The following is a 118,581-nucleotide window of genomic DNA, read 5'->3' on the forward strand; positions in this document are numbered from 1 at the left end:
AGCTTCTCTTTTTATGCTTTTAACAGAGGCTTTCATAGAGCTTTAATTTTGATGAAATCTAGGGTATCCACAGTTGTTTTTATGGATTGTCCCTAAGAACTGTTTGGCTAGCCATAGAGCCCAAAGATTTTATCTCTCCATTATTTTTAAAGTTTTATAGCTTTATGTTTACATTTAAATCCTTCCTCTCACTTTGAGTGAGTTTTTTCGTGTCAGTGGCATCCTGGCTGCTCTTTCCTCATTACGTGGAGGAGCAGACATGCTCCGCAGTAAAGTTGTGTCTCCTGGACACAGATTAGGTCATAGATTAGGAAGCCCAGACTTCCGAGTTCCAGGGGATGACAGCTGGCAGTGGGTGCTGCAAGGAGGTGGCCCTGCTCATTTGTGTATGCAGGATTCTTGACTTAGCCTCTGTTGAGTGCATAAATGACAAAAGTGTTTATGTATTCACACTAACTGGTTTCCGTTTAATGTCGGGTTAGTGTGATGAAATTGCTTAGGAGTGTAAGCACATTTTTCCTGAAATGAAAAAATGTGTTTCATTTGTTCCTGAAATGTTTCATTTGTTCATTTTCCCCCCAAATGAAACAAATGTGTTTCACTTATTCCTGAAAGGATAGGATTCAGGGAAATCCCTAGAATCAAAACTCAACACTGCATTCAACGCTCTGAGAAGGGCCGCAGCCAGTGCGCCTAGTCAGTGTTGCTTAACTCGGTGCTTCCCAGTTTATGTAACCTCCTAACCCCTCATTTATCACAGCAGAACATGTTTTTGGAAACTGTTTTATTTCAGTGCCCACGCTTTAGTCTTGAAGAGACAAAGGAACCCTGCATTGAGCGCCTATGGGCCTGATGACCACAGCAGCAAGCCTGGTGTTTACTGAGTGTGTTTTGCTTCCCTGCGGGGTTACTGCTCCAGATCCAGTGACTCCCACATGCAGACCTGGGGGATCCCTGGCTGTGACTACAGCCCTGCAGGTCTAGCCAGGCAGAGGGATCCATATAGGATTCAAGTATGTAGGGAGCAGTGAATTACATCAGGGAGAAAGACTGGGCCCCAGAAGACCCGCGAATCCACCCTGTGTGGTCAACACCCAAATGTTGGATGAAGACCTGGAGGAACAGAGATGGGCCTAGAAGCGTTTCACACACAGCTGAGTGGACTGGACTAAGTGGGTTAAGTAAACTCACTCCTCAGGGGAGAGGCAGAAGGCAGAGGGGCCTGGATTTTTTTTTCCCGTGGATGGTGAATACTGGCGTACTGGGGACACAGGAGAAAGAGCTGGGAGGAGGAGATAGGAGAGGGACGTGGCTTCACGAGGTAGGCCTGAAACTAGTGGGACACAAGGATAGAGAAAGCAGCTGGATGCCCGCCACCCGGAGAGGTGGGCAAGGGGGTCCCCTCGAGGGGGAGTGGGAGTGGTGGGCAGACTTGCGCACTCTCTGCAGAGAAGGGCTCAGGAGACCTGGTCTGGCTGGACTTTCAGAGGAGCCCTTGCAACAAAGTTACCGAACACAAGGGATCAAAGAAGCGGAAGGCAGAGCTCAAAGGAAGGGAGGCCGCAATTGTAGCAGAGTGGTGAGGCCTAGGAAGCTGAAAATAGTGCGGTGGGAACTCGAGGGAGCCGGGCAGAACCGAGCAGTACTAGGCGTGAAGGGTTCCTAACTAGAGTGACAACATTTATGATTATGATTTTTAAATGTCTTTATAGTGGAGAAGGCAATGGCACCCCACTCCAGTACTCTTGCCTGGCAAACCCCATGGACGGAGGAGCCTGGTAGGCTGCAGTCCATGGGGTCGCTAAGAGTCGGAAACGACTGAGAGACTTCACTTTCACTTTTCGCTTTCATGCATTGGAGAAGGAAATGGCAACCCACTCCAGTGTTCTTGCCTGGAGAATCCCAGGGACGGGGGAGCCTGATGGGCTGCTGTCTATGAGGTCACACAGAGTTGGACACGACTGAAGAGACTTAGCAGCAGCAGCAGTGAAATATAGCAAAGGCACAGAAAAGTATATACAAATAAATGGGCAGCTTAAGAGACTTGCATAATGAGCAGTGCTGTCAGGGGCAGGGCGGCTTCAGCCCACAGCCCCAGGCCTCTGGTGGTCTCAGCACCCCTACCCCTAGAAGGACCCCCGTTCTAACGCTTAGGTAACCACCTTTTCCTTACTTCAGCGTTTTGCTGCTCAATGATGCTTCCCTGAACGATGTAGTTCGATTTGCCTAGTTTTAGAACTTTCATAAATGGACTCATGCAGTATCTTTTCTGGCTTCTTTCACTCAACCTTGGAGAGATTCATCCACTTTGTCCTACTTCGATGAAGGGTGTTCATTTCCATCGCTAGATTCCACCCGGTGAGCAAACATCACCTGTTTTAAGGCTGATGGCACATCTGGGTGGTACCCAGTCCCACCCTGGCGTGCCTTCTTACCCAGGCTACCTGGGCTCCTAAACACACATTCAGCTGAGCGAGTAGCTGCCTAGGGTCACCGTGGATTTGTGTTTCCACAGCATGACGGTCAGGTGGAGAGGTGGTCTGGGTCCCTATGAGGATGCGGGTGGTGGACAGAGGATTAGACAGGGAAGAATGGACACCTCTGAGGCTGATGCCATGGGACCCCTTCATTCATATCAATTATTTGGTGAAGATGGAAGCCCTTTTAAGTTTCTTTCTGGAGGACAGGTGGATTCTCTTGCATTTATTTAAGAATGTCCTTGAGCATTGCAGAGAGAGAAACAAACCTATTGGATGCTTGCAGGCAGAACTCCTGTTCATCTTTGTACCATCCTAGGCCAGCGGAACACACGGTCACAGGCACTGGGTGTCAGATAATACTTGCTTACCCAAGGAAGAAAGGAGCAGGCAAGTATGTTAAAACGATGACAAGCAATTTCGGATTGTATTTCACCTTCCGGTTTCTAATCCCTCATCAAGCAGGGGAGAAAGGTGTTGACCTATGGCTGGCCTGCCTGGAAATGGCTCCGAAAAGCAGAAACTGGATGCAGGGGTTTGGCTGGAGGGAGAACGTTTCTGCACGAGGGGGGCGAACACAGAGATGTACGGGGGAGCACGAGGGGGTCCGATATAGGGTCCCAAGTAAAGGAACAGGGGAGGCCCCGAAGGCTGGAATGAGGAGTTACAGTTTGATCTGATCACTGATAGCGGCTAAAATTGACCAAAACCTGAAGCTCTTTACAGGAATTCTCTAGGTAGGTTCTTCGCCGGGAGGTGGCGGTGTGGTAGTGTGCTAGGACCCGGGCGCGTTCAAGTTCAAGCTCCGGGTCCGGAGGAACCTTCGCGACATTCACATTTCCTTTATTGCATAAAAGAGCCCAGCTGCGATGCCGGGGCGCCGGGGTGCGGGCGGCACCGCGTCCACACGGGGCCCCAGCTCGCCCGGCGCGGCGGGGGCTCGGAACGGGGAAGGGTCGGCTCGCGCGCGCCGGGGAGGGGAGGGCTGTGTTTTCTTTTCTTTCTTCCCGGTCTCGGCAGCGGGGGTGGGGGGGGCAGCGCCGCGCCGCCCGCTCCGCCCAGTCGGAGAAGACGTCGCGCTTCTGAGTGGCTGCAGGGCACCCCCCCGGCCCCGCGTGCGCCCCTGCTGCGGGACCTCGCGCCACCCTCGCCGGCGCCCGCCCAGGCCGCCGCGCCCGCCGCCCGCCTCGGCTGCCGCGCGGGCCCCGCCCTCCCGCTCCCGTGCCCCGCCCCCGCCGCGCGGGCCCCGCCCCTCCCGCACCTCCTCCTCTCCCGCCCCGCCCCCGGCCGCTCCCTCGCCCCGCCCCTCCCCCTCCCCTCCCCTCCTCTCCCCTCCCCTCCCCTCCCCTCCCCTCCCCTCCCCCTCCCCCGCCCGCCCGCCCGCCCGCCCGCCGCCGCCGCCGCCGCCGCCGCCGCCGCCTCCGCCCGCCGCCCCCTCCGCCCGCCGCCCCGGCCGCGTCGGGTAAACCTGTTTGGCGGCCGCGCCGGGGCGGATCGTGCGGCCGGCGGCTCCCTCGCGGCTCGCGGCGTCGGGGCCCGTGGCGCGCGCGCGGCCGCCCCTCGGCCCCGGAGCCCCTCGGCGGCGCCACCATGTACTCGGGAGCCGGCCCCGGTGAGTCCGCGCGCTCCTCCCCGCGGCGGTTGGCGGGCCGGGCGCGAGCGCGGCGCGGGCGGGCGGGGGACCGCGGGCCGGGGGATCGGGGAGCCCGGGGGTCGCGGGGGGCTGCCGGCCGTCCCCTCGGCCCCAGGGCGGACGCGCGGCCCCGGCCTCCTCCTCGGGCCCGAGTCGTCGGGGCGCCCCGCGCGGCCTGGGCCCTTCCCGCGCCTCGTCTCCGCCGCGGCCCGGCGGGCTGGGACCGGGCCGGAGCGCGGACTGGGCCGGGCGGCCCGCGTGTAGGCCCGAGGCCCGGGCGCCCGCCTGCCCGGCTTCCTGCGCCCGGCGCCCGGGCCCCTGCACCGCGCGGGGCCGGCGGGGCCGAGGCCGGGGCCGCGCTCGAAGCGCCCGGGGGCGGAGAGGCCCCGGCCGGGGGCGCCGAACTCGGGGTGCGGGCGGCGCGGGGAGGAGCGCGGCCGCTGGGCGCAGACCGAGCCGCGGCGAGCCTGGAGCGCTCTCAGTTTCGTTTTTCTTTTTGCCAGCACTTCTGCGGCCCCTTCTCCGAAGGAAAGTCTGGAAATGCTGAATTTTGGCCACTTCTTGCTGGTAGTTAGGACCGCGGACAGAGAGAGATAGGAAGGCGCCCTAAAACCCTAAACCTGCGCGCGTCTCATTTTCATTCCAGACACACAGGCTCCTTATTCAAGTGTTAATTGCCTTTTACAATTAACTAGAGGAAGGTGAGGAGATGTGCTGATTTCCTTAGCGTATTTTCTCACTAGCCGGCCTCCCTTTCTTTAGAAAAGTTCTGAAAAACTTAGAGCAGTAACACATCTTTTAAAGAACTTTTTTGGGGGCGATTAACTTTGCTGAGCCAAGAAAATGGTCAAATGTTGTTAAGCTTTTTCCCTTCTCCCGCCAGGCACGTGGCTTCTAAATTTCCCGCTGGCCCTGCCACTTGGACAGGGCATATCCTGTCCCCTTTGTCCACCAGGCTCCAGCGGGCTGCAGGCCCTGCCGGCTCGGTCCTGCCTTTTGTGGGTCCTGGCCCTCCCAAGCCTCCTGCTGCTGGGGCTTTGGCGGGACCCCTTCAGACTCTTCTGATCCATTTGGATCCCTTAACACTTTCTATTTACAAACAGTCCTGTGCCTTGTGAATACTCACTGTCCTGTTTTCTGATGTCACTTAGTTAGAAAGCTTCTCCAAGGCTGAGCCAGAGCAACTTTTAAATTGCTCTCAGCAATTTGATAGAAGAATGGTTTTAACTGTAATGGTTTTAACTGTAATCTGGAAGGTGACTCAGCCCTGGTGGGGAAAGGCCCAGGGCTCCAGTCACAGTCCTGGGGGCAGACAGACTTGGCTTCTTAGAACCCTGGGTGGGCAGCACCCATCCATGATGTGGCAGGGTAGTCCCCACACCTGGGTGAGTGTGAATCTCCCCGCCCATCCCTCTGAAGGAACCCAGCAAGTCTTAGCCACTACACTGAACATTTTTTCAGATTTTCAATGCAAAAGTTGGAGGCCCAGAAAAGTGAAGAACCTTGGGGAAGGTCAAGCTTTTGTGTTGTGTCTGACGTTAACTGATCCACTGGACAGCTTGCTAAGTTGCTGGTGGTCATTTTGAAGATGGACAGCAGAAGCACAGAGAGGCGATGAGGCTTTCAAAGGTCAGCCAGCCAGCGAGCAGGAGGACGATGTGTGTGATTCCAAGCAGACTCTCCATACACTCCCTTTAGAGAAGTGGCTCTGGGTTTTTTTGACCTTGACCCCCCCAAGAAGAAACACCTGTTACATGTAGACTGGACCCAGTGCTCGGGTGTTAGAGTATAATTGAAACATGAGCTTCAGGAAGAACCGCTCGCCAGTGCTGTGTGCTCTGCACTGGGATATTTTCTTGTCTATTTTATTTTCCAAAAAGCTTTAGTTCTCTGCATCTCTAGGCTCGTTCCGGGTTCTCCATGGCTCTTGAAAGAATCTTGCTCTGATGTGGGCCTGTGCATCGTGGCCTGGTGGGGAGGGGGCCTCTCATTCACTGTTCGCAGATAAACCTGCTCTGAAATCAGACAGCTTTGGTTGAAAAAATAAATGAGTCTATAGGATAGTTCTTAGCCAGTGAACGGCAGGATGGGAATGAACCCAAATTTCAGGCTCTACAAGCATGCCGTAATTATAAGGCTGTGATGCAGTTCAGTTTTATTCTACACACTCAGGCTTTTAATTTTATTTAAGAAGGATATTTGGAATAGAGTCTCTTCGGTGAAACTCTTTTTAATGTATTTCCTAATTTAGAATAATAAAAAGACATTTGAACTGGATTGTAGAAAAACTTACAAATAGTTTTGCTACTTCCCATTTTAATACCCTTATTAAGTGACTAAGTAAATTAACTTAAAAAATAGAGTCTTGTTATGGACTGTGTTATGTCTGTTAGGAAATGCTATTATGTATGTGAATTGGTATCTGGACTCTTAAAGTTAGGTAGTTACTATTAGTTTTTTGTTTTTGTTTATTTTTTAATTATTCAAAAGAGTTAGTGGTTTAGGATGGGTGGATTCTCCAGTGACCCTGAACTTTCATAGATGAACAATTTTTCCCCCCCCAAACCGCTTAGCGACCTTAAAAGGAATCTCAGTATTGCCTCCTGAAGGGGGCTTGTTGGTCCGTTTTTTCACTGTGCTCAGACTTCTGTGGGTTACATTCCTCACAGACCTGCTACAGAGTAACTTCTGCCACATGGAAGTCTTGTTGCAAAGTTGTCTGAACAGGATTGTGACTTTAAGAATGAGGGACTCTCACTGTGGTTTCTAGAGTCATTTCACTCCTCCTGCACCCTGCTGCTTCTCTCCCCCAACCCCAGTCATCTCAGAGAAGATCTGGGCCAGTCTCCCAGTAACCCTGCACCTTTGCCGAATAGCAGACGGCGCTTCGCCCTGGGGAGCTGCTGCAGGGCATGGCTGGCTAGCCGTCCAGTTTCCCTTGATGGCTCTGTTAAACCTTGAAGAAGGATTTAAAGTTAAGTGTGAAAGGAAAAAAAAAATGTGAAAGGTTCAGCTCCTAAAACTTATGCAGTTCAGAAGAATATTATTTCCTGTAACTTCAAGTTTGTGTCAGAGTTTTTAAAATGCCAGGAGGGTTTATTCTTTATAATCTGTTATGCAACACTACGGCAGAGTCCCAGTCTGATAAAATATATTTTTGTTTTGTGAATTGCTATCATGAACACTCAAAATGTATCGCTTTACTTTTAAAACAGTATCTATTGTGAAATAATCTAAGTACACAGAAGTAGAGTGACTGGTATCATATGCTCCCATTTATCCATCACCAGCCTCAGCAAATATCAAGATTTTCCACATTTGCTTCACATCTTCCCTTTCCCCCCTTTTCTCTGTGGAGATAGTCTAAAGTGGATTCCAGCCCTGTGGTTTCACCCTGAATGCTTAAGTACCGTGTCTGAAGGATGGGGGCATTTAAAACTCAATGCTGTTGCCACACTTAACAGTCCATAATCAATTTCTCTCATTATCTCAGAAGTGTGTTTACTTCCTGGTTGTTTTGGATCCTGAATTTTATTAAAAGTTCACACATGAATTTGGTTTTACGCCTTTGAGGATCTTTAGAGTCTCCCGCTACCCTCCACCCCACTGACTTGTAAGATCTCTTCTTCAGAGGATGACTTGTAAGATCTCTTCTTCAGAGGGTGTGTATCTTTTCCCCGTTTCCTTTAATTGTTTCTAGAAAGAAGCCAGCTGTTCAAGGTTCCTGGGCTTCCTTGGGAAAGGCTGATGAGACCCAGCCGCTTGTGACTTTAATTCAGACACACTTATCTTCAGCGACATTTTGGGGCCGGCCACTTGGCATCTTCAGCATTCATTGTGGTAGAGCCCACTTTTTACGCGGGGCTGTTTCCGCAGAAGGGCCGTGGGGTGAAGAGGGGAAGCGCTGCCTGTGCTGCAGCTTCGCTCCTCCTCATCCCCAGGAGGAGGGAAGGACCAGCCGGCTGTGTGGAGAGAACCACACGGCGAGTTTGCTCGCGTCGAGATTGAGGTTCTGGGCGGCTGAGGCGGTGCTGGAGGTGGAGGACGGGGTCTTGGGCTCAGGTGGACACGAGTTCATAGACTGGCCCACAGCCTGGGCTCGGTAAGTGGGACCTGGCGCCCTGGGGAGGGGGGTGCAGCCCGGCGCCCACCCGAAGGCTTTTCTCCACCTCTGCCCCTGAAAGTGAAAGTGAAAGTCTCTCATCGTGTCAGGCTCTTTGTGACCCCATGGACTATGCAATCCATGGAATTCTCTAGGCCAGAATCCTGGAGTGGAAAGCCTTTCCTTTCTCCAGGGGATCTTCCCAACCCTGGGATTGAACCCAGGTCTCCCATATTGCAGGCAGATTCTTTACTAGCTGAGCCACAGGGAAGCCCCGAAGACCCAGGAAATTACATTTTGCAGATGTCCCAGCTGCTTGTTTTTTAGAAGGAGCTGGAGACCCATTGGTGCTGGGGGTCGGGGCGGGAGAGGATGTTGAGGTGAGCCTGGAGCAGCCCCCACGGAGCACCTTCACTGGGGATCAGCCCTGGGGAGGAGCCCAGGACTGAAACACACCTTGGAGGTCAGCCTCCAGAGAGTGGGATTGCGGGCCGGGTGGGTGGGGCTTTGGGTGTGTGTCTAGGTGAGGGTGTGGGTGTGCTAAAGGGGCCTGTATGATGGACCATAAGCAGTTAAGTGTACCTGTGGTTCCCTGCCTGGTAAAGCTTAAAGGTCTGATTGAATGACAACCTCGCCTTTCATTAACTGTAGTTATGGTTCATATTGCTGAGGCTGCAGCTTAGAATTGGGGCAGAAGGAGGCTTCTATAGGTTGTTACTGGGGACTCCAGTGAATTCGCAGTGAAAATTGTTATGTATCCATCTTTAAGAACCCATAGCAACAAACAAACAGAACTGTGGCCGGGTTAAAACCAGCCACGTTAGGAATCCAGGTACTTTCTACCCGACTCTGTCTCATTGTATCTGAATCCTTCTTGTCTCTCGGAGCCTCCTGCCTCCCAGGCAGTCTCCCAAGGGGCATTGTTTTGGGGGTTTTTCAAGTTACTTCTCGGTGTTTCAGCTCTGAGCTCTAGTTCTTAGAGAGTTGCACATAAAAGGTCAAAATACTGAGGTTCATAGGTCAGAGTCATTTGAGATGTTCTGTCGGCTTTGACTCAAAGTAAAACAGTACAGCCTCTGAGAGTCGGTTCTCACAATGGCACGTTCATGTCGATGGAAGAGCTTGAGCCCGGCCGGCCATTCATGTGGTCGAGGGCTGGGTGGGGGCCTTTGTTTGTGTGTGAACTGGGGGTGGGGAGGCCCCTGCACTGGAAACTTGCTAAGCCCCTTCTCAGGCCCCCTGGCTCAGCCTTGCTTTAACTGAGCTTATGCAGGACGAGAAGGTGGCAGGGTGTTTGGCGTGACCAGGGTGCTTTGTGGCTGGGGCTCTGGGGGGCGCCTCCCTCTGAGTCTCAGAGTCTGGCTGATGCTCCTGACTCAGCAGCGCCCGTGTTTTTAGGGCCCTCGCCGCTGCTCTCGTGGGCCGTGGGCCCGTCCACGCGGCCGGCCGAGCAGGGCCAGGGAAAATGGAGGCCTTCTCCCGGCCTTGCAGGTGGTGGCATCATCTGCTTTTTGTAGGAACAAAGGAGCAACAGAAGTACAAGAAAGAAGTGGAAAGAAAGCAAAGGAAGACGCTGAGCGGTGAAGAGCACAACTTTGGACAAAACCCAGGCCGTCGGCGCATCTGCTGGGAGCTTCTGGGAGCTAGGTGTCGTTGTGACGCAAGCCCAGAGCACGGGTCCAGGTCAGGCCGACCTCACTCGAGTCCTGGCTCCAGGACTGGGCGCGTGCTCAGCTTCCCTGGACCTCAGTCTCCTCCTCGTGCCGGGAAAGCGCCTGACGGTGGAGGTGTTCTGGTTGGGGAGAGGACGCGGGAGGTGCCTCCTAGTTATTGCGGTCCCCACGCCGCGGTCACTTTATCCTCGGGTCTCCTCTGCACACAGTGGCTTCTCCCACTCTTGTTCCACCCAGTGACCGCTCCTCTCCGTGACCCTCCTGGCTGACCTCTGGGTCTTTACTTCGCAAGCCCTAAGAGCCACATCACTGATAAATGCCGCAGGTGCCGGGTGGCCACAGCTGCTTTGGAGGCTTAGTACCGGGGAAGTGGAAGGTTAGCCCTGATGCTCGAAGCTCATGTCCCTGGCAGAGTCATTCGGAGCAGACCCAGCTGTGCAGTGAAGCCTCTGCAGACAGGACTGGGCAGTGGATGGGCACGGCCAGTGGGGTGACGCTGAGGGAGCTCCAGGCTCTGTCTGCAGGTGGTGAGCTAGTGAGTCAGGGGACGCCGCTCTGCTCGCAGCCGGGACCAGGGGACATTGCTGGGACCTTTGGTTCCCTCTGCGTGCTGCCGCCCCAACAAGTTGCGGCTTGTTAAATGTGAACGTGTGTGGCTCAGTCCACGAACCTCACATTAGACTTGGAGGGCATCTCAGGGCCAAGACTGGTAATTACAACTTAGCCTTGAGCTGGAGGCGTCGCAGGCTTTTGCGGGTGAATGGCAGGAGCTCATGTGAGGGGGAATGGAGACGCAAAGCAAGTCATGCACAAAAACGGTGGTTGTGAAGTGTGTCTGGGGCCCCTGCCTGGTGCGCTGCGCGGGGCCCTGTGGCACGGTGGCCAGTGCAGCTGCACTGAGAAGGCATCTTGGAGCAACCTGGGCCAGAAGAAGGGGAGAGACGAAAGTCAGGCTGAGCTCGGAGCCTTTGGGGGGACGTGGAGCCCAAGAGCGGCTGGACAGAGTTTTTTCAGTGATGGCTGTGGGCTGGTGGAATCAGGGAGGCGGCCCTGAGGGGCTTGCACGGGGATGTTGAGCTGGGGTCAGCTGGAACGTGTGGGGAGGAGCCTGTGTGCCACCCCGCCCGCACCCAGGGGCAGCCCTGTCTCCCCAGGAGCCCTGGTCCCCATCCTGCCTCTTGGCTCGATACAGACCCCAGGCGTCTCAGGTCATTTCCAGCAGGCCAGAAGATTCCCGTGAGAGAAGGGGGTCTGTCTTCGCCTCCCCCGCCCCCTCCCGTAACCCCTGGTTGCCAGTGTCCCGCACCACCTGCTCAGTGTCCAGATCTGTTCACAGTTGGTTGAACTGGGATCCAGGTGAGGCCCACATGTGACTGGCTGATGCGTCTCTTTGGTATCAGCTTCAGGGGAGAGCTTCATTGACATGAAACTCGTGTACCTCTGTTGCTTAGTCGCTCAGTCGTGTCCGACTCTTTGTGACCCCAAGGACTGCAGCCCGCCAGGCTCCTCTGTCCATGAGATTTCCCAGGCAAGAATACTGGAGTGGGTTGCCACGTCCTCCTCCAGGGGATCTTCCCGACCCAGGGATCGAACCCATGTCCCCTGCGTTGGTAGGCAGATTCTTCACCACTGCGCCGCCTGGGAAGCTCAGTATAAAACGCAGGCTGTTTTATTTAGCACATTCAGACTTGTGCAGCCATCACCACAATCTGAGGATGTTTTTGTCTCCTGTCCCCAAAGAAAGGCTGTACGCGTTAGCTGTTGTTCCTCACTCCCCTACCCCCGGCCCTAAACAGTCACACTCTCAGTCTCTAGTCTTCGCCTTCCTCTTCCCCAGTGCTTACTATTGCTGGGGTGAAGACACTGGCTCATGTGTGGTATCTTGACTCGCCGACTGGACTTGGCTGATGGGGTCTCCTTGGTGTAATTCAGTGTGTTTGTCCTGTGTGAATTTCCTGCAAGTTAGTGGTCAGATCCAAAGGCAGGTTCTACTTTTTTTGGGTTCTGGTGCTTTCTTTTTAGCGTGAATACTACCTGCTGTTGATTGTTAATCGTTAGGTTCCATTAATTCATTAGAGTTGGTACAACGCTGATGCTCTGTTTCCACAACAAAAGCTTCCCTGGCTGGCTGGCCGATCAGGTTGGCTCTGTCTTAAGGCAGAGAAGAGAGCAGCATGAATGAAGGCAGGGCAGCCTGCGGAGAAGAGAGGTGGTCCGGGTAGGTGGGCACTGGGTGTGACGTCAGAGGTTTGGGGGGGTGATGCTGTGGGTACCTAAGAGTGAGCTGAGCGTAGGGCTCTTTTGTTCTGTAGGCTCTGGGGCCCCTCTGGGAGCATTTGGCGGTTGTGTTGCAGGAAGGGGGTCTAGCCTGGTGGCAGGAGTCTTCGTCTGTGTCTGGTGGGGTCGTGGTCAGGTTCCCTGCTGGTGGCAGGGCAGTGCTGAGCAGGGCAGTGTGTATCTGGGGCGTGGCGAGGGCTGAAGACCACGCCCCCAGCTGACCTGCTGGCCTCTCAGTGCTGACCCCAGGGAGGAAGGAGCAGCAGGGGTCAGTTTTCTTTTACAGATACGCTAAATTTAAGGCGATTCTAAGAAATCCGGGAGATAAAAATCTGTGGCCTTCACTTTGCATCTTTATATAGCACCCAGTGCTATGGTGGGGGTCTTGTCCGGATGTCAGCTCCCTTTGCTTGCTGCCCAGGACGTCTTGGTTATCTTTTGTCTCTTTCTGGTGTCTACTGTAGTCTGCTTTCTTTTTACTCAATAAATCCTTATTGCAGTCAACTCTTGATTGTTCAAAAGTTAAACCTGTTGAATTGAAACTTGTGTACGCTCTGAAAACTCTGCCCGCAGCCCACCCTGGTGCTCTGCATCTGGAGTGGAGGGTGACCTCGCAGGGATGCTGTCGAGCTGTGTGGAGGGAAGTGGGTCACGGGGGCCACTTGCCAGTTGATTTGCTTAAATAGACAGTGGAAGCGGACATCCGCGCAAAGGTAGACATGTAGCCTCTCAGAGGCAGGTGCTGGGTGGTCTTCCCTCCATGCCCCAACCTCTCCGCTCACCTCTGGTGATTAAGCCGGCTCCCAGTGTCGTGAGGGTCTCTGACGCTGAGCCACGCTGACCTGGCCAGTAGAGGCGAGGCAGTCGAGGTAACTTCCTCCCTCCTGGCTTCCTTAGATCTTGTCCAAAGCTGTGCCCTCAGGAGATAGGCCTGGAAGGTGCCCAGTTAGAAGCTCTGTGGGCACGTGGAGTGGGAGCCTGAGGAGGCACCCGCGCCTGGTTTTAGCCCAGTGTCTTCACGTGTAAACCAGGGCCGAGTGCCTCCCTTGCTGTGAGGGTGGAGTGCGTTAGGGCCTGTTCACGCCCAGGGCAGGGCTGGGCAGAGCTGGGCAGGTGTGGGATGTGGGTGGAGCTGTGGTTTCACCAGGTATGGGGTCCTGTGATGCAGGGCTGGTGAGCCACCTTCTCTCAGTGACGGGATTCTAGAGGTGCGTTAAGGAAAAGCGCATGTCTGGGTGAAAATTCTCCGAGAACTAGTGCTGTGAAGTAAATAGAAAAGATTGTGAGAAATTTGGTTGTAAAGCTACAGGAGCTCTGGGTGACATTTTCTTTTTTTTTTGTCTTTTGTCTTTAGAAGAAAAAGAAAGAACTGGCTTGGCTTTTTAAGGGATTTGAGTCTCATTTCAGCAGGAGGTATCTCACCTGAGATGGTGGTAGTCCTGGATGCTGGAGCATTGTGGCAAGAAAGGGGCTGAGCCCAGTCTGGGCTTATCACAGGAGGAGGGGGCGCCCAGATGGGTTTATCAGCGTCCACCACGGGAGCAGTGGGTAAGGGTGGTGCCCGCCCGGGTGGCCTGCAGGTTGACATCCCTGTGAGACGAGGCACACCCCGCTGAGCTATCTGATGGTTTCTGGTGTTTCAGCAAGCACTTATTTGAAGAGAAGTTTCTATTTTTTTTTGCGTGTTTTTCTGAAGTAAGATATTTTTAAGTCCGTGTTGTAGAGTGATGGCTGTTGATGAACTTTGCAGAGTTGCTTTCTGGGGTGGGGGTGGTGGTTCTCAGACTGGTGCTGCAGGGTGCTGGCTTGGCCTCCCCGCTCCAGGCCCCCTGGTCCCCTGCTCTGCACGCTCAGCACAGCTAGGAAGGCCTTCCCTTGCCTTAGCTTGGGGACGGGCCTGCAGCCCTTGTCCTCGGCTCTTTCTGTTGCTTGTGTGGTCTGTCCCAAGTGTGTCTGAATGTTAACAAAGGCAGAGAAAAAAGATCATCAGTGTTTCAGAGAGGCCGTGTTTTTCAGGATGTCACAGGCTCTTTTTTGATTGAGAGGAGACGCACAGAACATGAGTGACGTCTGGTGCATTCAGCGTTAGGCACGCATCGCCTCTGTCTGGTTCCAAAGCATTCCCGTCACCCCAAAAGGAAACTCTGCCCATTAAGCGGTCCCTCCCCGTTCCCCACTCCCTCCAGCCCCGGGGACCACCAGGCCTCACTGCCTGTGGATCTGCCTCCGCTGGATATTTCACGTAAGTGGAGTCATGAAGCACGTGACCTTCTGCGGCTCTTCCCCGAGCGTTTTCAGGGCTCGTGTCTCTGTGTCCACGCTTCGTGGCTGACCGGTCCCTTACGTGCTGTATCACAGTTTGTTTACCCATTCATCTGTGATCGATGGGCGTTTGGGTGGTTTCTGCCTCCTGGCTGTCGTGGCTACTGCTGCTGTGAACGTTCGCCTATGGGTTGGTGTGTGGCATATGTCTTCATTTCTCCTGGGCGCCTACCGGGAGTGGAATTGCTGGGTTTTACTCTGTGACTTTGAGAGGAACTGATGCACTGTTTCCATGGAGTGGTTTCGGGTTCTCTGCATCCTCACCAACACCGATTATTGTCATCACAGCCTCTTAGAAAGTGAAGTTAGTAGTGTAATATATCACGTCTGGCATATTTTATTACTTACCAAAGTAGAAAAAAATATTAGATTTAGGTGCATTTTGCCCAGATCTACCTAATAGCTGTAAGGTACATCCATTTTTTCGTGCTAGAGTTTAGAGGATGTTTGGAACCTGGACAACTAGATGAACGCAGTAAAGCTTCATAATGTAACAGGGTGGCAGAGCAGGTAAGGGTCCAGTACCCAGCTCCAGCCTGGAGCTGGAGTCAAAAGTGCTCACCTTCTGGGTACATACTGAGTGCCAGCTGTGTGCTGGGCGTCTTGCCCGGTGCCCAGGGAACAGTGCTGGGTGCAAACCGCGGCGCTCCTGCGTACCCCCACCCCCAGCTCACTGAGTCAGGAACACAGAGGAGCATCACCCAGTCACCAGAGATCCCTGGGGACGGTGGGAGGAGGGTACATTCCAGAGGGAACGTGATGGGCAGCCTGGCCTGTGGAGGGGTGGTGGCAGGAGACAGGGCCGGGGCAGAGGCTGCCCTGAGCACAGAGGTTTTCATGCAGAACGTTGGGGGCAAGCGTGAGAGACGCACAGCTGCCATGTGTGTTTCCTGGGAGCCCCTGGCTGCTGGTGGAAAACGGGGGGAGGGGGCTTGAAGATGCCCAAGACTGGCATGCTGGAGAGGCTCTGAGGGTGGCCGGCGGAGCACGTGGGGGTCAGGAGGCAGGTGGTCCGGAAGATGCCTGATTGCTTTGGGGCTTGGCTGGGCGGTGAGGCGGTACACCAGTAGAGGTGGGCAGATTTAAGTTGAGTCTGCAGGCTTTGAGAAAAAATTTTGTGTATTTTTTTATTGGATTATAATTTTGAGAAAAAGTTTTAAAAGACTTTTTAATAAGGAAGAATTCAAATATTCAGAGGAGTAGAGACCACAGGAGGCCCGTGTCTCGGCACTCCGCCTGGCTGTGCGCTCAGCCTGGCATCAGCCCCGCCCGGCTCCCCTCCCTCGTTACCAGAAGCCTGGTGTCAGTGCGTTTGTCGGTATTCATTTACTGAGAGGCAGTGTCAGACTTAGGAAAGGAGCCAGAGATGCAGAAGTCCCACACCAGCGTCCCCGGTGTTACCCTTTTGTAGCGTTCGTGCGAGCGCTGTTACCAAAGTGGGGAAACTAGCTTCGGTCCGCTGCTGCGAGCTCGCCTGAAGGTCTTCCTCAGGCTTGGGGTCAGATGACTGCCCGCTTCCTGGCCAGCCCTTGGGCAGCCGGGGGCCGGCCTCGTTTGCCGTCCCGGCCCCTCACGCCTCTGCACTTGAGAAGGCTGGAGCCCCTCTCTGCCCCGTCTTTTGTGCCCTCCCCGTGGGCGCTCTCTCAGGCTGCGCTGTGTCTTCTCAGCTCACCCCCGCTGTTTTCTGGTGGCTTCCCTTCTGCACCTGCAGGACACTCCAGCCTCTGTTGTGGTTTTCCTGCCCCGCTTCTCAGTGGACATGGGATGTACATGTACTCACACGCCTGTACATACACATAGCTGTTTCTCTGTGTGTGCATCACAAACTGCATTCTCGCTGGCATTGCTGGTTTCAGTCTCGTGTCTCTGGGTTTACTCTAGCTGTCCTCTTTCCTTATTTACAGCTTCTTCATCAGATAGTTGGGTCTTCATCAGATAGTGAGAAGTCTAGGTCTCATTGCCCCCAGTGTATTTGCTCATTTGTTCAGGCTGAGCAGACATGGAAAGTAGTTTCAGAATTGCTGCCCGCCCCCGGGGAGAGACAAGCTGCTACCTGGAGAGCCGGTCTGCGTGTGGCCGCTCACTGTCTGGCCGGGGGCACTCGGTCAGTCCTCCTCCTGAGTTCTCTCTCTGCGCTCTTCTAGTAAATGAGAGATTCCATTTAGGGGCTTTCCTGGTCGTCCAGTGGTTAAGACTCCAGGCTTTCACTGCTGAAGGTGTGGGTTCAATCCCTGATCAGGGGACAAGATCCACAGGCCACACAGTGTGGCCAAAAAGGGAATGAACTGGGCAGGCTCAGGGACCCCACTGTTGTAGGCGCTGCACTCGGAACCATCAGCGTGGTGACTGGGTGCCGCAGGTGGCCGCCGGGAGGGCCGGCCGTCCCCCGGGGAGGCGGAGGCGCTGCAGGAACAGCGAGGAGCCCGCACGCCGCCCGCTCACTGGCTCGCGTGGACCCCGAGGGCCAGGGCGGCCTTCCTAGGCCAGGAGCGGCAGCACGCCCCCAGCAGGGCCCGCGCCCCGCCCCACCCGGGTCTGCCTCGGAGCTTTCTTACTGTTGGGAGGTGACCACAGGCGCTGCTGCCTTTTGGTTCTGTTTTGTTTTTTTTTTTAATTATTTTATCTTTCATGATAAAAGGAATACATGCTTATTTCAGAGAATTTAGAAGATACTGAAACAAAAAGAGAAAAAAAATGCACGGGTAACGACCCTTGGAAGAAGTAGTGAATGTGTTTGCTTCCAGACGTTTTTTCCTGTACATACATAGATAGCTGGGGGCAGCCTACACTTAAAATTTTGCGTTTTCCCTTTTCACATAATACCATGAGCGCTTCCGAGGGCCGTTTACATTTGTTGGAGGGTGTTTACAGTGATGTTTAAAAGATGACGGCAGGCGCTCGTGTGGGGCGGCGGCCTCCAGGGGCAGCCGCAGCTTGGTTCCTGTGGCTGCGTGCCCCCCGGCTGTGGGACCATCCTCACCACCGTCTCCCCTAGGGCGCCGTGCCAGCACTTCTGCAGAGACTTGGCAACGGTCCGGCGGGTCGGGGAGCTCGGGCACTCCGTGGCTGCAGGCCCCTCACCGTCCTGACACGCACTCGGAGCACACACCTCTCCTTCACCGTCCCCAGTGAAGTGCCGAGGGACGGCCGGGAGTCCCGTCTCTCGCCAACTGGAAGCTGCCAGAGGGCAGGACCACGTCTCCTGGCTGCATCCTCAGTGCTGTTGCTGGGAAGCAGGTCATTGGGGTCTGTCTGGTGGATGGGTGTGTGTGTTGGAGACAGGCGGCTTAGCAGAAACGAAGTACAGGCTCTTAGCCGTGCCTACCCTCTGTGGTTAATTACAGACACCCCGTGTGTCAGGTGGGCTCCGGGACCCCTGTGAGTCCCCCTTAGTGGGCACTGGGCCCCAAGGCTGAGAGCTGCTCCACTCCCCCAGGCCCTCCTCTCCTCAGGGGAGCCCCCCAGGAAGCGAGCAGGGCCCCTGCAGCTGTGTCCCAGTTCGCGGCATCTCGTTACTTCTGGTGCCTGTAAAATGGGGGTGATAACTATGTATTCACGTAGAATGATGTAGCAGAACATTTGCGACATACTGTATTATATTTTGTATGTAATAGAGAGATTTAGTTCCAGCAAGTGTGGATTATGCATACTTACTCATAATTATCAACGTCATATAATTGTTTCCTTACGTGTGCTCAATGTGCCCGATTGTTACAGAGATCACATTTAACAGCCGTTTTATTGTGATGGTAAAATGAGTTAACATGCAGAAGTGCCTGCTGGTGCCTGGGATGTGCTCAACGCATGTTACTTCTTATTACCGCGATGATTTTTTGTTTAGTTGCTAAGTCGTGTCTGATTCTTTGTGATCCCATTGAGTGTCACCCGCCAGGCTCCTCTGTCCATGGGGTTTCCCAGGCAGGAATACTGGAGTGGGCTGGTGATGCTGGCGGGTGGAAGAAATGTTGCAGCTTCTTTGAGGAACGTGCCCTTCTTAGGGGAATTTGAAAGTGACACTTAGAGATCCGCTTGTGCCAACGCTGCCTGGGGCTGCTGAGGGCTGCATGAGGTGGGTATGGCTGAGGAGGTGATGGGGTGGGCGGGAGGCTCCTCTCTGACCTGGACCCCAGGGGTGGATAAGTTGGACAGGGCTTGGTCACGGGGGTGCCTGTGCAAAGACACAGACCACCCAGTGCAGACCCCCAGAGCTCCCCCCACTGCCCTGGTGAGCCCCACATCGCCGCACGTCCATCAGTCCATGGGGTCGTCCGTTATGTTCCAGAAAGACTCGTCCACTGGGGGCGAGCTTCGATTTGGAGATTAGAGATTGCAAATCGGTATGGACAAGTGGTGTAGCCCGTGTCTCAGGAAGCGCCCTCTGGGGCCGGGAGCAGGTGCTCCTGTGCCTCTGCCTGGCTTTCCCGTCCTGGGCCCCAGTTGTTCGCTTGGACATTGTCAAAGCCATTTCTAAACAAAGCCCAGGAGAAGCAAAGCAGACCCGTTAGTGCTGCAACTCAATAGTGTGTTTTAATTTGAAGCAGACCTCCTTGTGGACGGCGGCCGTGGTGCACGAAAGGGGAGTGTCTCGGCGTGTCACCAAGCTGTGTGGGGAGCTGGAAACCGACCCTTGCAAGAAGCTCACCCCTTTTTCTAAATAAGCAAGACTGCTTCTACTCTAAGCGTGTTAAAGTTTCACCCAACCTGTGTTTACCTCCCCAAAACGTGCTGCGCTCCACAGAAAGGACTGTTCTAGCGTGACGCGTGGTGCCCTTGTACCTGGTGCCGGCATGCCAGCTGCCGCTCCACTAGTGGAGGGGTCCCCGCTGTTGGTCTCGGTTCTTGGATGGTGTTTCTGCCGCTGCTCAGACGGTTGTTTCAGGGTCGTGCAAGGTGGGCCGTGTGCTTGGCGGCCCCCCGCCGGGGCCCAGGGCGGCACTGAAGGCCAGCTGTGGGGCCTGGGGACCCGGGTAGGTAGCTGGTGGAGGCTGAGCCCTGCTTGGCCACTCCTGGGCCGCCAGGACCTGAGTGCTGCGTGGTGGCCTGTCACCGTCCACTTTATTGCATTTTTGTTTATTTTAAAAGTGGTTTGTTTTCAGTGTTTGGCCAGTCGATACCTGTATCCTTACCACTGAGAGTGCCGTTCACAGCATGATCACAGGACTCAGGAAGCAGTTAATGGTGGACTGTGCTGAAAGCTATGAATGAGCGAATGGTGCTGGCCTGCAGGGAGTGGCCACAGGTCTGTGTGAGGAGGCGCTGTGAGAATCGCACCCGTGACGCGGCTTCAGCTGCCAGGTATGGACTGTGCAGTGCGGGAGGTCAGCCAGGTGAGTGCTGGCTGCAGCAGCTCGGTGGGCATCCTGCCAGCCGAGTACCGGGCACTTGGGTGCTTTTCGGGTGTGGACTCGACCCTAGTGGGACCTGTTAGCCGCCCCCACTGTTCTAGAGGAGAGGGAACAGAGGCACAAAAGTGCAGGCAGGGCACACGGTGGGAGGCGCCGGCCCCGGATTCGGGTCTGGGCAGCTCCCTGCAGGCCTAGGGCCTTGACCCCGAGGGCCCTGACAGGTGGCGAGGGCCCCGGGGTTGACGAGCACCCGGGAAGGCAGCCGCCTGGCTTCACTGTAATTACGTGGATGTGCAGGAGGCTGTAAGGGCGTTCCGTGTAGTAGGGCAGACTTCATTACACAGTAAAAGGGGGAAATGGACTTAGCTTAGGTGGGTCTGCCTTTTCCAGTATTTTGATTAAAGAGCAGTTGGTTGGTTTGGGGGGTGGGGAGTGGAGGCGTGCTGTTTGGATTAGTGGATGCCGACTTGTGTTTTGCTTTCTTTGAAACCGTGGATTTCTGACTCTGGGCCGCGGTGCCCTGGTTTGCCCCAGAGGGAATCTCCGTTAACCACCCTTTACTGACATCTCAGGCTGTTTCTTTTTTCCTCGCACTGCCCCTGCTGCTCACCAGTCATTTTCACGTGCTTTGGTGGAGGGTGATGACCAGGATGGGGTGATGGGGGAGAGGCCTTGTGAAAGCCCAGCTCCTGGATCTCGGCGCCTGTTTCCCCCACTTTTTACATCAGAACGAAGAGGACTATGCCTGGTGAGCCCCAGGGGCCCAGGTGCTGCTGCTCCCCTTGGCCTGCAAGACGGGCGCCACCCTTGGTATGTGTCATCTTAACGGGCCACTGTGCTGAGACCCGGTTCCACCGTGGGGCATGTTAGTGCAGAAGGTTGGGGGAGAGGGTGTGGGTTGATCTGAGGAACAGAAGGGCAGGCTCTGGCCCTTCTGAGAGTCCGAAGGGGCCTTCCCCTCTCCTCTGTGGTCTTGTGACCCATGGGGATCCCGAGCCTGGTGAGGAGCGCACTCCAGCCAGTGACCCTCCCATCTAGGTGCCCGTTGGGGATGCTGTTTGCTCCCTGAAAGTGGTGAAGAGAACCTGTTTGCTCCGATCTTGTCCTGGTGAAATGTTGTGTATTTTGAAGTGGATGGTGTTTGTCTTTGACTTGCTGCTGCTGCTAAGTTGCTTCAGTCATGTCCGACTCTGTGCAACCCCATAGACAGCAGCCCACCAGGCTCCCCTGTCCCTGGGATTCTCCAGGCAAGAATACTGGAGTGGGTTGCCATTTCCTTCTCCAATGCATGAAGGTGAAAAGTGAAAGTGAAGTCGCTCAGTCCTGTCCGACTCTGAGCGACCCCATGGACTGCAGCCGATCGGGCTCCTCCGTCCATGGGATTTTCCAGACAAGAGTGCTGGAGTGGGGTGCCATCGCCTTCTCCGGTCTTTGACTTGAGCACTTGATAAATAGTTGTTTAAACTGAAATAACTGGATACACTTGGAAGTAACGTGATGATTTGCCAAACCTCAAAAAAAAAAAAAAAAAGACAGGAAGTGTGCACACTGCATGCATTTCTATTACCGGATCCTGAGAGTTCATTGCCCACACAGACCGGTGCCCACCTTCCCTCTGGCCCAGGCTGTTGGCACTGGGAGAAACCTAGCAGGGTTCATCCAACGACGTTTGTAAGTCGGTTAACCATTGAGGCCTCTCGTGTATCATTCCAGTTCCTCTGGAACATGCGTGGACGGCGTACTTTTTTGTTTACTGGTGGTTGGTTCTGTGTTTACTCGGGTGACACTTTCTGTGTCCATTTCCCGTCTTGGTGGGTGATTTCCCAGAGAAGGGCTGTGGAGTGCTCAGCGCTCACATCAGCAAGACGCAGCACCGGTGGGGAAGCCGTCTCTGGGCGACGGTGCAGGTGGTGGGAGAGTGCAGCCGCCCCCGCTGGTCAGACCATGCAGCTTCCAGTGTTGCCCTTCTCCGCCTCTGCTGGGAGCCAGATCACACGTGGCCTGTCTGCAGTGCCTCCGTCTACACGGAGTCTCCGCTGTGTCACTGCCATGTGCTGCCCTTGGCTTTATTCCTGGAGAAGTGCAGGGTGGAGCCACCCGGGGGACAAGCCACACCCATAGAATGATCTGCTCAGGCCGTTCTGAAACCTTTTTGTTTCAGGACCTCTTTATATTCTCAACCTACCGGAGAGCCAAAAGACCCTTTGTTTACATGGGTTAGAGCCACCATTACTGTATAAGATATTAAAATTGAGGGCCTTAATTGATGGGCTGTAATGACCAACATTTAATGTATTGTGCTGAGAAGAAATCCGATATGTATTAATATATTTTTATGAAAGCATTGTTTAAAACTAAAAAAAAGAATGAGGAGTAGTATTGTTTCAGGCTTTTGTAAATCTCCTTTAGATTTAGCTTGATAAAAGCAGCAGTTAGTTTGTGGTTTGTGTCTGCTGGGATGTGTTGTTTGGTTGAAGTATATGAAGAAAATCTGGCCTCACACTGATGTGTGGCTGGAAGGCAGGAGTGTTAGTGGTCTTCACAGGTGGTTTGCCACCACGCCAGAATGCAACAAGTTGTAGTTTCTTAAAAGCTAGTTGTCCTGCAGGGTCCAAAACTGGGCCAGGTGAAGCTGTCTGTAGCCGGTGGCCATGTGGCATCCGCCTTGTCACTGGAGGACATCGGGTCTCAAACACGCGGCCCCCAGACACAGGGAGGGGCCGTGCTCAGGGACATCACACCTCTGCTGCGCTCGCCACAGACCCCTAAGTGTTTGGGGGCTTTACGCTCACGGTGGCCAGCACATGTTTTCCACAATTCTAGTTTTCACTTTGAAGTTTGAATTTTATTATTGTAGCAAATACTGGCAACTATTTTCCTGGAGGGACAGGTCCAGTTTTGAGAAAGCATCTGCCCAGCTCCCAGCTCCAGTCTCTGAGGAGAAAGGGGTCAGCCCACAGCTCGCCCTGGTGTGGTCACTCTTCCTCGAGATCCTGTTGTTCTTAGGGAGCAAGCGTTTCCTGTTTCTCTCTCAGAGTGAAAAGGCCTGAGTCAGCACTTGGTGAGGCACCTACTGCTCCTTTCAGCACATCGCCAGGTTAACCGCCTCCCCGCACCTCTCACCGGGAGCGTCTCTGCTGGGGGACCGGTGACAGTCCAGGTGGGGCGCTGCAGCTGTCCCTGCCAGCAGAGAGGGCGTATGACAGCTCAGAATTTGAGGGACAGAGCTTTAACCCCAGGAAGCCCCTCAGAAGGTCTTAGGGACCCCCCAGGAGTGCCCATGAGCACTCGGGGAGAACTGCTGAGTCAGGAGAAGCCCGCGTTGCGTGGTCTCAGCCTCCCGAACCGTCTTATCCCTGAGCGTGTAGAGAGATGTTCCACTTTGATGAAGTGGTTTCACGACTTACAAGCATGTTTTCATAAAACTGCCCAAGAAGTCAGTCTGATTTGGAGTCTGAGTTCTTGTCTGTGTGGCCAGCTGGGACTGCAGCAGGGGTCTGGGGCTGGGACAGAGCTGGATGGCCTGTTCCGTGGAGCTGATGTGGGTGGGAGGCCGCAGGAGTGACCGTCTCCGGCGTGGAAGGACACGGGTCATCCGTTGGTTCTTGGTGAAGGAGCGTGACTCTCCCTCAGGTCTCAGAGCTCTTTGTGAAAATAGGCAGCTCCTGTGAGCGGTGTCCTTAGTTCTCTGAATTCTGCTTGTGCTTTCTGAGCAGGTGTTCATGAAAGTTGTCTGTTATGAAAGCCCCTGTGTTTGCCAGCAGGTGCTGATGGTTTTTCCGACGCCCTGAGTACACGTTGCGTTTGGGTGTCCATCTGAGAGAGATTGTCAGTCTGGAAGTGCTTCTGTTCCCGGCTGGCATGCAGACTGAGTTTAAAGCGTTTCTGTGGGCCTGGACGAAGAGCCTCCCGCTTCCTGCCACCGGTCTGCTTGCTCTTCATCACCTCTGTGTTTAAAAGTAAAGGATATTCGTAGGTGCAGACAAATGCGGTTCGACTCCACTTAAACGAGAATAGTCAAGTTCATAGAGTCAGAAAGTACACTGGTAGATGCTGGCTGGGGGAGGTGGGACGTGAGTGTTTGATGGGGACAGAGTTTCGGTTTGGGAAGATGGAAAACTCCAGAGACGCGTGAGGGTGAGAGTTGTACCACCATGTGGACGTCCTGGGCACCACGGCCAGCTGCTGTGCGCTTAGATATGGTTAGAATAGTATGTTTCAAATTATGCGACTTTTACCACAATTAAAAAAAATTTTAAAAATATGCTTCGCAAAAAAAGAAAAAATGCTTTTCCATTAAAAAAAGCATGGTGTGTTTCCCCTCCCTCCTCAGGAAGCCGCCCGAGGTGCCCGGCCGGTGTCCTGGCGTGCGGCCCATTGCCTCGCTGCGTCTCACAGTGGTGGTTGCAGGCTTCTGCTCGTGGCTTCTGACCTGCCCCAGGAGAAAATGGGCGTGAACGCTGCGACCTACATAGAGGACGCATTGTAATTGATTGCTGACCAGTGGGCAGCCGCTCCGAGTGCATGAAAATTGCTGGTGAAGAGTTAATGCTGACGCACTGCCGCCTTGTCACAAGCCTGGCCCAGGGACAAGGGCAGGAACCTCGCTCTCGGTGGCCGAGGTCAGCACTGCCCCCTCCCCCAGCCACCCTCTGGGCTCCGGGTGGGGGCACCTGCTCTGGCCTGTCCCAGATGCCCAAGAGAGAGTGGACCAGAGCAGAGGGTTCCTGCTCTTAGGGAGCTTGCGATCTTGGAGGCAGATGGGTGAGCAGTCAGCGGGTAAAGGGTACGGGCTCATGGTCAGGAAAGAGCTCCAGACAGCAAGTCCCCGCGGGAGCCGGGAATGGCAGGTGCCCTGCTGGCGCAGTCCTGTGGGCCTGTGGCCAGGGCCCTGCTGTGGTCACACTGCTCTCTTGGACAGAACCAAAGGTTGCCGGCTATTTATGGAACTCGGTCTAACCCCTGGAGCGGCATCAGGATTGGGATGTCGCCCGGACCACCTGGCTGCTGGCTGCCCGCTGCTGGCGCAACCTCCCACCCCTCCTCCCGGCCCGGCACCTCCCCTCCACCACCGCCACCCCTGGAGCTGCCCCGCCTGCCCCCGGTCTCTGTGGTCTCAGTGTTGGTCCCGGCCCCCTTGCCTGTGGATGGAAATTCCTTCTTTTCAGGATCTGCTCAAAGCAGGTTTCCTATGAAACCCTGCCGAAACCATGAAACCTGGTTGGAATGTCCCGGTCTCCCGCACAGCCCACTGGCAGCCGGCTTGTTTCCCAGTGTTTGTCCCTTCCCGTCATGTCAGCCGTGACTTTGTAGGCCCGTCTCCCCCACGATGTGACTGGCCAGCCTGTCAGGGAGCCCGTGATCCTGCTGAGCTGGTCGATGGGGTCTGGAGGGGTCGGTCCCAGGAGGTGGTGCAGGTGGGGCGTGGAGGGAGGCCCAGTGCAGCGCGAGGCGCCAGGTGGACAAGAGGGGCAGAGTGCTGGACGCGGGCACAAGCCTGGTGCTGAGTGTGGCTTCACGGTCTGCATCTTGGCCACGCTGGTCCTGCGTGGGGGACCCTCCTTGAGGCCGTAAAGGCACCTGTTGAGGCGTCCAGGCCTTCAGGATGCTCTGCTCTCTGATTCTGCGGGTGACCCTGGGGTCACTCTGGAGCAGTAAACCTCGCTCCTGCTCCCGTCCTGCCCCTTTAGTGTTTAGGACGCCTGGCGTTTTAGGGCTGGTAGATGGCGGGCTGAGAGTGCAGGACCTGCTGGTTTTCCTGGCACCCGTGCCTGCCTGGGTAGCTGTGAGCCACTCCGCTTGGTGAGGTTTCTGAGTGACCCTGTGTACCACCGGCCGTGACCTGCCCTCCGCCCGCACCGCACCGCGCCCAGCCTGCGGGCAGCCAGCCAGGCCCAAGCCACTCCCGGGAGAGGGATGGAGGCCGTGTGTTGGGGTTTCCACTGACGACCGTGGGGACGACAATGAGAGGGGCTGCGGCTGTGTGCCCAGGGGTGAACGGGGCGGGCCCCGGAGGGGGCTGCAGGGAGGCAGGAGGCGGAGTCAGTATCATGAAAGAAACGGCTGAAAACCTGTGTTCTGACTGGCTATCTCTGTCCTATATGACACGGATATTCAAAGAGACAACAGGCTCGTTTTCTCAAGATGCAGCTGCAGAGCCCCGGGTTAGCACTGTGCTTTCACCTGTGGCTGTTGAAGATCTGAAGAACCTGCCAGAGCTGACGACCCTGCGGTGAGCGTGTCTCCACCAAAGACCCCGGAGCGGGGTGCTGCTCCTCTCCATGGGGCTCGGAGCTCGGTGCCGAGAAAATGCGCGTGTGTGTGTTATAAAGTATATATGACATAACATTTACCATTTTAAAGTGTATTGTTCGGGGCATTAACTGCAGTCAGAGTGTCTGCAAACCGTTGCCTCTCGCCTGGGTCCAGGACGTTCGCATCACCCCGAGCAGAAGCGCTGTGCCCACAGCCCGTTCCGTGGTCCTCCAGCTGCTGGCAGCTGCTCCTCGGCCTTCTGTCTCAGGGTGTGTGCCTGAGTGGCCGTTCCATAGGAGTGGAACCAGCCGAGAGCTGGACTTCAGCATCTGGCTTCCTTCTAGGGTTCATCCAGGTTGTAGCAGGTGTCAGGCTTCATTCCTCCTTATGGCTGAACAGTATTTCACTAGGAATGGACCACCTTTTGTTCTATCCACTCATTTGTTGATGGAGATTTGGTGTTATTTCCAAACGTTACATTTTTTAATCATGTGATTCTTAGTTTGCCGTGCCTCTAAGCCTTGCCATCCGTAAGTGTGCGTGGCTCCCCTCGGGGGCTCGCCCTGCGCGGGGCCGGGAGACTGCTACCACCGGTCCCTGTTCTGAGCCTTGCCCTCCGTAAGCGTGCGTGGCTCCCCTCGGGGGCTCGCCTTGCCCGGGGCCGGGAGACTGCTGCCACCGGTCCCTGTTCTGAGCCTTGCCGTCTGTAAGCGTGCGTGGCTCCCCTCGGGGGCTCGCCCTGCGCGGGGCCGGGAGACTGCTGCCACCGGTCCCTGTTCTGAGCCTTGCCGTCCGTAAGCGTGCGTGGCTCCCCTCGGGCGCTCGCCCTGCGCGGGGCCGGGAGAGTGCTGCCACTGGTCCCTGTTTGCTCCGCGGGGGGGGGTGGGCAGCTGCAGGTGCCTCCTGGTGGGCCCCCGAGCCCCTCCTCGGGGACTGGGAGCTGCCTGGTCCTTCAGGCTAATTAAAACGCGGCTCATGTTCTTCAGTGTTGTTCCTCTGTGTATTGCCAGGGGCAGTTGTAACCTTATTTTCAGTAAACCTTTCTGGGCTGTAAGGTGTGTGTTTGCTTTTGTTTTGTTGCTCGTACCGCTCGGCATGTGGGATCTTAATTCCCTTACGAGGGGTCAGACCCATGGCCCCTGCAGCAGAACCGCGGGGCCTTAAACACTGGGCCGCCAGGCAGGTTGCAGCTGTAAGGTTTAAGTCAAACTCCGTGAGCATGACTAAGCTATAAGCACGAAAAAGCAACATATTCTGCCTAATTTGTTTATCATATTGGTCATAGTTAGTATATTTCAAGACCTGAAGGCCGGGGGTGCTAAACAGTGGGGAGAACAGTGACTTTTGACACTTGGCCGAGGACCTCCGCGGGCCTGGAGGTCTCCCTGGCCCGAGGGCTCCTAGCATGCCCACTCCCGCTCTGCTTCTGGGCCAGCCGGAGGCCTCTGAGCAGGCTTGCGGCTTCCACCCCCTCCAGAAAGGTTCCCGTCGTTTAGCTTCACCGGCTGCATTGGTCACTCATCTGCCTGCTCACGCCTGCGGGCAGCTAACCCTGAGCCTGGACCGTGTGTAAGGTTGCTGTCGGCTGGTCCCAGGGTTCCCGCTGGCCTGGTGGCTCCAGCACCACCATGTCACCCCAGGAAGGTCAGGGCAGGCTGTGCCCCTGAGGTGGGCGGGACCCCAGGTGCAGGCCATCAGACCCCCCTGCACGGCTCCGCGTGGAGACAGTTTGGCAAAACTGCCCTGAGCGAAGGTCTGCCCTGCGCTAGGACGCGCGGGTCCATTTGTGTGAAATGCCCTCGTAGGTGGAAGGCTGAGGTAGAGCCCATCAGTGGCCCCCAGGGGACAAGGGTAGGCGGGGCGGGAGGAGGCTGCTTGATGGGCGTGTGGCTTCTTCTTGGGGTGATGGAAGTGTTCTGGGAATGCGTGGTGGTGGTTGCAGAACATTGTGGATGTGCTAAAAGCGGTAAATTGTACATTTTAAATGGTTAGGATGGTAAACTTTATGTTGCATGAATTTTGGTGTGGTTAAAAAACAAACCCCACCTTGATCATTTCGTGCACATTTATGACCCCAGATTTCCATATGTGGCCTTGAGCGCGAAAGCACCAGCACACTTGGCCTTGAAGGGTGCCTTTTTGATTCCTGACCAGCCAAAATGACATTTGGGGTTCCACCGTAAGTTCAGAGGGGTTCACCAGGATGCAGGAGACCCCGACCTTGCCTTGGCCAAGCTGCGGCCTGGCGTGGATGGGAGAATGCTGTGGTTGTGTCATTTCAGGACGGGAGCCAGCACTCCGCACCTCGCACCGTCCACGGTCCAAGCCATGGGCCAGTGTCATTCAGCTTTTTTCAGTCTTCTGAAAAACGCAGAAACATATTTATAGTATGCTTTAAATTGTGAGCCTCTTTCTCTTATAGAAGAATTGATTAAAGAGACCCAACAGTCCTGTTTGATTTTCAACAAATTTACTCCTAGTTAATTATCCTGACTCAGAAAGACCGCGCCTCTCCAGGATGCCAGCATTTAGAAGTGAGGTCTCAGGTGTCTGGTCATGCAGATTGGGGGGGTTCCGATTTCTGTCATTTGGTGAGTTTGCTTTTACGTGTCCCCTCAGGGAGTTGTGTTGGCCCCAAGTGTGGGGATTACAGACGAATTAGTGCTCGGTTGAATTGGATTCAGCCGTGAGTATCAGCCACAGGAGCCTTGCTAAAGTGTGCAAGGAAATTTTATTTCTAAAGCTAAAGCTTATTTAGTCTTTTCAGATGCTCTTCTTGGTATAAGGACATTCTGGGATCTGTTTGGTAATAGCATTGTGATGCTTGCTATTCAACATGTGCTTTGTTTTATCAACATTCAAGTAACATTTCTTTTCGAAGTGTTGCGATTATAAGTTAAAACAAACATCGGAGTATTCTTATAATAAAATCTGAGTTGAAACGCTTGGTTTCTAAATCTGTCACTAAGAAAGGAAGTATTCTTTTGCTGCATTACCATGGCAGTGTTGTAGACATGACCCTGTAGGTTACCAGCCTGAGAATATTTTGATATATAACAAGAAACCATGTTTTATAGCAAAAAAAAGATATAAAGAGAGGCTGAAGTTTTTCCTTCGTAATGTTTATTTTTAACCTCTGTTTTACTCTATTAAAAAGACTCGTGTTCATAGTAGAAAGCGCAGTGACAGTAGAAGGGTGTATTGTTAGTTGGGGCACTTGAAGCCCTAAAGAGACCCCAGCATCACGGCTCCTGCAGGAATCCAAGCCTGTGTGTGAATTTCCAGGGGCATGTGGGCTTCCCGCTCTGTCCCGGGGGCCAGGCTCAGTGTGTCTCTACTCGGGGCAGACGAGGGGCCTGGAGGGGAGGTCCATGGAGTTCCCAGGGGTCCACCCACAGCTGACCTCCTGCCTACACACACCTAACCCTCTGCTGTCTGCACAGACCGTGTGGCTGGGCAGCATATGCCCACATGCCAGAGAGGAGCAGGCAGCCAGGCTGTGGCAGACAGCCAGCAGACTCTGCCATGGTGAGGGAGCGAGAAGGAAATGAGACTCTACGTGAGCTGGTACATCAGGCCACTCCGGTCCTTCAGCCTGCTCTCCGCCACGTGTTGCCCTGAGTGCTGGGTGTGCCTCGTGCAGGGAGGACTCACGTGGAGCATGCCAGGCTGCGGATGCTGTAGAGGCCGCTTGAGCGGGAGCGGGTGGCGGAGCAGACAGTCCGCTGTTTCTAGTCAGGCGGTCAACAGTGTCCTCTCTTAAGAAGGAGAGAGCTAAACAAAGACCTGCAAGAGTGAGCAAGCCACAGGGATCACTGAGGAGAGAGGGTTTCCAACAGACGTGACGGGTGCAAAGGCCCGGGGGCAGGAGCCTGTGGGGCAAAGAGGGGAGAGGCCAGGGCAGCCACAGGCCAGCCCCTCTGGTTGAAGTGGGGGCCGTTGGGGCTTTGAGCAGCCGCACTGTTGGCCCTCCAGTCTGCAGCTGCTGCTTGGACACGGAGGGGGCCTGTTAGGACTTGTAGGGCCATCCACCGGGAGATGACGCATGACGGCTGGGACCAGCGTGCCAGCAGCAGGGATGGTGAAGCTGAAGGCGTCTGCACGGTGCAGGTATGAGAGTGGAGGCTTCAGTCGTGGGCCAGATGTGAGGGGCAGAGACGGGGCACCAGCCCTCTGGCCTGGCCTCGCGACTGAGGTGAGGACGTGGGCTGGGGGTGGGTGTTTGTTAGTCATGCAGGGTTCTGGTGACCCTGCCAAGCGGGTTCAGAGGGCTTGGGGGAGGGCCAGCAGAAGTTCCTGGGGAGGGCGGGGTGGGCAGGTGCCGTCAGAGTCCAGGGGCCCGTCCGAGCAGAGGTGTTGCGAGGGCAGCAGGGGGCTCGGGCCGCATGGACCAGGGAGGGGCCTGGCGGAGGTCAGAGTGCTGGCGGCCGCATGGCCAGCCGTGGTCGCAGGGTGTGCTGTGGATGGACAGGGGGCCTGCGGGGCCTCAGGGGCCAGAGCAGCAGCAGGGAGGCAGGGAGGGGAGTGGGTGGAGAGCGCAGGGCTGTCGGGGGGTGGGGGCGGCCTGACTGGAGAGGGAGGTGAGAAACTGGGGGAGATGAGCCCGTGGGGCCAGCTAGTGGGCCGCGGGAGCGGGCAGTGGGCGCCAGAGACTGTTTCTGCCCCTGCCGTCTGTTGGGGCTCACTGAGAACATCCTGAGCATCCTTCTTTAGAGGATGTTTCTCTGAGGCACGTCTGTAGGCTCAGGGCCATCCTCCGTTGATCTTCCTCTTCTCTGGCCGTCTGCTTGCCTCATCGCTGGTCTGTGTCTCTCCAGTGTCTTGCCTTTTATCTGTCTTGTTTAAGATGGGAGTGGGCACAGTGTGAGCTGGTGGGGGCGGGGGCGGGGGGTCATGGCTCCGAGAGGAGGAGGGCTGGGGGAGCACCCCGACTGTGGCCACTGGTCTGCGGGCTGGGGGTTGGGTGGTCCCGGTGAGCCTCCCCACTGCCCCGTCTTATCCTGATGGCAGGCAAGGGGCACAGCCTGGGCTGGGGGTGCTGTTGGAGCCCCCTCCTGATGGCAGTTATTCCCTCTGAGGAACCAGGAGCTGGGGGCAGGTTGGGGGCAGGGCGGAGGTGCCCGGATGTGGGCAGGCGTGGGCCGTGGGTGTGCACAGAGGGGTCCTGGGAGGCTGGCGGCCACAAGGGGACCCTGGGACCAACTGACACGTGGTTTCTGTCCCCCCGCCCCAGGCCCGGTCAGGCCGGCGTTGCTTCAGCATCGGTCCTGGGCGGTAGGGACCCGCTTTCTGGGAGCTCACTGTGCCCTGGAGACGTCCTTCCTGGGTGCAGCCTCCCGGCCTTGCTTGCCTGGCAGAGGGGGCCCTCCTAGCGCCAGCTGTCTGTGCCGCCCACTGCTGTCCCGTGTCCCGATCAGGAAGGTGGCCGTCAGAGGACCCCCTTGGCTCCACGTGTGCTTGAAGACCTGCACAACCCCACGGATCTGAGGCGCGGGAGGTGCTGCTTGGAAGTCAGTGCTTGCCCCAGCGTCTGGTGCCGCAGATTCACCGGGTGGGGTCTAGACTGGGCACGGTGCGGGGGTCTCTGCTCTGCAAGGCCTCGGCTGTGGGGGGCAGTGCGGCGGCTCCTCACCAGGCTCCGGGGGGCCCGGTCCCCAGGGCCAGGACTGTCTGGGGACCTCCCCTCTCACATCTGGCTCCTGGGCCGGAGGGCTGACCTCCGCCTGGCTGCCCATGAGGGGCCTCTCCCCTGGACAGTGCATCAGGAGGAAGTGTCTGGATAGCCAACCTTTCCAGAGGGGGCGGGAGATGCCTGGACACCCGACCTTTCCAGAGGGGGCGGGAGCTGCCCGGCCGTGGTGACCCGGCTTGTCGTCCCGGTATCGTTTCCGCTTCACTCCTCACAGCCAGCCCGGACACACAGGCTGGGAACATGGACCCCACCTGTACGTGCGGAGGGACTTGGCTGTTTTAAAACAGCTAGTGTGTTGTCCTTCCGAAAGCTGCAGGCTTAAGCGGCGGCCTCGTGGTTGGCTGTGTTATCGGCGATGGCCGTCGCATGCCGGGAATTCCTCAGTGATGGGGAGGCGCGCGGGGGGGGGGGGCCTGGTCCCTGTGCTGAATGGCAGCAGGAACGCCTCGCCCTCCCAGACGGCCCGGCCCCCGCAGTCCTGCTTTGCTGTGAGGTGCCTGCCCGCCAGGCCCTGGGAGCAGCCCCTGCCGGGCTCAGCGGGGCTCCTCGCAGAGGCTCAGGCTGCTGGCCTCTGCAGCGTCATCACGGGAGACGCCCCCCGAAAGCTGAACGAGGGGATGTTGCCCAGATCTTTTAGACACTGTGGTGTGTGCCATGGGGGACTGAACACAGCTCCTCCATCACGACAAGGCCGGGTGGCGGCTGTTGCTGAGGGCAGGACTAATTAATTGAAATACCTTTCAAGTCTGATCATACCTGCTCCTCTTTTGTACCTTACGGGTGGTGCCTGTTTGTGAGTTAACTTCCCCAATCAGCAGGCGCTCACCTGTCGGGATGTAGTGGGTCCCTGCAGGCTTGTTTCCAGCAACGCTGCCGCGTTTTTAGTTCTAACGGCGTCTGTAGATTCCGTCTTGACTCGGTGTTGGTGGCCGTGTCACCTCGTGGGGCAGTTCTGTGTGTGTTTGCGGTGACACTGTGTGTTTCCTTGTCTTTCGTTGCCGCACCTCCCAGCTCTGTTCATATGGTGATTGCGGGCCTCGAGCTTTGGCTCTATCCTCAGAAGAGATGCTTTGCTGTGGGACTGTTCAGCAGGCTTTTTATTAAATGATTGTTACCGGGTCCAGGAAGTCCCACATGCTAAGTTGGAAGGCGCTTTTGTCTGTTTTGTTTGTTTTTATTTTCTAAATTGTGAGAAGATCTCGTTTTCAAACGAGTAAAAAGTTAAAATAAGCCGTCTGCGTATGTGCCACCCAGTTCATCAAAGTAGCTCTTAAACGGTGTGAAGCGCTGGGGCCGCCTCTGTGTGTGTCAAACATCTCAGTTGGGGGCTGCTGCCCAGACCTTCTGGGCCGTGTGACCTCAGCACCCCGAAGCCGCCGATTCCCCGGGGAGAGGCAGCCCCGTGGCCGCACAGCTGTGAGTCTCCGTGCTCCTGGCTGACTGGGGTCTTCATTGTCAGCGGGGGTGTGAAGCCTCAGAATCACGCAGTCTTTTCCCTCAAACCCCAGTGCGTCTCCCTTCTAGCTGCGGGGCCCTGATCGTTCACTTCAACCCATGCCATCTATAAAAGGGAGCCGGCGGTGGGGCGCTTCAATGAATTGTTAATTCCGGTTGAGAAAGGGAATCCAGTCCACTGTCGCACATCACGTGGCCGGTGTTCAGTAGGCAGCTCCTTCAGACAGGGTTCGCTCGTCAGTGGGAGTACGGACGTCGTGACAGGGTGCTGAGCTATGGCTCAGGTCCAGTAGCTGTCACCCGGCATCTGCACGCAGGTCCGACAGCCTGCATCAGCCTGTGGGACGACAGGCAGCTCGGCGTGCGAAAAGCTCAAGTGCCGCGAAGGACGGACCTGGACTTGGACACACAGCGCGGGAGAAACATCCCAAGGGGAGAGGCGACCTGGGTGTGCCGGCGGAGCAGACGTGCAGTGGTGGGAGGTGTGCAGCCAGGGGGCTTGTGAGCCCTGGAGGTCTGTCTGCAGGGCTTCCGGTTCCAGGGGAGGAAGCAAGGAGCGGCTCACGAGAGGGTGAGGAGCAGAGCAGAGAGTCCACATGCTCTCGGCAGAGAGTGAGGAAGGGCTGGGCCGCGTGGTGGGTAAAGCAACCTAAAAAGGCAGTAGGTTGAAGAGGAAGGAATGTGAAATCACCCCACGTAGAGGTTTCAGTGGTGTTTGGTGTCATGCTTGATTAGAGGGAACTGTGTGTAACGTCACACCTCTGGGGACCAAGCCAAAATTCTGACCTGCCGAGTTCTGCTGCCTTGGTTCCAAGATAGTTCTTTTTGGTGCAGTGACTTCAGAACATCTGGCCATCACCCCTGCAGTCGCCTTCCAGGTAGGGATGGCGGGTCAGATGTGGACAGCCTGGAGTTCATCCCTCCCCTGGTGTGGCCGCGTCGGGTGGCTGAGCCGCGCCGTGGGCACTTGGGGCTGTCCCTTCTTGTTCGTCTTCCTCCTCCTCCTGTGCTGGGCCTCGCAGAACAGTTGACTTGGTGGTGCAGCCTGAGCATCCAGGGCCACCTGTCAGTTCCCCAGATGGGCCGGTGGCCTGGCACCTTGGTTCTGAGTGATGGGCGTGTGTCAGCAGGCAAGGGGGCGGTGCTGACTGCTGGGTGGCAGAAACAGGCGTTGACTCCTTTCAAGGCAGCAAGGCTGAGACCTCACTCAGAAGCCCTATGGGACACAACTGAAGCTTTTCATTCTCGATGCCATTTTTTCCTTCCTGGTGCTTTTTCTCTTAACATTCATCAGGCCTCACCGGGAGTGCTGAGAGATCGGGTTTTCGTGGCTTTGCATTATCTGGAGGTGTGTGGATGCTCCAAAATTGAAGTTAAGGCTTGATGTCAGGAGGCAGTTCCCAGGGAAGAGGCCCTGGCGCAGAAGCTGGTCAGCAGCCAGGCCCTCAGTGGGGTGGGAGGAGGGGCGGGGCGGGGACCGGCCCCTCAGCACTGCTGCTCACCTGTGTGTTTGCAGAAAGCAGTGCCACCCGTGGGCTGCCACCCGCCGGCCGTGTCGCCGTCCAGCAGGCTGAGCGCTTCTCTTGGACCCAGCCCCTCCACGCCCCACCCCGCCCCGTACAGGTCATGGTCCCCAGGGCAGGCCTGCGGCGTGGGGATCCCCCGGTGCCACACGCAGACCTCAGATGATTTAGCCTCTGCGGCTGGAGAAGGGGGATCCCGGCCTGAGTCAGCAGAGCGCTGAGCAGGGAGCAGGCCTGCCCCGGGAGCTGCGAGCCACGTTCGCAGATGGGTAGTACCAGCTTCTGAGAGGCTTTTTTCTCATGTGCGGTTCCAGTATGGGTTCCGTATCTGGGCTGGAAAACCCAGACTGTGGCCTTAATCTTGTGTTTCAGATAACATGTGCGCAGGCAGCTTTGGGGCCCGGACGCCCCGGTTCCCACCCTGCCCCGGACAGTGGGTGTCCTTTGGCAGCTCCCCAGGCACTGCTCCCACCTGGGGTCCTGCCAGCCTCCTGGCTGCAGAGTGAGGCAGTGGTGGCCTGTCTTCCAGATGACGGAGCCGGGCACTTGCTGCCTGCCGTGGGCAAGGGGCTCCACCTGCCCGTCTCCCTCTGTCCATCTGTAAAACACAGATGGAAATCTTAACGGCCTGCCGCAAATTCTGAATTAGGGAAGTTTAGAATCAATGTGGACATCTATCAGATGGGGGTAATGATTGCCTACATCTTGTAATCAGTATTTTTCCAATAATAGATATAATGCATTAATGTACAAAATACAGAGGCGTGAAGACCAATCATAGTATGGCCGCTAGGGAATTATCACTGTTAGTATTTTATGATCCTTCCATAAGTTTTGGTGTTCGTACCCCTGGGGTGTGTGTATGCGTGTGTGTGTGCGTAAATAGAGGGCAAATGCAGTTTATTACATCAGACACTGTTTTGGAACTTTCTCCCACTTGGGTGTTGTTCCAGGTAACAATCGTAGATGAGTGTGACAGGAAATTACCGTAGTGGTGTTTTACGTCATTGTCAATTTTATGGTTTTGATTCTATGATAAATGCTCTTAGGTATAGACTTCCCTGGTGGCTCAGAGAGTAAAGCGTCTGCCTGCGATGCGGGAGACCGGGGTTTGATCCCTGGGTTGGGAAGATCCCCTGGAGAAGGAAATGGCAACCCGCTCCAGAACTCTTGTCTGGGAAATCCCACGGACAGAGGAGGCTGATGGGCTACAGTCGACAGGGTCACAAAGAGCCGGACACGACTGAGTGACTTCACTTTCACTTTCATGAGTATTTTAGAATAAGTACCTAGATGTTGAGTTACTAGATCAAAAGGCACATGATTTTAAAAGATTTCTGAGACAGTCCTTCAAAATCACCGAGTTTGGATGACAGTGGTTTTTTCGCCCAAGTGCTAATAAATGCCAGATGGGCAAAAAATTACAGTTTTGTTTGTTTTTGTGTTTCTTTGACTAAAGGCTGAATATATTTTTCTATGCTTTTTGGCTGCTAGAGTTTTCTGTACACACTGTCCATTCATAGATGCTGCCCATTTTCCAGTTAGTCTTTAATCCTTAGAAATTTAAATTCTGTATCCAGGTTTATGCCTTCCCTGGTGACTCAGTGGTAAAGAACCCACCTGCCAAGCAGGAGACTCAGGTTTGATCCTTGGGTCGGGAAGATCCCCAAGAGTCGGACATGACTCAGCCACTAAGCAACAATCCAGGTTTATATTTTTAGGTTTGTGAATTTATCATGTCTAAATTTTGTGAGTCTATCCAGTGATTCCCTCATAGCTCAGTCGGTAAAGAGTCTGCCTGCATTGCAGGAGACCCAGGATTGATTCCTGGGTTGGGAAGATCCCCTGGAGAAGGAAATGGCAACATACTCCAGTATTCTCGCCTGGAGAATCCCATGGACAGAGGAGCCTGGCAGGCTACAGCCCGTGGGGTTGCAAGTCTGACATGACTTAGCGAATAAACTACCTACCTACCTATCTAGTGATTCAGTTCAGTTCAGTCGCTCAGTCATGTCCGACTCTTTGCGACCCCATGAATCGCAGCACGCCAGGCCTCCCTGTCCATCACCAACTCCCGGAGTTCACCCAGACCCACGTCCATCGAGTCAGTGATGCCATCCAGCCACCTCATCCTCTGTCGTCCCCTTCTCCTCCTGCCCCCAATCCCTCCCAGCATCAGAGTCTTTTCCAATGAGTCAACTCTTCGCATGAGGTGACCAAAGTACTGGAGTTTCAGCTTTAGCATCATTCCTTCCAAAGAAATCCCAGGGCTGGTCTCCTTCAGAATGGACTGGTTGGATCTCCTTGCAGTCCAAGGGACTCTCAAGAGTCTTCTCCAACACCGCAGTTCAAAAGCATCAATTCTTCGGCGCTCAGCTTTCTTCACAGTCCATACATGACCACTGGAAAAACTATAGCCTTGACTAGACGGACCTTTGTTGGCAAAGTAATGTCTCTGCTTTTGAATATGCTATCTAGGTTGGTCATAACTTTCCTTCCAAGGAGTAAGCATCTTTTAATTTCATGGCTGCAGTCACCATCTGCAGTGATTTTGGAGCCCAAAAAAATAAAGTCTGACACTGTTTCCACTGTTTCCCCATCTATTTCCCATGAAGTGATGGGACCAGATGCCATGATCTTTGTCTTCTGAATGTTGAGTTTTAAGCCAACTTTTTCACTCTCCTCTTTCACCTTCATCAAGAGGCTTTTTAGTTCCTCTTCACTTTCTGCCATAAGGGTGGTGTCATCTGCATATCTGAGGTTATTGATATTTCTCCTGGCAGTCTTGATTCCAGCTTGTGCTTCTTCCAGTCCAGCGTTTCTCATGATGTACTCTGCATATAAGTTAAATAAGCAGGGTGACAATATACAGCCTTGAGGTACTCCTTTTCCTATTTGGAACCAGTCTGTTCCATGTCCAGTTCTAACTGTTGCTTCCTGACCTGCATACAAATTTCTCAAGAGGCAGGTCAGGTGGTCTGGTATTGCCATCTCTTTCAGAATTTTCCACAGTTTATTGTGATCCACACAGTCAAAGGCTTTGGCATAGTCAATAAAGCAAAAATAGATGTTTTTCTGTGATTAGAGAAATCGAAAAAATTTCATGTAGTCAAGCTTGCCTCTTGTGATCTCTGTCTCTCATCCTATAATTATAAAAGGTTATTCAATTTTAATATATGTCTTCAGATGTTTTTGTTTCACTTACAGATGTCTGTTTACAGTTGGTACCCATTTGGAACTTATTTTTAAAAATGTGTAGAAGCTTGCCTACGTTTTTTAACATCCAGGAAGCTGTTCTTGTCCTCCTGTCCACCTCGTGGACGTGCCACCTCCGCCCGCCCTGACCTGTCCTGGTGGCCTGCTTACAGCCTCTCTGTGCGTCCCCACCTGCCCTCCTTCTGAGGGCGACCGCCCAAGAACAGGGCCGTCAGGGTGCTCGGGAGACGCCCGGCGCGGGGGGCGCTGCACTCGGGAAGGGCCACGAGCACTGTGCATGGCCAGCTCACACATGTCGTGTGGTTCACACTCACCTGCTGTCGCAGGGGCGCCCGAGGCAGCACGCGGCACACCTGCTGTCTCGGGGGCCCGAGGCAGCACGCGGTGACAGTAGCAAGACCCGTGTCCGAGACCCGGCTTTGCCTTTTGTCACCCTCTGTCGCCTCGTTTCCCGTCTGTGCACCGGGGTTCTGCTCGCCTCCCCCGTGAGGCCCGGAGGGGACCCAGCGTCTGTGCCTGGGCCCCGCTGTGGCCATGGCTCCTGAGTCACTGTGGGGGCTTCGCGTGATGATATGCACGTTGCAGAGAAGTCGCGTGCTCCTTTCGGTGCTGAGAGGTGTTCTGAACTAGGACGGAGTGGTCAGTATGGAAGGGCAGGAAGCTGCGTTTTCTGAGCTTTCCCAGCTGCTTTACAGGGACGGTTGATTAGGTTCTTGTATGCTGCAGGGGATGAGAAGGATTTAGGTTCTTCGGAGAGAAAGACTTTCCCAAAGCATGAGAGGTGCCACATGGACTCCTCTGTGGGGGGCTCAGCGGGACCACTTGGGGTCAGCATGCAGCCTGTGACCTGGAGACGCCTGGTGTCAGAGCGGGTGGCTGTGAGGAGGACGTGCCGCGGTGCTTGGTCATCCCTGGCCTATGGAAGTGAGACGGGCAGGCTGCTGGCCGGAGATGGAATGATAATCTTCACCCTCATGAAGGCCTCGTGTTTTTGCTCCAAAACACTTGACATCGAGTTATGGATCCATAAAGGCATCTCTACTAAGAGTTAGTGCTGCTGCTGCTGCTGAGTCGCTTCAGTCGTGTCCGGCTCTGTGCGACCGCATAGACGGCAGCCCACCAGGCTCCCCCGTCCCTGGGATTCTCCAGGCAAGAACGCTGGAGTGGATTGCCATTTCCTTCTCCAATGTATGAAAGTGAAAAGTGAAAGTGAAGTCACTCAGTCGTGTCTGACTCTTCGAGACCCCATGGACTGCAGCCCACCAGGCTCCTCCGCTCATGGTATTTTCCAGGCAAGAGTACTGGAGTGGGGTGCCGTTGTATATTCCCCTTTTCACCTGATCATTCGTTTGTTCATTTATTCATTGAACAGTTGCAGCAAGCCAGACGTAGTCTCTGCCCTGGTGATGCCAACATTGGTGGGAGAGGCAGTTACCAATCAGAGGATCACTGAGTGAATGTAAAATCAGAACTAGTCAGTGCTGCAGAGAAGTGTGTGGGAGAAAGGCACAGATAAGCCAGTGTTCACGTTTTTGTGGATTTTTATGTAAAGAGCGTCTAAATGTTCTGACAAGCGCTTGAAAGAGCCGCTCGTCCACGCTACTGTCATAGCGGTCGTTTGGGGGGTGTTTCCATGGGAGGTAATTTACATTTTACAGGTGTTTCTTTAATCCTTCTTTGTATTTATTAGGGTATTTCTAACGTTGCTGAGTAGTGACAGATGGTGAATCAGAGGGGACAGTTTTAACTTAAGAGGGAAAGTTTATTAAAATAATTATGAGGGGAAAAACGTTTTCTTCTTACCGATCACAGAGGTGGTTTTGGGGACCATTCGTCAAAGAAGACTGTTTTAGATGCTGGTTGGAGTTTCAGGCTAAACCACACTAAAACCCACTGCCTCTTGCGTTCTCCGAGTCTGCCGCAGACACAGAGGTGGTGGTCGGCGCGGGTACGAGGCAGCTGGCTGCTCGTCCTGTGGGCACCCCGAGCGCCCGTCTAGCTTGTGGCCCGCGGGACCTGCCCTCACCTGGACGCAGCTGCCTGTTGTCGGCTCTCTGCTCAGGCTGCCTGCGGGGCCCTCTCTTTGGGCTTCACCAGGAACCAGGCTGAGACAGGTGGGGATTTCCCCCGGGGGAGGAGGAAGTGAAGGGCTTACAGGAACTGTGGCCGTGCGAGGCTGACACATTTCCAGAGAACTGCCCTGTGCCCACGCTGGCTGCCTTTCTTGGGGGCTGTCCCCACCCCGTCTCTGGTCTGGGGAGGCCACCCAGGGGGTCGCCAGGCTCTGCCCAGCTGCCCTTCCTCCTCATCCAGGCAGATGCTGACCAGACCTGCCCGAGGGAGGGAGGAGGAAGTGAAGGTGTGGGCGGCCAGGGTTGGGCCGGGGTAGGACCTGTGGGCCTGGGGGTATCGGGTGGAGGCCTGACAGTCAGCCTCTCCACCACGTGGTGTCCGTGGAGCCTCCCCCATGCCCCAGGCTGCTGCTCACCATCTGCTCAGAACCCTGGTGGCACCAGACGCTCCTGGTTTCCATGCTGCTGGGGGTGATTCCTCCCTCCAGCGACCGGGGCCAGGTTCTCCCTGCCCCGAGTGTCCCCTTTCCTTCATGCCCCCAGGCCTAGGGGGCACGAGCTGCCTCTGAGTCTGGAGGTGTCTGGCCACAGCCTGGATCCCACCCTGCAGGGCGCCCGCTGGGTTTCTGTGCTCCCAGTGGGTGCGGGCGCCCGGGTCTGGGCCTGTGGTCCTGTAGACGGTGTGTGTTTGACTTGCCCTCCAGACGACAGTGTTCTGTCTGCGTTCTCAGAGCTTCGTCCCGAGGCCACTTCCACTCACTCCACCAAGAAAGCTGATGTGATGGTGTGACGCGGCTCAGCTCAGGCGACTGCAGGAGACCAGCCCGTGTGGGCAGGAGGTGGATTGCCCGGCGGCAGCCGCATGCCCTGGTTTTAGGGGAGAGTGCTGGTCTGACAGCCTCTGCCTTCTGGCCTGTGCCCTCGATGAGGCCTGGTGCGGGGGACGCACAGACCCTGGCGGTGGTCCTGCGTGGCCACTGCCTGACGAGGGACCCTACACGTCGCTCATTCCACGCCTCCGTGTCCTCCTTACAGTGACGTCCAGAAGCACAGAGGAGCTGATGTCCACCCCAGCTTGGCCCCAGGCACGGCATGGGAGGACTCAGTAGCTCTGAGCTGCTTTTATCACTTTCTCTTGCCCTCATGGTTTCTGGCTGTGATACCCAATATAACGAGCACAGAATTCTAAAAGGAAGGTAGAGGATGCGTGACTTTGAATACTAATGCTCATTTTGAGATTCTGGAAAGAGCTTTACGATGGCTTCCTGGTGTTTAGGTGGCAGCTCTTTAATCCCAGCCCCACTGAAACACGGGTACCGGTGGGCTGGGCTTGTGTCCTGGAGGAGGGCCCTGCCCCCCAGCCTCCCACAAGGCTGTGACCAAGCGCAGGGAGCACAGAACAGCCAGTGAGTACAGCCCGAAACCTCGGTCCCCCTGCCAGTAGCCGAAGCTGCTTCGTTTAAGAGCCAGGATGTTCATTTGGTTATTGACTCTAATTTAGACCTTTCTTAAGGAACATTTCAGTCACCCGGGAGTGAACAGTCAGGCAGATCTTCTTGCTTTTGAAGGTCAGCTAACTCATAATAAGACGAGGCGGCAGGAACACCATGTGTGAGGGCGGGGCGGTGCAGGCAGCGCTGAGCCTCTTCTGGGAAGCCCTGGTGCCCGCCGCCTGATTGGTACTTCCTGTTTCCAGCCTTTCCCTAGACCAGCCCCCAGACCCGTCTCAACGTCACAGCCCCAGCACTTGCCCAGAGCCCCTCACTGTCCATGACTCAGAGCAGGGAGGTGGGAGGGGGGCTACTTTCTTTCTGTGACTCTAAGGTGACTCATGGCTCCAAGTTCTGTGATTTATTTCAAGTCGTGTGTGGTCAGGGATGCTGTTCTCAGCCTGATGGTGTTGGCTGGCCCCTGTTTGTAGCAGCAGACACCCCGTGAAGGCTGGAGTGAGGCTGCTGCGGGCCGTCTTCTCCCCATCAGATTCCAGGTCCAGTGCCTGACCTAGTGTAGTTTGCAGTTTTTGGAAAATTCAGTTCCACGGACTTAAGTACTTGGAAAACGGCAGAAATGAAGAGCTTCTCTGAATGGTTGTGCTTGTCACCCTGCTCCCCAGGACACTTGCCTTGCTCTCGTGGCCCTGGGTGAGCTGCGGGCAGAGCCTCCAGGCCCTGGGGCGCTGCTGTCAGGCCTTATCAGAATGTCTGATTTCCAATTCCCGACTCTGCCGTATGGTAGGCGGCCTGTGTGATGAGCAGAAGCCTGGAGAGCCTGTTGTCATGGCAGCGGGTACATCGTGAGCTCACATCACATCAGGGATGGGTGATCACGGGGCAGCCATGGAGACAGAGGCCCCGTCGGCCCGTAGGGCTGTTCCCGGCGGAGGAACGTCAGACCTGCCCGCCCTCCACGCCACCGCAGAAACCGCAGAGGCTTTGTGACGTAGCAGCCACCAAAACATCCTCTTCTCTGCTCAGAGACGAGGCCACCCTGTCCCCTTAGAGCAGGTGCTTCCCCGGAGTCTGTGGTCAGGAGCCCCTTTGTCAGCCTGGTGACACGTGTGATGAGTCCCTTTCCAGGGTAACGGTTTTTTAAGGCAAAAGCAGCGCACGTAGGATGACACAGGACACTGGTTGTATCGAAAGGTTTATCAGAACACCGGAAGCGACACCTAACACGTCACCACGTTTAATCACAGGCCCAGCAGCAGGTCGGAGCGCACCCGGCTTTGAAGTAGCACTGTGACTGCTGCCACGTGACCGGCCAGCCTGCCTTTTCTGCTCGTCTGGGCGCACAGTCAGACCTCAGCAGGTGGCGGCTGTGATCGTGCTGCAAATGCTGACCGAGGGACCTCAGGGAGGCCGGAGGCGGTGCATGGCTGCTCTCCCTAAAGGGCTTGAGGTGGCGCGGCCTGGGGCAGAGCGCCCGTGCTCTTCTGGCAACAAGGCTGTGTCCAGGTCCCAGCTTGCCTGTTAGTCACCTTTCGGCACAATAGGTGATTGAAGTGTTCTTGTATTTTTCTACATCTTCTGTAATAAGTGTGTGTGTTGATAATCAGAGGGAAGACTACAGTACGGGAAGGATTCACCCAGTCCACCCACGTCTGCCATCACGGGCAGAGAAACGCGGCGGCTGCTTGAATGGAAATGATGCCGCACAGGGGCGTCCTGTGCTCTCGTCAGGAAAGGACCCCGCCGCCAGTCATCTGAGTGTTTGCAAGGAGGCAGACTTCCTTCTCCCGGATGGGGGCGGGGGCAGATCTTAGCTGACTGTGAGGTTGCCCGGTCGCTGTGCCCCCCGCAGGCTCTCCCTGGGCGGTGGGAAGAGCTCTGCTCCAGCCCATGCTGGTCCATGAAGTCAGTGGGCTCTGGGCACCTCCTCGGGCCTGTGACCCCGGCCCCCAGCTCCGGGTGGGGGTTGGGACCAGTGAAGCATTCCTGAGGGCTGGGGTGGGTCTGCCAGGAGGTGGTGAGGCGGCAGAGGTCCCTCGCCCTGCTCTGGGACCCTCCTCTAAACTCTGCGACAGCCCGGACCCTGGGGGCGGGTTTCTGTGGGAGGCCCAGCGTGGTGACAGGCTTGCTCCCTCGGGATCTGGGGAGAGCTCTCTGGTCTCTGTGACCCGGTTACTCACACAGGAAGTCGATTACTCACTAACTACACGCTTCCCTTTCACTGATTGAGCTGTGGCTCTAAAAATGGAGGCCTGAGACGCGCGCTGGACCGTCAGCGGCCTTGCAGCACACTCCGGGTGCCCGCTTTGTCCCTGATGCTGACCCCTGCCCACCGCACCCTGGTCAGGAGTGGACACTGCAGGCTGAGTCACCCACATGGCGGGGCTATGTTGGCAGCTTGCCCGCTGTGACAGCTGGTGCTCCTGGATAAGAACAGAGGACTCGCCCTCCTGGCCCCAAACGTGTGGCCCGTGCGGAGGCGAGCAGATCATTCCAGACCAAACCATCCGACTGGTTGCCGGATGGGAGATGTGCTGTGCGCTTGGCCTGGGGTCGGCGAGGGGCGTGGGCTAGGGTGTCTGCCGGCAGCTTCACAGGGGGGTGAAGCTGCATTTCTCCACGAAGAGTGGAGGAGGTTTGAGAGAGGCTGGGAGCTGGGGACTTGTGTGCCCGGCTGGCATGGCAGGGCCCTCTTAGATGGAGATTGGCAGCGGGTGCCCTCTTGGGTGGCCAGAGCCGTGGCCACCTGGCTTAACGCTAGCTCGGTGGTGTCTCCTCCAGGAAGTCTGCCCAGGTGCCTGCTCCTCTCGGGCTGTTCCTTGGGCTTCCATTTATATGGATGTTTGGTGGTGCCCACTCCTGGAGCCCTGGGCAAGAAGGTCGACCAGGGAGTTTGTGCTCCAGGGGGTGGGGGGCTGTGTCCTCTTCTCATCTGTTCTCTCTGGTTGCGGCCCCCGTTCCTGCTGTGGCCGTGGAGGGCAGACTTCGCAGAGCTCACCTGGGTGAGGCTGCGCTGGCTTCTCAGCTCCCCCGGGTCAGATGCTGCCCATGCCCACGCGTCCCTCCTTCGGGGAGGTCGGCTGGCACCCCCTCCACCTCTCGAGCGTTGCTAGTGGATCCTCCTGCCTGTTTGGCGGTTTACACGTGGGACTCTGCGCCTCAGAACAATAGACCCATGGTGTCCTCGAGGGCCGAGGCTGTGCGGCTTTCACGTCCCTTGGCACGAGGGTTTCCTTCCCGAAGGTGCAAACACAGGTCCGCACCTGTTCCCTCAGCTCAGGGTTTACCCTGGGAGTTTATATTCCATACGCCTCCCCACGAATTGTCTGTGTTTTGGTTACTGAAGGCTCGAGGTGGGTAAGAAATGCCTTGCCCCGTTGCTTTTATTAATACAGGTTAGCAGCGCACACTGGCTCCTTGCTTCATGGCTTCTCGCGTCCAGGTGGTGGGTGTTGGGGCTGTAGGAGTGCTAAGCTCAGCCTGAGAGGGGGCGCAGGCCGGCCATGTGCCGGTGGCTGAGCTGTGGGGTGAGGCAGGGGGCAGCCTGGGCGTGCGTGGTGTGGGCACATCGGCTGTGTCGCTGTCCTGGCCTCGGATGGCTTCAGGGTTCCTAGGCGACCCCTTTACTGCGCAGCTGAGAGGCAAAGTCAGGAACCGCGAATTATCAGGGACCTACTGTGGAGCACAGGGGCCTGTACTCAGTGCTATATAATGACCTCTGTCCATGGGGATTCTCCAGGCAAGAACACTGGAGTGGGGACTCCCCTGAACCGGCCAGTGCTGAGGACACAGGCTTGATCCCTGGCCAGGGAAGAGTCCACAGGCCACGGAGCAACGAAGCCCATGCTTCAGCTTCGTTGGGGAAAAGATTCTGAAAAAGGGTAGATATGTTTTTTTATATGGCTTTTTTTGATGGCTCAGGTGGTAAAGAATCTGCCCGCAATGCGGGAGACCTGGGTTCGATCCCTGGGTTGGGAAGATCCCTGAAGGAGGGCATTGCAACCCATTCCAGTATTCTTTTTTTTTTAATCGTAGGTGTCTGTTTAATTTTATTTGTGACTGTGCTGGGTCTTTACTGCTATGTGGGCTTTCTCAGGTTGCAGCCAGTGGAGGCTGCTTTTCGCTGCAGTGCTCAGGCTTCTCCTTTTGGTGGCCTCTCTCGTTGCAGAGCACAGGCTCTGGGTGGGTGGGCTCAGTGGCTGCAGCACGGGCTTCGTTGCTCCCTGGCCTGTGGACTCTTCCCTGGCCAGGGATCAAGCCTGTGTCCTCAGCACTGGCCGGTCCAGGGGAGTCCCCACTTCAGTGTTCTTGCCTGGAGAAGTGTGTGTGTGTGTGTGTGTGTGTGTGTGTATAAAGGACTGAATTGCTGCACTGTATACCTGAAACTTACATGATCTTGTAAATCAACTATACTTCAGTTAAAAATAATTTTTTTAATTAAAAAAAACTGAAAGCGATTGGTAAGCTGGGACTCCCTTCCCTGAGGGTTGTGCTCTGGTTCCTGAAGTGCCCCGGGGCCAGATTTCTGTGGCTCTGTGGCTGGGCCTTGCCTGGGACACAAAGGTTTAACCTTGACTCCACACTCACCAGGTTCCTCTCCCCGGATAGAAGTCCACCTGAGAACGGGGGTCTCGTGCCCGTGGGCACTCAGTGCGGAGGGCGGAGAGTCTGTCTGTCCCCAGGGAGCTAGTGGGGGCCACTCCTTGGCATGGTGGGGACCCTCAGTGCGAGGGTCCGTGACCTGCTGAGTGTGGAGAAGTAGGCACAGTGATGCGCTGGGTGACCCGCACTCGGACGTGCTCCCGGGAGGTGGCACGCGGGCCCTGTTCACCCTGTGCCCCCCGTCTCTGGGTCCTGGCACGCTGCGGCATGTGGGGCACACAGGCAGCTTGTTGCAGGGATGGGCTGTTGTGAAAGGCTGTGAGTGTGTCATCTGTGAAGTGACACTGGCCCATTGCAGAGACCGGAAGGTCTCCAGGTGGTTTGACTCAGAAAGATTTAATAACCCTTAGAGTATGTTTGTTTTCTCATAGAAAGAAACCCAAATAGAAAACAAGTAATTCAAGGACTCTCTGAGTTTTTTTATGTCAGAAATACAGTAAGAATAGCTTCTGTTATTTTTTGTAGAGTGTTTTTGTTTCCTGTGAACGTCAATAGGGACTGAACTACATGGAATTTTTTTTTTTTTAATGAGGACTTTTTTGAAGCAAAGATATTTGAGTGAAAATGAAAGGTATTCTGTTATTGGAAATTTTTTTCATTGTTTTTTTTTCCCCCCCTAAAACCACAGCTTGAATTTTATTAATGGAATTACTGAAAATTTGAGTTGAGATGAAGTTTCTTTTATTTATTTATTAACTATCAGAGAAGGCAATGGTACCTCACTCCAGTACTCTTGCCTGGAAAATCCCATAGACAGAGGAGCCTGTAAGGCTGCAGTCCATGGGGTCGCTGAGGGTCAGACATGACTGAGCAACTTCACTCTCACTTTTCACTTTCATGCGTTGGAGAAGGAAATGGCAACCCACTCCAGTGTTCTTGCCTGGAGAATCCCAGGGACGGGGCAGCCTGGTGGGCTGCCGTCTATGGGGTCACACAGAGTCGGATATGACTTAGGTGACGTAGTAGTAGTGTGGCGAGTGGGAGCACTCCTAAATTAATGCATTTAAGGGTCATGGAGGAGGGACACCACCATGAAGATCTTGGTCCCTTTAACGACCCTCTGGCCTTGTCTCCTTTGTTAATAATTCACATTGCTTCGTCTTTAATCTCTCATCTGTAAAGAAAGAACCAAAATATACATAGCAACTATGGTAATCAGAGAGGTATATAATGTGTTTTTTTTTTTTTTTAATTTTGGTGTATATGCTGCGTTTTTAAGTCATGAGCTGGCTTACTGTTGAGATGCCCCCTTTGTGGGGAGGTGGTCTTGGTCTGTGGTAGAGAAGGGGGTGATGAGCCTTGGCTTCCAGGCTGAGAGATGGCAGGTGTAGTCGAGTGCCGTGCTGACCCAAGCACAGCTGTCGGAAGCCCCTGGGAGAGGGGCGTCGTGGAGGAAGTGGTCCTTGGGATGTGGCATCACGGCATGTGCGTGAGTGTTGGTGTTGGGAGGCTTGGCTTTGTTGACTCGGTGTTGCGAACCCCCTCCTGCGTGACTCTGGTGGCCCGTCGCAGAGGACGCTGGCGAGCCTTCTCCGCCTGAGTTGGGCCTCCCCTGGTGTGAGTGCGGGGGTGGATCCGGTGTGTCTGGGCTCCTGTGCGTCAGGCGCTCTCAGACCAGATCCTCCAGCTGCTCGTGGTCCGGCTGGGGAGGCCAAGGGCCAAGGATACTGAGCACGCGTAGCAGACTCCTCTTGGAAATGGGACTCAGTGAGCTGCACACAGGCGCTGTGGGACTGAGCGAGCTGCTCAGGGCTCGTGGGCAGAGCTGGTGCATGCAGGGCTCGGAGGCGTGAGCTGGCTCTTGGGGGCGGGGCAGGAGATGAGCCTGAGGCACCAATGCCTCAGTGTTGGGGCTGCGTGCTGGGGGCCAGAGAAGTGTCTGCACAGGGTGAGGGGGCCCCTGGATGACATGTCACCACCAGGATGACACGGGAACCCAAGCTGAGGCAGAGAGAGTGAAGTTGCTCAGTCGTGTCTGCCTCTGCAACCCCATGGACTATAGCCTACCAGGTTCCTCCATCTATGGAATTCTCCAGGCAAGAATACCGGAGTGGGCTGCCATTTCCTTCTCCAGGAGATCTTCCCAACCCAGGGATTGAACCCGGTTCTCCTGCATTCTATGCAGGCACTTTACCGTCTGAGCCGAGGTGGATAGGAAAGGAGGCATTCAAGGGAAAAGCAGATGAAATTGATAGCACTGTTGAGCAGTCGGACGTGGAAAATGTGTGGGAAGGGTCTTGACAGCAGGCCGCAGCTCACTCACTGATGGAGGCTCAGGCCTGGGGAGGGTCTGAACTGCGAGGAGCCTGTCATCCTAAGTAGTGAGGAGGGCCGAGCGTGGTGTGCGGGAGGAAGGCACTGTGCAGTGTCGAGGCCGCCAGGGACGAGGAGCGGCGCGGCCCAGGGGGGCCTCGAGCCTGGTGCTTGGGGGGCTCTGCGACCAGGTGGACCCGGGCGGGAGTGGGAAGAGCTCCAGGAGGAGGTGGCACCGTGGAGAGGGCGGGAGGGCGTGCCTGCAGGGCTGCGGGCTGGCCCTGGGCGGGAGGCGGCGGGCAGCCGGGCCCTGGGTCACGGGCGTCCTCTTTGTGTTCCAGCGCTCGCACCTCCTGCTCCGCCACCGCCACCCATCCAAGGATATGCCTTCAAGCCTCCACCCAGACCCGACTTCGGGACCTCCGGGAGAACAATCAAGTTACAGGCCAACTTCTTTGAAATGGACATTCCAAAAATTGACATCTATCACTATGAGTTGGATATCAAGCCAGAGAAATGCCCGAGGAGAGTTAACAGGTATTCTGTTTTGTCTGTCTTTTAAGAGGAATCCACCCTTCAGCTCTCAGCAGATCCCTTGGGTCCTCTTTCCCTCGGGGGAGCTTCCATTGTGTTCTTTGCTCTTTAACGTGCTCGTGTTGAGATACAGTGAGTGCACGCCGTCGGTGTGCAGCTCAGTGAGGGTTCACCCCGGGAGGCTGCCCCGCGCCCCCCCCTCCGCCCCCTACAGCATTCTGGCGTCTGCCCCTGGAGGCGCCCGGCCCGCGAGAGAGCCGCCTTCACCCTGCTTCTCTCACTCAGCGGGCTGTGAGCCTGATCTGTGGCTCTGTGTGAGTTAAGACCTTCTTGCTCTTGCTGCAGAGGAATGTGTAGTGAAGCGATTATTTCATCGTTCATTTACTCGTTCTTCCATTCGGTGCTCTGGCGCTCTGCTGTGATGAATGAAGCTCCCGGGAACATGCTCGTTCAAGCCTTTCTTGTGGACGTGCTTTCGCTTCTCTTGGATGAATACCTGGGGTGGAGTAGGTGGGTCAGAGGTAGTGCAGCTTTCGCTGCATGGGACGCGATTGCGCCGTCTCCGCTCCTGGCAGCTGTGAGGCTCTGCTGCTCCACCTGCCGCCGTCAGCGCTCAGCTGTTAGTCCTTGTGACTGTTGCTATTCCAGTGAGGGTGTAATGGTTTCTTCAGTTCAGTTTGGTCGCTCAGTCGTGTCCGACTCTTTGCGACCCCACGGACTGCAGCACGCCAGGCCTCCTTGTCCATCACCAACTTATTGTGGTTTAGTTTCCATTTCTTGATAACCAATGAACTGAGCACCTTTTCATGTGTTATTTTTTAGTAAAATATCTGTTGAGGTCTTCCCCCTATTTTATGGGTGGTATTTGTCTTGTTACTGATTTGTGGGCCTTTAACTAGTGTGTTCCAGGTTTGAGTCTATACTGGAAACGCTCTCACCTGGGCGAGGCTTATTTTCCTTTTGTCTAGTTACTGATTTGTGGGCCTTTGACTAGTGTGTTCCAGGTTTGAGTCTGTACTGGAAACACTCTCACCTGGGCGAGGCTTACTTTCCTTTTCACTTTCTGTTTCAGTTTCTTTCGCTGTCCAGTTGCTAAGTCGTGTCCAACCCTTTGCAGCCCCGTGAACTGCAGCAGCACATCAGGCTCCCCGGTCCTTCACTGTCTCTTAGAGTTTGCTTGGGGATACGCACCCACTGAGTCGGTGATGCCATCCAACCATCTCATCCTCTGTTGCCCCCTTCTCCTCCTGCCTTCAGTCCTCCCTGGCATCAGGGTCTTTTCCAATGAGTTGGCTCTTCTCATCAGGTGGCCAGAGTATCAGAGCTTCAGCATCAGTCCTTCCAATAAATATTCAGGGTTGATTTCCTTTAGGATTGACTGGTTTGGTCTCCTTGCAGTCCAAGGGACTCTCAAGAGTCTTCTACAGAAACAATTTGAGAGCATCAGTTCTTTGGCACTCAGCCTTCTTTATTGTCCAACTCCCACAATCATACATGACTACTGGAAAAATCATTGCTTTGACTCTACTAATCACTGTCGGCAAGGTGATGTCTGTGCTTTTTAATACACTGCCTAGGTTTGTCATAGCTTTCCTTCCGAGGAGCAAGCCTCTTTTAATTTCATGGCTGCAGTCACCATCCACAGTGATTTTTGAAGCCCAAGAAAATAAAGTCTGTCACTGCTTCCACTTTTTCCCCCATCTTATTTGCCATGAAAGGAGGGGACCGGATGCCATGATCTTAAGTTGAGTTTTAAGCCAGCTTTTTCACTCTCCTCTTTCACCCTCAAGAGGCTCCTTAGTTCCTCTTCACTTTCTGCCATTAGAGTGGTATCATCTGCATATCTAAGGTTATTTGGTATTTCTCTCAGCAGTCTTGATTCCAGCTTGTGATTCATCTACCCCAGCATTTCACATAATGTCCTCTGCATATAAGTTAAACAGTGGCAGTGTACGGGCTTGTCATACTCCTCTTCCAACTGGTTCCCATTTTGAACCAGTTCCATGTAAGATCCTAATTGTTGCTTTTTGACTTGCATATAGATCTCTCAGGAGACAAATAAGGTGGTTTGGTATTCCCATCTCTAAAAACTTTCCAGTTTGTTGTGATCCACACAGCCAAAGGCTTTAGAGTAGTCAGTGAAGCAGAAGTAGACATGAGAGGTGTAGTAAACAGGATTCAAACCTGCCCTGGGAGAACCCCAAAGGATTTCCAGTCCATTTATCCTTGTGCAAACCTGCCAGTGATGAATACTCCCAGCATTTTTTAAAATCTGAAAATATGCTTACTTTCTCCTCGTTTTTGAAAGATTTTTGCTGGATGTAGAATTTTAAACTGGCAGTTTCCCTCCAGTACCTTAAATTAGATGTTATTACATTGACTTTTGGGCTTCCCTGGTGGCTCAGATGGTAAAGAATCTGCCTGCAGTGCAGGAAACCTGAGTTTGATCCCTGGGTTGGGAAGATCCCCTGGAGGAGGGCATGGCAACCCAGTCTAGTATTCTTGCCTGGAGAAGCCCCATGGACAGAGGAGCCTGGTGGGCTACAGTCCATGGGGTCTCAAAGAGTCGGACACGACTGAGGGACTGAGCATTGTCTTTTACTCCTCATTGTTTCTGATGAAACCTCAGGGATTTGTTTTGTTCTCTGTTTTTAATTGTAGTTCCCCAGTGTGTATCTGCCTCCTTCCTCCAAATACTTTCTATTTAATTTTGCTTTTTAGCAATTTGACTGTGACCTACCTAGGTGGAGTTTTCTTTGTATTTTTCCTTCTTGGGATCCTTTAGTTTTTTACATTTGTATGCTTGTGTCTTTCATGTTGTTTGGGTGAAATACTGGCTGTCATTTCTTTAACTATTTCTCCTGTTCAGTTTCCTGTTCTCCTACCAGGATTGCAGCTCTGTGTGTGTTAGACCATGTGATACTGTAACAGTTCCCCTTCTTTTCTCGGTTTGGGTAACCTTCATTGATCTCTCTTTAACATCACTTTATTCCTCCCCTCCTCTTTTTTGGTAATACCGGTCTTCTGTGGTAACCGTCCAGTACATTTGTTTCATTTATATACTGTACTTTTTGGTCCTAGGATTCCCATTTGGTTCTTTTTCATAGTTTACTTTCTCTGCTATTTCTCATCTGGTCTTTCTCATCCTTTTTCTGGATGACTTTGAATGTATTTGTAGTGATAGCATATTTATTATAGTAGCTCGTGTCTGCTAATCACAACATATGGGTCATCACAGGGGTTGTTTCTATTGGCAGGTTTTCCCTTAGATTACACGGCACCTCTCTTTGCTTACTCACTTGGATCGTGGATTTTTGTTCACTGAACATCATGTATTTGCTATTTTCTCTGGTACCCAGCTGCACAGATTCCTACCTCTTCTGCTCCTGTCTCCTCAGGACGAGACGGCTGCTGTCTATGCTCCTGTCTCATGCTGTGGTTTGGAAATTACTCCCGGCAGTGAACGTGTGATTCCCTGCCCCACTAGGCACAGTCCTAAACCGCCGGGTTTCCAGGGCCACAAGTGCTCCTCACGTTTTCACTAGTTTTGTAGGATGGGAGGAAAAGTCTTCGTACTTCGTCACGGTCAGAAACAGCATTCTGAGTTGCAGTTTGAGAAGTCAGATTGGTTACCTGGTTTGTGCTGGTACCCTATAAAGTACTCTTGGCTCTAAGTTTTTTCCTGACGAGTCTTTGTAAGAGAAAGAATGCTTGGGGGTTGTTTTCCTTTATCTGTAAAACTTAACAGTTGGATGCACTCAATGTGGCCGGTACACATTGGTTCACTTTTTAGAAAGTGACTTGGTGTACATGTTAAAATAAAAATAGTACACACCCTTTGACCCACCAATTCTATTTCTGTGTATTTATCCCCAAAAGACATGTCTCCAAAGAAACAATACTTGACAGTTATATGAGGTCCTTTAAATATGTGCTTACTAAGAAATGTGTGTGTAAACAGAATTTTGGGCACGACTGGTTGAGACGGCTTTGTTTACTAAAGGTCTTCTGGATCTTGAACGTGCCTTACATGCTTTGAGACGCTCCGTGAACGGGCTTGTCTGATTTTGAGTCTCCTTGGGACAGAATCCTGTGAGAATCTGTGATTTGGATATACTCTTAGAGCCGGAACGAAGGCGTGGAAAAGCACGTTTCCTGAACTTTGGATTGGTGTGGCAGCAGTGGGCTCTTATTATGCCATCAACCACAGTTTACAGGAAGCTTTCTTTTATGAAAATAGGCATGACTAAGGTTTTGTCATCTGGCAGCAGAAAAAGGCTGATGGTGATTAAAATGGGATGCTTTTACCTGACTGTACTCCCACAGACCTGTTGTCGTTATGACTGCAAGGTTCTGAAGTTGCCCCATGTCTGGAAATTGCCTTGAGTCAAGCAGGAAGTAGCCCAGATGAGTCTCAAGCTGCATTTTGTGGCCAGGCCCGCCCAGGTGCTGCGAGTGTGCCGTGCGGCTCCCCTGGGTTTAGAGCCACCTGGGAGTTGCTGCCTAACTTCCATGTATGTGCCTTCAGCGTTCATTTTGCTGGTAATTCTGACGGACCTTGGCTCAGGTTCAATCTCAAAATTGTAATCAATCATAACGTCAGAAGTAAAGTTTTTGTATTAGAAGAACCCACGACATGCTAGCACTTTGACATAGTCCCTCTCTCCAACCATGCTACCATTGTGAAACCTCCACTGTGCCAGTGGGCTACTGTGGGGGCTGAGGGAGACGCGGCTCGTGTCCCCAGTGGGCAAGTGGACAGTGGCAAGGCTGCGCTGAAAGACGGGAGCCCGAAGTGGGAGGGAGTCAGACGCATGAGGTCCGTGCCGCAGGCTGTCTCCCAGACTGACGCCGTTCAGGGAGTCCTCAGAATCCCATGTGCTTCCACGCTGCAGTCTGTGTTAAAGCACGTGTCAGTTCTGAGTTCCCGAAACTTGTGCAGTGCACACAGTAGATAGTTAACATCCAACCCTGAGGCTTCATGCAGCCCTGGGAGGAAAATGCCATCTACGCACGTTCTGATGAGTCATCATGAATACTAGCCCAGTGCGCCCTCATCCCTGGCAGCACAGTCACCGTCCTGAGTGGTGCTGTGGGAGGGGGTTCAGTATAAGGCAGGGCCCTTCAGGAGGCTTCCAGTGTCACTGTGGCTGCAGCTGGGCGCCGGCAGCAGCCAGTGCCCAGGGCTGGTCCAGGCCATGCAGGCCTTTCCGCCAGCACCGGAAACCTTGCCAGGAGGTCAGAATTAGTACTTCCGTTCTCAGACGCACAGGATGGGTGGCTTGAAGGAAGAAGGTGTGCTCCTGATCTCTGACTGTCCCTTCCCTCTTACTCCTCTTGAGCCTGGTCAAGTGGCTCCTGAAGAACACGGAGCAGGAGCTCAGTCTGTGCAGGGGAAGCGTGGGCGGTGCAGCCTGGCCGTGCGGTTTGCAGCCTGCTGCTCATGGGAGGAGATGTGCACCCGTCCAGACTTCTCAGAAGGTGGCTTAGTGCCCCATATACCTTTGACTCACCAATTCTGCTTCTAAGTGTTTATCCCAAAGAGATGTGTACAAGCACATCTAATATTGTCATGGCAAAAAGAGAGGGAAAAGAAATCATTTCAAATCACCCACTGGGGATGGTTAAATAAACACACCGTAGAACACTGTGAAACCACGGACAGCAGGGAAATGGAGCTTCACAGCATGAATCCCACACCTGGAAACGGACAGCCATGTGGTTTGTCGTATTACGGTACAGAACGTGGTACAGCGGCGTTTCTGTCTCTCGGCTCGGTGCCCCTTTGTGTACGTAACGACAAGGGAAGGTCTTACACACATCCTGGGACAACAGCGAGCTCCAGAGCCATGTGTTTAAAAAAACAATACGTTGTTTGTTTTCTTTTTTTTTAATGTACCAATGTATTTATAGAAAATGCGTAGGTTTGAAGATAATAAGGTTGCTTCCGAGAAGAGAACTGAAGTAGAGGTGGTCTGGGCAGACTTAGAGCATTATCCATATTTGAAATTCACAATGAGAAGGTGTTAATGCAAAAATCTGTGTAATTAGAAATTAACCAAAGAATACATTAGAAGTGTTTAGCGACATGTATTTCTGTACCTGGGAGTTTGTATCGCTCTCAGCCTTCCTCACCTGTTTCACTCATCAGCCCTGAAGTCACATGTGTGTCTCCTGTCTCAGCGAGCCTTTCTGTTTTGTTAGGTCGCTTCATGCGTGCTCTGTCCTGTCTCTTGCTCCTTCTCTCAGAGGTGAAATGTCTGCATCTATGGCTCATTTTCTGGGTCCTCGAGCCTCTCCTGAGTTCAGCTTGTCTGTTCCTCCCTGCCTTAATCCTTCGTTATTTCCAAATACACTTTACAGTTTATTAAATCTTGTCAGATAAAAATTAGCCCCTCTGGATTTTTATTGAGATTGAAAGAGTGAATTTGTTTGGGAAATTGAATATTCCTGTCCATGAATATGGTTTGTCGGTTGGTGGTTTTGTTTTTAAACATCTTACAGTGTTTTCAGCGCCCCAATAAAAGAATCGTGTATGCCCCTCGGAACTAGCTGTCCCCTGTCCCTCATGCCCTGCACACTTGACTGTGGTGAAGTCCGCTCTTCATTGTAATAGATCATGCTCCCTTTAGGGAGGACCACATTGGTTTGACTGATTTACTCCAATCCTGGGGGAGAGAGGAGCCATGAAGGGTGGGGCTTTCTCTTATTTTGTTCTGTATCTGTGTTTATAAGTGAGGTTGTCCCATAATTGCCTCGTCGTGTTTAAGAGAAAAGTTGGGGGTTGTGCCCTCTTAATTCTGTTCACAATAAACTTGAATTCGGTTGGGTGATTTGTTCTTTGAATGTGGGTGGAACGTCCCAATAGAGCCATCTGGACCTTGAGTTGATGGTGAAGTCTTGACCAAGAAGATGGGGTCCTCGAAGCTTGGGGAGCAGTGGTCTAGAGACAGCGTGGAGGAAGCGGCCGCCTTGTCGTGGGTGGCCCAGGGTAGTCTGTGGAGCGGCAGGGGAGATTGCACCCCGGCTGCTGGTCGGGGCGGTGGGATGGGGTCAGAGTGGCACCAGCTGTCCTGGTGGCTTCATACCTTCCGGGCTAGGCTCTCTCGGTGGGTGTCAGAGGCTTGGTGCGTTCCTCGTGAAGCCAGCGAAGCAGAGGCAGAGGCTTACAGCAAAGCTGAGCTCCGGTGCGCCTCCCCGTCCTCTGCCCTTGACAGAGTCAGGAGGTGGGCGTGCAGTGATGCTGTGCCGGGTGTGCAGAGAGGCTGGTGGGTGGACAGGTAGGCGAAGCAGGGCGAGGTGGGGTCACAGCCCGTTTGGTCCTCAAACCTCACAGCAGAACAGCTGCTTCGTGCCCACCAGGTTCCTGCTGCCCGAGGAGCTCACCGCCCCAGAATCTCTGTCGCTTACAACAGCAAACCTCCATGTCAGGTTCAGGGTTTTTGTTCCAGAGCCCAGACTGAAAAGGCAGCAGTACCCAAAGCGTGTTCTGCTGCGGGTCACAGAAGCGCGAGGCCAGGCCGCGCCGGCCACCAGTGTCCGTGGGCCGGGGTGCTCTGTCAGAGGGCAGGGCCCTCAGCCTCAGGACGGGGCGCACTGTCTGCTGGATGTGCATGCACAGTGAGGTCGTGGAAGGGGTTCTCCTGTGTTTGAGCCTCAGGGTGAGTGAGTGTAAACCACCCAAGGGTCTAGTTTGGTTTCTTGTAGAAGTAAGTTGAAAGTCAGGTTATTAAAACAAGCCACAGGGCTTATCAAAATTGCTTAAAAACCATTGTCAAAAGAATGTCATCCTTGTATGCCCTTTGCCTGGTTTTATTGACGTTTTGCTCCTATTCTGTCTTGTTTCAGGGAAATAGTGGAACATATGGTTCAGCACTTTAAAACACAGATCTTTGGGGATCGGAAACCAGTGTTTGACGGAAGGAAGAATCTCTACACAGCGATGCCCCTTCCGATCGGGAGGGATAAGGTGAGCTCATGGAGGCGGGTTGGATGGATCAGTGTGTGAGAGGTCAAGCCTGTTGTCCCTCTCGTCACATGCCGAGTCACTTCCCCCAGGGGCAGAGAGCCCCCAGCGGTCGTGTGCTTCATGGTAGGGTCCGAGGACGCCACCTTCTGTGGGCTGTGGTTTGCAGCGGCAGAGGGTGACATCATCTGAGTCCAGAGAGAGAAACTGAGAACATCCCGAAACCATGAAACTTTTAAATGTGAACCACACACGTGTGCGCATGCTCCAGGCCAACCCCAGATAGGAGCCTGCATCATGGGGTGGGTGTGTGAAGACCTAGAGAGAAGTGTGTTCGTGCAGGTGTAGACGAGTGCGATGTTGGCAGCAAAAGCAAGTGGTCACTCGGCTGTAACCAGCGATTCGTCCAAAGTGATACCACGATTCATCAACCTGGGAGTCGAGGTTGAATTAATATGTCACCTCTCCTTATTGTCTTTATCCTTGCTGTGGCTTTATTTAAAAAGCGGTAACCCTTCTGCCTAGCAGCTGCCACTTCTTGGCACGTCTTCCAATCACTGGGCTGCCCTGCTTTGATGATAGGTGTTGTTTGTAAGAGAGGAAGACCAAAGAAGGCGTGGAAATCATTTTTACATGTACTGGGGGGCAGGAGGGGGAGAAGGACATCAAAACACAAACAAGTAATTGAACAATTATCCCAATAAGAATGTAAAAGCTGATTCCCTTAAGGAATGACCTATACAGTTAGCCTCTTACCAAGAGAGTCCCTGAGAAGAAAAATAGCTCAGAGCTTAGAGGATCTGAGATCTGAGGCTACTGCCTGTGACTTGCAAGTTCTCTGCAGACAGAACATTGTGGTTTTGCTTTTGCATTTTAATGATAATCTTAAAATGACTAAGCTCCTCTATTGGGCTGGATGGCCAGCAGGGCCGATTGTTTCAGCTCCCAGCAGCATGGCTAGAAATTGTGGTGCTCTGATAGGAGGCCTCCGTTAGGGCCGAGGCTGGGCGGGGCAGTGATGAGGACCCCTGAGATAACAACCTGCCTCTCACCAGCCCTGCCTGGTTCTGGGGACCTGATGCCAGCCAGTCAGCTGAGCAGAACCATCTCTTGCAAATGAACATGCTCTCTGCCTTTGAAATGGGGCTTCCCTCGTGCTCAAGTGGGAAGGAATCTGCCTGCAATGTAGGGGACCCGAATTCTATCCCTGGAGAAGGGAATGGGTGGACCCATGCCAGTCTTCTTGCCTAGAGAATTCCATGCAATACATTCCATTTACAGTGTATTAGTTATAAAGTTTTGCGTCTAATTTGCACATTTGTTTTTCTTTAAGTTGTATAAGAAAGAAAAGCCTAAGGAGTTTACTCACAGTGTTGTCTGTTCGTATTTATAATTAGGGACTGGGGGGCCTGAGGAATATTTTCCTTGAGAAGGGATGGGGGAGGATGTGTGGTGGTCAGAGCTGAGACACGTCGTTGTCGACGTCGACACGGGCGCGGGGTGGTAGTGGGTGTGGGCCAAGTGCCTTCCTGTCCCTGAGTAGTGGTGGGGCCTCGGGTGAGCTGTCTCTCCTGCCACCCTGTAAAATGGAAGGTGGTGTGCTTGTGCCCCTGCCAGTGAGCGAATGCTCCCTGAGACGGCATCTCCGCTCTTCGTGTTTCCCCCATAGCCCTGGGGCCTCTGTTAAGTGCTGGTTCTGGTTCCGGATCTGCGGTGTCTTCAGCTTTAAGCAGCTCTCCTGAGTGATGCCCACCCAGGGCAGGGAGGGGCGTCAGGGTTTAAAGTACTTAGTTACAGCGCTGGGGACATAGCACATACTTAGCAGCTGCTAACAGTGACGGTTGCAGGTCTGAGGGTTTGCTTCTGTCGTCTTAACCGCTGCTCGTGTGGGGTGTCCGGTACCCACAGCAGCACTTTGGGCATCTCACCAGGTTTTGGTGGGCACTTTGCATGTGCGTGCACTCGTGTCCGAGTCTTTGCGACCCCATGGACTGTACCGCCAGGCTCCTCTGTCCATAGGATTCTCCAGGCGAGAAGACTGGAGTGGGTTGCCATTTCCTCCTCCAGGGGGTCTTCCTGACCCAGGGATCGAAGCCGCGTCTCCTGTGTTGGTAGGCCGATTCTTCACCATTGAGCCACTTGGTGTCTCCTAGCTTGAAGCCCACCCATCTTCATCCTTTCCTCAAGCGGGCTTAGAGAACCTGACCACAGCCTCAGGGTCTGGTTTGGGTGGAGTCTCCAGATTCCAGAGCCCTCCTTCCAGTCACCTGTAATGTCTGTCACATATTTGCAAGGTGCAGAAATTAATCTCTTCTTCCGTTTGGGAGCTCACGTGAGATGCTGCCCTTTTCTATTCCCATACGTTCACATCTTGAAGCAGTGTCGTCTTTTTTTTTTTCCCCTTTTATGTGTGCTTTTTTTCCCATACACTACTTTTTTTTGCATCACAGGCACTTGTGTAGTAAGAGGAAATCCTTTAATGTCCCCAGTTGCCCCTGGGGTGCGGCTGCCTGGGGTGTCCACACCATGCCTGGGTCCTGGACCCCTGGCGGGCAGCTGTTGTCCTCCACTCCTCATCTCTCTTGCCAGCCCTCCCTCCTCCGTGCCAACCCCGTGCTGGCTGAAAGCCCCTGCATGCCAGGTCCACCTTCCCTTCTCCGTGCAGGAGACTGAGGAGCTGTCTGGGCTGCTCGCCGTGCAGGTGTTGCTCCTGGCTTGTCGTCAGCAGGGATGCGATGTGAGTTGCGGCCAGGAGCGTGTTCGCTTGTTGCCCGTGGTGCCCTCCCTGCGGGTCTGTGGACATCTGGGTGAGCAGAGCCCGTGGCGAGCAGTGCTCCCGGCCCTCTCTGCTGCTCCCTCCAGCCACACAGCGGCTCCAGGCGGGACTCTGCTCTGTCACCCCGGTGATGCTCAGACAGGAAGGACCCAGCGTGTGACTTGCGTCTGTCTGCAGAGGTCGGCCCTCGGGGCCATCTCCCGTTTTCCAGGCCTGCTGTGATGCCTCTGCTGACGCTGCCCATGGTGAAAAGGTGGCAGGGGACGTCTTCCTGGTCACGGCTCCTGTGCGCTGGCGTCCTCGTGCGCTGACGTCCTCGTGTGCACGGCGTCTGTGACGCCGGGGGCCGCCCGCTGTCCTGCGTTAGAGACGATATCCCAGAGGAGCCGGCTGCAGAGGGCGGCCGCTTGAGGCGTGTCCGACGGAGAATGTCGCAGAGCCTGGAGCTTCTTCCTTTCCCTTTTTGCCGGGGACTGAGAGGAGGCTGGTCTGGACTCTACTTGAAAACAGGAGGACCTCTTCCTGAAGGGAAACGCCCCACCGAATCCCCACTTGGTGGGATTATGGAGGCATTTCTGAAGAATGACGTTAACAGGCATCTAATTTAGCACCGGTTCCCGAGCACAGCGGGCGTGACGTGCCCTCTGGAGTCAGTGTGTGAGGGGAGCGGGTGTGAGTCCCCGCCGCCTCCTGGCTGCGCTCTGCGGCCGCACTCACGCCTCCCCCACGCCTCCCCGGCTGCCCCCACAGCCCCCGTCCTGACGACTCCGGTTAAGCTGGTGCTCTCTTGACGGCTTTTGCCGGCTATGTGTGCACCCTTAACATGTCCTCTGTCTTGAGACGAATCTTCCGTCACTGCCCTCTGTGGCCAGCTTCTGTTGAGTGTTAGGTGCTTGAAATCCATCCCCTGGGAAGAACGGGCTCCTTTCTCACGCTCTGCTGATCCTTGGATGGAGCCCGGGCCGTGTCTGATTTGGGGCCTGCATGCGTCCTAGGCATGCAGGGCTCCACATGGTCTGGGTGCTGCTCTGGGGTGTCTCAGAGGGATAGCGGTGTAAGAGGCAGTGCTCCCTGAGGGCGGGGGGTGAGTGGGGGGTAGTGCAGGCGTTGGGGGCGGGGGCATGAGAGTGAGAGTGAGCCCCCCGAGGGCGGGGGTGAGTGAGGGTAGTGCAGGCGTTGGGGGCGGGGGCATGAGAGTGAGAGTGAGCCCCCCCAGCCATCGGCAGGGCCTTTGACACTGGCCCCCGTCTGCCCTTTCGTGGTGGTGGTTGAAGCTGCTTTCTCTGCCTTCTTGGCCCTGGTGATGCTGGTCCCGTGGCACCTCTGTGCACGGGTGGACACGGACAGCCCTGCAGCAGTGTTGCGGCCTGTTTGCCCGAGGTCGAGCCTGGGGTATGATGTCCCTGCTGTCCACATCCTCCACTGAGTGGCTGTGGTCTCCCCGCGTCGTACTGGTGACAAGTCTAATCCGACAGAAAGGTTGGAAACGTCCGTCCATCTCGATCATTGTTAGTGTCTTGCTCTGTTTTGTCTCGAGTCTGTTCTGAGAAGGCTCATGCTCATGACTTATTCACTGTAAAACTAGCTTATGGACTCGGAGACCCAGGAAACAGGAACCCCCCACCCCAGATCCTCTGCAGTCTTCTCAGTCCCACCCGAGAAAGAATAACTGCCCAGGACCCCCAGAGAGCTGCCCACACCCCCTTCCTCCGTCCCAAGAGCAGCCTTGTTTGTGCCTGCGTCCCGCTTTCCCCGTCCTGGGGTTTCCTCCTTGTGGAAGCCGCCCAGCCCCCAGCAGTGCTGGCCCCTGGCTCCGGCCGCCACTGTGTCTCTGCTCAGGCTTGGGAGGTCGGGGCCTCCGGGTGGGGGGCACGCCCGTCCCTGTGCCCTTGGGTGGAGGACTGGCTGAGTCTCGCTGACCTCGGGGGCTCTGGAAGCCAGCTGGCCCCAGGAGGGGTGCGGAGCCTTCCACATGCAGACCCACCACCCCCAAGCCAGGCCTGAGCTCAGGGTCTCCCTCTCCGCCCTGTGGAGGAGCTGAGCAGGGCTGAGTGGGGAAACTTGTACGGAAACTGTGCTCTGCTGGCTTGGCCACGGGGAGGCGCCTTTCAGGGCCGTGGAAGCTCCCCACTCTGGCTTCCTCAGAAGAAAGCTTGAGTAGCCGTGTGCTCGGGTCCCCTCCCAGGTGGAGCTGGAGGTCACGCTGCCGGGAGAAGGGAAGGACCGCATCTTCAAGGTGTCCATCAAGTGGGTGTCCTGCGTGAGCTTACAGGCGTTACACGATGCACTTTCGGGGCGGCTGCCCAGCGTCCCCTTCGAGACGATCCAGGCCCTGGACGTGGTCATGAGGCATCTGCCGTCCATGAGGTGAGGACCGCCTGTGGGGTGGGGGCCGGAGGAGCAGGAGGGTCTGCCTCCAATGCCTCCGTTTCCTGAGAACGTGAATCTGCTCTCCCAGGATGCTCTGGGCCTGGGGGTCAGGGTGGTGGCACACACGGGTTTATAGGACGAGAGCAGCAGCAGTGCCTGTCAGGAAAACGCACTGGCGGAGTCTCAGTCGGGCACACACAGTCCCACCGGGGAAAGAAGAGCTGCCCAGGACCCCCAGGAGCTGCACTCACCCCCTTCCTGTGTCCCAAGACAGGCACACACACTCCCTGACTCCGGGCGCGTGGTCACTCCACCCGGCACATGAGCTAGGTCCCGTCTCTTGGTCGCCCGTGCACCCGTGTTCCAGCGCTGTGCTCAGCTGGCCTGCGCCACGTGGGGGAGCCTTTGAGGGCCTTGGGGGTTTCCCACTTTGGCTCTGTCCTCTGGTGTTTTTCCCCCACTTATCACGGCATTTGAACCTGCTGGGACACTTGGACGGCTCGTAATTGACCACACAGAGGCTCGAGTTGCACAGGTGCCCGTGTGGAAGCTTGGGCTTCTCCTGGGGTCGCCTCTTCCTTCCACATGCGTCCCGCACAGTGGGACCTCAGGAACTGTGTGAATGATTAAGTATAAGAAAGAACACTTGAAACTGAAATGAACCTCCAAACTGCGCTTTCCCAACCCTGACCAGAACTCTGAGATGTGAGTGTAAGAGGAGGCGCCTTGAAGAGCCGGGTGGGTTTTCACAGGGGGCCCTGCTGTTCTGCAGACAGAGCAGGCTGTCCGTTAGGACAGGGGTCCCCACCACCCCCAAATGTAGTCTGTCACTGCTCGGAACTGTTGCTGGGGGAGAAGGTAGGTAGGTGAAAGTAAAACAAAAACGACACCTAAGGGTTGTTGCCAAAGTGTCAAATCCATTTTTTAAGTGAGCAGCAGGAAGTGCTGTGATTGTTCCCCACCCCCCGAATCCCTCTGAATTAATCACCATTACCTTTATCATCAGGAAGAAAGTCTTTGGGAAAAGTGGAGAAAGAGGCAGGATGAGCACATCTGAGGGGAGGTCGAGAGCGGGCTGCATGTCCTGGGTGGTGGCTTCGTCTACAGGCAGCAGGGTCTTCCCTTGGGGACTCTCAGCCATACTGCAGCTGCTGACTGCTGCCCTGAGAGTGTGGGGGCCTCTAGCTCTGAGCCCTGGCGGGAACTGGCCCTGGGAGGGGTGTGGATCCTTCCACACGTAGACCCATCATCCCCAAGCGAGGTCTGAGTTCAGCGTCTCCCTCTCCGCCCTGTGGAGGAGCTGAGCTGAGGGAACGGGCGTGGCCCGGGGGCTTGGTCTACGAGAGATCCTTGGCCTCAGCGCCAGACTCCCTGAGGCCCGGGCAGGGCCTGTCCAGCTGGCCGACCGTGGCCACCTGCACTAGCACCCCAGCCCACTCCGCCCAAGAAAGGTGTGATGTGCTGGCTGCAGACAAGGCGCCGAGGTGGGAGGGTCCTGTGGGAAACGGGAGGCAGGACCAGGCCACGTGCCCTCAGCTCTCAGGGGGACGTTCTCCCGCGTGTCCTCCACATGTTGGCCATCCTCAGGGTGTGTGCCCGCCAGCCCCCCTAGACGAGGCTCCTGTTCCAGGTACACCCCCGTGGGCCGCTCCTTCTTCACGGCATCTGAGGGCTGCTCCAACCCACTGGGCGGGGGCCGAGAGGTGTGGTTTGGCTTCCATCAGTCCGTCCGGCCTTCTCTCTGGAAGATGATGCTGAATATCGATGGTAAGCAGAGCCCCGGTGCCAGGGTGGGGTTCAGGAGCAGGGCCCCTGGGGCCAGTTCTGCATGCACCTGCTCGTGAGCAAGGGCAGCAGCGCTGAGGCTTGACCGTCAGAGCCTCTGCAGGGTCCCTTCCCCAGACAGTGGCTCGGTGCTGCGGGGGCTCCCAGCTGCCCTTGTGTTGGATAAACTTCAGCGAGATGGAGGCCAGGAGGTGGTCAGAAACTGCCAGAAAACCCACGACTTGTGGCTGTAAAGCCCAGTTTTACTCTCAGAGGTGACCTTAGCCTCTGTCAGCCCCTAGCGCTGCCCTGGCTAGAGTGGGCAGTGGCAGTCCGTGCCCCAGCGCGAGTCCCCACTGCCACACCCCCGTGCCGAGTCTGCTCCATGGTCAGGGGGTGCGGAGGCCAGGTGCCCTCCTGCCTGGCCCGGGGCTCGGCTGTGGAAGGGGCTGCACCAGGCAGACCCCGTCATGTCTGTGCTCTTCTCTTCCCGCCCACAGTCTCGGCAACAGCGTTCTATAAGGCACAGCCAGTCATTGAGTTTGTTTGTGAAGTCTTGGATTTTAAAAGTATTGAAGAACAACAGAAACCTCTGACAGATTCCCAAAGGGTCAAGTTTACCAAAGAAATCAAAGGTAAGCAGCTGCCTGCCTTAGACCCGAGGGGCACACGGCCAAGGGGGCCCACATTTCTCCTTGGAGGCAGGGTCAGTCAACGTCAGACTCGTCAACACAGGGACAGGGTGGCCCGTGATGTCTGAGCGCGGAGCAGCCCAGGGCAGCAGCACGACTTAACCAGCGTCTCAGACGTTCCAGAACATTGGCTCCTCTCTACTTGGGGTGTCTGTACGCATCAAGCTTGGTCTCCACTCAAGGAAGTGCAGTCCAGGGCACCGTGGTCGGGCTGGGCCCTCCTGCCCGCCATCTGGTTGCTGAAATGCCCCGGAGCCTGGCCGTCAGCACCTGTGCTTCCCGGGGGTGTACAGAAGCCAGCAGCAGGGCTTTCTGCTAAAAATAGCCCCTCAGGAAGCACAGAAGGCCATGGGCGCGGACGCCACGCTCTCAGCAGAGCCCACGTCGTCCACTGTCTCTGAGCACAGTCCTCGGGCTTCGCCACCCCTGGGCCGGGGGCACCCCTGCGTGTGAGACAGCCCAGCCCCAGGCCCTGTGGGTCTGCGGGTGATGGTACCCTGAAATCCAGTGGTCTGTCAGTGGGGTGTGGTGACAGGCCAGGCCGAGTCTTGATGCTGAAGCCCAGCTGCTCTGTGTCCTCAGGTCTAAAGGTGGAGATAACGCACTGCGGGCAGATGAAGAGGAAGTACCGCGTGTGCAACGTGACCCGGAGGCCGGCCAGCCACCAGACGTGAGTGCCCCCAGCTCCCCCTAGCCACCGCACGCGAGTCCCCCCAGGCTCCCCCCCAGCTCCCCCTAGCCACCACACGCGAGTCCCCCCAGGCTCCCCCCAGCCACCAGACATAAGTGACCGTCCCTTCAGACTCCCCCCAGCCCCGGCCTCCTCTGTCACTCACAAGTCCAGACTCTGCATGGTGACTTCTGGAAGTGCGCCTTTGGCTTAGTCGATCCATACTTCACATCGTGGGATGAAATTATGAAATCCCACCTGTTGGAGGCAGTAGCGGGGATGAGATTGGATGTGGTGGGGTGGGTGGGGACTCCCCGGGGTGGCTGGGGACTCCCCGGGGTGGGTGGGGACTCCCCATCAGTTTTCCTGAATGTCACCAGTGCGACAAGGGCTGTGTGGGCTCACTGTCCAGTCCTCTGCAGTGAGCAGGGGCCGGGCAGGGTGGTGGGCGCGAGTGGACACTGCCTGGACTCGGCCTCTGCAGGGTGCCCTGTCACAGCACAGGCAGGCAGGGTCCCCGTCGAGGTAGCAGGCATCCTGGCCACACGGGGGCCCTGCTGTCTAAGCTGTGTGGCCCCCTCACCCCACCTGGGGCCTCCTGGCTCTAGTGGGGACTTGTTAGTTTATTTCGTGGTCATTCCAGGAGAAGCACCTGGTGTGTCGCTGGGCACTGGTTATAGCAGGGCACCCAGGGCCTCGTGCAGCAGGTGGCCAGGGTGAGCCTGTGTCCTGGTCCCCGTGCCCGGCACCCTTGGCCCCAGCCCAGCCTGTGTGACCGCAGAGGCCCAAGCAGACGCTGCTTATCCCTTTTGCCGTCCTGTCTGGAAGGTCTCAGATTGTCTGGGGCGGGCTCATGGAGCACGCAGCCTGTGAACAACTTTCAGAGTCGGTGCGAGGCGGGCTGGAATGCACACAGGCCGTTCTTCCTGGCTTTGTCTTTGTCCGGATCCTTTCCAAGTCCCCTAGATGTAGGTGTCTCTTGTGATTACTGCATATCGTGAGTGGGGGGGTATTTTTCCCTTTCTGACTCTGGAGATAAAACAAAAGTTTGGGACTTGGGTATGTTCCCAATGACCCAGAGGGCATGGTGTGGTTTTGACTGCTTTGGGTGGCCCTCCATCTCCTCCATCCCTGAGAAAGCAGACCCAGGAAGGCTGCGTGAGCAGGTGCGTGGGGCCCGCGGCGGGCTCCGGGCCTGAGCCGTCTCTCTCCCCTAGGTTCCCGCTGCAGCAGGAGAGCGGGCAGACGGTGGAGTGCACGGTGGCCCAGTACTTCAAGGACAGGCACAAGCTGGTTCTGCGCTACCCCCACCTCCCATGTTTACAAGTCGGACAGGAGCAGAAACACACCTACCTTCCCCTGGAGGCAAGCCCCCGCCCTCTGTCTCTGTGTGCTGGGCCCAAACTTTGTGACTCCCGCCACTGTGGGACCTCAGGCAGGTTCACAGACGTGGTCTAGCCTGTTTTCGCATTAATAATAAGATGGGTTTGGTAATTCATAGGATTTGTGTGAAGGTCAAGATCATGTGTATGTGTGCCCAGAAGACCCCTGGGACAGGAAGTGTAAAATCCACTACTTTGGATTTTGGAGTTTGAAGAATAATCACCCGGGAAAAGATCAAATACTGAAATGGAGATCCGAGTTCTAACTATTTTCTGTTAGTGTTCTAAATTCTCAGTGCTTGTCCGGTTGCTTGAACATCTGGGCCATGGTTGGGTTTTTCCCGTCTGTGTCCAGAAGGTAGACAGCTTCCCTTCCCAGGAAGCTCTGCTAACGCTCCTGTCTGCGGACTGGGCCCACACAGCCGTGCTGAAGCCCCAGGCCCGCCCGCCCTGCAGCTGTGTCGCTTTCCCTGCGCAGTCCCCGGGCTCTGTCTGTGTTACACCGGGTTTCCTTCGGGGGTTCTGCTGTGGACCGGAGGGCCTCCTCGGGGCTGCCGTTCCTGGTGGATCTCAGGAACCAATCCCCGCCCCCGCCCCACCAGTGTCTGTGCTCAGCCCAGACCCGCCCGCCCCCCGGCCCCTGCTGACCCCAGCTCCCGTGTCTCCTCGCAGGTCTGCAACATAGTGGCAGGACAGAGATGCATAAAAAAGCTGACCGACAATCAGACCTCAACCATGATCAGAGCGACGGCCAGGTCGGCCCCCGACCGGCAGGAAGAGATTAGCAAGCTGGTGAGCGTCCCATCGTGGGTGCCGGCCTCGGGTGGGGACGGGGTCCCCGGGCATGGCACCCCGGTGCTCTGGACAGACGCGGCTTCTGGAAGGAAGCAAAGATCGGCCCCCGACCCTGAGCCTCTTCTCTCTTCCCTTTCAAGATGAGAAGTGCCAGTTTCAATACAGATCCATACGTTCGTGAATTTGGAATCATGGTGAAAGACGAGATGACAGACGTGACCGGACGGGTCCTCCAGCCGCCCTCCATCCTCTACGGGGGCAGGGTAGGTGGTGCGCTGGGCGGGGCTGCTCTGCGGTGCTGGGGGTGTGTGCCGAATGCTGACGGTGAAGCAAGAGCGTCCAGCCCCCTTCCCCGCCCCTGGAGGTGCAGACCATGGTCAAGGAAGAGTTCTAACCCCCTTCCCCGCCCCCAGAGGCGTCGACCACGGTCAAGGTAGAGTCCTTCCTGCTCCTGTGTGAACCTGTAACAGCTGTTGGGCTTCGTAGAGGACTGGTTTCCTTGAACCTTTAAAGTTTCCTGAGTCCCCCTTTTGCTTTTCTAAAGGTAAACTTTATTACCCCACCAGACTTTTAAAGCCATCGTTCTTTGTGTGAGGGGGATGCGGTCAGTGATAAATTGTCCACGAGTTCCCTGCTGCCTCTCTGCTTTCTAACTGTTGTTGGGGTGGTATTTGGGCACAAGTACCTCAGTTTAGTTAATGCAAATGTTTGACCTCTGGCTCTGGTCAGTATGGTCCTGACCCTTGAGCCCCTTAGGGCTCCTGAGAAATTATTCTTTTCTCCTGGGCTTTTCTCCAGCAAGGTGGTGGGTAGGCGGGGGGAGGTGGAGCGCAACTTCAAAGGTCACAACTTTGGGAATTCCCTGGTGGTCCAGTGGTTGGGACTGGATACTTTCACTGCCGGGACCTGGGTTTAATCCCTGGTCAGGGAACTGAGATCCTACACACTACGTGGCCCCCAAAAAGGAAGAAAACGCAGAAGTCATGGTGCTTGTCCATCAGGGAGCACCGTGGGAGCCTGCGTCCGCCCGACCTGACTGCTCCACCGGGGGGGCGGGGCATGTAGCAGGCTTTCATTTTGTTTTGTTTGCGGGTTTTTCCCTTTCTTATTTTAAAATGCAAGTTGTATTTATGAAAATGTTTAAAAGTTCAAAAAATGCAAAGAATTATAGGGGAAAATACCTCTTTTTTCCCCACATCCCAGCTGATCTCCCAGGAGGCAGTTCTCTTTGTAAAATCACCCTAGGGATTATCCATGTGTTTTTTTTACTCTTTCTTGTGTGCATAGCAACGTATTAAATACCCTTCTATACCTTGCCCCTTTTAACTTACTGTTTTCTCTCAGATCACAAGGAGGTCTTGGAGTGCGTATGACACGTGGCTCCCTCATTGTTCTAGAGTGTTGCTAGGTAGTCCCCTGTGGGGGGTACGCCCCCTGGGCTGTGGGTGTTTGGGGCTGCTCCCTGCTCTCTCCAGGAGGCCTCCTGGCTTCTCCTCAGCACCCTTGTGTGCCTGGGAGCCCAGACACTGCACCCAGGGTACCTTCCTACCTTCCTGCAGCCCAGTAGGGAGGCGAGTTCCCCTTTGCCTGCCAGAAGGAGTGAGTCCTGGTAAAGCCAGGACTGCAGGTCCTGCGTCTTTAGTGAAGGCAGGAGGCGTCTAGAGAACAAAACAGCTCTTTAACCTTGCAGGAATGTTAGAATCCTAAGGATTCAAAGTTTCTCATGCTTCTAAATGAACAAATTTTCCAAATCTCTTAACCATTATAGTGGGAGCAAACAAGTCTCATCACGGGCCCTACCCATTGTCCTGTCAGACAAAACATTAAATGTCCCCCAGCAACATTCGCTGATGTCTGGGGTCTGACAACAGCCCACCATGGTGGTGGCTCTCTCTCTTACAGAAGGAGGCTGGCCAGAGTAGGGTGCTAGTTTAGAAAAAAATATGAAACAAAAACATTCATTTCTGTAATGTTTGACTTTTACTGTATACTTGTATTACTTTAATAAGAAAAATAAAGTGTTTTCCATTAGAAAAACGGAGTAAATGAGCACAACTCAGACACACTTGAGTCCCGCAGGGCCTTAGGCCCACAGGCTCTGCTCCCTCCAGCGGCCCTTCCTCCCGGTCCCTCGAACTCCAGCATCACTTGGAGGCAGCTAACAGATTCCTTAGGTGACAGTCAGTGTTGAGCCCTGGTCCTTTCTGGTGGAGAGATGACAGAATCAAGCAGACGCATCATCTGTTGTTTCTGTTCTCAAATGGGAGTAGCTTGAACAACGGCAGGCAGTGGGGAGCGGGGCACAGGGGGCTGTGACTCGGTCCCCACTGGCTTGTCCGCCCCCAGGCACGGGGCTGGGAGAAGCGCCCTGCTTCTGTGCCCTTCCCTGGCTGCCCTGGCTGGTCCTGGAGGAGGGAAAATCCTTGTTTCTGAGACAGAAGGCCTTCCTGTTCCTCCTGGCTACCTGTGAGGGTGGGTGGGGCTCTGGGCCCTCCCCGCTCCCCCTCCCGCCCCTCCATCCCTCTGCCCATTTTCCAGCCACCCTCCGCCCAGCTCACCTCCCCCATCCCACCTCTCCGTCCCTCCGTCCTTGGTCTGTGCATCCGTCCAGCCCTCCTGTGAGCACTGGTGGCCCCCGCAGGCCCCCACAGCGCAGACTGCTCAGCGCTGGAGGCTGCACACAGGCTCGGTCCTCAGCCTCAGGAGGCGCCCTCTGCTTGGGGACCAGCCACAGCGAGGACAGTGACAAAATCCAGGGTTAGAGGACTGTTTTCTTCTCACTCTGAACGTCTCGCCATTTGCAGAATAAGGCGATTGCCACCCCAGTCCAGGGCGTGTGGGACATGAGGAACAAGCAGTTCCACACGGGCATTGAGATCAAGGTGTGGGCCATCGCCTGCTTCGCCCCCCAGCGCCAGTGCACGGAGGTGCACCTCAAGTAAGGCTGCCGGCCGGGCCCGTGGTCCTGGGGGGCCGTGGGGAGGCCTGCTCCGAGGGGCTGGGGCAGGTCAGGCTCTCCGGGGAGGGCGGGGCTTGGCAGAGGGCGTTGCTCGGGGTGGGCCGTCAGGAAGGGGGAGCTTTGCTTCTCAGACTTGTGGGAGTGAGTGTGCAGAGGTGCAGCAGGTTATGTGAGAAACAAAACAGTGAATGACGGCAAGTGTACGGTGAGCATGCACCCTGTGGTCTGTAGAGTCCAGGGGGTTCTCCAGGCCAGAATGCTAGAGTGGGTAGCCATTCTCTTCTCCAGGGGATCTTCCCCACCCGGGAATAGAACTGGGGTCTCCCGCATTGCAGGCAGGTTCTTTACCAGCTGAGCCACCAGGGAAGCCCAAATATACTGGAGTGGGAACCTCTTTCTTCTCCAGTGGATCTTCCCTACCCAGGAATTGAACCTGGGTCTCCCATATTGCAGGCGGATTCTTTAGCAGCCAAGCCCGATAAGTGTACCAACTAGAGGCAAAGAAGAAAATTGTATTTACTGAACTAGCACTGTTTTTAAAAGCACTTTAGATTCACATTTCTATATCAGACCAACCTGACGCAGTGTCAGACACTTTGAAAGCAGCACCATAAACATGGAGTTTGGTTGCTCATGCTTCTGCAAGCAGCCAAGACCTAACAGGGAACAGAAGGTGCCTCCCACCTCCCTTGGGCGGGAGCAGGAGGGGCCCACGGAGCAGGGAGTCGCCGGTGGGCGTCTGAGTGGGCCTTGGTCCCAGGGAGCTGCGTCTCTCGGTGCTCTGGAGAGCTGGCATGAGGGACAGAGCCCTTTCTCCCACACCGCCGGCAGAGAGAGCGGGGCGAGTGGGGTGTACAGTCTGACCTCAGGCTGCCTCCCCCGCTCCTGTCTGGGGCCCTTGTGTCATTCTCCTGGCGCCAGATGGCCCCAGGGCAGGTGCACCCGTGGGCGTAGACGCAGAGACGCGCTCATGGGTTTCTTTAACTGCACTAACAGAGGTTGGGTGCTAACTGGCTGGGGTGGGTTGGCGTATCCTTGCTTCATTGTAAAAGGCTGGGATGTTTCTATCCCTGCACTTAAAATAGAAGCTGTGGATCTGTCTCCCCAGCCCCGCCTGTAACAGGCGCAGCTGCTGGTGCTACTCTTAACTGTGGGCTGTCTTGTTTGCTCCCATGACCATGTCATCCGAGTCCAAGCTGTGTGCATGGGATAAACCAGGGGAATCCAAAGGGATAGTCAGTTCATGGCTCTCCTTGCCCTGACAGTGCTCGGCGTCTGTGGGCAAGTGGGCGGCAGCTGTTTGTGCCCGACTGTGAAAGAACAGCCCTGTCGCTGCCTGGGAGGGTCACAGCTGGTGGGGGTGGCGGGGCCACGATGTGGCATCTCCTGTTACATCGTGACTTTTCAGGCACCTGTGTACTGAGCACATGGGCAGCCTCTGTGCGTTGTCTTGTTGAAACAGCCACGTCTCAGGCTTCAGCAGGGACTCAGAGCTCAGTGAAAATGGCTTGGGGTCTGGATCTGTTAACACTGCCCTTTCTTGGGGCCTCTGGTGGGTCTGGATCATTGGCATTCTGGGTTCTTCTTCATGTAACGACCTTGCTCCTCCAGGTCCTTCACGGAGCAGCTCAGAAAGATCTCGAGAGACGCGGGCATGCCCATCCAGGGCCAGCCGTGCTTCTGTAAATATGCCCAGGGGGCAGACAGTGTGGAGCCCATGTTCCGGCACTTGAAAAACACGTACGCTGGCCTGCAGCTGGTGGTGGTCATCCTGCCGGGGAAGACCCCCGTTTATGGTAGGTCTTGGTGCCGCCCCAGCCCCGGCCCTACGGATGCGTGGTGAGGCCTCCGCCACACCCAGGAGGAGCCTGTGTCTGAGCGAGACCAGGTGGTGTCTGATTGTGGCCACACATGTGCCCAGGGTCACTTTGGCAGTGTTATCTGAGGCCCCGGTTCCCCGAGATGGGCATCCTGAGGGGGTGCGGGATGCGGCAGGCGTGCGGTTACCTTGTCTGCTGCCGACACAGACTTCGACTGGATGAGAAATGGTCACGTGATGTGCACGCAGTAATCCCCTCAGGGGGGAAGGGGCAGTCCTCTTGTGAGCCGTGCCATCTCAGAATCCTCTGGGATTTGATCAGAGTCCTTTCTGCCAGAAGGCCGGTTGCACTTCCACCTGGCTCAGAGTTTCCAAGCCCTGGGATGGAGTCCCAGGCGCTGGTGGGGAAAGCTCCCGGGTGTAGACAAGCGATGGTGAGACGGGGAAGTGGGTGCATGTGCAGACGTCTGCTGGAAGCCCGGTGGGAACCGGAGGCCCTGTGCAGGAGGTGTGTGGGCACCACGGGGCAGAGGCAAGAGAGGCGCGGTTGACTCACTGACTGGCTTCCCCGTCTCCTATGGGCTCTGCATCCAGGAGCGGGAGGAAGCCCAGGTGACTCTTCTCGCAGGGTCTCCCGTCTCTGCTGGCCTGTCTAGGGAGCAGTTGCCCACTCGCTTCACAAGAGAACCCAGAATGGAGGGGAGTGTAGGCCTGGAGAGCGCTTTGGCATCAAGTTTCTATGGCCAGGGACTGAGGATTCACGGGTTTATATTTTTAACTACTCGAGCATTTGCTTGCTGTTTCGAGTGCCTGGGTTCCAACCTGGCCCTGTGCACACTGCCCTGTCAGCCTGGAGAAGTTGCAGAAATGCCCCTGACTGAGAGCGGGCCTCCCTGAGCCAATGGGGGACGCCCTGCAGCTGGCACAGAGTTGGGTCCGGGCTTGGCCGCGTGTGCGGCAGGCGCGCGGGGTGGGCAGAGGAGCGCCAGGGAGCCGTGCTGAGCACCCCGTTCTCTCGGCAGCCGAGGTCAAGCGTGTGGGAGACACGGTGCTGGGCATGGCCACGCAGTGTGTGCAGATGAAGAACGTGCAGAGGACCACGCCGCAGACCCTGTCCAACCTCTGTCTGAAAATCAACGTCAAACTGGGCGGCGTGAACAACATCCTGCTGCCGCAGGGGAGGTGAGGCCCGCCCTCCGCCATGCATGGGGCAGCTGTGGTGACGCCTTGGGCAGGGCGGTGCCGAGGCGGCTCTGCTCAGCTATGCCGAGCGCTGTCCCGGGCTTGGCAGGCGCAGGAAGTGAGTAGGACGAGGGTCTTGGCTGCTCCTGGTCTCGGGGTCCAGGTCCCCTGAGGACCGGTGCCAGCCCAAGGAGAAGGGCTTTCTGACCCCATCCAGAGGTGGGTCCCGCACGTGAGGTGTGGCAGCTGTGTGGCCAGTGCCATGTAGACAGGAGGGCCACACCAGCGCCCCAGGTGCCCGACGGTCAGCTCCAGGACAGGGGGCTTCCAGAGCAGGAGGTGGCGCTGTTGGCCCCAGGCCAGGGCGGGGCACTGGGGGCTGAGCAGCCGTGATACAGTGGAAGGGGGCCCAGAGCGTGAGGGCCTCACGGGGGAGGTGACACGGTGCAGACTGGGCACTGGGGGCAGGGCTGTGTGGACACCGGGAGCAGCCTGCTCCAGAGGGTGCAGGCCATGTAGGGCAGCCTGCCTGCCGGGAACGTGGCGGTCATTCTGCTCAGAGACTGAGGGGCGAGCCTGTGGGGGCCTGGCACTCGCTCCAGGGGAACACAGCCGTGGGGGGAGGCTCACAAGTGCAGGTGTAGCCCCGCTGACCTTGTTCTGAAAGGCGACCCCAGCTCTGGCCCGCCGGCATTGTCCCAGGAGAGCTGCTGGTGGGAGCTAGGCCGGGGGCACCCAGAGCCGTGAGTGGAAGAGGAGTCTAGATTGGCCCACCCTGGGCTGTGGGAGCGATGAGGTGACGCCAGCTGAGGCAGGGGTGCAGGGGCGGGTTGGGGGGAGCCTGTGCTGGAGAGCCTTGTTCAGGGCCCCTCACGTGCGGGTGGTATTAGAGCTTCTGGGCTGGAGAGCACCGCAGGGTGCAGTGTAGACAGGAAGGACGGCCAAGCCTGGGCCCTGCGGGGTTCAGGGTTGGAAGGTCGTGGAGGGAAGGGGAGCCCGTGCGTGGCCGCCACATGGCACCGACCAGCCAGGTGTGACAAGGTGTGAGGCTCTCGGCCACAGGGCTGGGGGACGTGTGCAGGTTGCAGGTGACCTTGCAGAGAGCAGTCCTGTTGCCATGGCAGCACGAGGCCCCGTCTGGAGGCAGGAGACGGGCTCAGCTAATCCCAGAGCTCTGCCACAAGGCGAGCCGGGGAGCCGGGGGCAGAGTGGACTGTCCAGTGGCTGGTGTGGTTGTGCCGGTTCAAGGTGTGAGTCAGAACTGCGTGTGTGGGTGCACCCGGGACCCATCAGAGGAGGGGGAGGGCAAGAGGAAGAGCAGTGGGTACCTGGGGGGCTCAGCACAGGGCACCTGGGCAGCACGTGAGTCCGGGAGGAGAGAAGGATGAGGCATCAAGAAGGCTCCCGGTCGCACAGCCGGTGAGGCTGGGACCCGCCAGCTGTTGGAGAACCAGGCCCCCAACACCGCCTCTTTGGGGAGGTGACTGCTGGAGTGTGGCCAGCATTTAGAAGACCCTGGGAGAACAGCCTAGCTCCTTGCTTCCCTACTGGGACACATTCATCCCCCGAGAATATGTGGCTATGTCTGGAGACATTGGGGTGTTGGGTAGAGAGCAATGCGTCTGCCAGGCGCCCTGCAGTGTGGCCGCAGGTCCAAGGTTGGCTGCAGACTGTGGACTCTATGGACACGATTATCTTGGAAACATTCAGTCATCTCCCCGAGGAGAACCCTCCTGTCCCTGGTCCCGGCCTCAGCGGCCGTCCACACCTGACCACCCTGGTGCAGTGTACCACCTCCTGCAGCCTCTCCCGCTCCGGGTCGCTCTGAAGCAGGTCTCACCCTGAGCCTCTTTGTCCCCACAAGGTGTTCTCTGTCTGTGCCAGAGAGATGAGGAGTCTTTACAAGCAGAGCCCCAGAGTAGCGCTGGTGCCCGTGTCCTGAGAGGTCCGGGTGGCGTCCCCGAGCCGCGGCCCCTGACACTCGCTTCCCCCGCAGGCCTCCGGTGTTCCAGCAGCCCGTCATCTTTCTGGGGGCAGATGTCACTCACCCCCCCGCCGGGGACGGGAAGAAGCCGTCCATTGCTGCCGTGAGTATCGCTTCCCACGTCCCTCTGTCCATGTGTGTTCCTGCCTGCCCAGCATCTCTGTGATTGATTAGCGATGAAAGCGCAGTGGCTCGGCCCAGTGCAGCCCTGTGCCCAGCACGCTGACTGGGTCCCGCTGGTTGGCACCTGCAGGCAACTGCTTTCAGGCCGGCGTTCCTGGGGGACACTCCTCACTGCTGGTGCTGGGAGTCTTAGGGTGTCGCGTGTGGCTGTGCACCTGGCTTGGGGAAAACAACGTGCTTAGTAGAGTTTTGCACGCTGTCAGGCTCTCCAGGGGCCACCTCTGAGCTGATGTAATTCAGCCCCATCCGATACAAGCAGAAGAGGGGTTCTGAACAGTCGTGAGTTTTTTATTAGGTCCCTTGGGCAAACTTACATTCTTGGGGACGCATTCACATACCCCAGGGCCGCACACACAGACGCCGCGTAAAGGTGGTGGGCTTGCCCGTGACGGGCCCTCGGCACCTGCTGACCCCACCACCCGCAGGTCGTGGGCAGCATGGACGCCCACCCAAACCGCTACTGTGCCACCGTGCGCGTGCAGCAGCACCGGCAGGAGATCATCCAGGACCTGGCGGCCATGGTGCGCGAGCTGCTCATCCAGTTCTACAAGTCCACGCGCTTCAAGCCCACCCGCATCATCTTCTACCGCGACGGCGTCTCCGAGGGGCAGTTCCAGCAGGTGGGCGCCACCACGCTTCCTCCGCCCTGCTCTCCGTCCCTCTGCAGGAAGGCGTCTCGCATTTCTGTTCTGCCCCCAGGTTTATCTGGTCACTGTGTGGTAGGCGTGGGGGGTGCGGGGTGGTCAGGACCCTGCGGCAGGAGGGGAGGAGAGGCGGGGGCAGGGGCCAGAGTCGAGCGAGGCCAGTCCAGCAGGTTCGGTTCAGCACGCACCAGACAGGGCCTGTTCCGGCTCCACGCTTTGCCTCCTAGGCTGTGGGGAGTCTGGGCTGGGGGACTCGTTCTGGGGACCAACTCTTCAGGGGAGGGGAGAGGAGAGACAGGGGCCAGTATCCTTGTACCCTAACCCCTGGTGCTACTCAGAGGATGGTAGGCATCACAGCAGGTTTCAAGGTGGGAATGCTTCTATTTTCAGTTCATTTCAGTCAATGAGTCAAGTCTGACTCTCTGCAACCCCATGGATTGCAGCACACCAGGCTTCCCTGTCCGTCACCAACTCCCTGAGCTTGCTCAAACTGATGTCCATCAAGTCAGTGATGCCATCCAACCATCTCACCCTCTGTCATCCCCTTCTCCTCCTGCATTCAACCTTTCCCAGCATTAGGGTCTTTTCCAAAGAGTTAGTTCTTCGCATCAGGTGGCCAAAGTATTGGAGCTTCAGCATCAGTCCTTCCAATGGATATTCAGGCCTGATTTCTTTTTAGGACTGACTTGTTGGTTCTCCTTGCAGTCCAAGGGACTCTCAAGAGTCTTCTCCAGCACCACAGTTCAAAAGCATCAATTCTTCGGCATTCAGCTTTCTTTATGGTCCAACGCTCACATCCATACATGACTACTGGAAAAACCATAGCTTTGACTAGACAGATCTTTGTTGGCAAAGTAACAGCTCTGCTTTTTAATATGCTGCCTAGGTTGGTCATAGCTTTTCTTCTAAGGAGCAAGCATCTTTTAATTTCATGGCTGCAGTCACCATCTGCAGTGATTTTGGAGCCCCCAAAATAAAGTTTGTCACTGTTTCCATTGTTTCCCCTTCTCTCCGCCATGAAGTGATGGGACTGGAAGCCATGATATTTGATTTTTGAATGTTGAGTCTTAAGCCAGCTTTTTCACTCTCTTCTTTCACTTTCATCAAGAGGCCCTTCAGTTCCTCTTTGGTTTCTGCCAAAAGCGTGGTGTCATCTGCATATCTGAGGTTATTGATATTTCTCCCGGAAATCTTGATTCCAGCTTGTGCTTCATCCAGCCCAGCGTTTCTCATGATGTACTCTGCATTATAAGTTAAATAAGCAGGGTGACAATATACAGCCTTGACATATTCCTTTTCCTATTTGGGACCAGTCTCTTGGTCCATGTCCAGTTCTAACTGTTGGTTCCTGACCTGCATACAGATTACTCAGGAGACAGGTCAGGTGGTCTGGTATTCCCATCTCTTTCAGAATTTTCCACAGTTTATTGTGATCCACATAGTCAAAGGCTTTGGTATAGTCAATAAAGCAGAAATAGATGTTTTTCTGAACTCTCTTGCTTTTTCGATGATCCAGCGGATATTGGCAATTTGATCTCTGGTTCCTCTGCCTTTTCTAAAACCAGCTTGAACATCTGGAAGTTCACGGTTCATGTATCGCTGAAGCCTGGCTTGGAGAAGTTTGAGCATTACTTTGCTAGTGTGTGAGGTGAATGCAATTGTGCAGTTGAACATTCTTTAGTATTGCCTTTCTTTGGGATTGGAATGAAAACTGACCTTTTCCCGTCCTGTGGCCACTGCCGAGTTTTCCAAATTTGCTGTCATATTGAATCCAGCACTTTCACAGCATCATCTTTTAGGATTTGAAATAGCTCAGCTGGAATTCCGTCACCTCCACTAGCTTTGTTCGTAGTGATGCTTCCTAAGGCCCACTTGACTTCGCACTCCAGGATGTCTGGCTCTAGGTGAGTGATCATACCATTGTGGTTATCTGGGTCATGAAGATCTTTTTGTACAGTTCTTCTGTGTATTCTTGCCACCTCTTCTTAGTATCTTCTGCTTCTGCTAGGTCCATACCATTTCTATTCTTTATTGTGCCAATCTTTGCATGAAGTGTTCCCTTGGTATCTCTAATTTTCTTGAAGAGATCTCTAGTCTTTTCCATTCTGTTGTTTTCCTCTATTTCTTTGCATTGATCGCTGAGGAAGGCTTTCTTATCTCTCTTTTCTATTCTTTGGAACTCTGCATTCAGAAGGGTACATCTTTCCTTTTCTCCTTTGCCTTTAACTTATCTTCTACTCCTAGCTATTTGTAAGGCCTCCTCAGACAGCCATTTTGCCTTTTTGCATTTCTTTTTCTTGGGGGTGGTGTTGATCACGGCCTCCTGTACAATGTCACAAACTTCCATCCATCGTTCTTCAGGCACTCTTATCAGATCTAATCCCTTGAATCTATTTATCACTTCCACTGATTTAGGTCATACCTGAATGGTCTGGTGGTTTTCCCTACTTTCTTCAATTTAAGTCTGAATTTGGCAATAAGGAGTTCATGATCTGAGCTACAGTCAGCTCCTGGTCTTGTTTTTGCTGACTTAATAGAGCTTCTCCATCTTCAGCTGCAAAGAATATAATCAGTCTGATTTTGGTATTGACCATCTGGTGATGTCCATGCGTAGAGTTGTCTCTTGTTTGTTGGAAGAGGGTATTTAGTATGACCAGAGCATTCTCTTGGCAAAACTCTGTTAGCCTTTGCCCTGCTTCATTTTGTACTCCAAGGCAAAAGTTGCCTATTACTCTAGGTATATCTTGACTTCCTACTTTTGCATTCCAGTCCCCTGTGACGAAAAGGACATCTTTTTTTGGTGTTAGTTCTCAAAGATCTTGTAGGTCATCTCATAACTGTTCAATTTCAGCTTCTTCAACATTCATGATTGGGGCATAGACTTGGATTACTGTGATGTTGAATGATTTGCCTTGGAAACGAACAGAAATCATTGTGTCATTTTTGAGAGTACATCCGAGTACTGCATTTTGGACTCTTTTGTTGACTATGAGGGCTACTCCATTTCTGCTAAGGGGTTCTTGCCCGCAGTAGTAGATATAATGGTCATCTGAGTTAAATTCGCCCATTCCAGCCCATCTTAGTTCGCTGATTCCTAGAATGTCGACGTTCATTCTTGCCATCTCCTGTTTGATCACTTCCAATGTGCCTTGATTCATGGACCTAACATTCCAGGTTCCTATGCAATATTGTTCTTTACAGCATCGGACTTTACTTCCATCAGCAGCACATCCACAACTGGGTATTGTTCTGCTTTGGCTCTGTCTCTTCATTCTTTCTGGAGTTATTTCTCCACTGATCTCCAGTAGCATATTGGGCACCTACCAACCTGGGGAGGTAATCTTTCAGTGTCCTATCTTTTTACCTTTTCATACTGTTCATGGGGTTCTCAAAGCAAGAATACTGAAGTGGTTTGCCATTCCCTTCTGCAGTGGACCACATTCTGTCAGAACTCTTCACCATGACCTGTCCAGCTTGGGTGGCCCCACACGGCATGGCTCATAGTTTCATTGAGGTAGACAAGGCTGTGGTCCATGTGATCAGTTCAGTTAGTTTTTCATGATTGTGGTTTTCATTCTGCCTGCCCTCTGATGAAGGATAAGAGGCTTATGGAAGCTTCCTGATGTGAGAAACTGACTGTGGGGAAAAACTCTGATTTTAAACCTGAGGAAACTGGGGATCAGACAGGTTTTGTGGCTTTGATAGCCACAGGCTTGCTTAGTGGTGGAGCTGGGTTTTGGACTCGGCTCAGCACCTAGGCTAGTAGAGTTTGTTTGCTTGTGTGTCTTTAAGTAGATTCTCTCCAATCCAGAAATAAGTTGTTGGATTGATTGGTTTGTGTGTGTGTTTCCCATCATGCCTTCAAGTCCACTGTGGATGGTAGCACTTAGAACATTCCAGACACCATGCTCTGCTTGTTTATGCATTATCTAACCTAAGCCATTTAACCACGAAACCTGGGAGCCATTTGCTCCATGATAGAAGTGAAGAAACAGGCTCAAAGAGACAGAATCACAACAGCTAACAGCAAGCTAGTGGAGCTATAAGACTTAAATATGTATCAAACGTACATGTGGTAAAGGGAGTCATTTTAAGGTAACAAGAGGCCCCAAAATGTAGCAGTCCTCAAGCATGTCCTGCTTCCTTTCCTCAGGTTCTGCACCACGAGTTACTGGCCATCCGTGAGGCGTGCATTAAGCTAGAGAAGGACTACCAGCCAGGCATCACGTTCATCGTGGTCCAGAAGAGACACCACACGCGGCTCTTCTGCACTGACAAGAACGAGCGGGTGAGCGTCCCTGGGCCCCCCATCCAGCCTGCCGCACCGAGGGCCTGGTGACACGGGCGTCCCGGGCTCGTGGGGACCGGCCACAGGCACTGGAGCAGGGTTCTCCTCAGCTTGGGGAACAGTTGGAACCTATGAACCCCACAGGTTGGGATGCGTCTAGGGGGGTGACTTTTATCCCATATAGAAATGACCAAAGGTGAAGCTGCAGAGCCGGTGAGCAGCTGTGGTCCTAGACAGCGTGGCTTAAAGGATGAGGTAGAATGTGGGGAGGTGGGAGCCCTCAGGGCAGCTGGGGTGAGCAGCTGTGGTCGTAGACAGCGTGGCGTAAAGGATGAGGTAGGATGTGGGGAAGTGGGAGCCCTCAGGGCAGCTGGGGTGCTCCTGGAAGGGGGCCTGGGACCTCTCCAGGGATCTAGTCTGGAGGAGCATCCAGACTCCCTTACGCTACCTGGCTTCTCCAGAGTAAGAACCGTGTGCGAGCAGGAGGCTCGAGACTTAAAGATGCGACTGCTGAGAATTGTCCACAGCTGGGGAGAGATAGGATTCCTTAGATTAAAACACTGTTCCTATTCCTAACAGGAGAATAAAAGTAAATCCATACCTAGACACATTGTCCTAAAGCTGCATGGTGTCCAAGTAGCTGCATAAGATAAAAGACCTCCCGGAAGGGAAGGACATTAGGTCAGGCTGCCCACAGCAGGGCTGGACACTGGGGGTTGGTGTCCACGTGGAGCAGTCCCCTGAGGCCACCTGGCACCACAGTGCTGAACATGCTTCTGGCCTAAATGAAAGACATAATGCAAATTGAGAGTTAGTGGTGAGGAAAAGGGACGGATGGTCTCCTGAGAAGATGCAACTGCTCTAAGCGCGGATTGATCTCATGCCATGGCCTAAAAATATGTAAAGGTTAAAAGGTGAAGCTCAACGGGCAGAATTTCAGCGAGAAATTGACAAACACACCACTAGAGAGGTCTGTGTTAACAGACCACTGTCAGAAAGTGAGAGAGGTACAAGTTAGTAAAGACTGAAAATGGGAAGAGTGGAGGAAACGAGCTGGGGCAGACAGAGCCCTGCCTGTGGTGGCCGAGCTCACGCCCAGAGCTGAAGCACGAGCTGGCCTCAGGCGGTCTCAGAAGATGGCCAGACCTCACCCTTCTACAAACCACATTTTCCGTTACACAGTTTTAAATCCGTAGTAGAAAAAAGCATAAGAAAGCTTAAATTTTTCAATTGATTATAAGGAGCACATGCACTAAAAAGGTGAAGAGAATAATCAATTGTGAAATGATCAGAAATGAACGAAAAGGAGAATTTCATATCAAACCCTGTGCAGTGCAGCTAACGCAGCACTTATGGGTGAGAGTATAGACACAGCTGCTGTGTTGTAAAACTAGAAAGACAGCCATCAGTAAGTCTGAAGCCGCAGGAAGGATGTCAGCCCCAGGGGTCGAGGCACAGCTGAGGAGCTGGTGTGTGCAGCCCCCCTGCCACCTCAGCCTGCAGACCTCTCTTGCCAGGAGTCAGAGGGATCAAAGTCAGCTTTTTCCTGCACCCCACTTTCTCGAAATAGAAAATAGTGAACTAGAAAATGAATCGCCCATAGCACAGATTAACACAAGTGAGGCATACTTCGCTGAAGATTATATAAACCAATCAAGATTGAACAAAAGAGAGAATACTTGTGATGATGTTGGGAGCAGAGAGGGGGTGTTATTTGAATCATACTGGATAACAGCTTCATGATAGTACGTTGGAAAACAGGAGAAACAGATGCAAATACTCAGTTGTAGAACGACTTCAGTTACCAGAATCAGCTGAGGAGGACAGTCCCAGTCATCATCCCAAAGGCATCGGGCCCAGAGAGTTTTACGGGCAAACTGTACCAAGGCGTCACGAGTAAACCATCTTAATGTGTGGCACAGGCTGGGGAAAAAAGAGAAACTACTTGGCTTATTTGATGAAGTTCGTCCAGAGGTTTTTATAGGCAAGTTTTAATAAACCTTCAGAGAATAATCTTCTAGAAAGAATTTCAGAGGACAGAAAAAGTCTGGGGGATTCACATTAGGAGGTTAGCCTGATAAAATCACCAAACGTTGTCCAGGATGTGGGTGCAATGGTGAGGAGCACAGGGTCTGGAGCCAGAAACCCTGGCTCCAGTCCATCCCTGCAGCTTCCGGCTGCTTGACCACAAGCTGTCAGCGCCTCTGCCTGGACTGCCTCGTGAGAGTGCTGGGAGGGTGGCTGATCTGACACACAGCACTCAGCACAAGGTCAGTGCATCGTTAGGCCGAGGATTCTCCTGCCCTTTGGACAGGAGTGGAGACGGATAGCCAACTTGGAGCACAGTTTGGCAGTTCTAGAGATCTACCCTGGAGAAACCCACATGCTAGCATTCAGGGGGACATGTGTAAGAATATTCTGGCAGTGTTGTTTATAATAGTAACAAATCTACCTGCTAACAGAAGAGTTTGTGGTGTGTTTATATACTGGCATTTACATACCAATGAAAAGTAGTAAAAAAACAAAACAGTAATAAACATTATCTGCCAAATGACTGTTTCTCAAAAGTGCAATGTGGAACAAACACAGCAAGTAGCAAAATGCATAGGATACATGTATACAGGTTTTAAATGTGCAAAGTAACACAGTATAATGCTAATGGAGGCTCAAATATGTAACAAAAAGTGAGAGCTTGTGTGGGAGTAGTGAAGTCTAGATTTGAGACTGCAGCATTGAAGGGGGTGCAGAGGTAGGCACTCTTCTCAGATATTTCCTTTCTTTTTCACGTGTCTCTGAGGCATCGTGCACACATTCAGCAAGTGCTTGCAGAAGGTACACAGGGGTTATATGGGCGATTTTCTCTTGTATGTGATGTCTCTGCTTTTTAATATGCTGTCTAGGTTGGTCATAGCTTTTCTTCCAAGGAGCAAGTGTCTTTTAATTACATGGCTTCAGTCACCATCTGCAGTGATTTTGGAGCCCCCCAAAATAAAGTCTCTTACTGTTTCCATTGTTTCCCCATCTATTTCCCATGAAGTGATGGGACCAGATGCCATGATCTTCATTTTCTGAATGTTGAGCTATAGTCCTGAGCAAATGCATAGTCCAGCTTAAGGCCTTAGGAATAGACAACAGTGTGGCTGAGTCTTGTTTGCTTGCTTGCATCACTTTGCCGTCCCCAGCCGCATCTAATGGGCTCTTGTGTTGCTCAAGGTTGGGAAAAGCGGAAACATTCCAGCAGGCACAACCGTGGACACGAAAATCACCCACCCAACTGAGTTTGACTTCTACCTGTGTAGTCATGCTGGCATCCAGGTGAGGACAGGGGGTGGACAGTCTCAGTGTGTCTGAGACGTCATGCATGCATTCAGCAAACGCTTGCAGAGCACAGGCCATGTGCCAGGCACTCGAGTGGGCACTGGGGACGTGGTGGTCAGCAGTGAGCCTGGGGCTCCGGCAGTCCTGAGGGGAGGCCGGCGGGTGATCACTGGACCATGGGGGCTCAGCACCATGTGGTGCTATCAGGGGGCAGGAGAGATGAGGTCCAGTGGCGAGGGCAAAGGCCTGGCAGGCTCGACGGGACCAGGGGCGTCCCTGTGTGCCAGGGCTCGGCGAGCACTCGGGGGTCAGGGGACTAACTGAGGGGTGGGGTCGGCCTCACATGCCCACCTCACAGGTGAACAGCAGGGCCACATGGGCATGCCTTGTCCCTCCCAGTTAAGAGACCCGCAGCCTGCCAGGAGCCATCCTGGGGGAGCGGTGCCCTGTGCGGCCATGCCTGCTATCAGCACTGTGCCACCCCGATGCGAGGCTGTGCCCTGTGGGAGGGGGGCTCCTGGAGGAAGGGCTGAAGTCCCCTCCTGAGGGATCTGATCTAAACTCGGAGGATCACTGTGGACTCCGTACTTTGGACATTCCATGGGAACCACACACTGCCAAGGCCCTGGAACAGGGCATGGCCAACTGGCCGTGGGTGCGTCCAGCCTGCAGCCTGTCGGCACAGCCGAAGGCTGAGTGGGTTGTACATCTTTAAAGCGTTGTTGAAAAGGAGGAAGAGGAGTGTGGCTCAGAGAATGCGGAGACTCCCGTGGTGTTTCCTGTGGCAGCTTCCATGTCCGGCGGGCACCTCGCCCATACCGGCCACCCGGTGTCCATCACCATCTCTTTCCTGGCCTTCCGCCTCCGGGTGGTTCTCCGGCCCTCCACGGCCTCCAGTTCGGTTGCAACCAGCCTTCCCCCTTGCTTTCCTGCACAGGCCCTCTCCACTGAGGGGATCTGGCTTCTGAGACAATTCTGTGACAGGACGAGCCTCTGGGGCCCAGCCCCGCCCTGTCCTCAGCACAGCCTCTGACGCTGATGCCCCGCTGCCCGTGGGCCCCGTGACCACCCCGGGTTAAAAGTGGGTGCAGACTGTGGCTCCTCAGAGGACAAGCAGGCCTGACTCCCACTAGCTCTGGGAGCCTGAGCACAGACGGTGGAGGCAGCAGCACCCGAGTGGGGGCGTCAGGAAGGACCAGCCGGCTGGGTCATGTGGCAGCCGGAGAAAGCCCTTCCCCCTGCTGACCGGCCATGGGTGCCCTGCCAGGCAGGGCAGCGGCCCTCGGGCACCCCCACTTTGCGGGGGAGGAAGAGGGTAGGTGACCAGCCTACCTCCTTCAGTTTCAAATGTTTCCAGACTACACACACTGCACAAAATAAATACATGATCAAACTCCTATTTAAAAGGCAATAATGTATAACTTATTAGAGATTTTTTTCTTGTCTCTATAAATGAAACATCGTAGAGAACCTAAGGTATACAAATATTGTTCTCAGAACAGCTTCTTCTGTATTTTTGTCTTTCCTATGATTTCCTATGCACAAGTGAATATGTGTGTGGTCTGTATTTTACCAGTAGGCGGTCATTTGATGATACACTGTAAGTAATAGAAACCTCTTCTCGTCACCGTGCGTCCTCCGTGACGCTTGCGCTGCAGGCGGAAGCACGGCTTCTCAGCACACCTGGGCAGGTGAGTCCTGGCCCCTCTGGTCTGTGTCTGCCTCTCACCCTCTGACCTGCTTTCAGGGAACAAGCAGGCCCTCGCACTACCACGTGCTCTGGGATGACAATCGCTTCTCTTCCGACGAGCTGCAGATCCTCACCTACCAGCTGTGTCACACCTACGTGCGCTGCACACGCTCCGTGTCCATCCCGGCGCCGGCATACTACGCTCACCTGGTGGCCTTCCGGGCCAGGTACCACCTGGTGGACAAGGAGCACGACAGGTGGGTGGCATGCCTCTCCTGCCAGGCTCGTTTCCGCAACAGGCTTCGGCAGCTGCTTTTCCAGAGTGGGACACGGGGTCCCCAGTGGCTGGAGCCGATTGTTACGCAGACACCCAAAAGCCAGCATCTTCGCCGCCACTCGCTAGCTGTGTGGCCGTCTTGCCAGAGGGCTGGTGTGTGGTCCTCACTTAGCTATCAGTGTGCTGCCTCGTGATGCATTAAAGGCTGCACTTTCTCTCTCTCTCTCTACCCCCCACCCCCGCAGTGCTGAAGGAAGCCATACCTCTGGGCAGAGTAACGGACGAGACCATCAAGCGCTGGCGAAGGCGGTGCAGGTCCACCAGGACACGCTGCGCACCATGTACTTTGCTTGACATGTTCAGTGTTTCCAACTGTGTACCGAGTAGGATTCACATGAGACCAGCTACACTCAGACCAACAAACGCCCAGCCCTTCCATGACAGCCAGCATCGAACATGACACGTCATCCATTTTAGTAGATTCTCCATTTTCCAGAATGCCTTCCGTCCCAGATTTCAAACTTGGATTTTGAACTGCAGACCTGTATGAGACCCCCATTGTCGTAGGAAATATGGTTTGCCAAAATCTTATAAGCTGCTTACTGAAATAGAGTCCCGTGTTTCCTAAAAATCTCCTAAAACCAGTCTATGAACTCAGGGCTTTAAAACATTTTTAATTTATTTGGTCATTCAATTTACTTATTTTTAACACATGATTCTCTATGAAATTGATGGGCTCAAACTAGCTGTGAACATTCTACAAGAGTGAAAGCAACACAAAACACGTTGTGGTTTTAAAGCCTTGAACATTCTGACGTTGTCACTAAAGTTTATTTCAGAATGATGCCGGCGTGCTCCTGATCTGGCTCCCACCAGCTGTCCGGGACCCAAGGGCAGGGGCCAGGCGAGACGCCCGGGGTCTCTCATTCTGCCACCGGCCGCCTTCCGCTCAGCTCGAAGGAGGGCGCGGTGGCAGAAGATGGGCCGTGTGTGTTTATAACATTTACAGGTCCAGAGAGATTGGCAGACAAGTGCCATTTTAATAAAAAAATTATTTAAAAAAAAGAAAAAAGACAACATGCCGACAGTCTAATCATAAGAGCTGTCCTATAGGACTGTGACATTTATTTTCCAAAGTTTCTAAAGAATACGGGTCTGTGGTGATAAATACAGTACAATCCTTTTTCACTGTTATGTCTTTAATGTAAGAGAAAAAATATATATATCTGGTTTGCAGTATTAATGTGGTAGATAGATGCTGTTTTTCATTTTATTGACTACGGGGTGCTTCTTGTGATCTGTTCAGCATATCAAGAGAGTTCTGGAGCCCTGACCACCCCTTGTGGTTCTCAGTGCTGAAGTGCAGGAGTATGCGGTTGACTCTGAGTGCCCGCGGCCCGCCCCTGAGTGCTGAGTGCCCAGCCTGGACCCTCCGGGGGCCTGGGTGTGCTCCCAGCAGTCGCTCCCCCTCCCCCACCCCCTCCCCCTCCCCCCGTGTGTCACTCAGCTGATTAAGCACAAATGGAATGTATGTGTCCTTCCACTCCCGGAACGAGTCCGTGCAGCAGCGTGCACCTCTCTGGGTGTGGTTTGTTAGCCAAGCGTCATAGGATCTATGCACTGAAACTAGAGAAGGCTGTTGGCGGTGGCCCTCTGCCGGACGCGAGGCCAGTGGTCTGTGCAGGAGCGCTGCCCTCCGGGGGTGGCGGGAGAGGCAGGCCCTTCTGCTAGGATTTGCGTCCTGGCCCCAGACGTGGTTTCGCCAATCGAGAGCCGTCGCACTAAGAGTAGTGTTGTGGGCGGCTCGACGAGCTCCGCTGCGCTAAGTTGGCTTTCTGTCCTCGCAGGCAGCTGTCACAGAAACCAAATCCACGATCAGTACAGAGTCCAAGGAGACGAGCCTTCCCCTAGCGCTGCGTCCTGTCTATAGGTTTCCTCGGGCCCTGCGATGGCCCCGTCCATCCAGGCCTGACACTGACCTCTGGCGCTGGGGTGTCTCCTGCTGGGCTGAGCGCCTGCCTCCGTCTTGTGCAGGGGCTCTGAGGGGCCAGGAGGGGTGGGGACACACCGTGGGGGACGCTTGGCCTGGATTTTGGGGGCAGCGACAAAGGGATGACTATTTGTATCAGTATAGCTCAGAGTGGTGTGTGTGTGTGTGTGTGCGTGAACGCACACGTGTGTGCACATGTGGGTGTCTTATTAATGGCATTAGTCTCTTCTTGCTGTATCTTTTTTTTTTCTTTTTAAATGACAGAAGCCTCTGCTTAAAGAAATGTTGCAATTCCCTGTCATTTTATTATCAAGTGGCACTTTCTCCTATTCCGAGGGACACCAGTAAAGTACACTCTTGACTTAAATTACTGGGAGCATTCAAGCAAAGGAGGGTATCTTTTCACTAAAATATTTTTAAAGTCTTCAATGAGGTTAGTTTTCAGCCATGTTCAGTATCATGTAGAACTGTGTCTCTCCAAGGTATGTTTTACCACTTGCAACAGGATCTCGGGAGGTCGGGGCGGCGGTGGTAAAAAAAAAACTCAGTTTCCCGCACTCGCTGCCGAGTCAGAGCCTCCAGGGCGGGTGGCTGGGCATTGAGTTTGTCACCATCAGCTAGGGGCTTGGGCTGCCTGGAGTCTGAGAACTTCTGATCTAGAACCTTCTGGAGAGGAAGCTCCCCCAGGCACCCCTTCTGGCAGTGCAGGAAGACGTCTTCCTGAGCTAATGCGTTGGGGAACACTACAGGCTGGCAGAAAATGAGACCTAAATTCTTAAAAAAAAAAAATCATTTTGAAGAAAAGTTTTCTTTCTAGAGGGCCAAAGTACTTTGAGAAGGGTACTTTTTACAGCCCTAGGCTTGTTTTATGAAGTTTTTACTAAAGAGCATTCGTAAACCAGACGTCTCCAGCTGGGGTAGCTATATACCTTGGTGCATGTCTGATGGCTCAGAATTCAAATGGCTGTAGTTACAGTTGCTCAGGTAAAGAACTGTTTCCCCAAATTCCTACCAATCCTCCCATTATTAAGATAAGTTCTGAGTCAGCGTGAAACCTCAGAGTACAGTAGAGTGAGTTCAAGCCCTGCTCACATGGAAGCCGAGAGGGGCCCCTGCCTGCCTGAGCAGGTCATGCCCACCCAACCCAGAGTGACCTCGAGGCCGCCCCGAGAGGGGCTCCGGGCACCTCCGGGCTCCGCCCATGTTTGAAGGGTTTCCTGAGGTCCGTGCAGGTTGCAGAGGTGTCCGCTCGCTGGCTTTGCCCCACCCCACTGTTAAGGAAGGTGTGCCTTGCTTTAAGCAGACTGAATGTGAAAATTGTGATGTAGAAATCTGGATTCATTTGCAAGGAAAACTGGGATTTATCTCATCTCTTTAGAAGAAGTGTCTGAATTAGATTCTTATCCTGGTACTCTTCCTAATGTATTTGGTAACATTCACCTGAAGAAAAGTTAATGTAGTCCCCTCCCTTCACCACTTCCTAGTCTGTTCGACGGGCTCTCGCCCTGATTGCTAAGTGATGAAAGAAACCCAGGGAGCGATGTGGGTCGCCATGAGGAGAGCCCTCTGGCCCTGCTGAGATGCCATCCTGCTGCTGGAGTACTTCCTTTGATAAGCTCAGATGTCCCCGGTTCAGATAGATTTTGTAAAAACTGGGCATACCTGTACCTTTAGAAAGGGATTGTTTGGGTTTTGGTTTTCTGTTTCAAAAAGTCTTCACAGATACACTTGATACTACATTTTAGGGTCTGCCTCTTCTTTTCAAGATTGTGTTGCTTTTCGGTAGCATTCTCACACTCCGTGCATGGGTGTTTGCACCCTGGAACCACGAGACATCCCTGGCCACTTTGTGGCCTTCCCCGGGAGGGCCTGGTCAGAGGTCGAGTGATCTCTGTGTGCTGTGTGAAGTTGGCCGCAGTCAGTGCTGTGACTGATGTTTACCCCAGCGTGTGCTCCTTAAAAGAGACAATTCAAGTTCAGTTACTACAGCAGGGTTGTGGGGGGTGGGTATTGATATATATTGTACGTTACTGTTATTGTTGTTAAATGCAAATGTTGCTATTTATTTTTTTTTTCCTTTCTGCTCTGGTTTGATTTGCCTGATAATGGATATTCCCGTGCATGTGGTACCTGGTGAATATGATAGAAATTATTTCCCCTAACTTTTATAAATTACCTGATGTTTACCTTCGAGTTTGCTGGATGATTTATTTTTGAAAGCCACAAATGTAATTTTTCTGGATGAATTGTTTTTCTTATATATGCAGCGGTGTAATTTTGCATTGATCTGCAGGGTGATTTAAATTTTATTTTTACAAGGCAGTTTTTCAGGCAGATTATATATTTGATACAATACGTTAAGGGTAGGCCAGCCAAGCGTCCTGCAGCGGGGAGACCAGACTGCCTCGAGGAGGCCTCTGGAGGCCGGGGCGGCTTCTCTCGGCCGCTCGGTGCCAGGCAAGCGCTCGGCTTGCTTCATGGAGCCGTCCCTCGGGATCTGACGGAATCCTTGAGTGGGACTTTGATCTGTTGGACAGTTCAAAGGATTTTTTCATGGGCATTTTCCTACACCTAAGGCAGTTCCATTAGGAGGAGCTTTAGAAGCTGACATAATCCAGACAGTGGACAATCCCAGTGGCCCGGACAAGCCATAGAATTTCCCTGTGACCTCTAACTCATCTCTCACGCTCATGAGAAAAGGAATGTACAAATAAATAGAAACTTCCTCAGTGCTCATACACCTCACTTTCAGAATGCAGATACCTTATTTATATTTAAAGCCCTCCCCCAAAGCAACCAAGACTATTCTCTCCAGCTGCCGTGCCAGCAGTCGCGGCTGCAGTGACGTTTCTCAGTGTAGACACCGTGCACGTGTGACTATGTAATAGGGCTGTCCGTGTTACACACACATGCTGACTTTTTGTAAGGAAAATTTTCAACTCAAAATAATTGCACTGATTTTTTGACAGCTTCCTTTTTATTATGTCCAACTTTGCATCTGCTGTACTTGTTTGAAATGATTGTAAATAGACTTAGGATAGCAGAAATGGTGTGAGACAACGCGTTGCTTTGTTCAGTGACTCTGCCATGTTTTCCAGTGTTACGTGTTAGAGCTGTGTGGGCTGCCCGCTGCCCTGCCCCCTCTGCAGCCGTGTCTTTGTGTGCGTGTGTGTGTGCGTGTGTGTGTGTGTGTGCGCACATACGTGTTGACCATTCATGAAGGACAAGTTAGCCTCTTCGCCGTCTTTTTCTGGAAGGAAGTTTGTGGTCTATCGGAAGGAGAGTGTGCTCCCTCCTTGCGGTCTGAAGATTTAATTCTAAGAGGATTAGTTGTAAATCCCTTGAATACTTCTGGTCTGTTTAATTCCTTGTTATTTGCCATGACTCCCTAAAGCATTTGCTTCTACCTCCGTCCAGCATTTGACAGCTTGGAGAGGAAGTGTCTGAACGGCCAATGTTATTAGCGAGTCACAGTCCCCTTGCTTCTCTTTGGTCAGCCGTCATTTGAAAGCCATGAGGTCGCTGTTGTGTCAGAACTGTCATCTGTGGCTTAATCTGTAGATGCCAGGCAGACCTGGACCCCAGTGCTGTCCGTTCCTCCAGGCCTCGTGCGTTGGCCAGGTGAGAAGTGTGGGCTCTAGCCCAGCATGTGATTCTACTTGTGGGCGGGCTCCCCAGTAGCAGACACACAGAGGAGCTTTCACACCCACGCAGCCAGTCACCTGAGTGTGTGTTCCCGTCACGTTGACGCCATCTCGGTGCCCTCATTTAACGCTTTTTTTTGGATGTTTTGCCATTTTGTTGTCTAAAGTGAATGTATTGGCTTAGCCATATCACTACAGAAGGTGGTTTCTCATAAGTACCTTTTAGTATAAAAATAAGTAAATTAACGCAGATAAAGGCTACCTCTGAATTCTTAACAGGTTCATGTTTGCTTTTAAGCTTAGCTGTCCACACTGAAAATAGCCAAAATGTTGCCTGAAAAAACAGAATCGTGAACACCTCTCTGTTCAGTTCTGGCTTGAACATTGCGTGCCATACTGTGACCCCCGGGCAGTCCCCTCCCCGCACCCGGCTGTCCGGGTGGACCAGGGACTCCTCAGGGCTGCCCGGCTCCGACGTGCTGGGACTCTCGGTGGCCGGCAGGAAGGAAGCGAGAGGGCCCTTCTGCGTCGCCCTCGGGTGCAGGGCCGTGGACGGCGGGACCTGGAAGGGACCCGCTGTCCTGGCATTTCCCTGTCCTATCTGATGTAAGGAAGCACTTTTTCTTTCCTGCTTTATTTATGAATGGGTTGAAAGTGGCTCCTTCTCTCTTCTCCCTTTTTGTACACTCTATAAAATCACAAAGGTGCTTAAACACCAACTCTCGTGCAAATAGTTCTTTTACAGTAGCTGCATGGTTTCAAAATGCAGTGCAGGTGTCAGTGACCTCTGACTTGGGAACCCTTGAGTGCTGTCACTCCATACTTTAAAATGAGCCAAGGTTCAAAAGCAAAATGTTCTGTTCAAATCCAAGGCCGTTTGTTGAGAGGAGCACAGGGGCCAGGGCAGCAGCATCCTGAATGGGCGGCGGTTCCCGCTGCCGGTGCCCCGGACCGGACGCCCCCTGCGGGGCGGCTGGCCTGGGAGAGCTTGACATCCCGTGTGATTTACCACTTTGCCGTCAGAAATGTGCTGTGCCCACACGCTGCTGTGGGATTATCAGGCTCACCCTCTGCTCCTTTGCATCTTTTCTTTAGGTTCCTCGTGTTCTCATCTTCAGAAGGTGAGCATTTGCTCCTAAGTCTGGAGGGACAGGCGTCTGGGTGGGAGGGGGTGGCTCCGAGCTCCTCTGGATGCACCTCAACCTTGACTTTGCCCCAGAGAGGTTCCAGGGGCACCATTAGGAGGAAGCCCTTGCCTTTAACGCCACATGCTGTGCTATAATTCCCAGAGCGCCAAGTGCCCTTTGCAGTCTTAAGAATGTGCAGTTCTGCAGTCGCGCTGTCCTACAGGCAGACCACCCCAAGGGGCATGGGCGTGGGGGGTGCCTATGGGGGTGCCCGCCGCGTCCACTGACCCACTTTAGCCCAGTGGTTGCTGGGCTCTTCAGTGACTCGGTTTGCAGCCAGAATCGCAGGCAGGGTTTTCCAGTGGCCCCCTGGGGTCCCAGCATGGGTCTGCTCCCTCCTCACCACTTTTGCGCTCATGAAAGGTCACTAAAGATGAGGGAACTGAAGGAGATTATTGGTGCTTTTGTTCACATGTTTCTGTCTTACTGGTTGATGTGAGAAATGCAGTGTGTTAGACCTTAGATGGCCCTGGTGGTGTGACTGAGGGTTGAGTCCTCACCTTCAGACAGTCAGAGGAGGCTAGTTACAACTTGCTTGGAACTAGTTACAACTTTCTAGTTACAACTTCCTTGGATGTGAGTAGTTCAGAGTTAAAGCTAAAACACCAAATACTGACTACCCCCCCCCCCCCCCGCCATGTGTCTCTGGGAACTTCGTTCGTGTTCAGGCCAACCTCATTCAGTACTTCTGGAATCTTCAAGGTCCTCAGACCTGGGAGTCGATCTCAGGATCAACTTGACAGAACTGGGTGCGTGTAGGGAGCGCTGGGTTCCTCTGGGCTCCGGAGATGCTGGCAACAACCCTAGGTGTGGGTGAGGGCAGCCCCTCGCCCAGCAGGCAGGTGGTGCCCAGGCCTCCCTGGCCTCTGGTGGTGCCAAGTGGAGCACGTTCTGGAGACCCCATCTCAGCCTCTGTGCCTTTCACGTCCAGTCCTCGGGGTCCTTTCGGAATTGCATCAGGCTGCGTTGTTGGAAGGAAGCTGGCCCTCTGCCCTAGAAGCTGCTTCTGCTCCTTGGCTCCCACGGACGGCCCCGTGCAGGAACCACTGGGTTCTGGCTGGGGGCTCCTTCCAGGCCCTGAGCACATCTGTCCACAGCACCTCTCTGTCAGTCAGGCGCTGACCGTGACCGCCAGCCAACCTGGGGGTTTTGTTCTCACAGTCACTCGTCGAGAATGTTGAGTGTTAACGGAACGAGACTGTTTTCAGGAAGGAACTGGAGCTGGCATTGTGTCTTTGTGAAATGCGTGTGAAGACTCGGAGGCCGGGTGCCGGAGCGCTCATTGTGGTGGTTTGTAACGTGGGGGAGTGGTGTCACCTGGAGCCGTGCATGCAGGACTCAGGCTCTGCCGCCTCGAAGATGTAGGTTTTGGCTCTGACTTTTCCAAGCCAGGTATTGAGTTGAGCAGATTTCTTGGCTGATGGTCCAGTTAAAAGCCACCCTTCTCTGTCAGTGGATGGTTTTAAGTAGGGGAAATGACCCAATGTTATTTAAACTTAAAAGGCCTTCTTGGTGGCCATTCTTGGTCCTTCCCTCTCCCCTCACTCTCCCTCCTGAAAGGCAGAGGCGCCAGCCGGCATGGGGGCTGGACAGCAATGACTTTGGGTTCCTCTTCAAAGCCGGATACACATGTGACTAGAATCCTGGGAAGTCTGCAGTTTAGCACTAACTGAAAGTTGCCTCCTGAGTTTGATCGTGGATTTTAAATGTAGTTGTTCAAGATATCAACTCATGTTTTGTAATTATAGAGGCAAATGAGTTTTTACTTTTTAAAGAGTTTTAAGGGAATAATTGTGAGTTTCTGTGCAGCAAAGTGGCTAATTACTCATTAAACATAAGAATGTAGTGTCTAAATCCAGATTTTTTCTTACCTCTGGTACACTTTAGATTGCTTACCTAGTATGTATTGAGGGGTTTTTGACCCTGAGTTTTATCAACTTTTCTAGTTTTATTTTATTTTTATAAAATAATTGAAAAAACCAAAAATGAATTCAAAAGTTCCATAGGTAGATCTTTCCCCTTAATTTCCCCCCATGCAAAAAAAAAAAAAAAAAATTTTAGAAAGACATTTTGAATCAAAATGTATTATGACCATGTAAAGTTTACTGTTTTCTAAGAAGCTGAGCAGCTAAAGGGCCTCATTCCAGGTGGTACTGTGTGTGCCGTCTGCGAACGCGGTTGCCTGTGTGGTGGGTCCACGTGGCAGTGTCTGTGCTTGGTGTAGAGACCGTGCAGTGCTGTTGTGTAAATGGACAGTTCCTGTATAAACTAGTGTTTATATGCATTGGCCTCTGTATAACTTTTCATTTGCTACATGAATTGTAAAATTAAATATGAAATTATAATACCTGCTAAATACGATTCTGAGGCTTCCTGTCCTTGTCTTTTAGTTTAATACCATTCTGTGTGTTTTGAGGATGTTCCATGCTTGCATGATGCTAGGTGGTAACGCCACTTTAAATTAAGCCTTAATCAGATATTAAATTTGTAAGTTTCAGAGTATGCAAAAATACTAGGCAGAATGAGTTTAAACTGTTCAGATCAAGATGCTATATCTTAATTCAGCAAGTCTTTTCTCCGGAGTTACAAAGGGAAACTTTCACTGATACAGCGCTCGCTCGCTCTCTGGTCTGGCTGCTGCCATTGCTTGATGAAAATGGACCATTGTGCATTTCTGTGGCAGTCAGTCAAAGACCTGTTCTGAAAGTCTTGAGACTTTGTCAGGGTTATTTTTAAATGTTTGATTTTTTTTTTTTTCCCTCCAGTTTGAGATGTTTTTATGGCTGATGGAGAGTATGATTTGGGTATAAATCTTTGCAGACCTGCTCATGTTCTAAGCTTTCTTCAGGTAGTGCCACCTGTCATTGTTTCTGCTTACGATTAAATGGGTTTTTGTTTTTGTAAAAGCATCTTAAATTTAGACATAAAATGGAGGGGACCCAGCTTTCTTTACAATGTGGATCTACCTCAGTTAAACAGTTGGGTGCTATTTACTAAGCCTGTCAAACTAAATTGGAAAAAGTAACAAAACAGTGAAATATATAACTCCACACAAAGCTTGAAAACATAATTTCCGTTTATTTAATAATATTTTTATTTATTTTGTGCCTTTCGTGTTTAATCCTAATACATTGAAAAAATCAGTATGAAATTAAATATTTTATATTGTACATGGGGAGAAAAAGCCCAATTGGCCATGGAATCTGAGAGATCACCCCAGCTAACTACTAACACATATTGGAATCCCAACTGCCCTCTTGTGAAAAGAAAAAAATTATGCCCAAGAGCAAATATGACGTTTTACAAGCAAATTTCAGACTCTTCTATGCATGTATTTGTAGCTATCACTTCATTTTCTGTGCCAATGAAGGGGCGGCCAAAACAACTCACACACTCTTGTCCTTGCTTCTCTCATCGCGCAGGCCCCCACCCCCGCCCCGGGCGTATTTTATAAGTTCATTTCATAAGCAACGGATGGACTGTTGTCGACTGAGTCTCTCCCGACCTCCTGGTGGGGGTGCTGATAGCCATCGACCGAGGAAGGGAGAGCCCTTGGCTGTGGGGGAGGGGAGCAGGGGTGCTGTGCAGCACCCCAGGATTTCTGTGAGTTAGGAAAGCTTTCTGGCAGGTGAGAAAATAAGATAGGAGATCGATGACTTTCCATGCTTTTATATTTGGCAGTTTACAAGTCTAGACTTTTCCTACTATGGCAATCTTTTTTAATTCTTTGGAGGTAACACAATATTTTGGAGTCTTAAGAATTTGATTTTATACCAATAAGAAATAAAAATTAGGGATCTTTCCTGTAGTATATAGTTTTACTATTTTAAAGAGATCTCTGAATTTTACAAGAGAACCAACATTCCTTAGTGGCAAAACTCTGAAGGTTGATTTGGGAGGCTTTTTGCTGCAGGATCTCAAAAAAATTGGGATGATTCTAGTTAAATGTTTTTTAATTTTTAAACTTCCATCAGGTCAATACGTAAGCTATATTTTGTAAAGAGTAAATCATCCTTTAGTATGCTGCATGTAAAGATCAGCGTTGTTGCACTTTCTCAATAATAATAAATGCCCTACAATTGGCTCATCAGTAAGCATTTTGTTTTTTACCTAACAAGAGTACTTTGGGGCAGGTGATTAAATTTATATAGGTACCTCAAGAAAAAGAACCTGAATATGCTGCATTTTGTTTCTTTAGCTTGTATATGTAGCATTTTGTTCTGCTCTTATTTTTTTGTTTAGATATATGCTTTTTGGACCCCAACAGGCTGTTGAAGAGATCTTAAAGTTACTCTTGTAGGGTTACAGTATCTACAGTATCCTTTTTTTTTTTTTTTTTTTTTAACTTACTGCAATATCTGGTTCAAAGGTTGCCCACCAGGAGATTAATACTTTACCCAAATACACCTGAGAAAAAGGATACCATGTTTATAAGCAGACAATAATGTTTCTAATCCTTTCTGTTCATGCTGCTTTCTTACTTTTCTCCATATCACCAAGAGGTTGGATGACTTACTTCTAAGGTCAGACTTAAACATCATGGCATCTTAATGTTTTCAACACAGACCTCACAAACTCGCCATTGAGTAAAGTAGCATGACCCTAAAGGTGTTGCTGGCGCTAAGCAGCCGCGTCCATCCGGGCTCTGAAGAGCCGGTCTCGACACTTCTGTGTTCCCAGCACTCACCCTAAACTGAACAGACGGGGAGTGGTCTTAATTGACAAAGACTAAACTGGTGAAGAAAGCTAAAGGCTGAGACACTGAGCATCTATGGTGGTGTTTAAGCTTAGCTGGGTCCTTTCGAGTTTGTTTTACAGCTTACTAGGTTAAGTAGTTTGCACTATTTTTGCAATAAATCCATGGAAAACCTAACAGTTATTTGTTTTGTTTCTTATTGTGTGTATATAAACTAATACTAAAAAGTTTGGCATAGTGTTTTTTTCACCTTACATAACCTTTAACATGCACAGAATGCTGTAAATCTGATAAAATATGATGTGAATGATATTTTATAAAGTTATTTTGTATGGTGTCAATTTTGTTTTGCCTCATACTATGTCAGCAAAAAAAAAAAAATAAAATTCCTTGTATTTACAGCTGCCTCTCCCAAAGACCTTCTGTTACTCATGTGTTTATTTGGGGGTTTCCATCCACACAGGTTAAGATTCCAGGCCTCTGAGGTAGAAGCACCCCTTGGGTGACACAAGTCTAGGGCCTTATTTTATACGTTGGGCCCCTTGAGAACTGGGAGTCTGGGGATAAACCTAGGATTGAACCGGATGGAACAAATGTGGTATCCAGGATGAGGTGGGTGTTCCTCCTCTAGCAGCCGTGAGAAAGGGTGAAGTGAAAAGTCATTCAGCTAAACCCCAGTCAAGTGTGAACCCCTGAGCTCCATGCTTTGTGGGATACAGCTGACCGAATCTGGGGCCTGAGCCTGGTGGGTCACTCACCCTCTGCTCGGTGGCCTCCCTCTGGGCTGTCTGACTTCTGTCTGTACTGGAGAGAATATGTCGTGTTGAGAGATAAGGAAGGTAGGAATAAGAAAACAGGAAACTAGCTGAGAATCCCTAGGACAGACACTGAGCTAAAGCAGGCCAAAGTTTGTGTTTTAAAGCTATTTTTTTATTTTTAAGAACAATTAAATAATATGCGTTCACTATAGAGAATGTAAAAATTCAGATAAACATAGAAATGTTAAATTAACAGTAATCACAACACAAAATCACAACCACACAAAACCTGTACCAAATATTTATAGGGCTTTATTTCTAACAAAATGGGAAATAAGAAAAAGTTTTTCAGATTTTTAAAAAGGAAAAAAAAACAGGGGGAGGGGCAAAGAACAGGAGCAACCCAAGTTGCGCAGTATCCATTCACCTGTGGAGTGGATAAACAAATGGTACATCCATACAAAGAAATCCTACTCAGCAGTAAAAAGGAATGGACTGCTGATACTGCAAGTGCACTACGCTAAAATAAAAAGTCCGATTCAAAGCCTATATACTATATGATTCCATTTATACGACATACGTGCTGGAAAGATGAGTGGGCAAACCATGGTCTGTGGGTGCAATGTGGCCTGCTATGTTCTTGTATGGCATATAAACTAATACTATTGACTTTTACATTCTTAAGTGGTTGTAAAGAAGTCAAAAGATTCCATGAACCATGAAAATCATACAAAATTTAAATCTCAGTGTCCATAAGTTTTCTCAAGTACAGGCACGCTCATTCCTTTATGTGCTGTCTGTGGCTGCTTTTGAACTAGTAAGAGTTGTCTAGCAGTGAGAGATTCTGTAGCCCTTCCAGAAAAAGTCTGGGACTCCCTCTGCCAGGGCGTAGGAGGGGAGCACTGGGCCTCAGTGGCGGCGGTTACATGCTTGCCTCTGTGAGCGCTCAGGATTGCACGCTGGGGCTTCCCCGGGGGCTCAGTGCTAAAGCATTCACCTGCCAATGCAGGGGACACAGGTTTGACCCCCGGTCCAGGAGGATCCCACATGCCCATGTGCCACGACCATTGAGCCTTTGCTAGAGCCCGGGAGCCACAACTACTGAAGCCCCAACAGCCCAGAGCCCGTGCCCCGCAACAGAAGAAGCCACTGCAGTGACTAGTCCACGCACCGCAGCTACAGACTAGCGCCCCCGTTCGCCACGACTAGAGAAACGAAGACCCAGCACAGCCAAAAATAAATAAAATTATTTTTTTTTAAACCTGTACATTTAAAAAGTAGATTTTAAAATATTTTAATAAAATTTAAAAACAAGAGGGACAGAAAACAGGAGCGACTGCCTGGGGATAAGGGAAGGAACGAACTTCAGGGGGATACAGAGGAACATCTGGAGGGACGGAATTGTTCTGTATATATTGACTGCTGACACAACCAACAGAATGGACATTAAAGGATGATTTTACTGGATGAAAATTCAAACTCAGTTTTAAAAAAAGACTGAAAAGACATGAGCTAAAATATACCTTAAGTGAATAGAAATAGGGCTTATGGTTTTCTCTTGTGGATAGTAAAAACAATTACTATGAAGGAATAGTAAAAATGATGGAGATCTTCAATAATACAGAATGCTTTGTAATTCTTTTAAGAAAGACATGCTTAGGCAGAGGTAATATTTCTTAGTGTATTTCATTTAATAATGTGATATGAAATTTTTCTCCAGGAATAGAAGTATTAGAAAGTGCTTATTTTTGGACTTCAGTGGTTAAGACTGCATGCAGGCTTCCACTGCAGAAGGCTCAGGTTTGATCCCTGGTTGGGGAACTAAGATCCCACATGTTGGCCAGCCAACGCAGGAGACCCAGGTTCGGTCACTGGGGAATGATTCCACAAGGCTCGGGGCAACTAACCCTGTAAGCCATAGCTACTGAGCCCATATGCACCTAGAGCCCTGCTCTGCAAACAGAGAAGTCACCACAATGAGAAGCCCACAGACCGCAATAGGAGTAGGCCCCTCTGGCCACAACCAGAGAAATCCTAAGCACAGCAACAAAGACTCAGGGCAGCCAAAACTACATTAATTAAAAAAATAGTAATAGAGGGTTCTAAAACTAGTTCCATAGAACAGTTTACTATAAAAATATGTACAGATTTTAAATCAGAACTACAATGAGGTATCATCTCACACGGATCAGAAAAAGTCTACAAACAATAAATGCTGGAGAGAGTGTGGAGAAAAGGGAACCCTCTTACACTGTTGGTGGGAATGAAAACTGATATAGCCACTATGCAGAATAGTATGGAGATTCCTTAAAAAACTAGGACTAAAACTACCATATGACCCAGCAATCCCACTATTGGGCATATATGCTGAGGGAACCATAACTGACATACAGCCCAACGCTCACTGCAGCACTACTTACGATAGATAGGACACAGCAGCAACCTAGATGTCCACCGGCAGATGAATGGATAAACAAGCTGTAGTACATACACACAATGGAGTATTGCTCAGCTATAAAAAGGAACGCATTTGACTCAGTTTCAATGAGGTGGACAAACCTAGAGCCTATTATACAGAGTGAAGTAAGTCAGAAAAAGATAAATATTGTACATTAACACATAGATAAGGAATCTAGAAAGACAGTACTGAAGAACCAGTCTACAGGGCAGCAATGGAGACGCAGACACACACAAGAGACTTGGACACAGCGGAGGAGGGAGAAGGTGGGATGATTTGAGAGAGTAGCACTGAAACATATACGTTACCATATGTAAAACAGATAGCCAGCGGGGATTTTCGGTATGTCACAGGAAATCCAAAGCTGGTGTTCTGGGATAACCTAGAGGGGTGCGATAGGGAGGGAGGTGGAAGGGAGGTTTAAGAGGGAGGGAACATATGTATACCTGATTCATCTTGATGTATGGCAGAAACCATCACAATACTGTAAAGTAATCTCCAATTAAAAATAAAATGCAAAAAAAAATACAGCTTTTAATCAAGAAAAATTTATTTTACAGTTTAAAAAAATGCAGTATTTGGATGAATACAAAGTCAGATTGTCTTGAAATACAAAAATCCTACCTACAGACTACATATTTAGCTAAAACAGGATCTAGCTGTTTACAAGAACTAATTTCAAAATATACATATGTGAGTCGACACAACTGGTATTTTACAAGTTCTTGAAAATCTATCTTCAAACTAGAAAGTTAAGCAGAGTCCCTCTTCCTCTGGAGCTCAGCGCTGCAGACGGGCTGTGCCTTCCAGTACGCAGGCTGTTGGCAGTCCCCTCCCACTCCAGCAGCAGTGTGGGCTTGGGGAAGAGAGGCTGCTATCTGGGTTCCTTTCCTGTTGGCTATTTATGGCAGAGGTGCATTATGCTCCGTCTCAGCCAGGGAAGAACATAACGTAAGTGAAGTCTCTGAAGGGTGGACAGACTAACGCTTGCTTCACAGCCAAGGTGCTAATCCAGGAGGGTCCTCACCAGGCTCATCTTTGGGGTCAGGATTCCGCTTCGTCATCATCAGTCTCATCGTTGTTATTCTCCTCCTCCTCCTCTTCTCTCTTCTCTTTAAGCATTTTCAGATATTTACTAGCTAAAATCTTCTTTGGTAATATATCTTAAAAACATAAAGCTAACATCAGCAATGCAAATTTCAAAACGTGCTAGTCCCTGCTATGACCTCTAAAACAGGTTCCAAGACGAGACAAATTTCAGACTACACTTCTGGGGTGAAATAGCAGGAAACTAGCACTGCCTCCTGACTAATGCTAAATACCTGTTTCTATTTCACTGATTGCAAACTATGTTCTTCTCTGTGCTGGTAACTACTGGAAGCAACCCTGTCCAACCCACCTGACAAAGTGCTGGCCCCGAGGATCACCTTAAGCTCTTTTTGTTCCACAACAACAATGATGAGTTTCTGTTTCCCCATCCAAATAAGGAGGAGTCTGAGGGGTGGGCCTGCCCGGCTTGCCCAGACACCCTGTGCAGGTTGCCAACTTAATTCGTGCTCTAGGTAAACCGCATTACAAACATACTCAAATAGACAAAACTAAACCTCTGGTCCTGTGCCAGGTAAACTGTGGCACCTGGAAAAAGCACCAAAATGTCTACTCCAGTGAAAGCAGAAAATAAGCGGAGGAAAAGCTGTAATTACTATTTTTTAACCAAAATATTTCAAAAGCAAAGTACCTGCAAGAAACTGAAAAGTTTCCGACTCTTCTGCAGTATTTGATAAGTCACTATAGGTGAGTGCTTTCTTTTCTTTTCCACTGCCATGTCTGTAGGAATAGGTGGCGAGATATTGAACAAAGAGTTCCTAAAAGTGAAAAAGTAAAATTAAAGGTGTGCTTTGAAAACCTACCACAGACCTCACTTTTTAATTACATTAAGTTTAGATGATTGCAGATTATCCTGGTTCATCAAATTATAAGAGAAATAAATGGAGAAAGGAGAAATATGAGGTCAGGAAGAGAGTAAGACTGAATTAAAGTTGGCAGGAAAACAGAGATTTCCTAAAAGTTTATTTTAGATTTCTAACTTACAAAAAATATATAAATATAACAATAAATCATAACTGTTTAATGCCCAACCTCTACAGTTAAAGAGGGGCAAGAGACCATTCAAAAATTCTCTGCGCTCAGGAACACACATTGTGTATAAATGTACATTGTGTAGGGTGGTCCCCCTACAACCCTAAGTCAACAACCTGAAGGTAAAAAATGATCAATTTCCTGTTCTACCCAGATACCTTCCCTAAGGCAACCACCTGAAATGAGCCTCTCTGTTTTTAGATCCATCTAATTGAGTTTTAGTAAGGGATTAAAGAAGTAATTGCAAAACTCTTAACTCCTTAATATCTACAGAATGAAATGGAACAAATATCCCAAAACTACTCAATTTCCTACTTCCTTTAGCTCCAGCTTTGACCAACATACCCTTGGGACACTATCTACCCAACTAACAGGGCTGGAAAATGGATTCCAAGGAAAGTTAAAGACTGAAGCAGAAACCTGGCCAAGGGTTAAAAACAGGAAGGTTCTGGCCTACCTAGACCAAATCAAGAGACAATTATTTGGGCCTAAAACTTTAATTCTGGCCCAGGGTCCCAATAGTCAAAGCTATGGTTTTTCCACTAGTCATGTATGGACCATAAAGAAAGCTGAGCATCGAAGAGTTGATGCTTTCCAACTGTGGTGTTGGAGAAGGCTCTTGAGAGTCCCTTACTGCACAGCAAGAAGGTCTAACCAGTCGAACGTAAAGGAAATCGACCCTGAATATTCACTGGAAGGACTGATGCTAAAGATGAAGCTCCAATACTTTGGTCACCTGAGACGAAGAGCCGACTCTATTACAAAAGACCCTGATACTGGGAAAGACTGAAGGCAGAAGAAGGGGACGACAGAGGACGAGATGGCTGGATGGCATCGCCGACTCAACTACAGGGGACAGAGAAGGCTGGGGTCCCGCAGCCCACGCGGTCGCCAAGAGTCGGACACGACTCGTGGACTGTACAACAACTGGGCCCAGGAGACTCGGGACAGCGTGGGCAAGCGGCCAGGCCCGGCCGCACCTCCTGAGGAAGCCCTCTCCCTGAACTGTTTAAGGAGCTGGGGCCCAAAGCCACGAAAAAGACCGGAAGCGACAAAAGGAGGGGCGGTGGGGCCCCTAGTTCAGTGACGCTAGAGGAGGGGACATCAAAAACCGCCTACGCGCCAAAGCCTAGACCTCCCCCACGCGAGGGACGGCGGGAACGGGGTGGGCGTGGCGACAAGGGCGCGAAGGACGGCGGGAGCGGAAAGAGCGGGCGGCCAGGCGCGCGAAGGAGGGCGGGAGCGGAAAGAGCGGGCGGCTGGGCGCGCGAAGGAGGGCGGGAGCGGCACCGGGGGGCGGGGCGAAGGTCGCGCGCGGGAGCTGGGGCGCGCGCGATAGAAGAGGGGCGTAAGGCGGCCCTCAAAAGAAAAGGGGCCGCAGCGCAGGGGCCCGAAATGGACACGGCAGGGCGCAGGGCCCGGCGGGCGGGGCGGGGCGCAACGGTTTCGGGCGGCACCACCGCCGTCCCCGGTTCCTCAACTCCTCCCTGCGCGTCCCGCCTCACCGTGGCCTTGGCGGTGAGCACCAGCGCCTCCTGGTTGATGCTGGACACTTCGGGGGAGCTCTTCATGATGACCCGGATGCGGGACAGGGGCAGCGACACCAACCGCTGCTCCCCGCACTTATCCTTGCCCACGACCATGTCCGCCATCTCTGCGCCCCGCCCCCGCGGCGGCGGCGGCAGCCCCTACCAGCCGCAAGGTGGCCGGCCTACACGGTCGGTGTAGGAGAGCGACGTCCCACTGCCCCGTGGGAGTTGTAGTGTTGTGTGGTGCGGCGGCGGGGGCGGACTACAAATCCCGTGATGCCGCGCTCCCCCCGCGGCTGTGCGCGCGGAGCGAAAAATGCTACCCGAAGTTCAGGCGGGGCGGGGGCGGCCGTGGGTGGGGAGTTCGGCCTTGGGAAGAAATTCCGTGAAGGAAAACAGCGTGAAAAGAGAGAAACTGGGGCAAAAAGGGAGAAGGCTGGGCAGTGAGGAGAGAAAACTGCCCTACTGATTAGAAAGCGCTCTACCGGGAAAAAGAGCCGCAAGGCAAAGGCCCTGAGGGAGGACCCTTTTAAGAAGGGTAAAATGACCGCTCTGTGGGCAGGTGTGCTAGGTGAAGTCCGAGAGGTAGCCAGGGGCTAGGCCCTGTTGGATTTTACTCTAAGAAAAATGGGAAGTGCTTGAAAGATATCAGAGGGATGATGGGATGTGTCTTAAGTTTCAGAAAGATGCCTCTGACTTCTGAACGTGAATAGACCAGAGAGGAGTCACAAGGATAGATTGTAAAGGTGGAAGCAAAGAGATTGTAGAATTGAAGGTGATTGCAAGTGAGGAGTTGGATGCTAGTGTGACTGAAGGTGTCATGAGTTAGGAATGGTAGGAAATAGCCACGGGCTAGATTAGACAGCAGGGACGGCATTGGCACCCCACTCCAGTACTCTTGCCTGGAAAATCCCATGGACGGAGGAACCTGGTAGGCTGCAGTCCATGGGGTCGCTAAGAGTCGGACACGACTGAGCAACTTCACTTTACCTTTTCAGTTTCATGCATTGGAGAAGGAAATGGCAACCCACTCCAGTGTTCTTGCCTGGAGAATCCCAGGGACGGGGGAGCCTGGTGGGCTGCCATCTATGGGGTCGCACAGAGTTGGACACGACTGAAGCGACTTAGCAGCAGCAGCAGATCAGGTAGAGTCTTGTAAATCATGGAATTCTTTCCAGAAGAGTTGGGAGGCCCCACTTAAATTTTGCAAGGAATATTCAGGTGGCCATATGTGAATAGGCCACAGAGGAGTGAGAATGGAAGAGTGCAGGTAAGCTGTTACAGGGATGAAGAGAGGTGGTGGAAATAGTAGATTATAGTAGATTTGGGGGACCTAATTTGAAGATAGAGCCAACAGGTAATCTCTGGAAATTCAATTAACTATCAAGAAGAAAAAAGATTTTATTCAAGCCAGAGGATTATAACGGAGAAGCAGATTCTCAGAAAACTCTGAGAGCCCTTAATACCTATTAGAAGTCAAAGGCATAGTAGGTACATTTTCAAGACAGAGAATTGTACATCAAAATGACATACTGATGTTTTACAGAGTTCACCAAGGATACACAACCCAGGTAAGCATGTGCAAAGCAAGTCACATGACCCCCTAAAGAGCTGAGAAAGCACAGTGTTCTTAGAAGAAGTTCCATTGCTAGCATCAAAAGAAAGGGGAAAAAAAGAGTTGATCTTCACAGTTGAGCAGGCATTCCTGCCTTTGAGGAGCTGTGGTGAATATGTAATGCAGGTACACACTGCACATCAGGGAGAGAAGGAGGAGGCCCAACAGAATTAAAAATTTAATTGTTTCCTTGTCTTGCCATAAAATGCAAATTCTACTTCATCATGGTCTTGCTAAGTGAAAGGATGGTGGTGAAAGGATTGCGTTAAAGGATGGTGGTGCTGTTTACTGATCTGGGGAAGCCTGCAGGAGGAGCACATTTGGCAGGGGTGTGGTTTAGAGCAAATTAAGTCTCAGTTTCGTTGAAACACTAGTGGCAGTGTTGACTGGCCGGTTGGCTATTCCAGCCCGGAGTTCAGGCTGGACCAGTGAAATACAGACCACCATTGTCCAGGTGGTAATTAAAACCAAGGACCTGAATGAATGTACCTGGGAGGAGAGTGTAGATAGAGTACAAAGATCTGAGGACCATAACCTGGGTTACCCCAACATTTTGAGATGAAAAAAAGATTCAGCAAAGGAAACTTGAAAGTGGCCATTGAGCAAAAGAAAAACCAACGGATTATGTATCCGTAAAGCCAAGTGAAAAATACTGTTTCAACGGGATTGAATACTGCTGGGAGGTGGAATAAGACTTGTCTTTCCACTCACAACAAAGGACTCTCTCCAAATCACTGTTTCCTTATTTGCAAAGATGAGACAGGAGAAGCGTACTCATCTTGGGTTAAAAGGTGTGAACATGCCTGGTGCGTAAAGATCAAAGCCATCCTCCCACCCATCCAGCACTACCTCCCTCTCAGGTCAGCCGTGAGCGTCAAAGGAGCTGAGAAGGAGGAAGTGCTTTGCCAACGGTGCAGCACTCTGCAGAAGCCTACACTACTGTGTGAATTTTCCGTGTTCCTGCTACAAGGTCCTTTCACCCCAAATCAAATTTGATTCCAAAATTCACATGAAAGGGGTCCGGAAGATTAAAAGTATACCTTGTTTAACCTTTTTGATTCAATTCTGCCTATCACTTAGGCAATGGTTACAAAATATAAAATGTGTACTCGCAGAGCGTTTTTCTGCAAATTTTCGTCGGCTCTGAAAACCACTGCCCTTCAGTCTTAATGAGAGGAGCCGAAGCCAGAGAACACAGATGCCCCAGATTACTGACGTCTGCAGTGCCAGAAGTCTTCACATCTCCCTTCAGCCGTGATGACCCAGCCGCCTTAGCACCTACTGTGTGCTTTGTGTCTAGAAGGAAAAAGCCAAGAACACAAGGACAGTGTCATCTTCACCACTGTGACCTCAGGTCTTGGGCAAGAGCCCCCAGTGCATGGCAGGCCCTTCTAGGCACAGAGGAAAGCTACAGGCAGTGAGCAAGACAGCTCTAGTCCCTGTTCTCACAGGGCATAGTTTCAGGTACAAGGAACATAAAAGTAACATCCCCTGTGGTAAATGCTATGAGAGTGATGGTATGGCGTGTCTGAGAAATGAAACTTAAGGTCAGACTTTTATGTTTATTTGTTTGGCTGCTCCCCATCCTAACTGGGGCCCTAGTTCCCAAACAAGGGATCCAACTCGGGGCCCCTGCTTTGGGTGGGCGGAGCCTTAGCCTCTGGACCACCAGCAGAGTCCCTAAGGTCAGATCTGGAGGCAGGAATGGAGCACTCTGACACGATAGCCTGTGGGAAAACACCTGAGCCGGAAGACGCCTTGGCAGATTTGAGGAACAAAAAGGCCAGTGTGGCTGGAGCTTAGCAAGTGAGGCAGAGAGTGCAGGAGACATGGTGAGCCAGGCAGGTGGGACCCACTCCAGTGGGCAGGTGAGAAGCTTGGCTTGCTTTCTGAGAATAGTGGAGAGCCTGAAGAGTCCTGAAGCTAGGGAGCAGACCCACCTTAAAAGCTCATCCTGATTGCCAAGGGGTGACTGACTGGCACCAAGCCCTGTGCCAAGCAGAGGCGGAGGCGCTGTTTCAGTCTGCAGGATTCAGCTCCAAGCCAAAGGAAAGCCTTCTCTCTGCAAACAGGCTACCCACAAGGGTCCTTGGTCCACACAGGAAGCAGACAGGCATCATTTTTAAGTTTTGTTTCTCTAGCAGGTTATTGTTTGTTAATCAGGTCTCAAGGAGAAAGAGGATTTCAGCATATTTGAGAGCAGGATGGGTTAAGTTTAGGAAGGAGGGTGGCAAGCATCTGGAGGATGAAGAGAGCCAGAATAATTCAAGGAGAAAAGGAGGGTGAGAAGCTCAGGTTGTGGAATTGGCAGGACACGTTGCTGTATTTGGCCATTTTGAGAAGTAAGGAGTGGGGCAAAGACAGAGATCTGCAGAAAGAGGGAATGTGCCCAGCATTTGTAAAAAAGGAAACAAGCTTGGAACCTAAGAGTGGGAGAAGGAAAGGATCTGTGATCCTCAGAACTTCCCTGCACGAGAAGCAGCACATGAGTTAGCAGATCATTCTGTTGTCGGTGCTCTCGTTCACCATGTATCCTCACAGCCTCTCAGGTGTGCCCGCTGCTTCTGCTGCCTCCCCACTGCACCTGCACCTGTACCCTGGGCACTAGGTAACTACGCTCCCCAGAACCCCCCACCAGCTGGCTTCTGGGAGACCCAGGTGAGAGGGTGCAGCACGGATGGAGGAGGAAGCATCGTTTATGGTTGTGTGAAGGTGTTGGCAGAAGGCAGGGATTTGGGGTGGGCGGTGGTTACAGGGAGTCACCTGCGCTGTGCATAGTGGGGTGGGGTTCCACTCTGTGGCAGCACCTCAGGCAGTCTATGGGGGAGTGTGGGCCCGGCCCCCAGCCAGGAGCAGCAGCAGCTTCCTCATCTCCAAGCTTCATCTCAGCGGTAGCTCCCTCATGCTCCAGCATATGCCCTTCCACACCCTCAAAGTCATTTCTCGGCTTTAAATCCCTCTCTGTCTGGAATATCTGAAGAAGTTTCTGCTTTCCTGATTGAACATTGAGACATACGTAGTTGGTACGGGAAACAGACCCACAGAAATGGGGATCTGGAGCTGATGATATGATTGTGCTAGAGCAGAGATGACCTCCCTGGCAGCAGGCACTGGCCAAACAGTCACTTAGGCCGTCACCTGCCACTGCCCCAAGGCAGTGGAGCCTTGTGAGATGCGCTTTTCCTGAGATGGGGGGATTTCAGAAAGAAAGTTGGAAGCTCTGACTGTAAACTCTCAGAACAAGCCCTCAGCCTTTCCTGATCTTTTGTAGCCTCAGGGCTGATGGGGCTAAAGGTCAGACCTGCCTATAGTCTTACCTGAGACATAATTACCACAGAAGTTGAAGTAAGTTCACCTGGGCTTTTCTGTGAAGTTAGGCTGTTTATTGGGAAGAGTGGGGTCCTGAGGCTTAGAAAAGGACAGTAGGGAGGATACTAGCAAAGCTTTAACCACCCCCACCCCTCTGAGCCTCTGTCAGAGCAAACAGCCCCTCTGCCTGCCTGGGCTCACTCCCCCCTCATCCCCGAAGTCCTCTTAATGAGCCCACTGTGCTTACCTGGAGCAGGGATGCTGAGCCTTCTCAGGACACGCCTCTCATTAATAACAGTCCGTAATTGGAGTCAGATCCCAGCGTGCCCCAGGATGCATCAGCAAAGGCCAGAGATGTTGACACAACGAAAGAATTGCAGCATACTCACTGCTTTTATCATTGGAAACTTAAGGAGTGTGTGGGGAATGGATTCTAATGACATCAGTCCAGGTGGACAGAGCTTAATGTAATAGCTTAATTTAACAGCTTTGTCTGTTAAATCAATGTAATTTGATTGATCAGTTACATCAATGTAACCGATTTACCAGAGAGTCTGGATTCAGAAGAGATTGACAAACCACTTCAGTCTTCTTGCCTTGAGAACCCCATGAACAGTATGAAAGGGCAGAAAATTATGACACTGAAAGATGAACTCCCCAGGTCGCTGCTGCTGCTGCTACTGCTGCTAAGTCGCTTCAGTCATGTCTGACTCTGTGCGACCCCACCAGGCTCTGCCGTCCCTGGGATTCTCCAGGCAAGAACACTGGAGTGGGTTGCCATTTCCTTCTCCAATGCGTGAAAGTGAAAAGTGAAAGTGAAGTCGTTCAGTCATGTCTGACTCTTAGCGACCCCGTGGACTGCGGCCCACCAGGCTCCTCCGTCCATGGGATTTTCCAGGCAAGGCGCCCAATATGCTACTGGAGAAGAGTGGAGAAATAACTCCAGAGAGAATGAAGAGACAGACCCGAAGCAAAAACAACCCCCAGTTGTGGAAGTGACTGGTGATGGAAGTAAAGTCTGATGCTGTAAAGAGCAATACTGCATAGGAACCTGGAATGTTAGGTCCATGAATCAAGGTAAATTGAAAGTGGTCCAAGAGATGGAGATGGCAAGAGTTACCATCAACATTTCAGGAATCAGTGAACTAAAATGGACCGAAATGATGAATTTAATTCAGATGACCATTATAATCTACTACTGTGGGCAAGAATTCTTTGGAACAAATGAAGTAACCCTTATAGTCAATAAGAGTCTGAAATGCAGACTTGGGTGCAGTCTCAAAAATGACACAATGATCTCTGCGTCCAAGGCAAACCATTCAATATCACAGTAATTCAAGTCTATGCCCCAATCACTAATGCCAAAGAAGCTGAAGTTGAATGTTCTGTGATGACCTACAAGCCCTTCTAGAACTAACACCAAAAAAGATGTCCTTTTCATCATAGGGGAGTGGAGAATGTAAAAGTAGGAAGTCAAGATATACCTAGAATAACAGGCAAGTTTTGCCTTGGAGTACAAAATGAAGCAAGGCAAAGGCTAACAGAGTTTTGCCAAGAGAATACACTGGTCATAACAAACACCCTCTTCCAACAACACAAGAGATGACTCTACACATGGACATCACCAGATGGTCAATACCAAAATCAGATTGATTATATTCTTTGCAGCTGAAGATGGAGAAGCTCTATACAGTCAGCAAAAACAAGACTGGGAGCTGACTATGGCTCAGATTATGAACTCCTTATTGCCAAATTCAGTCGTGAAGAAAGTAGGGAAAACCACTAGATCATTCAGGTATGACCTAAATCAAATCCCTTATGATTGTACAGTGGAAGTGATAAACAGATACAAAGGATTAGATCTGATAGAGTGCCTGAAGAACTATGGACAGAGGTTTGTGACATTGTACAGGAGGCAGTGATCAAGACCATTCCCAAGTAAAAGAAATGCAAAAAGGCAAAATGGTTGTCTGAGGAGGCCTTACAAATAGCTGAGAATAGAAGAGAAGCTAAAGGCAAAGGAGAAAAGGAAAGATGTACCCATCTGAATGCAGAGTTCCAAAGAATAGAAAGGAGAGAAAAGAAAGCCTTCCTCAGTGATCAATGCAAAGAAATAGAGAAAAACAACAGAATGGGAAAGACTAGAGATCTCTTCAAGAAAAAGAGTTACCAAGAGAACATTTCATGCAAAGATGGGCACAATAAAGAACAGAAATGGCATGGACCTAACAGAAGGAGATTATTAAGAAGAGGTGGCAAGAATACACAGAAGAACTTCTACAAAAAAGATCTTCATGACCCAGATAACCACAATGGTGTGATCACTGACCTAGAGCCAGACATCCTGGAGTGTGAAGTCAAGTGGGCCTTAGAAGCATCACTATGAACAAAGCTAGTGGAGGTGACAGAATTCCAGCTGAGCTATTTCACATTCTCAAAGATGATGCTGTGAAAGTGCTGCACTCAATATGCCACCAAATTTGGCAAACTCAGCAGTGGCCACAGGACTGGAAAAGGTCAGTTTTCATTCCAATCCCAAAGAAAGGCAGTGCCAAAGAATGCTCAACTGCACAATTGCATTCACCTCACACGCTATCAAAATAATGCTCAAACTTCTCCAAGCAAGGCTCCAACAGTATGTGAACTGAGAACTTCCAGATGTTCAAGCTGAATTTAGAAAAGGCAGAGGAACCAAAGATCAAATTGCCAACATCCGTTGGATCATTGAAAAAGCAAAAGAGTTCCAGAAAAACATCTTCTGCTTTATTGACTATGCCAAAGTCTTTGTGTGGATCACAATAAACCGTGGAAAATTCTTCAAGAGATGGGAATACCAGACCACCTGACCTGCCTTCTGAAAATCTGTATGCAGGTCAAGAAGCAACAGTAAGAACTGGAAATAGAAAAATGGACTGATTCCAAATTGGGAAAGGAGTATGTCAAGGCTCTATATTGTCACCCTGCTTATTTAACTTATATGCAGAGTACATCATGTGAGATGCTGGACTGGATGAAGCTCGAGATGGAATCAAAATATCAGTAACCTCAGATATGCAGATGACACCACCCTTATGGCAGAAGCGAAGAGGAACTGAAGAGTCTCTTGATGAAAGTGAAAGAGGAGAGTGGCTTAGAACCAACATTCAAAAAAACAAAGATTATGGCATCTGGTCCCATCACTTCATGGCAAATAGATGGGAAAACAATGGAAACAGTGACAGACTTTATTTTCTTGGCTCCAAAATCACTGCAGGTGGTGACTGCAGCCATGAAATTAAAAGACACCTGCACCTTGGAAGAAAAGCTATGACCAACGTAGACAGCATATTAAAAAGCAGAGACGTTATTTTGCCGACAAAGATCTGTCTAGTCAAAGCTGTGGTTTTTCCAAAGTCATGTATGGATGTGAGAGTTCACTTAGTTCAATTCAGTCGCTCACTGGTGTCTGACTCTTTGTGACCCCATGGACTGCAGCATGCCAGGCTTCCCTTTCCATCACCAACTCCTGGAGTTTACTCGAACTGCCAGAGATGGACCATCAAGAAAGCTGTCACCGAAAAACTGATGCTTTTGAACTGGTGTTGGAGAAGACTCTTTTTTTTTTTTTTTTGGAGAAGACTCTTGAGACTGCAAAGAGATCAAACCAGTCATTCCTAAAGGGAATCAGTCCTGAGTATTTATTGGAAGGACTGATGCTGAAGCTCCAATATTTTGGCCACCTGATGCAAAGAACTGACTCATTGGAAAAGACTCTGATACTGGGAAAGATTGAAGGCAGGAGTGTTGCCCTAAAGGTCCAGGAGCAAGCGATGAGAATGAAAACAGAACACGACATCTGGCGCAATGGGTCAGGGGACCTGCAGCCTCTATTGGACTGAGGTGCAGAGTCCACTCTGAGTCCAGCTTTTATTCCTAATTGCAGACTACAAAAGTTTCTTTGATCCATCTTTCCCAAGACACTACACTGACATAGTCCAGATCTCCTTGTTTTTACCCCAGGCTGTTGCCTTCTAGTCTTGGGAACAGTCAGCAAGTGTGTAGGCAGTGTTCATACCTAACGCCAACCCGGTGTTCCAAGGTCCATACTTTCATGATCCCAGTCATACTCCCTTCTAGGTCTGGCCTTGGGGTTTGTAACAAGTCTATTAGTCTAAGAAAAATATGAAAAATAACCATCAAATCATGCTGTTTTTCCAGGTGCTATTTCTATGTAATTTCTCAAGGCTGTGAAAGTACATTATTAGAAATTCCCACTACACAGGAGGAGAAGGGGATGACAGAGGAAGAGATTGTTGGATGGCATCACTGACTCAATGGACATGCGTTTGAGTAAGCTCCAGGAGTTGGTGAAGGACAGGGAAGCCTGGCATGCTGCAGTCCATGGGTTTGCAAAGAGTTGGACATGACTGGATGACTGAACTGAACTGGACTCAGTGTGTATTCACTCCAACAGCTGGGAGGGGCTTGATCACTTTGCTTAGCTAAGCTGGAGGCTCTCTGACCTTAAAAGACTTCTTGAACCTCGTCTGAGTGTGCTTTTTTGACCCCTTCACCAGATAACCCCACAGATCTATGGCAGGGTGTCTGGGGGCAGATCCCAGGAAGAGAATCCTAGCACAGACTCTAAGGGGCAAGGAGCAAAGATACAGCTGCTGAAAATAACTATTCTCCATTTGAACAACGGCTCCAGATCTGCTGCTGGACACTGATAGAGACCAAATACCAGACCCCACTAGAGTATGTGAGCTGAGCTGCGTGCCTCACTGCACTGTCCAGGGGATGTTGATGAGGACAATGATGCCAGCCTTGAGCACATCTCTGGAGCACAAGGAAGTCACATGAACGTGTGGCTGAGACTCCAGGACACCTCCTCTGCCCCCCAAGCCCCCCACTCCCACAGCGATGGCCTCAGGAGATTCTCTGCGGGCAGAAGAGTGCCAACCTAGGACCCAGGTAAAAGACTGCTTTGTAAACGTGCTGGCACCAGGCACACTGGGAATGCTACACCAAGCAGCTTCACCCAGTGTGCCTGAAAGGTAGAGGTGAAGGGGCTCCTCTAGAAGGCCACCTGTCTGGGCAGAGAGAAACCAAAGGTCAGGATCCACACCAGTTCAGGGGCAGCAGCTAACAGATTGACAGGTGCTCTGGGACCTTGGAAAGAACAAGATTGGAGACTTACAGACAAAAGGGTCTGGGGAAGGGGTTTGTGGGTGAACTTGCCAGAATGAGGAGAGGTGTGAAGGTAAGTGTAGCCTGTATGCATGCCCACCTAAGGGCCCCTACATGGGAGGCTTCTGGTAAACAAGTGGCAAGGTGCCTCACTTGTGCGCGTCAGATGTTCCCTGTCTGCAGCCACTCTGGCGTTGCCCAGTGCTTGCTCCGTTGAGCTTACATATAGTGGCCATGGCCCCATCTGGAGCTGATGCAGGAAGGATATCATTATGGACCTTCCGTTTTTCTGCTCTGTCATTCTTGGAATGTTGGTTTTAGTCTTCATGTTCATTGCCTCATAGTTCCAAAAGGGCTGCTGCTGTTGCAGACTTCACTGCATTAGACAGGAATACGGGGAAAGGGCCACAAGCAAAAGGCTCTTTCCTCATTAGGTCTCAAGCCTTTGTCTTTTTCCAAAGGAAGAGAAGATCTCCTTAGGGGTCTTCTTCTTCAATCTATTTGTCAGAATTGATTCACACTGAGACCAATTACTGTCTGAAGAGAAGGAGGCTGCTAGGATTGCTTTATACCAATTAAGATTTAACCCCTAGGGCTATCTTCCTGTGATCAAAGGATATCTGATCCCCACTGACAAAAATTGAGGGACTTGGGAGGTGAGGTTTGAGGCAAAGAATGATTGTAGATTAGAGAACAACCAGTATCTGCCAAAGTTGGCAACATTTAAAATTCTGGAGATTTCACTTGTACATCTATCTCGAAGAGTGGGAAAGTCAGGGGACATGACCCCACGTTGCTTCTCGGCAGAGTTGGTGGCTGTCATTAGATGAGTCACATGCTCTTGGGTTTGCCACAGTTCCCACCACTCTCTATCACTCACCTGTCTGCTTTATCATCTCCACTGCCTGCTTGATTCCTGGGAGCATTTGCCTTTGTGATCCCAGACTCAGGACATTGTTTTAGAGCCATCTGTTTGTGCATGTCTTTCTCCCACTGGACTGGCACAGTGTTTGGCTTGTAAGATGTAAATAAGGTGGAAAAGAAAGAAGCCCTTCCTAATAAGCCAAGCTATCACTATCACGTTGCATGAGAGAAGTGGTAAGGCTTTCCCATCACAAGGACCTAAATTACTAAATTACTAGCTCCCCCAGTCTGCCTGTCATGTTCCTCCCCTGTAAGCTAAGGGTGATCACACCTGCTCCCCGAGCATCACTGAGATGTCTGATATACAGAAAAGCTTGTATAATATAAACCTTATATTCGTAAAAAGCCCCAGGCAAACAAACAAACAAACAAACAAACATAGAAGTTCCCTGGGCCTTCTCCAAGAAGGAGGAAAACCGAAGTTGAAATAAATTTGGAATGGGATTAGGCAGGAAGATTTTTTTAGAGCTGAAACTACATCTTATTTTGCTTTGCATGGCTGAAAGTGCTTAATAAATATTGAATAAAGATAATAATGATCACTTAGCTCAATAGAATATAATTATACAAATTGTAAAAATATAATTATGCCAGGCTGTCATTACAGATAATGGCCTGAATACAGGGCTAATGTGGGCAAACCAGAGCCCACCATGGTGACGGTTGCCAGCAGGCAGGCAGCTTGCAGAGCTGCTCCAGAGATTCCTGTGGGGAGCGGAGGGGAGGGGGCTGGCGTCTGGTGGTGGGGGGTGGGGAGCAGTCTGGGCCCAGAGGAGAGGCTGGCAGTCCAGCATAGAGTAGTGGGAAGTCATCAGAGAGTTTCCAGCAGGAAAGTGACAAGAGCTGACATATACTTTTTTGGGGATAAAATTTTTATTATGGCAAAATATAAAATTTACCTTTTGAACCTTTTTTAAGTGTACAGTTCAGTAGCATTAAGTGCATTCACCCTGTTGTGTAGCCGTCATCACCATCCATTTTCAGGACCTTTTCATCTTCCTGAAAAAAACTCTGTCCCCATCAAACACACACTCGCCACCCCGTCTCCCTTCAGCCCCTGCCCGCACCATGCTACTTTCTGTCTCTATGATCAAGCCTACACAAGGTCCCTTATATAAGTGGAATAACACAGCATTTGTCCTGTTGAGACTGGCTTAGTTCACTGAGCATAATGACCTCAAGACCCATCCATGTCAGAACTTCCCTCCTTTTTAAGACTGAGTAATATTCCATTGCATGGATGGAATTTGGTTTATCTGTCCAAGGGTGCCTGGGTGGATTTCACCTTTTGACTGTTGTAAATAATGCTGCTATGAGCATGGGTGTTCAAATATCAGTTCCAGTCTCTGTTTTTAACTCTTGAGTACCGAGAAGTCAAGTTGCTGGCTGTTGTTGTTTAGTCACTAAGTCATGTCTGACTCTTTCTGACCCTGTGGACTGCAGCACACCAGGCTTCCCTGTCCTTCACTGTCTCCTGGAGTTGCTCAAATTCATGTGCATTGAGCCACTGATGCTGTCTAACCATCTCATCCTCTGCTGCCCACTTCTTTTGTCTTCAATCTTTGCTAGCATTAGGGTCTTTTCCAATGAGTTGGCTCTTGGCAATGAATGGCGAAAGTATTGGAGCTTCGGCTTTAGCATCAGATGTGGGTGGGGAAGAGAAAAGGAATCAAGAATGATTCCTTGATTGTGGATTAGAGCAAATGGTGGTGCCTGTTTCTGGGATGGAAAGAATGGAGAAGGGACAGGTTTGGAGGCAGGAATGTCCAGAGTTCCCTTGAGAGCACAGATACCTGGGAGACAGCCAGCAGGAAAGAATGGCAGCCACACCATGGACACCCAGGCTTGGGGCCCAGGGGAGACTGCAGGGCTTGGAGGAGGAATGAGTCTCAGGACTGGGTGGGTGACCTGTGGAGCCTGGAGACTGGCTGGGCAGTGAAGGTAAGAGAGTAGCTAGAGAAGAGAGGTCCAGGGAGTCAGCCCACCTGGTTATTTCATGCTTGGGGCCTGGAGGAGGAGGAGCTAGCAAAGGTGGCTGTAAGCTCCTGGGGAGATTATGCCCAAGCATGGAAATCTCAGCAAACCCAGGGGCTGGAGTGCACCCAGAGCTGGTGCCCTGCGGCTGCAGGAGGAGCCCATAAAATAATTTTTATTTATTTACTTTTCCGTTTATTTTTGGCCGTGCTGGGTCTTCGCTGTGGTGTGTGGCCTTTTCTGTAATTGCGGCAAGCAGGGGTTACTCTCTATTGCAGTGCACGGGCTTCTCATTGCTGTGGCTTCTCTTGTTGCTGAGCTCAGGCTCTAGGGCCTGTGGGTCCAGTAGTTGCAGCTCCCAGGCTCTCAAGCACAGGCTTAATAGTTGTGGCTCATGGGCTTAGTAGCTCCACGGCATGTGGGATCTTCCCAGACCAGGGATTGAACCCATGTCTCCTGCATTGGCAGGTGGATTCTTTACCACTGAGCCACCAGGGAAGCCCCCTGTCAGTGTGTTTAATTCATCTCTGTTTTCCCAGCGCCCAATATGGAGTCTGGAATGTGGATCTCTAGACAGACAGAAGAAGGGGTAATTTTAAGATTGTGTTTTTCATTACTGTTCTGTACCCTGATCCTGTACAATATGTGTGATTATTAAGAATAGCAAAAGATTTTAAAACACCCAGAGAAGTGGAAGTGGAATAAACATTGGCTTAGAATTGATAACAAAATGGCAAAAGCAAAATGCCTTCACACATGTATTGGATAGGGTGGAGGGGTGCCCTTGGTGAGCAGCACTGGGCCAGGGGCCGAGGATGCCGCTCTGCACGGAGAGGCACGGCCGTGGTCTCCAGTGTTGGAGAGAGTGTACAGTCACTGCTGCCCCCCCGCCTCCCGCTGCTGCTGCTGAGTTGCATGGTACAGACTCTTTGGAGAACAGGTTGGCAGTTCTTAAAAAGTTATTACACGTGACCCAGCAGTTCCAGTCCCAATATTTACCCAAAGAAACGAATGCTTATGTCCACACAGATGATTGTCCCTGAATGTCCGTACCAGCTTTACTCATAATGACTAAAGATGGAAACACCCCAAATGTCCACGAACAGATGGAGTGTAACAAATGGTGGCACGTCCATGCAAGGGACTCAGCAACAAACAAAGAACCGCTAAGACACGCAGCAACCTGGACGAGTCTCGAAAGCATTATGCGGAAGAAAAGAAGCCAGACGCAGAAGGGGACATGCTGCATGCCTCCACCTATCTGAGATTCCAGGCCCGGCAAAGTGAATTTACGCTGACAGAAAACAGACCCTCAGTGGCCTGCCAGGGTGTGGATGGGGCTGACCGCAGGAGGCACGGTGGAAAGGAACTGTAATTTGATTGTGATGGTTGGTTATAAGGGTGTATACATTTGCCAAAATTCATTAAACTGCACACTTAAAATGGATGCCTTTTATCATATGAAATTATATCTTGATGAAGTTGGTTTTT

At 52.7% G+C, this 118,581-nt stretch overlaps 2 protein-coding genes and 1 long non-coding RNA gene across 6 annotated transcripts; 1 reads left to right on the top strand and 2 right to left on the bottom strand.

Moving 5' to 3' along the window:
- Positions 1-3,873: 3,873 nt before the first annotated feature.
- On the top strand, positions 3,874-97,616 carry AGO2 (argonaute RISC catalytic component 2). Of its 4 annotated transcripts, XM_061438514.1 has the most exons (20): positions 3,874-4,089; positions 24,163-24,349; positions 48,747-48,942; positions 56,788-56,908; positions 61,867-62,048; positions 63,682-63,818; positions 64,316-64,450; positions 65,090-65,177; positions 66,395-66,542; positions 67,232-67,351; positions 67,495-67,617; positions 70,159-70,292; positions 71,925-72,109; positions 73,155-73,314; positions 75,311-75,401; positions 75,907-76,101; positions 80,279-80,413; positions 83,627-83,728; positions 85,479-85,678; positions 85,944-97,616. In XM_061438514.1, exons 3-20 carry the CDS (start codon positions 48,866-48,868, stop codon positions 86,050-86,052), a joined length of 2,442 nt encoding a protein of 813 aa, XP_061294498.1. In that variant the 5' UTR covers positions 3,874-4,089; positions 24,163-24,349; positions 48,747-48,865; the 3' UTR covers positions 86,053-97,616. The 4 variants fall into 4 exon arrangements, with proteins under 4 accessions (XP_061294498.1, XP_061294495.1, XP_061294497.1 ...); XM_061438511.1 differs by lacking the exon at positions 24,163-24,349; XM_061438513.1 differs by lacking the exons at positions 3,874-4,089; positions 24,163-24,349 and adding an exon at positions 9,919-10,420.
- Positions 64,396-66,780, bottom strand: LOC133260296 (uncharacterized). The gene is made up of 4 exons (XR_009740726.1): positions 66,531-66,780; positions 65,830-66,206; positions 65,344-65,435; positions 64,396-65,111 (listed from the first exon to the last, which is right to left on the bottom strand). It is a non-coding gene; the product is annotated as an uncharacterized LOC133260296 (long non-coding RNA).
- A 3,341-nt stretch (positions 97,617-100,957) lies between the features above and the next one.
- On the bottom strand, positions 100,958-104,339 carry CHRAC1 (chromatin accessibility complex subunit 1). The gene is made up of 3 exons (XM_061438515.1): positions 104,076-104,339; positions 102,170-102,296; positions 100,958-101,594 (listed from the first exon to the last, which is right to left on the bottom strand). Exons 1-3 carry the CDS (start codon positions 104,220-104,222, stop codon positions 101,476-101,478), a joined length of 393 nt encoding a protein of 130 aa, XP_061294499.1. The 5' UTR covers positions 104,223-104,339; the 3' UTR covers positions 100,958-101,475.
- Between the last annotated feature and the right edge of the window lie 14,242 nt (positions 104,340-118,581).

The sequence above is a fragment of the Bos javanicus genome, chromosome 14, assembly GCF_032452875.1.
Source record: "Bos javanicus breed banteng chromosome 14, ARS-OSU_banteng_1.0, whole genome shotgun sequence".
Lineage (NCBI taxonomy): Eukaryota > Metazoa > Chordata > Mammalia > Artiodactyla > Bovidae > Bos > Bos javanicus.

Coding starts and splice junctions, on each gene's coding strand:
- AGO2 (XM_061438511.1), top strand. CDS start 4,068: ATGTACTCGGGAGCCGGCCCCG. Junction 64,451..65,089: donor GTTTACCAAAGAAATCAAAG/GTAAGCAGCTGC, acceptor CTGTGTCCTCAG/GTCTAAAGGTGGAGATAACG. Junction 72,110..73,154: donor GGGGAAGACCCCCGTTTATG/GTAGGTCTTGGT, acceptor TTCTCTCGGCAG/CCGAGGTCAAGCGTGTGGGA.
- CHRAC1 (XM_061438515.1), bottom strand. CDS start 104,222: ATGGCGGACATGGTCGTGGGCAAGGATAAGTGCGGGGAGCAGCGGTTG. Junction 102,297..104,075: donor TGCTCACCGCCAAGGCCACG/GTGAGGCGGGAC, acceptor TTTCACTTTTAG/GAACTCTTTGTTCAATATCT. Junction 101,595..102,169: donor AACTTTTCAGTTTCTTGCAG/GTACTTTGCTTT, acceptor TATGTTTTTAAG/ATATATTACCAAAGAAGATT.